This window comes from Apium graveolens, chromosome 7, assembly GCF_009905375.1.
Source record: "Apium graveolens cultivar Ventura chromosome 7, ASM990537v1, whole genome shotgun sequence".
Lineage (NCBI taxonomy): Eukaryota > Viridiplantae > Streptophyta > Magnoliopsida > Apiales > Apiaceae > Apium > Apium graveolens.
In genome coordinates, this window is record NC_133653.1 from 203,091,976 (window position 1) to 203,236,154 (window position 144,179).

The 144,179-nt window shown below is 36.4% G+C and overlaps 3 protein-coding genes, 1 long non-coding RNA gene and 3 other non-coding genes across 7 annotated transcripts; 6 read left to right on the forward strand and 1 right to left on the reverse strand.

The window, feature by feature from the left end:
• Positions 1 to 20,167: 20,167 nt before the first annotated feature.
• On the reverse strand, positions 20,168 to 20,274 carry LOC141675616 (small nucleolar RNA R71). The gene has a single exon (XR_012556259.1). It is a non-coding gene; the product is annotated as a small nucleolar RNA R71 (small nucleolar RNA).
• A 25,672-nt stretch (positions 20,275 to 45,946) lies between these two features.
• LOC141674385 (uncharacterized) lies at positions 45,947 to 46,993 on the forward strand. Its single transcript, XM_074481094.1, has one exon. It carries the CDS (start codon positions 45,947 to 45,949, stop codon positions 46,991 to 46,993), a length of 1,047 nt encoding a protein of 348 aa, XP_074337195.1.
• Positions 46,994 to 47,071: 78 nt separating this feature from the next.
• Positions 47,072 to 47,647, forward strand: LOC141674386 (uncharacterized). Its single transcript, XM_074481095.1, has one exon. It carries the CDS (start codon positions 47,072 to 47,074, stop codon positions 47,645 to 47,647), a length of 576 nt encoding a protein of 191 aa, XP_074337196.1.
• A 48-nt stretch (positions 47,648 to 47,695) lies between these two features.
• LOC141674387 (uncharacterized) lies at positions 47,696 to 48,229 on the forward strand. Its single transcript, XM_074481096.1, has 2 exons — positions 47,696 to 47,809; positions 47,903 to 48,229. The coding sequence occupies exons 1-2, from the start codon at positions 47,696 to 47,698 to the stop codon at positions 48,227 to 48,229; spliced, it is 441 nt and encodes a 146-aa protein (XP_074337197.1).
• A 25,394-nt stretch (positions 48,230 to 73,623) lies between these two features.
• On the forward strand, positions 73,624 to 73,730 carry LOC141675380 (small nucleolar RNA R71). Its single transcript, XR_012556036.1, has one exon. It is a non-coding gene; the product is annotated as a small nucleolar RNA R71 (small nucleolar RNA).
• A 4,839-nt stretch (positions 73,731 to 78,569) lies between these two features.
• Positions 78,570 to 78,676, forward strand: LOC141676306 (small nucleolar RNA R71). Its single transcript, XR_012556905.1, has one exon. It is a non-coding gene; the product is annotated as a small nucleolar RNA R71 (small nucleolar RNA).
• A 46,788-nt stretch (positions 78,677 to 125,464) lies between these two features.
• On the forward strand, positions 125,465 to 141,831 carry LOC141670573 (uncharacterized). Its single transcript, XR_012554635.1, has 3 exons — positions 125,465 to 125,578; positions 139,911 to 140,000; positions 141,539 to 141,831. It is a non-coding gene; the product is annotated as an uncharacterized LOC141670573 (long non-coding RNA).
• Positions 141,832 to 144,179: the final 2,348 nt, after the last annotated feature.

Consider the following 144,179-nt stretch of genomic DNA (forward strand, 5'->3'; position numbering starts at 1 on the left):
ACTGTGTAGTTGTATAAACAGTTACATGATAACTCAACACGAGAACAACAATAGAACATGACATGGTAATAATACTACATCTACACAAGAAATCAAAAAGAAATGAAGATAAAGCAAATAAAAAGAATCAAAAGATTAGAAGAAGGCCTGAAGTCTGTTTACGGGTCACTGAAAGAAGTTCATTAATATGATCATGCCTCAGTGAAGAATAAAGATTAAAGACTTTCAAGGTTTTAGAAATGATGAAGATTCAGTGTATAAATGCTACTAGAAGATTTCGGTGTATTGGAATTGATGGAAGATAGACAGTGTATGAAGCATAGGAATCTGAAGAATTGAAGACAAGGTATAGACAGAGGTTAAAGAAGACAGCTGATGTCTTGAAGTTATACTTATTGACAGAAGTTCATTTGTATGTTCAAGCGTCGGTAAAGAACAGTGAATGAAGTATTCAAGATTGTAGTAGCAATGAAGACGTTGTCTAAAGTGCCAGAAAGGATTCTAGTGAAAGTACATTTGTTTATTAACAGTCAGTGTTTGAAGCGATAAAGGTGTTGCAAGCTTAACAATTTAGTTAAGGCTATAATACGAAGACCTGAATCGGGGTTAGTCGTCTGTGAATCAGACCAGTTGCACTAGGTGTCAATAGCTCATGAAAGGAATCTGGGTATTATTTTTAGAAGAATTGTTAAGTTGAGGAACATACTTGGATTGAACGATTATCAGTTAAAGTACAAGAAAAGGTGCGCGGGGTATACAGCTAAACTGCTCAAGGGACTGACGAAACTCAAAGTTTAATTGTTAAATTAAATAAAAAAATTTAATATATTCTTTTATTTAGTTCTCCCTGTAAGATCAATATGGAGATAGAGAAATTCCCCGCCGGTGGTTGTTGGATATGAAAGACTTTAATATAATTTATTTAATAAACTTAGAATGATTTATTTTATAAACTTTAAATAAGTTTATTTTATAAATCTAATTAGTTTATTTATATAAGTTATATTTAAGGTTATTTTATAAATTAATTTAGTTATAATTTAATGTCACACCCCCAACTTAACAAACAAAATAAATATAACTATTACAATATTTAAAAGGAAGTAAACATAACTGAATCCAAGATCTTACAGTTTAGGGTTTGGAACAGCCCAACACTACCATCTATTACAACTGATTTTAATATCGAGTCCACACACAAAACTATCTCTTATTCTACCTGAGCTCGGACATACGCATCGGCGTCACAGGTCTTACGTGCTGTCTGCTTGAATCTAACCATAGCTTCTAGCTGTAATATCAGGGTAAAGCAAGGAGTGAGCCAAATGCTCAACAAGTGCTAAACTATATGGTACAAAACATAAATTGAGATATATATAAAAGAATGACAATGTGAAGGCATAAACAATGTTAACAAGAGTTAAAACTTTGAGTGATGGCATCATTTGCTTGAATCAAAACATTTTCAAAATCATAACTTTAACAAAATCATTTTATGACGCTACGGATTACAGCCAGTGATCAGCCGCGAAGTAATCCCGAACCTCGCTAGGTTCTAGAACATTAATGGGATCCCTAGGCAACTTTTAAGCCTACAATATAAGTGTGAAAAGGACTCGCGTGTCAGTCCAGATCCACTATTCAAAGAAAACATTTATCCCCCTTTGGGACTGAAAATCCATATTTTAACTATTTCAAAAACTGATGCCGATTTATGATAAAATCTCTTAAGTAGTAAACATTTTTATGAAGGGATTATAGAGCAAATTGAAACACTGGAAATATGTTACCAAATCTCAGGGCCATGATCCACTAGGCTTTACTATATTAGGGTAATTGAGAGGTTTCCATAAACAAGAACTTTGACAAGGAGATTTAGCAAGGCTATTGGGTAATATGAAAGAGTAATGCCAAACTAGGCTTAAAGCAATGGTTTTCGATAAGGTACAAGTACTAGAACATCAAGAAGATAAGCGTCATGAATACTAGGGGTGTTAAGGTATGAAGAAATGATCTTTAGCTCAAGGTACGAAATTCAGGATTGTCGAACTTTAAGGCAAGAAAAAGGGTTATCAATCAATTAAGAACAACCTTAAAGAATATCTGGCTTTTAGGTATCAAAGTACAGTTTCTATTGGGGTTCAAGCATCAGGGTGAGATGTCAATATTTTAGGAATCAATAGCTTGTTAATCAAGAGGATCAATCAAATCTTTATTTTATCATGGCATCCCAGTTACTTTGATATACTAGCGTGATACGACTTTTGATCTACTTGCAATATGTACTTGAGGTTTCATGGCATTTCTATATAATATAAAGATAGATTTAAGAATCGCTTGGTTCAAGTATATCAAGATAACTCAGGATAATCGCATCAATATATATGAACTAATTATTACACATTTGCAGTGAATACGAAAGACAGGTTGAATCACTTGCCTTGAGAAAGGCTGGTCTGGTCTGGCTGGTAGGAGCAACTGGAAGCTTTACTCGACCTTTATGGAAAGTTTACCCTTGTCTCGAGATCCTACATAAATAATAATAACCTCATTATAATATATTCTCACCAACTTAACCTATTTACAACCCGAAATTAAACACAAATGGCACTTAGGCCTATATGCACTCAATTTATAATCACCTTATATATACCATAGTCCACGTAGCCACATATACTCACATATCATATTTTAATATCAAATAATATTACACACACCAAAATGCAACACTAGGCTTGGATGATCTCGATCCACAACTTAAGTCACTTGGTCGCTAAACTAGACAAAGTCTCCAAATTTTGGCTTCCTAACTCGATGTGCATTTACTAAAATATCCAAAACCTATTGACCCTTACTTGAGCCTTTAACTCTAATGGCTTTATACTATCTTGTAACCATAATGGTCAACCTAGGTATCACTCATAAGTGCTCTAAAACTTTGTGTTAAGTGAAAGTGCTCACTGGAGTAAATTTCAGAATGAAATCTATGGTTTCTTGAGTGCATTAGACACTCTTAAACTACAAGTTTACCTCCAAAACTTATACACTAGACTCTTCTGACCATAAGGCATCTCCAAAACTTGATGTGGCTCAAGGGCCTAGCTTGGGCCTCCTTGGGCCTAAGCTTAAAGTCCATGGTTCCCCTGTTTTTCTGGGCAGAAAACGCCCTCTTGAACTAACTTGTGACACATGGTTCTAACTCAAATCCTATGAAATATGGTTGGAAAAACTCCTCTGACACTCCCTCTAACTAAGGCCCAACAGGGCCTAATGAGGGCCTACCCATGACATGGTCAAAACTTCCTATTTCTAAGTTACAACAAAACTGTCCCCTGCTGGACAGATTTTGTGATACCACTTGTGCACCTAACCAAATGACTTGTAAACCTCCAACAAATATCTAAAACCTTTTATATACTCCTAATGCTAGCTTCTGGTGTCTTGGGCCTCAAAGTGCACAACAATGACATGGTCAAAACTCACTCTAATTCTCAGGGTACCAAACTGATTTTCTGCAGAAACTAAGACTCTCCTTTCTCCAAGGTTCTCACTTAACAAACTCAACCACCAACAACCCAAATACCCAAACCATGACTTAACTATGGTGATCTACTGAACTAACTCCCTTACACTCAAAATAGGCTTAGTGGAGACCATCCTTACCTAGGGTGCAACATAACAAAACAAAGGAAATCACATTACACAAATTACAAGTCATCATATTTCCAAGGACAACAATTTTAACCTTCATGATAAATATAAACGAAATAACATCACATTTTAAGAATCACCATTCTTAATTAATATCTTAACCTAACCAACATTAAGTTTCACTAACAAAATAACCATCTGAATGATCAAAAACTTCCAAAATTTTCAAGAGTAATCTACATGCATGCATGACTTCGAGTCTTACTAACCAAAACAATATGCTTTCTAAATAAATTTTCATTTTAATTCAACATGCAAGCCTATCATGGATTATATCTAAATGACCACCTAGCATGCAAAGGTTTTTACCAAGATTTCACTAAGATTTTCATGTTATTATCACAAAAACACACAAAATGAAACAAAGCAACCAAAGCACCATCCATTCAGCTCCTATCAAGTCATGGCCGAATGGATTAGGGTGAAAACAACAATTGCATGAGTGTAGCATACTCATGTCTATCCATTCTCCACCCTTTGATATTATAACTCATGGTGAAAGCCTTGAATTCACAAGAATCAAGGATATTCACTTGGAGTTTTAACAAAAACACCACCATGCAAGGTCAACACATAAGTTTTCTACTCTAAACTCTTAAGATATACAAGAAAAACATGTAGGGAGTAAGATAACTTGATTATAGGATGATTGTTTGAGTGAAGAAATGAAGAAAGAAGGGGATGGGGCTCGGTTTTTGGAATTGCCGAGAGGGGAGGGAGAGAAAGCCGAGAGGGAGGGGGAGGAAGAAGAGGAGAGTGAAGTGGTGGGGTGAAGTGAAGTGGTGATCACTTCCTTAATTTGTTTTTATGTCTTGATTTGACTATAATGTGAGTGGATTTGAGAAATGACAAGGGTATCCTTCTAGCTACAGTTAGGCTATCTTGCATGCAAGGTCAAGGAGGTAATTTGGCTAATAATTCATGAGTTAGTGGGTTTGGAAATGTCCTCTTTGTCCTTGAAAAGAATGGAAGGGTGGTTTGCATGCAAGGGCTTCCTTGTAATTTGCTAATTATAACAACTCAAATTTATAAAGATTTATTTTTATAAAATAGAATACAAGTTCAAAAATTATAAAATTTATACCATAAAATAACTTGGATTTTTAGAAATTTTATAAAACCACTTTTGAAATTTGTGATCAAAATAACTTTTAAAAAGGAAATTTATTCAAGGTTTAGAATATTCCTTATAAATCAAAAATAAAAGGAATAAATAAACTTTTGTTTTGAAAAAATCATATACCACGTAAAGCAAATTTAGGACGCAGAAATTTTCGTTCACACAAGCGTACAATAATTGAATATATTAGCATTCGGCTTTAAAATTGCACCAAATTCACAAATAATATTACACGAAAATACCGGTCGTAACATTTAAACTTAAATGAAAGTCGCAAGTTGAGTTTCTTAGTCGCATGTTGAGGATTTAGTCGCAACTTGAGTTCTTAGTCGCAGGATGAGGACTTGGTCACAACTTGAGTTCTTATCGCAGGTTGAGTTCTTAGTCGCAGGTTGAGGACTTAGTCGTAGGTTGAGTTCTTAGTCGCAGGTTGAGGACTTAGTCGCAAGTTGAGTTCTTAGTCGCAGGTTGAGGACTTAGTCGCAGGTTGACTTCTTAGTCGCAAGTTGAGGACTTAGTTGCAGGTTGAGTTCTTAGTCGCAGGTTGAGTTACTAGTCACAAGTTAGCAAGCCCTCACTTCTCAGCCACAACTTTACTGATTGATTAAATTAATTTGTGTGGCTCAATTTCAACCACACGTTTTAATTGAATATAAAGACTACACTACAATAGCAGAAGTAATTCGAGCAATCAGATTGAATTTGTTCTGTTCATCTTCTCTCCCAAAAGAGGTGAAGAATAGAAGCAAAGAATTTAAAGAGAAGCTCAAGCTTTTTGTTTATCCGTTTAATTCTCACCGGAGTAACGTTATAATGCCCAGTTTAACTCTTGTATATTCTTAGGGCCATTATAAACGTTACCCGATAATTAAATCCTAGTGCAAACAAAAGCTAGATCATTGTATATTATTTGATTTGTAAATCTTTGTAGAAGCTAGGAACTTTGTTGTTAGATTGTAGCCGGTTAATTTATTTACCGAAGTGTAGCAACACCCCTCGTGGATTTATATACGAATATATATTTCCCCGAATATCTTGTATTCCTTGTTTTATTGTTCCAAACACAATTCTCCTGAAGAACACGAAACCACTAACCGAACACTAAATTTTATATCTGCAAAAGATTCGAAAGAATTTCTTAATTTAGTGAATATCGTATTCAACCCCCCCTTTCTACGATAATTCAGGACCTAACAATTGGTATCAGAGCTTGTTGGTCGATATACAGATCAGATCTGGTGTGTCAGCCCAAACAGTCAAGTTCTCATATTTTCAGATTTTTTAATTTTCAAAAATTATCAACATTTGAGATTTTTGAATTTTAAACAATTTGGACTTAGCCATAATTTTTATTTATGATTTATTTATTTTTCCATAAAATTTAAAATTCTTAAATTTAAATTTTTCTTAAATAATAATTTACATTTTATTTAATTTTTAAGGAAATTCGAAATTCTTAAAAATTAGATTTTACGTAAATATTTATTTTTGATAAATTTATTTTTTAAGAAAATTAAAAATATTGGAAATTTAATTTTTTTCTTAAATATTAAAATGAAGGGTTCTCAAAGTATTGTTAGACTCGAGATTCCTCCGGGCTTTTAAAGATGATTTTAATCTTTCGAAGAAAAGGAAGACCTCGTGCTATTCAGACAGAAAATTCCCGAATACGAAAATTAAAGATAATGGTTTTCTTACTCTAATGAAAATATTTTCAAGACCTACAGAAAAAAATTGTGGAACATCCTCAAAGGCTTACAATTTTTAGACGTAAGAAAGGAATGAAATTTCTACGGGTACAATTTTTCCCGAAGATTTTAAGATACTCTATGATTCCAGATTATATAGTCCCATAGTGGTTTGTACCAATGCTACATTTATCCGGGAATCAATGAGATCATATAGGCGGAAATTGTGGAGGTCAGATAGAATAGTTGGGACATACAAACATCTCAGTTACATGCGGTAAAATTGGAACCTCGAGACAGAATGTAAGAGTTACTGATAGTTGAATCAGAGGAAGCTCGGGTAGACTTACTTGAGGGACTGGACGTCAGGGGAGTGTTTCACTTGTCAGGGAAGTTTAGTCACATCAGATTCACAGGGAGTACATAAGCTATATCCAAGGATCAAGCCTATCTATTTTGAAGCAGAGATTCTTACAAATTCAGTTCAAGGGGTGATTACAAGACTGAGATTGGGACAAAAACAAGATTTGATAGCTACATGTATCACAAGCAATATGTGTCAAGTAACTATCAGGGGTTTTGCTACAACAGAACAAGAAGCTTAACAAACATGGATGAGTAGGAATACAGTTGAAGAGTTGTGACAAAAGTGGAATGTTTTCTTAGGGAAGCAGCCAGTCAAAACTTATAGTGCACGGGAAAGAGTTGGGATGGATCAGATGACGAGAATAATGAATATCTTGCTTTCATAGCAATCTCTGAAGATGATCTAACTCACATATCTCAGGTTTCAATTTCTTGAACCATTGCAATTTTTTGCTCTCAATATTCAATGCATGATAAGATCTTAGTGTTTAAATGTTTAACACTCACACAAGCATGATAGCATCACACATAGATAATGCTGAACTAGTTCACCATATTATTTTTCTGGTAACTAGGATTGATGTTTAACTTGTGCATGTTACTGTAGATGAACTTAAATATGTGTTTGAATATTTGTTGAACATGATTAATTACTTTAAATGAGATATATGTCTTCCAGCATATAAGACCTTTGTTTATGCTTAGTCTTTGTATCCTAGTACAATAAGATTTATTCACTTATGTGAATTGTTTGTTAAGATGTATTAGTTTATAATTGGATTGAGATATCTAGATGAGATTCCTTAACAGGATTGGACTAGATAGAATTAGTGATTTGTTTGTTAATTCTGTTTGTTCCATATCATGCCTATATTGCTAAATTCTTATGCGTAATATTTCTGAATGAATGCCATGTATTCCTAATATAATGCTTGCTTATTTCTATGTCATGAATGCATCTCTTAGTACATGCATTAATTGTAGAAAGCATGTTTAGGATTACAGTATGGTAAAGACTGCCAGTCCTCCTTATGTAAGGTTGGAACCATTTTCCCCTAGCCTAGAGACAAATTTGTCAAAGGTATTAAAATAGAGAAAATGGTCAGTCAAAGATAACAATTAGCATGATAAGGTTGCAGCTGTTGTTATCTCTGTTTAGAGTAAAATCTCTAATCCATCTGGACCCAAACTAATAAGTTGGGTACCAAGAAATGTTAATCCATTTGTGAGTGCTAGACATTACAGGTTAATTGATTCATATGTATTCTTGGTAATTGATACTCAAAGCATATGATCAAAGAAAGAGCCTCACAATCAAATGTGATTGACAAAAGCTATTCCGTCAAGAATCTTTGGAGATGTCAGCAAAGGTTTTCACTATGGGACAAGCTATACAGAAAAAGGGATGTCATCATGGATTCAAGAATTGATATCATTGATAACAACTAATTATTGGTATCACTGATAATAATTGAAGCATCTTTCTTGCTGGAGAATCAAGACACAGATCCTATTATCAGACAGTTCTGCATTAAAGAACAAAATGTCAATTCAATGAATGATTAGTGTCTCATTTGAAGCAGGAAGGTTGAGAAGCTTGCTCTTCTTAGAGTAAGGAAAGGATATGCTTATGGCTAGACTGGAATCTCAAGAAAGGTGAAGTCAATGGTTTCTACTATAAAGCTTCATCTGACAAAAGTTTAGCTATGGCATTAGAAGCTCTCACCCTTGAACATCAAATCAAGGAACACTTTTGTGAAAAGGGATTAGTGAGAGGACTGCTTCATCTGAAATTCAGAAGGATGATTAATGTGACGCATGTCAGGAAGAGAAGTCAAAGACAACATCACATCAAAGCAAAGATATACCTTATGTAATATCCCATATTTTCAGATATTATTATTATTATTTGAAGTTGTTTATGTGATTTTAGTTGAATTTTAGTGAATTATCTGGTAATTGGAGTTGATGTTTTGGATGTTTATATGTGATATTCTTTGGGTATTTTAATTTTATATGTCCAAAATAAAATATAGATAATCGTGATATTTTTCTGGTAATTTTTGGACTGTTATATGATTTTATAATGATTTGTGGATTTAAGAATTATTTTCTGAATAATTATAAAACTTATTTTATATGAAGCCGAGAATCGTCCAACTTCAACCGTTTTTGCATTTTTATAACCCAAATTTCCTCAGAAAACTCCTTCTAAACCTAATCTGGTAATTCCGGACATCTTCCGTGTTTTAACTTTTTCAATCCGTATTACGAAACTTAGCGGCTAATTAATCTATTTTCGAATCCGATATGATCCAATGTGATACCCGTTACGTGTTTAAATTGCATTTATATGAATCGATCTGCAATCTGGACTCATATTTATGTACGTCTTTATCGAGGTACTCAATTTATCTCATTTTATGTGCATTTAAATGTATATTATGTGTTTTCGGGGTTTTCTGGTAATTTAGGAAACGTTTCGGTTTCTAAAAAATAAACGGACCGGGACCCCACTGGGACGTCAAAGCCCACAAAATTCGTGTTTTTATTTTTTTAAAATTATCTGTATTTCGAATATCCTTTAGTTTTATATTTTTGCATTATTCACAATTTTTGGAAAATTTTGATACAAATTTTATATTTTATCGCTTTTAAAATTATTCCCCGTAATTATTATTTTGGGGCCTAATTATTTTAATTATTGGGATAAAATCACCCGTATTTGATTTTCGGGTATATTTTTTTCGGTTAGTATAAATAGCTTAATTTTATTTATTAATTATAAAAAAATCAGTTTAAATATTAAAAATTTATGAAAATCAGAAAATCCAATATTGGGGGCGAGGGTTTGCTCTTCACAAATTCATCGATTCAAGGAGTTCCATTAATCTGTTGTTTGTATTCCATATATCAAGCACGTGAATAGGCCGATCTTTTGACACCAAGAACTCGTTCTAAGGTGCTTCAAGGAGTTCCTTTAATCGGTTGTTTGTATTCCATATATCAAATTAAAGCATGTGAATAGGCCGATCTTTTGACACCAAGAACTCGTTCTAAGGTGCAGTATTTAGCAAAAATGATGTTCATCGTTTTTATCATTTTGATTCGAATTGATTGATGATTTTGGGACTCTGTTGATTTTTTTTATGCTAAGAACATGTTTACCTTATTAATTCAAAGATGTAATATAATTTTTGTATTTGATTGTATTCGATTGATGTTAGCCGGAGTTTTTAATTTTAATCGATTCATAATTTTAAATTTCTGAACTTGTTCTTGAATTGTTGATACTGTGATTACTGGGAACGTGTTGTAAAGGATCTAAGCATTATTTTCGTGTATTGATAGTTGATTTTGGGTTTGGAATTGTCGAGATCGTCGTTCGCCGGACTGGAGCTCGACTCGTCGGTTTTCATGGTGTTTTCACCGGAAATCGTCGAGCTCCGAGTTAATGGTTATTGCTGTTGATTATTTTGGAGTTTTGGAGAAATGTTTGATTGATGCTAGCTGAGAAACGAGTCCTAATCGACTGTTTTTGGGATGGCCAGAGTCCGACAAAGCCAACCGGATTCCGGTTTCAACCCCAGTTTCCGGCGGATTTTGACCCGACCCGGTTAGGGTTCTTGAAGACCCATTCCCTAACCCATTTTCTGAATTAAAAGACCCGACTTTGATTCTGTTTTACCTATTTCAAAATCAAAAACAAGTTTCTGACTTTTATTATTAAAAATTAATTGAAAATTCGATTTTTAGTTTTAAATTCATTTTTTTTATTCTAAAAATCATTTATTTTAGTTTCAAAAATCATTTACTTACTATTTTAAATTCTAAAAATTATTTACTTAATTATTTTAAATTCCAAAATTTATTTTCTTTTATTATTTTCAAAAATCCATATTTGTTTTAATTATTTATAATTTATTTTAATTAATTATTTATAGATTTAATTAAATGGTTAATTCATTTAATCAATTAATTTTATTTATAAATAGTTAAATAAAATACAATTATTTATAATTAATTCAAATAAATCCTAAAAATTGTTTTTAAGGTTTTAAAAATTATATTTTGGTATTTAAAAATTATTAATTGATTTATTCCCAGTTTATTCTTATTTTATTCATAATAAATGAACCGTTCGTCCATTTAATACGAAAAGAACGCGTATAGACTCAGAAAAATATTTCGCTTTTAACAAAAATACTTTCGAGGCCCAAATCATTTTGTTTCGAAAGGTCGCTTGTTTTGCAAATCGATTCTGAGTCACATATTTATCTAAAAGTCATATTATTTACCCGATTTTAGTTTTAAGCGTACCGAGTTGAACCTTTTGACGAACCGAGGCATGTGTGATATGAATGATATGATACGTGAGTTATGTGTTTACGTGCTATGTGAATTACATTCATATGTGAATCAGAATTCTTGTGTTTGACTATTATAATTATGTGTGGGCTATCGTATGGGTAGACGATAGGATTTTGACGCGCAGTTTGTCGAGTAATTATCGTTTAGACGATTAAAAAGTTATTTTCTAATTATAGATACGAGTCTTTCAAGACGATCAGGACCAGATGGAATGGATGAAGACTAGAGTTGAATAGTATGGAATATTGGGTTGCAGCACTGCATGAGCAGCAGGCCAAAGGATTAGTAGAAGAAAGACGGTGATGTTTTGAGACAGAATGTCAGAATGAATGCGTCTTTTCGAGTGTGACTAACTGCTAAAAAACCAAAGGCAAGTATTCCTATCATCACTTATCATTCAAGTGATATTAATTTTTTAAATCCTATTATGAAAGTATTGATTTCCCTATTCTCAGTTCGGAATAGATAAATGTTTTACATATCGCTGAATTAAATGATTCTGTTTATGCAAGCACTCTTCTGCTATTCTATGTTCCGAATAGCTAAGTGATTTTACTTATCAAATTACTGGATTTATAAATGTTTTGGATTTGGAGAAAGATGATTAGGTTGCGAGTATTCCTACCCAAGTAAATGGGGAAAAAAATTTATTTCGGGTATGAGGGCTATTTCTAAGTGTCATATGAAATATTATGACACAACTTGTGCCACAGGCAGATATATTGCCTTTTTATTTGAGTACTCGTGTTTTGGGGACATGTTTTTATGAATTATGACCTTGTGTTATCACACGGGCTGTTTAGCATGTGATAGTACGTCCGTCGGTGAATGATCCCAATCTAAATTATTATATTATTTTTGATAATCATAGAATAAATGATTTTTCATCTGTTCTATTTTGGAATAATGGTGAAATATAGTTTTGATTCAGTTTCTAATTTATGCTGATACTTTGTTGTTAAATATCAAAGGTGATATTAATATAGATGATTGTTGTTGACTTCAGTATGGGATGTTGTGAGCTTCAAAGTTCGTATTGATATCTAATTTGATATGACAACAAAATAAGTATTAATTTCATGAGTTCAGTTTTGAATAAAGTTTATGATTCAATTCATAATCAATGCTTCTTGTTATTGTTGTTTACGATATTTCCGTAAACACGATTTTATGAGTTTTATCCTCTTCAAGATTCATAGTATTGCTGAAGCATTTTGCTTGAAAATATCAAAAGAATTTTGAATATAGAGAATGAATCAATTCTGGGGTTCCCAACTTAAATTTCTGTTTCAGCAATTATGATTTTAAAATGTTCTGCGCTATTGCAGATGTCAGTTTTATATCAAAAGACCATATACATGCTATAATGATCTTGTTGAGCATTTCTTCCGCTCATACTTTCCTATTTTTAAATTTAACCTTCAGTGAGGATTAACTTGCGCCGTTTAGCCGCATAATTCGAGGAAGCAAAGAAAAAGCTTTTGGAAGGTGGGTGGTCCAAGGTTCGCGTACTAGTGTAAGTTCTATTGTGTGAAGTTGTTTATATTATATTATATTATATTATATTATATTATAGTTAGGCCTAGTATACTTCTTTTCAAAGTTATATTAGCGGGTTAAGTTTTAAGGTTTGGAATTTGTTGAAAAGAGTTTTAAAAGAAAAAGAAAGTGAAAAATTTATTTGTGGAATTTGGATTTCTTGTTTCCAGAACTGTAACCTTAAAAGATCTTGGATTAGTTTGGGGTCATAGATGCTAAATATCTTCCGCTGGCATTTGCATTTTGATTAAATAGGTTAATTTGGAATGAGGTTTCATAGTGACGACCAAATCCTCTGACCCTGGATTTGGGGGCATTACACCTTAGTGATGGTGGTTGACTACTCTTATGAAAAAAGTTGTTGTTCATGTGTTCTCAAGACAAGACATCACAGATGGTGATTGATCATATCAGAAGATCTAGCTGGAAGCAACTGTAAAAGAAATGATCTTGTGGTCAGATAATGGGACTGAATTCAAAAAGCAGTTCTGATTAATATCTGTAATATCAAGAATATTTTGAGATATTTTCAGCACTAGGAGCTCCGTGTCATAATGGAGTGGTAAAAAGGAAGAACCGGAACTTGATTAAAGCAACAAGGACAATGTCAAGCTAATCAAGACTTTCTAAATACCAAAGGGCTGGAGCAGTCAAAACAGTTTACAACAAGTAAGATCAAGCCTTGATCTGGATGTATACATGAAGACCACTAATGAGTTAATGGCCAGCAGAAGCAAATACTGGATAACCTGAAAGTATTTGGAGAGAATATTCTAGAAAACAATGAAATTTTTTCAGTTGTTTGAAGATCTTGGCATTTGCAGCTAAGACTTATAAGGATATTATTCATGGCTACTTAGTGGAGTCTACATCCTACAGGGCATTTGTGGTTGATCAACAAAAGATGATTGAAAGTCTAAGTGCACAGTTCAACAACTCTATGCTCCAAGCTATTTCAGGAGAAATTAATGGTATTGTTGATTCATATCCAAGCAATGGAATGGCAGTGTATAACACATCTCATTACTTCAATGAAGCCAGTTAACAAGGGTAAGGATTTTCAGGAAATCCCAGCAACAGCTTAGGGGGAGCAAAAGAAGGATTAACTAGTCAAACACAACACCCCATTAAAAATCAGAGGACATTAAAGAACATATCTGCTGAGACAAAGAGTTTGATGTCAACCTTATTCCCAGAGTCTAGTTCTTAAGTGATCCAGATGGTGGAGTAATGATTAGCAGGGCTACTGAGTGTGAATGTTATTTTTCTAGTTTCCTATCTGAATAAGAAACTGAGAAAGTTACAGAAGCTCTGATAGATCCGAATTGATTGGGAAATTCCAAAGCAAGATGAACTCAATCAGTCAGCAAGCAGATTATAGAGAAGCCGGTATCCAAACCAAATGACAATGTTGTAATTGGTACAAGGATAACCAGAAGTCAAATTGGATGACAATGGAATTGTTACGAGGGACAAGGCCAAACTGGATGCTAGGTTATTATCTGGAAGCAGTATCAAACAGAAAGCACCAGTGATGAGACTTAAGGATATTATGACATATCAGGCACCTGTTGCATATTCTACCTGTAATTAGACTCTGATAAATGTGTACAAGTGCACTCCTGGTTGGTGAGTCAAAAGAGGAAGTCAATGCAAAATAGTTCATGGACTTTGCAGTAGCAGATCAATTGAACTCTGTATATCTCTTCTTCACAAGCTCACTTTAGGTTGGTATGAACTAGTATATTACTCAAGTAATCGTCAAGGACATGGTATGGCACTCTAACTGAAGTTACAATTAAATATGAACTAGAAGAGTTGTCATATTAATAACTCTCTTATCACTAGGCACAAACATAATGTTATATATGTGTAGTGATAAATGTTCTCAAGATGCCAATAAGGTTCCAAGTGGATCCTAGAGAATCCAATATTATGGCTATTAACAAGATTATTATATATCTTAAGGGACTACCAACTCTTGGAGTAAAGTACCCTAAAGATATTGTGCTTAACATATTTGGCTATATAGATATAGATTATGCAGGTTATAAGAAAGATATGAGAAGCATCTCTGAAGCTGTCAACTTAAGTGACAGGAGAAGCATCTCCGGAAGCTTTCAACTTCGTGGAAGAAGATTGATTTCTTGTTTTGATAAGAAACAATCTCAAATCCAACAACTATGTGGAACACTCTATGACAAGGCACCTTCACACCAGGTATCATTACTTTAGAGAGCATGTCTTTTAGTCAAAGAGTCACTTGCAGAAATACTTATTAAATCACTTGTTAAAATTAATCTTTCAAGACTGGTTTGTAAGTGTGGGATATCATTCATTGCATATTAGTTGGAAATCCCATCTGTACGGAATTCTTCATATAAGTTCACAAGTATTAAATCTCCAATATTTAAAGAACTTGTGAATTCATCAGTAATTCAGTTGCTCGTACTTAGTGCTACTATATTGATTATCATGATTACAATGCTATATACATTTGTGGTAATTAAGTATTATATCATTAAGTTTGAATTTTATTTTAATTAATTTAAATTATGATTGTAGACAATTCCATATCTGTCTCATAATTTAAATTATATTAAAATAATATGCAGCATAGTTATTTGTATCATGCACGAATAATTGTGATACTTTTAGTATTAGTGATATTATTTAAAAATTTTGTTCTAAGTAATCAATGCTTATTTCTAAAATCACTAATATTGAAAGTTGAAGTATTTTCTAAGTTGTGTGTATAAAACTCTCAATATTTTATATGATTAGAAAGTATTTCTAAAATTACTAATTATCCAGAGAGTGATTGCCATGTATATAAGTCATATATCCTTTTGGTGATTATTCAATAATAATTATAAATATTTAAGGGCTAGTATCTAACTCATAGACATTTAGTATTTAATTATTCAATATTTATTTTGGGTAGTTTGGATCATGGAAATTGAAGCAATTCAATGATTTTATTTGCTCCATAATTCAAACTAACTTAAAATAAATAACCAGCATGATTGATTATAACTAAGTCTGTCAACAATTGATATCTAGTATATTGATTGTAACTTAAGTGTTATAAGTTAGTTATGAGATTTTGGTATTAGTAAATTTAGCAATGTTTACATCTCAAGAATTCACTAAAATCAAAATCATGATTGTAGCATGATTAGTTGTGTACTAACTCTTGACTTATATCAGTTAATGATATTTAGCTTAGAGTTTAACTATGAACTAATTGTGAAGTATTAGTATTTGTGACATTACTAAGAACTCCTCTAAGTAATCAATGATTATCCTCAGTCACTTATACTAATATAAAAAGTTTAAAAATCTTTCTTAAGTACAACTATGGTCAATATGGATAATTCTTTATTAGAGTTAACCATATGTTGTCCACTTAGAATAATTTTTATACTTATTTGCAAATTCCTAAACACTTTGATAATAGATGCAATACTCAATGGATCAAAGTATGTGGAACTTAGAATATCTTTTTAAGATTACAAACAAGACAATGTTGGTTAATGTTGCTTTATTTATTGAACCAATATTGTTTGAGATACTATAGTTGTTAGGAGTTAACAATTGTATATGTTAGATATATTTGATAATGTCATGGCTAATATGTTTTATGTTTAGCTTTCAGATCTTACGTGAACAGGATAAATCAGTGCTTAACTGTTAATCAGTACTTATACTGGAAGTCAGGACTTAAGGATATCAGTACTTATATTATCAGGAGATAATCATCAGAAGATAGATATCAGAACTTAAGTGCTGGAGGAAAATCAGATAAGGACAGTAGCTGATTAAAGGAAAGAAGATCGAGATAAACATAAGAAGAGATATGCATGAAGAAGGAATTCCGTGAAGAATGGAATACTTGGAATAGAAGATATCTGATTGATATATTTTAGGAAGCAGAATTATATTCCATATCAATTAGCGATTATCTTGTAACTGTGTAGTATATAAACACAGGCATAGGGTTTACACTATAAGTGTTATCATTATCGAAGTTATTATTCTATATAACCCTAGCAGCTTTTGTGATATTTGTTCATCACTGAGAGGTAACAGTTCCATACTGTAACAGAGCTTATTGTTTCAATAAAGTTTGTTTTCTATTACTTAAGTTCTTTAAGTTCAATTTGAGTGTACTATACACTGTATTCACCCCCTCTACAGTGTGTGTGTGACCTAACAATTGGTATCAGAGCCTATCTGTTAATATACATACAGTTAAAGATCCAAACACAATCATGTCGGACACAGAAACTCCAACTAAGCCTACCAAAACTGAGGAACCACCGAAGACACAAATTCAGAGTCGGTATGAGACCATCAGAGTCCCCATACTAAGACCATCTGAATATCCCATATGGAAGGTAAGGATGACCATGTTCCTGGAAGCAACAGATCCAGAATACCTGGATAGAATCAAGGAAGGTCCTCACAAACCAACCCAACTCCCTGTTGCAGTTGCAGGTGAAGCAGCAATGACCGTACCAAAGGAGAAGAGTGATTATACTGCTGAGGACATAGCATCAATTGCTAAGGATGCTAAGGTACGACACTTACTGCATAGTGCCATTGATAATGTAATGTCAAACAGGGTAATCAACTGCAAGACTGCTAAGGAGATATGGGATGCTCTGAAAACAAGATGTCAGGGAACTGACACAATTAAGAAGAACAGGAAGACAATACTCACTCAAGAGTATGAACACTTTGACTCAAAGACTAATGAGTCATTGAATGATTTATATGATATATTTGTCAAACTTTTGAATGATTTGTCATTGGTTGATAAAGAGTATGATCTTGAAGATTCAAACCTTAAGTTCCTGTTAGCTCTTCCTGAATGCTGGGATTTGAAGGCAACTACAATAAGAGACAACTACAATCTTGATGAAACAACTCTTGACGAAATCTATGGAATGCTCAAGACACATGAGTTGGAGATGGAACAAAGAAGCAAGAGGAAAGGAGGAAAGTCAAGGACAGTTGCTCTTAAGGCTGAAGAAGAATTCCCCAAAGCAGCTTCCTCAAAGAAAGACAAGGGTAAAGCTCTTTTCATAAAGTCTGATACTGAGTCATCAAGTTCTGAGAGTGATGATGACTCAGATTCTGAAAGCTTGCCTGAGACTGATGCTGATGAGGAGATGATGAAGCTGTGTGCTCTTATGGTGAAAGGAATCACAAAGATTGCTGATAAGTGGCATTTTACACCACTTAGAACGTCTTAAAATGGCTTAAATTGGTGTCTTGAAATCAAGTATTTTGTGTATTTGATGCGTTTTTCTAGTGTTTATGCATTTTAGGGTAATAGTTGCATTTCGGGGGAGGAATCATCAAGAATAAGCCTTGGCATGTGTTCACCATTGCGAGAGGAAAGGAATGGGCAGATTACGGCGAAGAAACGGAGCAAGCTTGGAATTTTTCCAGTAGGGTCCTGCGCGCCCGCGCAGCAATGCTGAGCGGCCGCGCAGCAATGCTGAGCGGCCGCGCAGCAGCCTGCGCGCCCGCGCAGATATGCTGAGCAGCCGCGCAAGGTCGGGGAAAAAGCTGAATTATTTTAGACTTCTACTTCTGTGTGGCTTCCAACTTCTATGTAATCTGAGTTTTATGGGACTATTATATAGGTAGATTTGAGACGTTTTCATAGAGAGTATTAAGGGGATTATGTTTTAGATTGTGTTTTACGCAAGAAGCAAAGGAGATAAGGAAGAAGACCGATTTAGCACACCGCAACGAAGAGGAAGCATATATTCTTGTGATTCTTGTTTCGTTGTAACGTTGGATGCTAGTTTTCTTGCTTTGACTTATTTACTCTTGTGACGTACTCTGTTTTAATATAATTAGTGTAGTTATTATTTTCTTGTGTTGTTTGTCATGATTTCATATGAACCCATGATGGCGATAAGTTCTATTATGGGCTAATCGTGATCATGGGGTTATAACGGATTTATTATGGAATTCTTTAGTTAATTGTTTAATACTTTAGTGTGTGATGATTGCATGATATCTAGTATTGGTTGTGCGTATTCGTCTTATGTGTGTCGCGAACATATAAATAGGGTGTTAATCTCTTGTGAAGCGACGGTGGATCTTGAGATTTAGAACTTGCCATGCTAGCATAGGTTCATGTACGTTGAGCATGATTAGTGGGTAACTCTAACAGTTTTATTTGCCCTATATAATCAAAAGAAATAACTTGTGCTTAAATCGTTGTGTTGTCAATTTCTGTAGACATATAGGAACTCAACATAATTGATGACTATTCAACTTCTATCTTAATTGTGGATGTTTGGTAGAATGGTATTAGTACAATGAAAGTTGGCTTTTATCAGTTTTGTGTTATTCGATTAATATCATCACTGTCACATGCTAAAGGTAATAACAATGGCTATAGAAGGAAGTAATAATGAAGTTGTGATCTCATGAGTGTTTTATTATTGATAAATTGAAGTGTTAGTTAAGTGGTTAATTGAGTAGTTAATTATAGTTAATATTTAATCAACAATTTTAAGTGTTATTATCTTAACATTGAGAAGTAATCATACATTGGTGAGTGAGTTTAATTAGACAATAAATTAGTCTGAGTCTCTGAGGGAATGAACTAGAAAGTATTCTATATTACTTGCGAACGCGTATACTTGCGTGAATATTAGTGCGTGTTTTCGCCCTAACAAGTTTTTGGCGCCGCTGCCGGGGACTCGGCGTATTTGTTTAGTTTATGTACTTACCATCATTGGTCATTAGGACTCAGTGATTAGGACGTAGTAGTTACTTACTCTTTTCGGTTGTGTTTCAGGTACTTTAGCAAGCGTTTATGCAAACTCGTTCTCGTGCTCGCAAGAGGACTTTAGATACAGCTGAGGAGACAGACGAAGTTCTTGATATTCCGGAGAAGTTAGATTTTGAGGATTCGGATTCAGGAACTGAGCAAAAAGAACCAGTAAACATGGGAGATCGTATTGTTCAAGCTGATCCAGCTCTTATGGATTTTTCTCGGCCTAAAATTGATGACATTCAGTCAAGCATCCTTCATCCGGCTATTCAAGCTAACACCTTTGAAATCAAGCCGGGCACTATTCAGATGGTGCAGAATTCTGTTTCTTTTGGAGGAGCGGCAACTGAAGACCCCAACATGCACATAAGGAATTTTGTCGAGATCTGCAGCACTTTTAAGTATAATGGCATGACTGATGAGGCTATCAAGTTGAGGCTTTTCCCATTCTCACTGAGGGATAAGGCTAAAGACTGGTTACATTCTGAACCAGCTGGGTCCATCACTACATGGCAAGATCTTGCGCAAAAGTTTCTGGTGAAGTTTTATCCAATGGCAAAGACTGCTGCTATGAGGAGTGCTCTTACTCAGTTTGCGCAGCAACCTACAGAATCTATGTGCGAGGCTTGGGAACGCTACAAGGAAATGTTGAGAAAATGTCCACATCATGGAATGTCGGATTGGATGGTGATCACTGGTTTTTATAATGGTTTGGGGGCCCAATCTCGGCCCATGCTCGATGCAGCAGCTGGAGGAGCCTTATGGGCTAAAAGCTATACTGAGGCGTATAATCTTATAGAGACGATGGCTGCAAATGAGTATCAAAACCCAACTCAGAGGATGACGTCAGGCAAGGTAGCAGGTATTCTGGAAGTTGATGCAGCCACTGCTATTGCAGCCCAGCTCCGAGCGCTATCAATGAAGGTCGATTCTCTGGCTACGTATGGAGTTAATCAAATAGCTATGGTTTGTGAGCTTTGTGCAGGTTCTCATGCTACGGATCAGTGTTCTCTTGTCAACGAATCTGTTCAGTATGTGAATAATTATCAGCAACAACAGCAGCCTGTACCAGCGACCTATCATCCTAATAACAGAAATCATCCAAATTTCTGCTGGGGGAATAATCAGAATGCTATTCAGCCACCATATCAGCAAGGAGTGAGTAAACAGTTTAACCCACCTGGATTCCAGCAACCACAGCAGTATGCTACAAGGCAATCATATCCTCAACAGGGAAGTGCAGTTGCACCTACTAGTGCTGATTTTGAGGAACTTAAGCTGTTGTGCAAGAGTCAGGCGGTTTCTATCAAGACCTTGGAAAATCAAATCGGTCAATTAGCCAATGCAGTGCTCAATCGTTAACCTGGCACTCTTCCCAGTGACACGGAAGTACCAGGCAGGAAGGAAGCTAAAGAGCAAGTCAAGGCTATTACCTTAAGGTCTGGAAAAGTAGCTGAGGCTGAAAAGGTAAAAGAAGTAGAAGCTGAAATTAGAGAAGAAGAATCTAAGCAAAAGGAGAAAGCGGCGGAACCAAGGAAGACTACTGTTGAACACACTCTACCTGAGGCTAATACAGGGGAGAAACAGCTCTATCCTCCACCACCTTTTCCTAAGAGATTGCAGCAACAAAAGCTGGATAGACAGTTCGGGAAGTTTCTGGAGGTGTTCAAGAAACTTCACATCAATATACCTTTCGCTGAGGCTCTAGAACAAATGCCTTGTTATGCGAAGTTTATGAAGACTATTCTTTCAAGGAAGGTGAAACTGGATGACCTTGAAACCGTTGCTCTCACGGAAGAATGCAGCGCTGTTCTGCAACAAAAGTTACCACCAAAACTGAAAGATCCAGGAAGCTTCACCATTCCTTGCACCATTGGCAATCTAACTTTTGACAAGTGCCTTTGTGATTTGGGAGCAAGCATTAATCTGATGCCGTTGTCGATCTTTAAAAAACTGGATCTGCCTGATCCAAAACTCACATACATGTCGCTACAATTGGCGGACCGTTCCATTACTTACCCAAGGGGCATAGTTGAGGATGTGCTCGTCAAGGTGGATAAGCTCTTCTTTCCAGCAGATTTTGTTATTCTGGATTTTGAGGAAGATAAGAAGATTCCCATAATCTTGGGAAGGCCTTTCTTGGCTACTGGCCGTACCTTGATAGATGTGCAAAAAGGTAAACTTACTATGCGGGTCCAAGATCAGGATGTGACCTTCAATGTATTCAAGGCAATGAAATTCCCTACAGAAGATGAGGAGTGCTTAAAAGTGGATGTGATTGATACTGCGGTTACTTCGGAACTCGATCACATGCTAATGTCTGATGCATTGGAAAAGGCCTTATTGGGGGATTTTGACAGCGATGATGAAGATAGCAACGAGCAATTACAATATCTGAATGCTTCTCCATGGAAGCGAAAGCTGGACATACCATTTGAATCTCTTGGTACTTCTGACCTTAAGAATGCTGAAGGGAAGCTCAAACCATCAATAGAGGAAGCACCTACCTTGGAGCTCAAACCATTACCTGAACACTTGTGGTATGCTTTTTTAGGTGATTCATCTACGTTACCTGTTATTATTTCAGCTGACCTTTCAGGTAGTGAGGAAGATAAGCTCTTAAGGATTTTGAGAGAATTCAAATCGGCTATAGGATGGACCATAGCAGACATCAAGGGGATAAGTCCTTCATATTGTATGCTTAAAATTCTGTTAGAGGAAGGTAGTAAGCCAACTGTGGAACAGCAGCGAAGACTGAACCCGATCATGAAGGAGGTGGTAAAGAAAGAAATTCTGAAATGGCTAGATGCAGGCATCATTTATCCTATTTCTGACAGCTCGTGGGTGAGCCCCGTACAATGTGTACCTAAGAAAGGAGGTATCACTGTGGTTGCAAATGAAAAGAATGAGCTCATCCCTACTCGAACAGTTACAGGATGGAGAGTATGCATGGATTATAGGAAATTGAACAAAGCCACAAGGAAGGAGCACTTTCCTCTTCCATTTATTGAACAAATGCTTGACAGATTGGCGGGACATGAGTATTTTTGTCTTCTGGATGGTTATTCCGGGTATAATCAGATTTGTATTGCACCAGAGGATCAGGAAAAGACTACCTTCACTTGTCCATTTGGCACATTTGCTTTTCGTAGAGTTTCGTTTGGGTTATGTGGCGCCCCGGCCACCTTTCAGAGATGTATGATGGCTATATTCTCTGACATGATTGGAAATAACGTCGAAGTGTTCATGGATGACTTCTCCGTCTTTGGACACTCATATGATGAATGTTTGAATAATCTGCGCGCCGTACTCAAAAGATGTGTGGAAACTAATTTGGTGCTTAATTGGGAGAAATGTCATTTTATGGTGCGTGAAGGTATTATCCTTGGGCATAAGGTCTCTAGCAAGGGTCTGGAGGTGGACAAGGCCAAGGTGGGAGTCATTGAAAATCTTCCCCCACCCAATTCTGTGAAAGGAATCCGTAGTTTTCTTGGTCATGCGGGTTTTTATCGGCGATTCATCAAGGACTTTTCAAAGATATCTAAGCCGTTGTGCAATTTGCTTGAGAAAGATGTGCCTTTCAAATTTGATGATGAATGTTTGGCAGCATTCGAGACTCTCAAGAAGAGTTTGATCACTGCACCAGTTATTACAGTACCAGATTGGACAGAACCGTTTGAGATGATGTGTGATGCGAGTGATTATGCGGTAGGTGCAGTTCTGGGACAGCGCAAGAAAAATATCTTCCATGTGGTCTACTATGCGAGTAAGACTTTAAATGGGGCCCAATTGAATTACACCACTACTGAGAAGGAGCTTTTGGCTATAGTCTTTGGCTTTGAGAAATTTTGATCTTATCTGCTTGGTACGAAAGTAAAAGTATTCACTGATCATGCAGCTATTCGCTATCTGGTTTCTAAGAAGGATTCGAAGCCGAGACTCATTCGTTGGGTGCTTTTACTTCAGGAATTTGAGTTAGAGATCAAAGATAGAAAAGGTACTGAGAATCAAGTAGCTGACCATCTCTCTAGGTTGGAGAATCCCGATTCTACTTCACAAGATAGGACGTTAATCAATGAATCTTTTCTGGATGAGCAGTTGTTTGCAATTCAGGAGGAAGAACCATGGTTTGCAGATATTGTAAACTATCTCGTCAGCAATATAATGCCTCTTAATTTGACATCCGCTCAAAAGAAGAAGTTTCTGCATGAGGTGAAGTGGTATATGTGGGATGAACCATATTTGTTTAGACAGGGAGCTGACCAGATCATCAGGAGATGTATCCCGTTCTGTGAGACGGAGGGGATATTACGAGACTGCCATTCCACGGTTTATGGTGGACACTATGGAGGTGAGAAGACGGCAGCTCGTATTCTGCAAGCAGGTTTTTTCTGGCCTACTTTGTTCAAGGATGCTCATCAGTTTGTTTTAAGGTGTGATCGTTGCCAAAGAGTGGGAAATTTGTCAAGGAAGGATGAGATGCCATTAAATGTGATGCTTGAAGTCGAGGTCTTTGATGTGTGGGGAATCGATTTCATGGGGCCTTTTATCTCGTCTTGCAATAATCAGTACATCTTGCTGGCAGTCGATTATGTCTCAAAATGGGTCGAAGTTAAAGCTTTACCGACAAATGATGCAAAGGTAGTACTAAATTTTCTTCATAAGCAAATTTTCACAAGGTTTGCAACGCCTCGGGTAATCATAAGTGATGAAGGATCGCATTTTTGCAACCGTAAGTTCACTTCTATGATGCAGCGTTATAATGTGAATCATCGAGTAGCTACTGCCTATCATCCGCAAACAAATGGTCAAGCGGAAGTGTCTAACAGAGAGATAAAGTGTATTCTAGAGAAGGTTGTTTGTCCGTCAAGGAAGGATTGGTCTTTAAAGCTCGATGAAGCTGTTTGGGCTTACAGAACAGCATACAAAACTCCACTTGGGATGTCACTGTTTCAGTTGGTGTACGGTAAGGGATGTCATCTACCGGCGGAGCTTGAGCATAAAGCCTACTGGGCATTGAAGAAATTGAACCTGGATTTAGATGCAGCTGGTAAGAAAAGAATGCTTCAGCTTAATGAACTTGATGAATTTCGACTTCAAGCATACGAGAATAACAAAATGTATAAGGAAAAGGTGAAGAGGTGGCACGATAGGAAGCTACATCCTAAGTTATTTGTGCCAGGGCAACAAGTTCTATTATTCAACTCTCGGCTCTAACTTTTTCCTGGGAAGTTGAAATCAAGATGGTCTGGACCTTTTATTGTCAAAACTGTGTTTCCACATGGAGCGGTGGAAATTTTCGAGAATGATTCGGACCAAGCATTCAAGGTTAACGGTCAGCGGTTGAAGCACTACTATGGGGACATGGCAAACCGAGAGGTGGTTAGTGCCATTTTTTTGACTACTTGAGAAAGGTACGGAACGTCAAGCTAATGACGAAAAAGAAGCGCTGCGTGGGAGGCAACCCATGAATTGTTGTTACAGGAACCCTTAGAAGTTAATAACCTATCCAAAAACACAAAAAAATCAGAAAACAGGGGCTGAAAAAAAAATTTCCAGAGACCCCCTGCGCGCCCGCGCAGCTATGCTGAGCGGCCGCGCAGGGGTCGAGTTCCAGAATTTTTTTTACAGTTCAGAAAAAAAAAAAAAAAAACACAAAAACAGTTGTAGCCCATAAACCCACGAATTATTCCCACTACCCCATCATTTTATCCCTTAATTCCCAAACCCTAATCTAATCCACACCCTATATATACATACACCTATCCTACATATCTCTCACAAAACTTCCTACACTTAAACCCTCTCACAAACATCAAAAATCAGTTCTTACACACTTTTATTCACGAATCAATGGCACCCAAGAGAGCACGCACTATTGACAGCAGCAGCACAGTTCCTACTGCTGATTCATCGAGGGGTACTGCTGTAAGACCTCGGTTAACTGACAGAGCTGCGGAGGAGGAGTACACTAGGCTGTTGGGGAAGCTGATTCTGAAAGAGAGGGGGTTTTTACCATCAGGGAGGGATGGTGAGTTGTTGCCCATGATTGCAGAGAAGGGGTGGATAGCTTTTTGTGAGTCACCCGAAGCAGTACCGATGAGCGTTGTTCGCGAGTTCTACGTGAACGCGAAGGCTGAAAAGAATGGGTTTTCTGTAGTCCGTGGGCTAACAGTTGATTATCATCCTGCGGCGATTTGCCGTGTGATTGGACAGCGAGAGAGGAAGCCCGAGGAGGAGAACTGGAATGTAAAGACTGCTGAGGATTTTGACTTGGATTTGATTTGTGCGACTCTCTGTCGACCGGGCACAGTTTGGAACCGCAGTCCAGCCAATAATGAGTATCGTCACTTTCCGGTGATCGCCATGAACAGGTATGCCTGTGCATGTAATGCATTTATATGTGCTAATATTTTGCCTTCTTCACATGCACACGAGGTCACAGTTGAGAGAGCACAGTTGTTGTGGGGAATTCTGCATGATGAGTACTATGTGGACCTTGGTGAGTTTATCTACCAAGGAATTCTGAAGTTTTTGAGGGGAGCAAAGCATATGAACATCCCTTATGCATCCACGGTTACAAAGCTATGCCAAGAAGTAGGAGTGAACTGGCCGGCTCATGAGCAGTTGCAGTTGCCAGCAGCTCCGATAGATTCTGGCACTCTGAATGGGATGCAGGAGTGGACCGGTGGTGAGCCTGAGGAGCATGGGCTGGGTTATCGTCTTCCAGGAGGACGTCCAGCACGAGGTGCTACTATGGCTAGGCCAGGGCGTAGTGAGGCTGGTTCTTCGAGAGCTCAGGAGGGTGCTGGGATGGGTGATGCCCAGTATAGGAGGCTTTCACGGCGGATGGATGCCATGTATGAGACGCAGAGCAGGTTTGCTCAGGAGCTCACCCTTGCATTAGGGACTGCTTTTCGAGGCCTTGGAGCTGATATCCAGTGGCCAGTTTTTGGTGAGGACTCTGCATACCCGCCGCCTGATACTCCACCCACTGAGGGTGATGATGATGATGACTCCGAGTAGGTATACCCTGTGTTCCTTTCTACTACTTTCACTGAGGACAGTGAAGATTTTTAGTTTGAGGGTGGTGGTTAAGGAATATTGTGTGTGTGTCATTTAGTTGCATATTCATGATAGTTTAGTTCATATAGTTGCATATGTGTCATTTAGTTGCATATTCATGATAGTTTAGTTCATATAGTTGCATAATTTATGCCATATAGTTTTTTTTTTATGAATGTCATGTAGCTCATGCATTTACTATGATCCCTTTTGCAATGATTTATCGACTGAATTGTGATATTGATGCGAGTGTAGTGATAGCATTAAAGTGATATTAAGTTGTGTAGGTTGATATGCATGCTAGAAACAATTGTAAGTCCACTAAGTCTTAAAGAAGGCGTAAGGGCTAGATTGTTGTTATGATTTGGTTGTTTTCAAGGTCAATCTATTTATTATGCTTAGAATTCGATTATAGGTTCTTAGTGATAAAAACATGAAAAAGAAAAATTTTTGGAGAAAAAAATATGGAAGTTGTTGCTAGTTGTGGCTAGGCGTCAAATGGCTAGTAGTCGGCTCGCTTATGTTGCGAGTAGTCTAGGGTTGAGTAAGATGGAGCGAAACGCACTTGCTCAGAAGTTATAAAAAAAATATATTTTGCATAATTGATCAAGAGTGGGCTCTTTGGTATTCGAGTTATTAAGTTCTTAGGGGACTTTGTGCCTAGTGACCTAAGGCTTTTAGAGTCTGGGATCCGCTAACCTAACGCTCGTTACATGGATACCATTGTATAAGTCTTTTGTGGACCTCACTCATTGCACGGTCAAATAAGCATTTGAGTTGTAAATAAAAAGCACGATTCCGTAGTAAGCTCCAGAGTTCTTGTAGTGTTGTATATCACTTTGTGCCTAGAATTTTTTATTCTTTGTATAATCGTAGGATTGCCTTGAAGATAGTCTAGTCATAGTAATTGGTCTAGTTCCGAAGCATATCTGTTAAGCATTTGCACACACCACGTTTCTGGCTGTATGTCCGTTTGCATGAGTTTATTGATCTTTAGTTGTCTAACTGCATTCGTTGAGAGGTAACAATTTGGTTGGTTAATTATAGTAAGGGGGATCGTTGCATTTTCATATAGATTGCATTCATGCATATTTGTATTTGTTTTTGAGTCTGTGACGCTTGAGGACAAGCATCGATTTAAGTTTGGGGGTGTGATAAGTGGCATTTTATACCACTTAGAACGTCTTAAAATGGCTTAAATTGGTGTCTTGAAATCAAGTATTTTGTGTATTTGATGCGTTTTTCTAGTGTTTATGCATTTCAGGGTAATAGTTGCATTTCGGGGGAGGAATCATCAAGAATAAGCCTTGGCATGTGTTCACCATTGCGAGAGGAAAGGAATGGGCAGATTACGGCGAAGAAACGGAGCAAGCTTGGAATTTTTCCAGTAGGGTCCTGCGCGCCCACGCAGATATGCTGAGCGGCCGCGCAAGGTCGGGGAAAAAGCTGAATTATTTTAGACTTCTACTTCTGTGTGGCTTCCAACTTCTATGTAATCTGAGTTTTATGGGACTATTATATAGGTAGATTTGAGACGTTTTCATAGAGAGTATTAAGGGGATTATGTTTTAGATTGTGTTTTACGCAAGAAGCAAAGGAGATAAGGAAGAAGACCGATTTAGCACACCGCAACGAAGAGGAAGCATATATTCTTGTGATTCTTGTTTCGTTGTAACGTTGGATGCTAGTTTTCTTGCTTTGACTTATTTACTCTTGTGACGTACTCTGTTTTAATATAATTAGTGTAGCTATTATTTTCTTGTGTTGTTTGTCATGATTTCATATGAACCCATAATGGCGATAAGTTCTATTATGGGCTAATCGTGATTATGGGGTTACAACGGATTTATTATGGAATTCTTTAGTTAATTGTTTAATACTTTAGTGTGTGATGATTGTATGATATCTAGTATTGGTTGTGCGTATTCGTCTTATGTGTGTCGCGAACATATAAGATAGGGTGTTAATCTCTTGTGAAGCGACGGTGGATCTTGAGATTTAGAACTTGCCATGCTAGCATAGGTTCATGTACGTTGAGCATGATTAGTGGGTAACTCTAACAGTTTTATTTGCCCTATGTAATCAAAAGAAATAACTTGTGCTTAAATCGTTGTGTTGTCAATTTCTGTAGACATATAGGAACTCAACATAATTGATGACTATTCAACTTCTATCTTAATTGTGGATGTTTGGTAGAATGGTATTAGTACAATGAAAGTTGGCTTTTATCAGTTTTGTGTTATTCGATTAATATCATCACTGTCAAATGCTAAAGGTAATAACAATGGCTATAGAAGGAAGTAATAATGAAGTTGTGATCTCATGAGTGTTTTATTATTGATAAATTGAAATGTTAGTTAAGTGGTTAATTGAGTAGTTAATTATAGTTAATATTTAATCAACAATTTTAAGTGTTATTATCTTAACATTGAGAAGTAATCATACATTGGTGAGTGAGTTTAATTAGACAATAAATTAGTCTGAGTCTCTGAGGGAACGAACTAGAAAGTATTCTATATTACTTGCGAACGCGTATACTTGCGTGAATATTAGTGCGTGTTTTCGCCCTAACAATTGCATACAGGAAGTTCAGGAAGGGAAAGAAGTTTTCCAGGAAAAGCATAAGTTCTGATAAGAAGAATTTCAGAAGATCTGAAGGCAGAGGAGGAAAGTCTGACAGAGGAGATTACACCAATGTTAAATGCTATAACTGTGGTGAGAAAGGCCACATATCTCCTGACTGCAAGAAGGTAAAGGGTGACAGAGGTAAGGCTCTTGTCACAAAGCAGAAAAGCTGGACAGACACTTCAGACTCTGAAAGTGAGGAGAACTATGCATTGATGGCAAATGCTGATAAAGAAAGTGCTGAGAGCAGTTCTGAAGCTGCTGAAACAAAGGTACCTCAGACTACTTATGCTTTTCATACTGATGATATTAATGATTTGAGAAGATATCTTAAAACCATGTTTGTTAGTTATAGAGATCAAACCTTAACATGTGAAAGATTAACTTCTGAAAATCTTGTTTTTAAGAAAAGAAATGATTTCTTAGAAAAAGAGTTAGTTATATTCCATCAAACTCAGAAGGATAGAGATGATGCTTTTTATGTTAGGGATGAAGTGCTAAAAATGAATGAATCTCTAAAAACTGAGTTAGAAAAGGAAAGAGAGATAATCAGGACTTGGACTAACTCTGGCAGAACAACTCAAAATTTTCTAAGTAGTGAAAATTGGAAAGAGGGCTTAGGTTATGGAGAGAATAAGAATGATAAAGGAACTGAAGAAATTAAGCCTGTTGTTAAGCAAAGGCCAAAGTTAAAACCTGTTAAGTTTGTAACTGTAAAGTCTGATAATGAGAAATCTGAAGTTAAAGAGGAATTAACTTCTGACAAACTAAAACAGGAAAAGACAGCTGAAGTAAACATAGGCTTAATGACAAAGAAGCAGCTTAAGCATAAGCTGAAAAATGTCAAGAATGCAAACAAGGAAAAATCACCTAGGAAAAATAGGAATGGAAAGGAAGGTGTGAATAAAAGCAATGATTATAAACCTGTTCCTGATGCTCCTAGGAAAACATGTCATAACTATGGAAGTTCTAACCATCTGGCTTCTTTTTGCAGGAAAAATAAGAATATTAACTCCTTACCTTCAAAATCAGGAGTTAAGAGTCAGTCAGTTAGATACAAACCACAAAATCCTTGTTTTCATTGTGGTAGTTTATGGCATTCCATTTATACTTGTAAGGAATATCATAGTTTGTACTATGATTATTATCAAATAAAACCTTCTTTGAAGAAAGTTTCCATTGTTCCTTCTAGTGTAAATTATGATTCAAAGTCTGATAATGTAAATTCTGATAAGAAAAATGTTAACATAAACTCTGATGCTAAATCCGCTGCAAATGTTAACAAACTTAATAAGGCCAAAGGATCCAAGAAAGTTTGGGTCCTTAAAACTAATAATTAGTGGTCTTTATGATTGCAGGGCAACAGGAAAAATATTCTAGTTCTGGACAGTGGATGTTCAGGACATATGACTGGAAATAAGGCCCTGCTATCAGACTTTGTGGAGAAAGCTGACCCAAGTGTTTCTTATGGAGATGGCAACATTGGAAAAACATTGGGATATGGCAATATCAATCTTGGGAATGTCATCATTAAAGAAGTAGCTCTGGTCTCAGGACTTAAACACAACCTACTAAGTATAAGTCAAATCTGTGACAGAGGTTATCATGTTGATTTCTTTGAAGAAGACTGTGAAGTTGTGAGTAAATCTAAAGGTAAAGTTGTTCTGAAAGGATACATACGTGGTAACATTTATGAAGCTAAGCTTTCAACAAGTACTGATGGCTCTGCAATCTGTCTGTTAAGTAGAGCATCAATTGAAGAAAGCTGGAATTGGCATAAGAAACTCTCTCATTTAAATTTCAACAATATAAATGAACTGGTCAAGAAAGATCTTGTGAGAGGATTGCCAAACACAGTATTTGCTCCTGATGGTCTTTGTGATTCATGTCAGAAAGCCAAACAAAGAAAATCTTCATTCAAGAGCAAGACTGAATCATCAATTCTTGAGCCTTATCATCTTATACATGTTGATCTATTTGGTCCAGTAAATGTCATGTCTATTGCAAAGAAGAAGTATGCGTTGGTCATAGTGGATGAGTTCACCAGATACACATGGGTGTATTTCTTGCACACAAAAAGTGAAACTGCATCTATCTTGATTGAACATGTCAAACAGCTGGATAAAATGGTCAAAGATTCTGTGAAAATTTTAAGGAGTGATAATGGCACTGAGTTCAAGAATTTGATAATGGAAGAGTTCTGCAAAAGCCATGGAATAAAGCAGGAATTTTCTGCTCCTGGAACTCCACAGCAAAATAGAGTTGTTGAAAGGAAGAATAGAACTCTCATTGAAGCTGCACGTACAATGCTTGAAGAAGCAAAGCTTCCAACCTATTTCTGGGCTGAAACTGTACAGACTGCTTGTTTTACTCAAAATGCCACACTCATTAACAAGCATGGAAAAACACCATATGAGATGGTGAAGAAAAAGAAGCCAAATCTGAAATATTTTCATGTATTTGGATGCAAGTGTTTTGTTCTCAAGACTCATCCTGAACAGCTATCAAAGTTTGATCTAAAAGCTGATGAAGGAATCTTTGTTGGATATCCACTTTCCACAAAAGCCTTCAGAGTCTATAATTTGAGAACAAAAGTGGTCGTGGAATCTATCAATGTCTCTTTTGATGACAAGAAGATCACTGGTCTTAAAGATTTCGTTGACCATGATCAGCTGAGATTTGAAAATGAAGACTCATATTCTGATACTGAAAATCCTGACAGTCTAAGTCCTGATACTACAAACTCTGACGGATTAAACTCTGATGTTATTGAAACTGTGGTGACTACGTTAAAGGAAGATGCACCTATGCAGGGGGAGCATACTCAAGATCCTACCACATCTCAAGAAACATCAGAACATGCATCTGGCTCTTCAAGTTCTGATTCGTCAAGTTCTGATAAGCCAAGTTCTGATAGTGCTGAAAATCTAAATACTGAAGAATCCAACTCAGAGAGCATAGTTTCAGGGGGAGCATCAGAAAATGAAAATGAAGATAGCATGGATCATGGGGGAGCATCCAGTTCTAGAGAAAACCTTCCATCTGCAAGGAAGTGGACAAAATCACATACACCTGATTTGATAATTGGAAATCCTGATGCATGTGTCAGAACTAGAACAGGTACTTTAAATGAGTGTCTATACAATTCTTTTCTCTCTCAGACTGAGCCAAAGAAAGTGGAAGAAGCTCTTCAAGATGCTGATTGGGTGCAAGCAATGCAGGAAGAGTTGAATGAATTTGAAAGAAACAAAGTCTGGACCCTAGTGCCAAGACCAAAGAATAGATCTGTTGTTGGTACAAAGTGGGTATTCAGAAAGAAAACTGACAGTGATGGCATAATTACAAGGAATAAGGCAAGGCTGGTTGCAAAAGGATATTCTCAACAGGAGGGAATTGATTATGATGAAACATTTGCACCAGTTGCTAGGTTAGAAGCCATAAGGATATTTTTGGCTTATGCTGCTCACAAAAAGTTTACTGTCTTTCAAATGGATGTGAAAAGTGCTTTTCTCAATGGAGAATTGGAGGAAGAGGTATATGTTGAACAACCTCCAAGTTTTGTAGATACCAAACATCCAGATTATGTCTACAGACTTGACAAAGCACTTTATGGACTTAAGCAAGCTCCTAGAGCATGGTATGAGACTTTAGCTCAGTTTCTTCTGGAAAGTGGATTAAACAGAGGGACAATAGACAAAACACTGTTCTACCTCAACCATGGAAAGGACTTACTTCTGGTCCAGATTTATGTTGATGATATCATTTTTGGATCTACAAATGACAAACTTTGCAAGAAGTTTGCCAAACTAATGCAGTCAAGATATCAGATGAGTATGATGGGGGAACTTAGCTATTTTCTGGGCCTTCAAGTCAAGCAGAATGAGGAAGGCACTTTTATTTGTCAAACCAAGTACACCAGAAACTTGCTAAAGAAATTTGGAATGCAAGATTGTTCAAGTGCATCCACTTCAATGGCCACTGCAACAAAACTGGATAAGGATACCGGTAAATCAGTAGATATTACTGACTACAGAGGTATGATCGGCTCTCTACTCTATCTAATTGCTAGTAGACCTGATATCATGTATGCTACCTGTCTTTGTGCAAGATTTCAAGCAGATCCAAGAGAACCTCACTTAACAGCTGTAAAAAGAATCTTTAAGTATCTTAAAGGAACAGCTGCTCTGGGATTATGGTATCCTAGAGAATCAGGTTTTAAACTAATCGGTTACTCAGATGCAGATTTTGCAGGTTGCAAAATTGACAGGAAAAGCACAAGTGGAAGCTGCCAATTTCTTGGAGGCAGATTGGTTTCTTGGTACAGCAAGAAACAAAAGTCAATTTCCACATCAACTGCAGAAGCAGAGTATATTGCTGCAGGAAGCTGTTGTGCACAGATTCTTTGGATGAAGAATCAGTTACTGGATTATGGGTTAATATATTTCAAAATCCCTATTTAGTGTGATAATCAAAGTGCTATTGCTATGACAGGAAATCCAGTTCAACACTCTATGACAAAGCACATCAGCATCAGGTACCACTTCATCAGGGAACATGTGGATGAAGGCACAGTGGAATTGCATTTTGTTCCTACAGATCAACAGTTGGCAGATATCTTCACAAAACCATTATGTGAAGCTACTTTTACAAGATTGGTAAATGAACTTGGAATGGTTTCAGGTTCTTTCTCTAAATCTGCTTAGACTTGTTTTGTGTTATCAGACTTTATGCTCAGTATTTACAGAATTAATCTCATTGTATATTCTGTGCTTAATTGATAAATGTCCTTAAGTACTGACTGTTGTCTGATATATGTTTCTAAACTCTGATAAGTGATATGTTTGTCCTAGTACCTATTCAATCCTATGAGGATAACTGTGCTAGATAACTGACCTAGTAGTCTTCAATAAACAAATGATTCCATGGAAGAAGTAATGATTTTAGTGGAAATCTTATGACACTAGCAAATTCTGATATTTGAGCTTAGTTAAGTTTACTTTGTATATCTTATTACTAAGTCACAAATTAGAATAATGCTACTCCTCTGTTAAGTTCTGATACTAGTAAAACTGCTGAATGTACTAAGTGCTGATAAACCTCACTTATCAAAAGAAAAAGCAAAAAGATTAAAGAATAAAATCAGGTACTCCTTTGAGATATAGAGTAAAAATGTGGAAGGGACGACCCAAGTGCATTGCTGGTATTAAGTAAATATGCATTAGAAAAGCAAAATATTTTCTTGGTGACTTTTCACACTCTATGATTACTGGAGAAATACTCTGATAATAGCATAAATTCTGATAAACAGTCGTGACTCACTTACACTGAGAAGCCACTGTAAAATAGAATTTCAAAAGATGCATAAAATGAGCACAAAACAGTTGAGGTGGACTCAAGCATGAACTCATTCATCAGTAGGTTTCAGGACAATGACAGATCTTTAGCAAAATTTTAGTTATGCCTTATTTCTCAGATGTACTGAAGTGAATCAGACTTTACTCTTTGTCTGTTTTTTTGCTTAATGCACACACTAATCACTCCATCTGAATGATGAAAATTTCTGTGGTGGTCTATGTCATTTTCGATAAACAGTCAGTGTGTCCTTATTGCACAAATTCTGAGGACAAGTTCTAAGTTACACGTTCTGATGATTAAGTTCTGACGTCCATAACTCAGAACTTGTATGAGGATTTACTAAGATGGGCATTCCTTTTTCGAGTTAAGAAATTATGTTCTGATGACTGTTAAGTTCTGGTATAGGTCTAAGTTCTGATTTCTCAGTCTAATCCTTTACTTGGCTTATCTTTGAATAAAATTTGATAACAGTCTCAGTTTGTACTCAAAATATGTTGAAGTGGAAGATTAATAGTCACTATCATTAGGATTAATGGTTTTGTACTTAAACAGTCCACTGTTTCTTGTGTCTTGTGCGGTCTAGACCATGATTCCTCTTTCCAATGACTGTTATTCTTTTTCAAAGTCTAGGGAGACGAGGTAGAATTAATTCTACCTGTCAGCATTAAATATCTTTGCGTCTCTTGGCATTCTCTTGCCTATATAAGCAACCACTTCACATCAGTCTTTCCATCATATTCTTCTCACACACTTATCCTCCTTCTACTGTCAAAAACACAATGGTTCGATACAACATGTTTTTGAACACACAAACCTTCACAATGGAGCTCAGTTGTGCCGAGTGGCAGCAGGAGTGGCATATAACAGCCATTCCTGAGGAGATCTGGGAATCTGTCTCACAGGAGGTGCTGGCTCACCTTCTATTCTTCGAGATGGATTACCATCGCCATCTGGAGCGCCTGGAGGAGGAAAGGCGGGAAGCTATCCGTCAGCAAGAGCGAATCATACGACTCGCCATCTTGTTCGTCGAAGATAGGAAGAGGAAGATGACTTAATCTTGTCTTCTTCCTGTTCTTCTTCATCCTCATCTTTGTCAGGCTTCTTAGCCAGGACTAAAGCTGTTGATGTTAGGATTAGAAGCTTAGGGAAAATCTTGTATAAGTATTGATATAATTTCCATTTCATAAATGTATTGACTTGATATATTAATGAAAACTGTTTTTACTTCAAGATTGTGTCTCTGAGTTATTTTATCTTGTGTTGATAAATCCTGATTGATATTCTGATGACCATTAAATTGTACTTTTAGTTAAGTTCTGATTCTCTTTTAGCACTTATTCATCGACATTATCTCGGTCATTTTTAACATGATTTATTTTCAGAATATTAATGTTGTAGTGACAAATAATTCAATCAGTGATAACGGGTTAAAATTTGAATTGTTTCCCTTGATAAATGGAACAGTTTTTCCTTAAAACTCGGCAAATGGGTAAGTCATGATTACTGTTTTCTCGAGCCCAATAACTATCCGTTATTACTGCATGTCTGACAGGTGTCCAACGGTAATATTTTTTTTATAAGTACAGCAGAGAGAAGATTTCTTTAATCTTTTTAATTTCTTCATCTTTTATCTCTCTTCTTACTTTTACTCTCCTTCACTTTACTATTTCCGTTGTTTTTATACAGATATTATATCAAACACCTATCAGGCATACTTAATTCTCAATTTTTTTTTCATATGGCACCAAAGGATTTAATCATTGATGGAGCAAAGTTTGTTCCAAAAAACTATGCTGCAATTCTTGATCATGCTGACGCTCCGTCTGAATTGTACTTTGTGCAAGATCTTCTTGCACATAGTGAGGTTGGGTACGCCTTAACTCAGCCTGAACTATTTTCAAGTCAACAAGTTCTGAGGTTCTGGAGGACTGGCGTTTTTGATGATGGTGGTAACCGTGGAACTCCCAGTATTATCTTCCAAGTGGGTGATTCATCTTTTGTAGTCACTCCTGGTACATTACGCAGGGCTTTACATCTTTCAGAGGATTGTACTTTCTCCGTTCCAGAGGACTCAGCCCTTCGGGAGTTTATGGCTGAATTGGGATATGAAAAGAGTCTGACGAAACTTGGACAGTTGAAACGGGCTAATATCAGAAGAGAATGGAGTTTCTTCTTTGATTGCATCACCAAAGCTTTTGGCAATAAATGTTCGAATTTTGATGCTATTCCCATTATGAGTCAGCACATCGGGTATGCAATTATCAATCAAACTCATTTTGATTTTGCAACTGCTTTAATTGGTTTTATTGGGGATAGGATGACAGAGGATCGAGATGTTGTTTATTTTGCTAGATTCTGTCAACTTATTTACACTTATTGTACTGATGAACCTCAGTTAGTCAGCACCCGAACCCCATCTTTTAAGGTTGCAAAAAGGTACTTTAACGACCTGATAAATGCTGATACTAAGAAATCAATGGTGAGATCATTACAGATTCCTCAGTCTGTGAAACAGATTCTGGTAAATGCTGATCCTGCTACTTACACATCTGTTTACTCAAATGTTCAATCAACTCACCATAACCAAAATCCATCAACTTCAGTACCTACCTCTCATTCTACTCAACCTACCCTCAGAACTTATCTCAAATCCTATCTCTCCACTTCACAGACTGCTCAACCTTCTTCTTCAGCACCTACTGTGAAGCCTACATCCTCTAGGCCAAAGAGAACAAAGACTGTTCCTCAAACACCTCAAAAGAGGAGGAGAATTACTTTGAGAGATGAATCAGATTCTGAGGATCAGATTCCTTCTTCAGAACCTGTGGTAGATGAAGCTGAGAAGGCAACTTCTCAGAAGGATTCTGCAATTGGGGGTTCTAGGCTTCTCAAGAGGCTTAGACGTATGACAGTTCCTGAAACTCCCAAGGAATCCAAATCAACAAGGAAGTACAAGAAACAGAGGGCACACAGGCCAGTTTCAGATGATGAGGAGGAAGCAGCTAAGGAAGGGGATCAGGAATCTCTGATCTCACAAGACAAGGAATTTGCTCCAGTCACTTCTTCTCCATCAACTCCATCTCAGGAAGCTGTATCTGACAAGGCTAATTCACCTTCTGTGTCTCTTGTTGATCCAGGCACAAGTGCTGAAATTGATATTCAGAACCTGGTTGTGCCTGAAATACTTTTCTTAGAAGCTCCAACAGCAAATAATACCTCTCCAACACCTGTTATTGATGCTGTTCAAACTCCAGAGTTATCAACAACACCTTCTCTGCATCAAGATGCTGATGATCAGATTTTAGGTGAGCATCAGGATATGGCTGTTGATCAGAACTTAGTATCAGATCAGCAATTAGAGGATGTTGAAGCCTCCATTGCTACTCACACTGTTGTCTTATCAGAAGATACTGATTCTCTAAGTTCTGATGCTGCAAATGTTGGAGATACTGGTAAGGCTGCTACAACTGTAGATGCTGATGAAGCAGGTCCTTCAGGACATACTCCTCCACTGACTCTTCCTAAGTCTGAACTGGTAAAGGAGTTTGTTATCAGGGATGCACCAGTACCTTGGAGTGAAACTCCTGCAGGTCAGGAGTGGACTAAGGAATGGAACTCAGTTTTATGTGTTCCAAATGCTTTACATCTTGCTGAGCACTTGACTAAAGCTGATGAAATGTTAAATTCTGATGATTTTAAAACCCAGCTTAGAGTCACTGCATTGAGTACTAAACATCTACAAGGTCTTCATTCCAACACTCATGCAGAGCTACACAAGATTCAGGAGAACTTTATCAAACAGTAACAAGTTTGGAAAATTGATAAGAAAAAGTTCTTCCAACCTACCATTGACAGGGTTGCTTATATTGAGAAAACTCAAGAGAAGCAACAAGCTCAGATTGATCAAATTCTGACAAATCAAGCTTCTCAGCAATCGCAACTTACTGAAATCCAGACCTCAGTGGAACTACTTATCTCTCTTTTATTACCTGATGATGCCAAAAAGGGGGAGAAGGTAATTAAGTCCAAATGCAAAACCAACAAGACACTGCAAGGAAAGGATGATGGAAAAGATGACCAAGGAACCTCTGGAATGGGTAGTGGTCATAGTCAAGGTAGAAGGTTTACATCAAGACAAGCTAGTCACAGAACAAGTTCTGATACTGGGAAAAGAATAAGTTTTGCTGCTGGTAAAAGGATAAGTTCTGATGAACTTCTAGATCTTGATGAGGAAATGTCAAGACAGTTATTTCTTCAAGAAAATCCAGGGATGGACTTGGAAAGTTTAAAGGAAGAAGAAGCCAGACTTAAATTAGAGAAAGTCACATCTAAATCTGAAGCTTCTGGTAAAAAGTTACTTCCAAAACCTAAAGGCATTGTGATCAAAGAAAGGATACATACTGAAGAAACTTTGGCTAGATCACAACCACAGATAGATCCAAGATCCAAGGGTAAAGAAAAGGTTGGTGAACCTATCAAGCCTTATGTACCTCCTGAGGAAGAAGAAATTACTGATGGAAAAGATGATCTTGCTCTTACTTCAAGAAAAGTTCTTAAAACAACCTCTGACATGGCTCAAGTTGTTCAGAGTCAAGAAATTGTAAGTTCTGATATTCAGAAGAAGCAAGTAACCTCTGACAGTGCTCAAGTTAACTTGATATCAGAAAATAGATCTAAAACACTCCTACCAGGATTCACTAAAGCAAAACAGACTCAATCTTTGAAGACTACTCCAAGTGGTTTTGAAGCAAGAGTAGTTACTGGAAAGGAAGCTAGAGATAAAACTTGATTGGGAAGTGCTGATGAAAGAAGAGTACACAACACTATCGATGATCCAACTTCCTTGAGTGAACCAGGTATTGGAGCAACTCCTGAGAGATTGAATCAACTGGAATCTGTACAGATGGTTTACCATACCTACTTGAAAGAATACATCATGTTGTATTTCATGACAGATGGTAGGGTTTATCATATAAGACAAAATGCCATTCCTTTAAAGTATTTTGAAGAATTGGAGCATGTACTTTTCTTACTTCAAGCGGATGACAGAATAACAGAGACTGCTGCAAACTACTTAAAAGAACAGATTCAGAGACAGAAAAGGCTTTATTCTGTTAAGTCTGACAACAGATATGTTCCAAAGTACAGAGATCACAATGGTGATATTGTTGATATGAAGCCTAATACTGCACAGATCAGAACGTATCTTGGTATTAAGGGACTTGAATTCAATCTTGAATCTGACAAAGCTTATGTCATAAGACTAGATCAGGAGTTAAGGAAAGCAAAGATTAATGATCTCAGAGCTGCAATCTTTCAAACTGGTGAAGATACTGCAGAGCTTAAAGGTGTTAAAAGGAGAATGATTGATGAACTAAGATATGCTGAGAAATGTTTGTTGAAGAACTATCTCAGAACAACTCCTGACATCAGAGAGATCAAAAGATGATGAAGCCAAGTCGAAGATATACAACTGCTTAAATTCTGATATTTATACAGATTGAAGTTGTTATCAGAAGTTGAAATTGGTAAAACTTTAAGGACTGTAAGTTGTAGTTATCTAGTCTATTTCTCATGCATTTGTACTTAATGTTATTGACATCATCAAATATCTGTTTAGCTTGTATATTTTGTTAATTTACAAGTTGGGGGAGGTTGTTAGATATATTTGATAATGTCATGGCTAATATGTTTTATGTTTAGCTTTCAGATCTTACGTGAACAGGATAAATCAGTGCTTAACTGTTGATCAGTACTTATACTGGAAGTCAGGACTTAAGGATATCAGTACTTATATTATCAGGAGATAATCATCAGAAGATAGATATCCGAACTTAAGTGCTGGGGGAAAATCAGATAAGGACAGTAGCTGATTAAAGGAAAGAAGATCGAGATAAACATAAGAAGAGATATGCCTGAAGAAGGAATTCCGTGAAGAATGGAATACTTGGAATAGAAGATATCTGATTGATATATTTTAGGAAGCAGAATTATATTCCATATCAATTAGCGATTATCTTGTAACTGTGTAGTATATAAACACAGGCATAGGGTTTACACTATAAGTGTTATCATTATCGAAGTTATTATTCTATATAACCCTAGAAGCTCTCGTGATATTTGTTCATCACTGAGAGGTAACAGTTCTATACTGTAACAGAGCTTATTGTTTCAATAAAGTTTGTTTTCTGTTACTTAAGTTCTTTAAGTTCGATTTGAGTGTACTATACACTGTATTCACCCCCTCTACAGTGTGTGTGTGACCTAACAGTATAATATATGAAATTGAATGCTGATATCTTTTTGATAGATAATTGGTATTTAATTCATTGATATCTTATTTTAATATTTAAAATAGGATGTAACATAATTATTGGTATCTAAAGTACTTAACAAGTATCATTCAATGATATATTTAAAATAGGATGTAACATAATTATGACTCAGATTCATCTGAAGAGTCTAACAAGGATGGGTATTTGCAAACTCCCATTGTACCACCTATGACCTCCTTAAGGATGGCTAAGGTGATTTTCCTTGCATGTACAACTAGATTTTGGTGCTACGAGAGGAGTGATACACTTGTGAGAATGAATGTAAACACGAGTGGAGAGAAGAGTGAACACTTGTGAGGTACACGAAACAGAATCACACACTCACAGTGAGGAAGAAAGAGAAACATCATATCCCATTCCCTATCCCTAAACATTGTTCTTGATACTTCGGGTCTCGAATCTGTTTATGATTGGAACCTAAATCTTAGGGACCTAACATTTATAGATTGGATTAGAATGCTTCGGGACCTAACCAGTTGGGAGCTAACAATTGGTAACAATTGGTAATCTCATAGTTGGGCGGTATAAGGAGTTGGGAATATTGGTCAACATGACGATCAACTATGAAGCCATTTCTACAGAATTTAAAGGGACATGGTTGATCAGACTATGACTTGTTATTTCTTTTCCAACCAAGTAAAATATGATAACTCCTTTAGACAACAGCTGTTAGTCGCTAAACACGCGCTAAAATTCACGCAGGTATAAGCGTTCGCAAGTTGTATAAGATATAAATCAGATTCGTTTCCACAGAGACTGGTTTAGGTTAACTTTGTAATTTATGCACTTATACAACAATAATATGGTTATTATTCAATGCTAAGGCGAATAACAATTTGGGTTTTGATTATACTACGATCATCTATTGACAATTATACTAGAGAACATTAACTAAAGAGATTAAGAGAGTTAAATAATATATAACACAAACATGGAATTCTAACTTCATTAAGTACTTCATTCAATAGCATTTCTGTTCTTAACCTTAGCATGTAATGGTGATAACACTAATCAGATAACATGAAACCGATAATCACCAAATTTCATTGCACAAATACCAAACTACCAGACATCCACAAAAGAGATAGAAGCTGAATAGACAACAATTATATTGAGACCCTATATGTCTATAGAATTTGACAACATAATGGTTTAGTACACAAGTTATCTATCGTGATTATATAGGGCAAGTAAGATGGTTAAAATTACCTACAAATCATGCATAACAATAACACATGAACCTATGCTAGCATGACAAGTTCTAAATCCTTAAATTCACTGTCGCTTCATTAAGAATTAACATGCTATCTTATAAGTTCGCGACTCTCGTAAGACGAATAAGCACAACCAATACTAGGTTATCATACAATCACCACACAATAAGGCATCGAAACAAATCAACTAAAGAAATCCATAAATAAATCTGCTAGAACCCCACAAAAACGATTAGCCCATAATCGGACTCATCATCAACGTGGGTTCCGATGAAAGCATGGTATAATAAACGTAGTCTTTATAAATAACTAATAAACAAAGTACGTAATCCAGAGTATTAGGTTCAAAAAAACAGGAAACAAGAATCCAAGATTATAACTTAGAACAAAGATTGACAAGAATAAATTAGATTTTCTTTGCCTTCGTTGAATTGTGATATAGGTATTCTTGTCATCTTCTCCTTCAGCTCCTTTACGTCACTCTATGAAAAACGTCTCTTATTTAAGTATATATAGCATCCCATACAAAGTAGAAGTCCTCCAACTAGAAGCCAAGCACAATCAGGATATTAACATCCTGACCCGGCGCAGCCGCGAGCTTGATCAGCGCGGGCGTGCTGTGTCTCTGAAGATTGGGCGCAGGCGCGCGCTATGACAGCATGGGCGCGCGCTATGACAGCGTGGGCGCGCGCTATGACAGCGCGGGCGCGATGGCCTCCTAGATAAAATTATGATTTCTTTCTTTTCTTGCTGCAATGAGTTGGCTTCTCGAGCTTTATTCCTTGGACCCCATCCTAACACCATATTAGCACCAAAATAATGCTAATTCACCTGAATTCCGGATTAGTGCCTGAAATGCAAAAACACTAGAAAACACATTAAAACACCAACAACTTGAGTACAAATACACCAATTCAAATATTAATGGAGCGTTACAAAGTGTCATAAATGCCACTCAACATACCCCCAAACTTGAATCGATGTTTGTCCTCAAGCATAAACAGACTCAAAGAACAAGAAATAAAAATGCATGAATGCAACTAAATGAATGCAACGATCCCCATAGAATAACTAAACCAATCAACCAGCAACATTTCAACAACTGCAGTTATTTGCATAAAGATCAATCAAACCTTATAAATCAACCTACAAACTAGAGACGTGCGTGTGTGCAAATGCTTACAGATATACTATCGCAACTAGATCAATATCATGACTCACTACTCATCAATGCAATTGCATGGTTATTGATAAAATAAAAGCTAGACTCAAAATAAATTATAATACTTCAATTCTTATAATGGAGTTTTATATGGATTTATGCTTTTATTCACAACAAGACAACACAAATATGCTTATTTGACCGTGCAATGAGTGAGGTCCACAAAAGATTTATACAATAGTACCCATGTAGCGAGCGTTAGGTTAGCGGATCCCAGACTATAAAAGCCTTAGGTCACTAGGCACAAAGTCCCCTAAGAACTTAATAACTCGAGTACTAAAGGGCCCACTCGTGATCAACTATACATAACACTTATATTTTTTTTCTCTTTTTTTTTTCTTTTTTTTTTCTTTTTCACAAATTTCTGAACGAGTACGTTTCGCTCCATCTCGTTCAACCCTAGACTACTCATATAAATATGAGCCGGCTACTAGCCAATTGACACATAGCCACAATAACTAGCAATGAAATTCAATTTCTCCAATTTTTTAAAAATCCGTGTTATTTTATCATTAAGAGAATATCTTAAATTCTAAATATAAACAAGCGATTAAACCTCAACAAACAACAAACCATGATCATGATCTAGCACTCAAGTAACCTATAAGACTTAGTGAAATATAATTGTCTCTAGCATGCAAATCAATTCGACAAGACTTAACATCACTAAATACGACACCACTACACTAGCATCGATATCACATGTCAATCGGAAAAAATCATCTAAGGGATCATATTATTATGCAAATGCATGAACTATATGAACAAACTATCATAAAAACTACAAAAATAATAAAAAAAACTACATGGAAAAATATACAACTATATGCACTAAAATATCATGAATATGCAAACTATATGCGACTCCCACAAAACATATTCCTTCAACTACTACCCCCAAACTTAAAATTTTCACTGTCCTTAGTAAAGGTAATAGTAAGTAATCAGGCATACCTACTCGGAATCAGGATCCTCACCCCCAACGGGTGGAGTGTCAGGCGTGTCTGGAGGTGGATACACAGAGTCCTCACCAAATACTGGCCACTGGATGTCAACACCTATGGCTCTGAATGCAATCATTAGTGCCTGGGTGAGATCACGTGCAAACCGACTATGGATGTCATGCATCGCATCCATCCTCCTCGCTAGATGCCTATACTGTGTCGTGATCAAACCAACTCTAACATCCGCTCCTGCTTCCTCATGTTCCTGCTGTGATGGACCGGCCTCCTCACCTAGCTGAGATCTCCAAGCAGTCCTGCTCGACTGAGCTACCCCAGCAACTGGCCTCCCACCAGGCAGATGGTCAAAAGAATAACCAATCCCCTTCAAATCAGGTTTGCCTCCATCCCACTTATGCATCGTAGACAAAATGGTGCTGTCAATCGGAGCACTCGGAATCTGGAGCTGCTCGTGTGCTGGCCAATGAACACCAATTGCCACACACAGCTTCGTCACAACAGACGCATAGGGTATTGAATCCATAGTACCCCCTCTCAAGAATCTCAGAATACCCTGGTAGATCACCATCTCAAGGTCCACATAGTCACCCTGAAGAATCCCCCACAATAGTCGCGCACTCTTGAACTTCCAATGAGTCTCCGGCACACACAGAGTAGGTACTATCAAATCCAAATCAAAGTCCTCTGGAGTCCTATCATTCCAGGTGTCCTGACCGGGCTTCCTCGCGGGCTGCTCAATCACCCACCTTATCACATCCGCACTATACTCCACCGTCATCCCCCTAACCATAGTCAGGGCCGACCTTGGCCAGGTGCAACCAATGCTCCAACACTAGGCCCACTGGACTAGGGGGCCAAATTTTTTTTTCACCTGTATATGTATTGATATAGGTGTACAGGAGGTGAAGGGTTTTTTTTAGTTTTACAAAATAGAGACACGTAACTGGTTATACATATAGTCAGTTGATCACTTCATTAATCACCACATACCACTTCATCACTTTATTGATCAATACTTCAGAGAATCAAAGCCCAAAGGTATGCTCTTTTCGTATAACTTTCTTTTCTACTTTTTTATGTAAGTATATATAAATATAATTATATGTAATCTTAAAATTATAGTAGATAAATTGTAATCACAAGAATAGACAATTTTTGTGATTTTTTTGCAGTTTGGGAACTTGTAGGAGGATTGGATCAGAATTGAAGATTTTGACACTACTACACTACTTGTTCATCCTTTTTCCAGGTTCCATTTTACCTCTGCTCTATTGATTTTCTTGTTGTTTTGGTTGAAAAAATGTCGACTAAAAAGTATCTAAGTGGTAATGAGGTAATGAGAAATGGAAAAGAAAAAAGGAGGAAGAAGAAAAATTAAAACCATTACAGGGATCTCTTCAGAAACTTTGGAAGAAAGCTAAACCACCAAGTAATTCTATAGAAAAAGAACATGAAGTTATAGAAACAGAAGTTTCTAATGTTGTAGAAATTTTTGCGGAAGATGAGGATGTAGTTAACGAAGGCGTGAAAACAATGTGATTGAAGAAGAAACTGATGTGCCTGAAAATATGGATAATGAAAATAGGGAAGAAACTAATCCTAGTGAATCTGGTTCTCTATCTTTGAATATTTATGATCCTAGAGTGTGGGATGGATTGGATAGTAAAATGAGGGATTTGCTTATTGAAAATGGTCCAATTAGAGAAACTAATATAAAATTTCCTAAGGATAAATGCAGTAGAGGGTTTTCGACATACTATTTTGATCAGAAACTAAGAAGTGGAGAACTTGCTGACAGAAAATGGTTAGTTTACCCGAAAGAATTAAATAAGGTGTTCTGTTTTTGTTGTAAAGTAGTAAGAAAGGCTCGTGCAAAAAGTAATTTCGAAAGTGTTGGGGTAGATGATTGGGTGCATTTAGGTGAAAAGCTTAAGCAACACGAAGATAGTCTTGAACATCTTATTAACCTTAGAGCATGGGCTGAACTGCAAGTTAGATTGAAAACAGATCAAACTACTGACAAGGATTTGCAGGAACAAATAAAAAAAGATAATGAACACTGGAAGCAAGTTATGATCAGAATAATTGCTATTGTTAAACGCCTTGCAATGAATAATTTGGCATATCGTGGGACAACTGAAAAAATATTTGAAGATTCAAATGGTAATTTTCTGGGTTTTCTTGAGTCTATATCTGAGTTTGATCAAGTAATGAAACACCATTTTAGACTCATTCAGAACAAGGACATTCATTATCATTATCTTAGTCATAAAATACAAAATGACTTGATAGTAACCTTGGCATCAAGTGTAAAAAGTACAATAATAAAGAAAATCAAGGATGCTAAATATTTTTCTGTGATTTTTGATTGCACTCCTGATGCAAGCCGTATGGAGCAAATGACTTTGGTAATCAGATGTGTTGATGTTGCGAGTTATCCAATAAAAATAGAAGAGTATTTTTTAGAGTTTCTGAATGTGGAAGATACTTCTGGGTTGGGTCTTTTTGGTGTGTTAGAAGTTGCTCTTGATTCTCTTGATTTAAATATCAATGATGTGAGGGGGCAAGGGTATGATAATGGTTCCAATATGAGAGGAAAACATCAAGGTGTTTAGAAAAGATTACTTGATGTTAATCCTAGAGCTTTTTATATGCATTGTGGTTGTCATTCTCCTAATTTGGAACTTTCTGATATGGCAAACTCTTGTGTGAAAGGAAAATCATTTTTTGGAGCATATCAAGCTATATATAATGTGTTTGCTAATTCTACTAAGAGATGGAATATTTTGCTTGAATATGTTGATGACTTGACATTAAAATCTTTATGTGTGACAAGATGGGAAAGTTGCATTGAAAGTGTGAAAGCAATAAGATATCAAGCTCCTAAAATAAGAGATGCTTTAATGAAATTAGCTGAAGTCTTTGATGATCCAAAAATATGTTGGGATGCTGGAAAGCTAGCCTTGAATGAATTTTCAAGTTTTGAATTTCTATTGAGTTTGATTATCTGGCATAAAATATTGTATAAAATTAATCTGGTGAGTAAAAACTTGCAATCTGAGGATATGCGTCTTGATGTTGCTATTGCAAGTTTAAAAGGGCTAGTTTCTTTCTTTGAAAAATATAGAGAAAATGGGTTTATGTCAGCCATGGTTGATGCTAAAGAGCTTGCTATTGAAATGGATATTGAACCTATGTTTTTGATAAAGCGTAGGATTAAAAGAAACAGACAGTTTGATGATAACCCTGACACGGAAAGAGAACAATGATCTGCCTTGGAAAATTATAGAACAGATTACTTTATCGTTCTTGTTGATATGGCACTCTCTCAACTGAAGATTAGATTTGAACAAATGGAACTTTTCGAGTCTGTGATTGGTTTTTTGTTTGATGCATCCCGATTGATCTCTTTAGATGATGAAGGCTTGAAAGTTTGTTGTCTGACACTTGAAAAGTCCTTGACACATGGTGATGATTGTGATATTGATGCAAAGCATTTACTTTCAGAATTATAAATCTTACAGGAGATGCTTCCTACTGCAGCATATGAGTATGAAATACCATGGAATTCTCTTAAAATTTTGGAATTCGTGAAGAAGATGGACATGTTTCCAAATGTTTTGGTTGCTTATAGGGTTTTATTAACTATACCTATTACAGTGGCATCTGCGGAGTGGAGCTTTTCAAAGTTAAAGTTAATCAAATCTTATTTGCAGACAAGTATGAGTCAAGATAGGTTGAATGGATTAGCACTTTTGAGTATAGAAAAAAAGATGTTGAAAAATATCGATGTTGAGCATATAATTGATGATTTTGCCTCAAAAAATGCAAGGAGAGATCTTTTTAGATGAAAATTGACATTTGTCGATTTTTTTGTAATTAATATATTATCACGTACTCTTTTGCTATATTGAACTATAAATTCTGCTGTCCTTTCATTTTAATAAGTATTTTAGCAAATTTTTTGATATAAGGGCCCCGAATTTGATTTTCGCACTAGGACTACTTAACCCCAGGGCCGGCCCTGACCATAGTGAAACCATTATTCACCGCCTTTGCATTAGCATAGAACTCACGAACAACACTCATGGGCACAGCAACGGGTGCCTCGCAAAAAAGCAACCCAGCCCATCTTCAAGATCATCTCAAACAACTTACCATCCTTACCCGATGGCATAAAACCTCGCTCCTTTGCTATAGGCTTTAAGAGAAGCCTCGTATACTCTACTTCAGCCTCGGGAGTCGAAAACCTCAGCCTCACACCACTTGCACTCGAAGAATCAGTTGTGACGATGCTTACTTGAGTTCTTTGTCTTTTGGGTGCCATTAGGATTGAATAAGAGAGAATAAAAGATAAGTGTTTGAGAGAGATTTGTGTTTGAGAATTTGAGAAGTGGTGGAGAAGTTTGTGTATGAGCGTATGTATATATAGGAGATGAGAAGAGAATTAGATATGGAATAGAAGTGGGAATTGATTATAGGAATAGTGGGAATTATGGGTTTGATTTGGAGAGGGAAATTTGGGATGTTGAAGAGTAAAATTCGGGTAGAAATTGATTTTTAAAAGAAGTCCCCGATTTTCTCTTCATAACTGCTGTTTTTTTCTAAATCAGGACCCCAGCGTGGCCGCGCACTAGAGCAGCGTGGGCCTGCTCATCTTCCACAAAATCAGCGTGGTCGCGCACTAGATCAGCGCGGGGGCGCCGTGTCTTTGTAAATTCAACGCGGGTGCGCATGGCTTCTGAAGTTGGCCCTGAATTTTTCTGTTTTTCTGATTTTTTTATGATCTTCTCTTTTCTTCTTACTTCCTCTACTTACTAATGTACAACAAACTTGGGTTGCCTCCCAAGAAGCGCTTGCTTTACGTCATTAGCTTGACGTAGAAACTCGAGATTAAACGGACAATAAAATGACAATAACCACCTCGCGATTTGCCATGTCACCATAGTAATGCTTTAACCTCTAACCATTTACCTTGAATGTTTGGCCCGGATCATTCTAAAAAATCTCCGCCGCTCCATGTGAAAACACAATTTTGACCACAAACGGCCCTGACCACCTTGACTTCAACTTTCCAGGAAAAAGATGGAGACGAGAGTTGAACAAGGGAACTTGTTGCCCGGGCACAAATGATTTGAGCACTAGACCCCTCGTGCCACATCTTGACTTTCTTCTTATACATTTTGTTGTTTTCATATGCTTAAAGTCGAAACTCATCGAGTTCATTCAATTGAAGCATCCTCTTCTTTCCGACTGCATCTAAATTAAGATTCAACTTCTTCAAAGCCCAATACGCTTTATGCTCTATCTCCACTGGTAAATGACACCCTTTACCATAAAACAACTGAAACGGCGACATTCCCAATGGAGTCTTGTATGTTGTTCTATACGCCCAAACAGCTTCGTCAAACTTTAAAGACCAATCTTTCCTTGATGGACATACAACTTTCTCCAAAATGTGCTTGATCTCTCTGTTAGACACCTTAGCTTGACCATTCATCTGAGGATGATAAGCTGTAGCAATGCGATGATTCACATTATACCTTTGCATCATAGCGGTGAACTTTCGGTTGCAAAAATGCGACCCCTCATCACTGATTATGACTTTTGGAGTTCCAAACCTTGTGAATATATTCTTGTGAAGAAAATTAAGCATTACTCTTACATCGTTCTTTGGAAATGCCTTAACTTCAACCCATTTTGACACATAATCAATTGCCAACAAGTTATACTGATTGTTACAAGATGAGACAAATGGCCCCATGAAGTCAATTCCCCAAACATCGAAGACTTCAACCTCGAGAAGCACATTAAGAGGCATCTCATCCCTCTTGGACATATTACCCACACGTTGACATCGATCACATTTCAAAACAAACTGATGAGCATCTTTAAACAAGGTCGGCCAAAAGAAACCTGCTTGAAGAATACGAGTTGTTGTCTTTTCTCCACCAAAATGTCCTCCATAAACCGTTGAGTGGCAATCTCGCAAGATCCCCTCCGTTTCGTTGTAAGGAATACATCTCCTGATGATTTGGTCAGCTCCTTGTTGAAAAAGAAACAGCTCATCCCACATGTACCACTTCACGTCATGCAGAAACTTCTTCCACTGAGCGTATGTCAAGTCGGGAGGCATGATATTACTCACAAGGTAGTTCACAATGTCTGCAAATAACGGTTCTTCCTCTTGCACTCCAAACAGCTGCTCATCGGGAAAAGACTCATTAATTAATGTCTTATCTTGTGAAGTAGCAATTGGATCCTCTAAAGGCGAGAGATGATCAGCAACTTGATTTTCAGTCCCTTTTTTGTCCTTGATCTCTAATTCAAACTCCTGGAGTAAAAGAACCCATCTGATCAATCTAGGCTTCGAGTCCTTCTTCGAGACGGGATATTGAATTACAGCGTGATCAGTGAAAATTGTAACCTTTGTCCCAAGCAGATAAGATCAAAATTTCTCAAAACCATAGACGATATCCAAAAGTTCTTTCTCCGTAGTAGTATAAATCAGTTGAGCATCATTTAGGGTCTTAGTATATTAGACCACATGAAATATGTTATTCTTTCTCTGCCCAAGAACTGCTCCAACTGTATAGCCACTTGCATCGCACATCATCTCAAAAGGTTCACTCCAATCAGGTGCAGTTATGATAGGTGCCATGATTAAACTCTTCTTTAAGAACTCGAAAGCAGCCACACACTCGTCATCAAACTTAAACGGGACATCCTTCTCCAGAAGATTGCACAAAGGTTTAGAAATATTTGAGAAGTCCTTGATGAACCGCCTGTAGAAGCCCACATGGCCAAGAAAACTACGAACTCCCTTAACATAAATTGGTGGGGGAAGATTTTTGATGACCCCCACTTTGGCTTTGTCCACCTCAAAACCCTTGCTAGATGTTAGTCGCTAAACACGCGTTAATAATACACGTAAGTATATGCCTTTGCAAGTAATATAGAATTATTTCTAGTTCGTTCCCACAGAGACTGACTTTGGTTAACTAATTAATTTATGCACTTATACACCAATGATATGGCTATTATTCAATGCTAACACGAATAAAAAACTGGGATTTTTATTATAACTAAGAATTAAGCTAACAATTATAACTAAGATAATAAGAATGGTTGAATTAATAGATACGACAAACATGGTATTTAACTTCATTAAATACTTCATTCAATAGCTTTATTGTTCTTAACCTTAGCATGTAATGGTGATGAAACTAATTAGATAACACGAAACTGATAAATGCCAACTTTCGTTGCACGATTACCATACTACTAGACATCCACAAAAGAGATAGAAGCTGAATAGACACCAATTATATTGAAACCCTATATGTCTATAGAATTTGACAATATAAAGGTTTAATGCACAAGTTATCTATCGTGATTACAAAGGGCAAGTAAGATGGTTAAAATTACCTACGAATCATGCATAACAATAACACATGAACCTATGCTAGCAGGGCAAGTTCTAAATCCTTAAATTCACTGTCGCTTCATTAAAGATTAACACGCTATCTTATAAGTTTGCGACACTCATAAGACGAATAAGCATAACCAATACTAGGTTATCATACAATCACTACACACTAAGGTATCGAAATAAATTAACTAAAGAAATCCATAAATAAATCCGCTAGAACCCCACGATAATGATTAGCCCATAATCGGACTCATCATCAATGTGGGTTCCGATGAAAGCATGGTATAATAAATGTAGTCTTTATACTGAATAAATAATAAACCAAGTATGAAATAAGAGTAAGGTTCATGAATAAGAAAACTAGCATCCAACTTACAACTTAGAACAAAGATTCATAAGTAAAAACAAGATCTTCTTCGTCTTCGTTGAATCGTGCTAACACAGTCTTCTTACAGCTCTCCTTGTGCTCTGATATATCCGTCTCTAGAAAACGTCCTTTATTTAAGTATATATAGCAGAACCATGCATAATAGAAGTCCTCCAATTGTAAATCAACTAGAATCAGGATTCTGGGATCCCGACCCGGCGCGGCCGCGCGCTTCATCAGCGCGGGCGCGCTGGCTCTCTGACAAATGGGCGCGGCCGCGCGCTAGACCAGCGCGGGTGCACTGTGCTTCTGGAAAAACTTCTGAATTTCTTTAATTCCTACTGCAATCGAGTTGGCTTCCGGAGCTTTATTCTTTGGACATTATCCTAACACCATATTAGCACCAAAATAATGTTAATTCACCTGACTCTTAGAATAATGCCTGAAATGCAAAAACACTAGAAAACACATTAAAACACCAACAACTTGAGTACATTTACACCAATTCGAAGCTTTACGGAGCGTAATAAAATGTCATAAATGCCACTCAACATACCCCCAAACTTGAATCGATGCTTGTCCTCAAGCATAAACAGACTCAAAGAACAAGAAATAAAAATGCATGAATGCAACTAAATGAATGCAATCGATCCCCAATAGAATAACTAAACCAATCAACAAGTAACATTTCAACAAATGCAGTTATTCGCATAAGATCAATCAAACCTCACAAACCAATCTACAAACCAGAGACGTGCGTGTGTGCAACTGCTTACAAATATACTATCGCCACTAGATCAATAATCATGACTCACTATTCATCAAAGCAATCACAAGGTTATAAACAGAATAAAAGCTAGACTCAAAATAAATTATAACACTTCAATTCTTATATTGGAGTTTTATATGGATTTATGCTTTTATTCAAACAAAACAACACACTTATGCTTATTTGATCATACAATGAGTGAGGTCCACAAAAGATTTATACAATAGTACCCATGTAGCGAGCGTTAGGTTAGCGGATCCCAGACTATAAAAGCCTTAGGGCACTAGGCACAAAGTCCCCTAAGAACTTAATAACTCGAGTACTAAAGAGCCCACTCGTGATCAATTATACATAACACTTTTTTTTCTTTCTCTTTTCTTTCTTTTTTTCTTCTTTTTTTCCTTTCTTTTTTTTCATAATTTCTGAACGAGTGCGTTTCGCTCCATCTCGTTCAACCCTAGACTACTCATATAAATATGAGCCGGCTACTAGCCATTTGACACCAAGCCAATACAACTAGAAATGAAATCCCATTTTTCTCCAATTTTTAAAAATCCATGCTAAATTATTATTAAGAGAATATCCTAATTTCTAAATATAAACAAATGATTAAACCTCGACAAACAAACAAACCATGACCATGATCTAGTACTTTAGCAACCTATAAGACTTAGTGAAATACAGTTGTCTCTAGCATGCAAACCAATTCAATAAGACTTAACATCACTAAATACGACATCACTACACTAGCATCAATCTCACAAGTAAATCGGAAAAATTATCTAAGGGATCATGTTATAAATGCATGAAACTACATGAACAAACTAACATAAAAACTACCAAAAATAAAAAAAACTACATGGCAAAATATGCAACTATATGAACTAAACTATCATGAATATACAAACTATACGCGACTCTTACAAAATATATTCCTTCAACTACTACCCCCAAACTTAAAATATTCACTATCCTCAGTGAAAGTAATAGTAAGGAATCAGTCATACCTAATCCGAATCAGGCATACCTAATCCGAATCAGGATCCTCACTCTCAACAGGTCAAGTGACAGGCGTGTCTGGAGGTGGATACACGGAGTCTTCACCAAATACTGGCCACTGGATGTCAACATCGATGGCTCTGAAAGCTGTCCCCAATGCCTGGGTGAGATCACGTGCAAACCTGCTATGGATGTCATGCATCGCATCCATCCTCCTAAACAGACGCCTATACTGCACACTACCCTTCTTTGATGGTTCCTGTAACTGTGACGGCTCTATCTCCTCACCTAAATGAGCTCTCCAACCCGCTTCACGGGTAAACTTTGGCCCAACAGCATAATACTGATCAGCTGGTAGCTTGCCTGGAAGTATATCAAACGAATAACCAAGCCCCTTAGGATCGGGCTCACCACCATGCCATTCCACCATGTTCAATATAATCGAACTATCAATAGCCGAACTAGGGAGCTGGAGCTGCTCATGTGCGGCCCAACGAACACGAACTGCCACACACAACTTCATCAATATAGACGCTTAGGGTATAGAACCCGTAGTGCTCCCTCTCAAAAATCTCAGAATACCATGATGAATAATCCTACCAATGTCCACATAATCACCCTTCAGAATACCCCACAATAAGCGTGCTCGCTCCACAGTAACCTCATGCATATGAGAAGATGGCAAGATATTAGCACAAATAAAGGCATTCCAAGCGTGTGCAAACCTGTTCATACAAGAAGCAGGAAATGTGGCATAAGCAGTTGTGCCCCTCTTGAGCTTCCAATGAGTCTTCGGCACATATAGAGTAATAACAATCAAATTTAAATCAAAATCCTCTGGAGTCTTATCGTTCCAAATGTCCTGACCGGGCTTTCTCGTGGGATGATTGATCACCATCCTTATCACCCCTATACTATACTCCACCTTCATCCCCCTAACCACCGTGAAGCCATTCTTCACAGCCTTCACGTTCGCATAGAACTCGTGAACACCACTCATGGGCACGGTAGCGGGTGCCTCAAAAAAAGGAACCCAGCCCATCTTCAGAATCATCTCCAACAGCTTACCATCCTTCCCCGATGGCAGAAAACCTCTCTCCTTGATGATAGGCTTCGAGAGAAGCCTCGTATACTCCGCTTCAGCCTCGGGACTAGAAAACCTCGGCCTCACACCACCCGCACTCAAAGAATCGGTGGTGTTGCTGCTTACTTCTGTTCTTTATCTCTTGGGTGCCATTGGAATTGAGTAGAGAGAATCAGAGTTTGAGAGAAAATTTGTGTTTGAGAAATTTGTGAAGTGGTGAAGAAGTTTGTGTATAAGTGTATGTATTTATGAGAGGTGAAAAGAGAATTATATATGGAATAGAAGTGGGATTTGATTATGGGAATAGTGGGTGTAATGGGTTTGATTTAGAGAAGGAAATTTAGGATGTGGGGGAGTAAAATTCGGGTAGGAATAGATTTTATAGAAAAAATCCCGTTTTTCCTCTTCAAAACTGCTATTTTTATTTTTCAGAGTCGGGACCTCGGTACGGCCGCGCGCTAGGACAACGCGGGCATGCTCCACTTCTGCCAAATCGGTGCGGCCACACGCTTAATCAACGCGGGCGCGCCGTGTCTTTGTAAATTCAGCGCGCCGCGCGCTAGATCAGCACGGGCGCGCCTGGCTTCTGAAGTTGACCCTGAATTTTTCTATTTTTCTGATTTTTTTGTGATTTTATCTTTTCTTCCTGCTTCCTCTACTTACTAATGTACAACAAACTTGGGTTTCCTCCCAAAAAGCGCATGTTTTATGTCGTTAGCTTGACGTAGAAACTCGAGATCAAACGGACAACAAAACGGCAATAACACCTCACGGTTTTTCCTATCACCATAGTAATGCTTCAACCTCTGACCATTTACCTTGAATGTTGGGCCCGGATTATTCTCAAAAATCTCCACCGCTCCATGTGGAAACATAGTTTTGACAACGAACGGCCCTGACCATCTTGACTTCAACTTTCCAAAAAAAAGATGGAGACGAGAGTTGAACAAAAGAACTTGTTGTCCCGACGCCAATGATTTGAGCACTAGACCCCGATCGTGCCACCTCTTGACTTTCTCCTTATACATTTTGTTGTTCTCATAAGCTTGAAGTCGAAACTCGTCGAGCTCATTTAATTGGAGCATCCTCTTCTTACCAACTGCATCAAAATCCAGGTTCAATTTCTTCAAAGCCCAATACGCTTTATGCTCTAGCTCCACCGGCAAATGACACCCCTTACCATAAACCAACTGAAATGGCGACATTCCCAATGGAGTCTTGTACGCTGTTCGATACGCCCAAACAGCTTCATCAAGCTTCAAAGCCCAATCTTTCCTCGATGGACATACAACTTTCTCCAAAATGAACTTGATCTCTCTGTTAGACACTTCATCTTGACCATTCGTCTGAGGATAATAAGCCGTAGCAATGCGATGATTCACATTATACCTTTGCATTATAGTGGTGAACTTTCGGTTGTAAAAATGCGACCCTTCATCTCTGATTATGACTCTTGGAGTTCCAAACTTTGTGAATATCTTCATGTGAAGAAAATTAAGCACCACTTTTACATCGTTCGTTGTTAACGCCCTAACTTCAACCCATTTCGATACATAATCAACCACCAACAAGATATACAGATTGTTACAAGATGAGACAAATGGCCCCATGAAGTCAATTCCCCAAACATCGAAGACTTCAACCTCGAGAAGCACATTAAGGGGCATGTCATCCCTCTTAGACATATTACCCACACGTTGGCATCGATCACATTTCAAAATGAACCGATGAACATATTTAAACAAAGTTGGCCAAAAGAACCCTGCTTGAAGAATACGAGCTGCTGTCTTTTCTCCACCATAATATCCTCTATAAGCCGTTGAGTAGCAATCTCGCAAGACCCCCCCCCCCGTTTCGCTATAAGGAATACATCTCCTGATGATTTGGTCAGCTTCTTGGAGAAAAGGAAACGGCTCATCCCATATATACTCCTTTACTTCATGCAGAAACTTCTTCCTTTGATTATACGATAAGTCGGGAGGCGTGACATTGCTCATAAGGTAGTTCACAATGTCTGCGAACCACGGTTCTTCCTCTTGCACTCCAAACAACTGCTCATCGGGAAAAGACTCATTTGTCAATGTCTTGTCCAGTGAAGTAGCATTAGGGTTCTCTAAATGCGAAAGATGATCAACGACTTGATTTTCAGTCCCTTTTCTGTCCTTGATCTCTAACTCAAACTCCTGAAGTAAAAGAACCCATCGAATCAATCTTGGCTTCGAGTCCTTCTTCGAGACGAGATAACGAATTGCAGCATGATCTGTGAAAACTGTCACCTTCGTCCCGAGTAGATAAGATCAAAATTTCTCAAAACCATAGACAATAGTTAAGAGTTATTTCTCCATAATAGTATAATTCAGTTGAGCACCATTCAAGGTCTTACTAGCATAGTAGACCACATAAACTATGTTGTTCTTTCTCTGACCGAGAACTACTCCAACTGCATAGTCACTTGCATCGCACATCATCTCAAAAGGTTCATTCCAGTCAGATGTAGTTATGACAGGTGCCGAGATTAAACTCTTCTTTAATGTCTCAAAAGCTGCAAGGCACTCGTCATCAAACTTGAAAGGGACATCTTTCTCTAGCAAACTGCACAATGGCTTCAAAATCTTAGAGAAGTCCTTGATGAAACGTCTATAAAACCCGCATGACCTATAAAACTGTGAATTCCCTTAACAAAAATTGGTGGAGGAAGATTTTCAATGACCCCCACCTTGGCTTTGTCCACCTCAGACCCTTACTAGAAACCTTTTACCCAAGAATAATGCCATGTCGCACCATAAAGTGACATTTCTCCCAATTGAGAACCAAATTGGTCTCAACACACCTCTTGAGAACATGTCCAAGATTCTGCAATCATTCGTCAAAAGAATCGCCAAATACAGAGAAGTCGTCCATGAACACCTCCATATTCTGGCCAATCATCTCAGAAAAGATGGCCATCATACATCTCTGAAATATGGCTGTTGCACCACACAGACCAAAAGAAACTTGTCTGAAGGTGAAAGTACCAAATGGACAAGTGAAGGTAGTCTTCTCCTGATCTTCTGGAGCGATACAAATCTGATTGTAACCCGAATAACCATCCAGAAGACAGTAATACTCGTGACCATCCAGGCGGTCAAACATCTGGTCAATAAAAGGTAGAGAGAATTGATCCTTCCTAGTGGCCTTGTTCAGCTTCCTGTAGTCCATACAAACTCTCCATCCCGTGACTGTTCGAGTAGGAATGAGCTCATTCTTCTCAATAGCAACAACTGTGTTACCTCCCTTCTTTGGTACACACTGAACTGGACTCACCCAAGAACTGTCAGAAATGGGATAAATAATTCCTGCATCCAGCCACTTAAGAATTTGTTTCTTCACTACTTCCTTCATGATCGGATTAAGTCTTCTTTGCTGTTCAACCGTAGTCTTGCTACCTCCCTTTAGCAGAATTTTATGCATGCAATAAGAAGGGCTGATTCCCTTAATATCTGCTACAGTCCATCCAATTGCCGATTTGAACTTTCTTAGAATCCTCAAAAGCTTCTCCTCACCGCTACCTAAAAGTTTAGCTGCAATAATAAGAGGCAAAGTAGAAGCATCACCTAAAAATGCATACCTCAAATGTTCGGGTAAAGGCTTAAGCTCAAGAGTAGGAGCTTCTTCAATAGATGGCTTGAGGCATTTAGGAGCTTTGTTCAATTCCTCCATTCCAAGAGATTCAAAAGTGTTGTGGATATGTTGTGAACTAGATGATTTCATTAACAAAACACTTAGTAGATTTTTCTTTGTAAAAAAAGTAGCATTCGATGGATAAAGAATATAGTCCCGACGGATGACTCAATATAGTCCCGACCGATGATGATCAATTATCCATCGAGTGAGTAGCTTGTGTAATAATGTGTCTGTAGCACATTTCTGCATACACCTTGTTTAGGTTCTGTAGTAGCACTCAAGTCATGTTGACTTTAATTAGATATGCAGAATAGGTTGATTAATTGTACATAGATGATGTCTTGTAATTCTGCATAAATGAAATAAAGTCAAGTGCCAGATAGCTACCCGACGGATAAACAACAATGCCACTCGACGGATGATCAAAAAGGCAACCCGATGGATGATCATGTACCCGATGGAGAATCAATTAAAACATCAGTTGACAGTGATAACACAGTCACATGCGTCGAGTGTATGCAAAAGGAATGTGGAAGACTATTCAACTGGGTTTTAGAGAACAAAGAAGCATTACCATTTCCATGCTATTATGAAGATATTCAAAGATGCTGGAATAGAGTAATGAAGCAGCATAGTATTAGACTTGATAGGTTTTGTTTTATTATCTTGTCTTATTACTTTGTAATCTTGGTGATAGATAAACCAAGAAGTAGCAAATAGAACAACAAGAACACTAAGCAAGAAATTTCTCAGAGAAACTTTTGTAAGCTGTATTCTTAGCATTTCTCTGTAAACTTAGTTGTTCACAGTTGTAAGCAGCTGTGAGCAAATCTTGCTACACAAAGTTCTCTTGATATTATATATATCTCTGGTGGATACATTCAAATCCACCAGAAAGTTTTTAAAGACTTGTGTTTTTAATTACTTCTGTCTTGATTCATTCCAAGTTATTATTCCGCACTTTGCAAATCAATTCACACAGATATATATTTCAAGTTAGAACACTTTTAAACCAAGAAAAAGTTTCAAGAATTTCATTCAACCCCCCTTCTGTAATTCTTGTTGCATTGTTAGGGACTAACAATTTGTATCAGAACAAGCTCTTGATAAACAAAGAGTTTAAAGATCACAACAAAATAGCAAGATGAACAAGAAGGATGTTGGAGTCAAGATTCCTTTTCTGGACAAAGATAATTACCATCACTGGAAGGTAAAAATGCATCTTCATTTACTTTCTCAAGATGAGGCCTATGTAGATTACATAGAAAGAGGCCCTCATGTACCAATGAGAGCTGCAACTGGAAATGAGCCATCTGTCCCCAAGCCAAGGCATGAATGGTCTAATCCTGATATTGAACAAGTCAGGAAAGATAAGAAGGCCATGAATATCATGTTCAATGGAGTTGATGGTGACATGTTTGACAACATCATCAATTGCAAAACTGCCAAGGAAGTTTGGGATACTATACAGATTATCTGTGATGGCACTGAGCAAGTAACAGAAAATAAGATGCAGCTACTCATTCAGCAATATGAGCATTTTCATATTGAAGAAAGTGAGTCTCCCACTGACATCTTTGGTAGGTTTCAAAAACTACTAAATGCTCTGAAGTTGCATGGAAGGGTCTATCAGACAAAAGACTCCAATCTTAAGTTCCTTAGATCTCTTCCAAAGGAATGGAAACCTATGACAGTCTCATTGAGAAACTCTCAAGATAACAAGGAGTTTACTTTGGAGAGACTGTATGGCATCCTGAAAACTTATAAGCTTGAAATAGAGCAAGATGAGAGGATGGAGAGAGGAAAGAAGAAAGGAGGATCCATTTCACTAGTTGTTGAGTTAGAGAAAGAGGAGGAGATGAAGATGGAAGCTGTTGAATCAACTTCAAAGGTCTGTGAAAACAAGGGCAAGAGGCTGCCAGCAGAAAATGAAGATTCTTTGAGCCAAGATGACATGAAAGATATTGATGAACATCTAGAATTTCTTTCCAGAAGATTTGCCAAGCTCAAGTTCAAGAAGAATTTTGGAGCAGCTAAGTCAAATAGAAACATGGTGATAAATCAAAATTCAAATGTTTCAAATGTGGCTTGGCAGGGCACTTTGGCAGTGAGTGTCGAAAGTCAGATTGCAGCAAGAAAAAGTTTGAGCTTGTGGATTATAAACAGAAATATTTTGAATTGCTCAAACAAAAGGAAAGGGCTTTCATTACACAAGAAAATGACTGGGGTAGCAGATGGTCTGGATGAGGATGAGGATGTCAGCTATGTCAATCTAGCCCTAATGGCCAAGTCTGATGAAACAGAGACAAGTTCTTCAAGTAATCAGGTAATCACCACTAACCTTACATATTTATCTAAAGCTGAGTGTAATGATGTCATAAATGACATGTCTACAGAATTATATCATTTACGTGTTACACTTAAGTCTCTTACTAAGGAAAATGCTAAAATTAAAGAAAATAAATTGTTTTTAAGTGAGAGGAATAATGTGCTAGAGTCTCGGTTCATTGAGTTTGAAAAATTAACAATTGAGTGTAAAATTGCTAAGGATGAACTAACTGAGTCCTTGAAATAAGAAGAGATATTGAAGAAGCAGCTTGAATGAGAACATGAGGTGATTAAGGCATGGAAAATATCTAGAGATGTTCATGCTCAAATCACCAAAGTTCAAGGTATTGAGTCCTTTTGTGATGCAGCCTGGAAAAAGAATAAGGAGAAGCTGGAATCCAATTTGGTTGAAGGATTGCTAACAGATGTAGACTCGACGAATGATGAGGGTCATCCGTCGGATAACAAAAAGGATTATCCGTCGAGTGATATAAATCCTCATTCGTCGACTGTGAGCAAGCCTGTGAGTAAAGCCAAACTTGTCAAGTTAAATGAGAAATATGGATCAGTTTCTAAGAATTTTATTCCAGGAGAATCCAGTCAAGTGAAGAAGGAGAAAAAGGCTAATGTTGGTCATATGACTGTCAATCAATTGAGTGACAGACTGGAAAAGATTGAGATTAAAACAGAGGCTAAAAAGAAAAACAATAGAAATGGTAAAGTAGGAATTAACAAGCATAACAACTACACACCTGATAAATATGCTCCAAGAAAAATATGTGTCAAGTGTGGTAGTGTAAGTCATTTGTTTGTTAACTGCAAAACTGTCATGCCTACTTCCACATATGTGCCACCTCATTTTCCCAACATGAATGCCATGCCTTCTATGCTTATGAATGCTATGTCTACACAGAATATGAATGAACAGTTTGCTAATATGCCATTTGCACCTAATCCTTATTATGCTGCATTTAGTATGCCACAAATGCCATTTAGCATGCCTTACTGGAATAACATGTTTATTAATAGCATGTCATTTCCTGTTAATCAAAATATGCATGATAATTCTGTTGTAATGAACGGTTTCAAAGGTTCAACTCAAATGACTAAGGATGAATCTGATATCCCCAAGTCAAATGAGATAAAGCCTAAGAAATAGAAAAAGAAAGCTAACAAAGCAGGACCCAAGGAAACTTCGACTTGATTTGATTTTGATGTGTGCAGGGAAACAGAACGAATCTATGGTACTTGGATAGTGGTTGTTCAAGACACATGACTGGTGATTCTACCCTGCTCACAGAGTTCAAGGAGAGAGCTGGCCCAAGTATTACTTTTGGAGATGACAACAAGGGTTATACTGTGGGATATGGCTAGATTTCAAATGATAATGTCATCATTGAGGAGGTTGCCTTATTGGATGGTCTCAAGCACAATTTGCTGAGTATCAGCCAACTTTGTGATAAAGGCAACTCAGTAACCTTCAACTCAGAAGCATGTGTTGTGACTAACTAGAGGAGCAACAAAGTGGTTCTCACTGGTGTGAGAAAAGGAAATGTGTACCTAGCTGACTTCAACTCATCAAATGCAGAATCTGTTACTTGTCTTCTCAGCAAAGCAAGTCAGGATGAAAGTTGGTTATGGCACAAGAAGCTATCCCATCTAAACTTCAAGACCATGAATGAACTTGTAAAGAAAGAACTGGTTAGAGGCATTCCTCAAGTAGAGTTTTCTAAGGATGGATTGTGTGATTCCTGCCAAAAAGGAAAGTAGATCAAAGCATCATTCAGAAAGAAGCTTGATTCAACAATTGAAGAACCTTTGCAACTGCTACACATGGATTTGTTTGGACCAGTCAATGTGTTGTCCATTTCAAGGAAAAGATTTTGCCTAGTAATTGTAGATGATTTCTCAAAGTTCTCTTGGACATATTTCCTAAAGTCTAAAGATGAGGCTAGTGAAATCATCATCAATCACATAAGGCAAGTCAATAATCATCCCGATTTCAAAGTTAGAAGAATCAGGAGTGACAATGGAACTGAGTTCAAGTATCTGTCATAAGAGCATTTTGTGAAGAAAATGGGATTTTGCATGAGTTTTCAGTAGCAAGAACTCCACAACAAAATGGAGTAGTAGAAAGGAAGAATAGATCACTTATTAAAGCTGCAAGGAAAATGCTTGAACAGTCTAAGTTACCAACATATTTCCGGGATGAAGCTGTAAATACTGCATGCTACACTCAAAATATTTCTCTGATTAATCAAGCAAAATGCATGACTCCCTATCAATTATTCAAGAACAAGAAGCCAACTCTAAATTTTCTTCATGTCTTTGGCTGCAAATGTTATATCTTGAAAATCAAACTGATCAAAATGGGAAGTTTGATGCTAAAGCAGATAAAGGAATTTTTTTGGATATGTTGTTGGTAAAGCATATAGAGTCTACAATCTAAGAACCAACATTGTTGTGGAATCAATACATGTTGTGTTTGATGATAAAAAGATTGAAGGACTTCAAGATGAAGATTACCATGAGAGCCTCAAGTTTGAAAATGTGGAGATGGTTAGTGATGACAGTGATGATGAAAGTGATCAAGAAACAGTATCAAAGGATAATGCAGAAAAATCCTCTACCAATGAAGCACAAAATTCAACATCTGTCGAGTTGCAAAATGCTTCATCCGTCGGGGGACAATTTGCTTTATCCGTCGGGAGACAACCAGCTTCATCCGTCGGTACTCAAAACTCACCATCCATCGGGTCATCAAAAGAAGCTGGAAGTCAGAATAGATCACTTACAGAAAGTTCACCTTTCTCAAATCAAAGATCCATTAACTCGGGGGGAGTTTCTAACAATCAAAATTCCATCACACATCAAGACAACAATGAGGCCTCTTCATCTAGAGCTAATCTACCTCAATAAAGGAAATGGACAAAGGATCACCCCTTTGAGCTCATCATTGGTAATGTATCTTTTAGAGTTCAAACATGGAGATCAACTCAAGAAGAATGTCTATACAGCAGCTTTCTTTCTAAGGAAGAACCAAAGAAGGTAGAAGAAGCTTTGTTGGATCCTGATTGGATTTTAGCTATGTAAGAGGAGCTAAACCAATTTGAGAGGAATAAAGTATGGAAGCTGGTACCCAAGCCTAAAGGAAAGAATCCAATTGAAACCAAATGGGTATTCAGAAACAAGATGGATTTAAATGGCATAGTAGTCAGGAACAAAGCTATATTGGTTGCTAAGGGCTATTATCAACAAGAAGGAATAGATTTGATGAAACATTTGCTCCTGTTGCAAGACTTGAAGCGATCAGAATCTTCTTAGCCTATGCAGCCCATGCCAATTTCAAAGTCTATCAAATGGATGTCAAAAGTGCCTTTCTGAATGGAGATTTGGAGGAGGAAGTCTATGTCAGTCATCCTCCTGGTTTTGAAGATCCAAATTTTCCAAAATATGTTTACTATCTTTTGAAAGCAATCTATGGAATGAAGCAAGCACCTAGACCCTGGTATGACACTTTGTCAAAGTTCCTTTTAGAGAATCACTTCACTAGAGGTACTGTAGACAAAACTCTCTTCTTTAGAAATGTTAATGGCTCTAGTATACTTGTTCAAATTTATGTAGATGACATTATTTTTGGCTCTACAGATGAAAAACTTTGCAAAAAGTTTGCCAAATCGATGCAAAGTAAGTATGAAATGAGTATGATGGGAGAACTAACTTACTTTCTTGGTCTACAAGTTAAGCAAGTTAGTGATAGAATATTCATTAGTCAAACTAAATACATTTATGAACTTTTAAAGAAGTTTGATCTAATGGATTGCACATCTGCAAAAACTCCCATGACCACTGCAACTAAGCTTGAATTAAACACTACGGAAAAGTCTGTGGATATATTTTAAGTTATAGGGGCATGGTTGGCTCACTTCTGTACTTAACAGCTAGTAGGCCAGATATAATTTTTGCTACATGTTTGTGTGCTAGATTTCAGGCTGATCCTAGAGAATCTCACTTAGTGGCTATTAAGAGAATTTTCATATATCTCAAGGGAACACCAAAACTTGGCATTTTGTACCCTAGAGATTCTGGTTTTAATCTAACTGGTTATTCAGATGCAGATTATGCAGGTTGTAGAATTGATAGAAAAAGTACAACAGGAACCTGTCAATTTCTAGGAAACAAGCTTGTGTCCTGGTTCAGTAAAAAGCAAAATTCAGTTTCTACTTCTACAGCTGAAGCTGAATATATTGCTGCTGGCAGTTGCTGTGCACAAATTTTGTGGATGAAAAACCAATTGCTAGACTATGGTCTGTAAGTGAAAAGAATTCCCATTTTCTGTGATAACACAAGTGCAATTGCCATCACTGAAAATCCAGTACAACATTCAAGGACAAAGCACATAGACATCAAGTACCACTTCATAAGGGAATATGTAATGAATGGTACTGTGGAACTACATTTTGTTCCAAGTGAAAAGTAGCTTGCAGATATATTTACCAAGCTACTGGATGAATCCACCTTTTCAAGGTTGGTAAGTGAGTTAGGTATGCTAAATTACACTTAAATCTTTTCAGATAATTTGCAAGTTGTAGTGCAGCCAGAAATTTAATTGATTTTTCAGTCATAGATGAAATTTTGGCTAAGTCAAAATTTACATCTCGACGGATGGTCACTATCCATCGAGTTTGATCATCCGTCGGTATACTTTTTATTAATAAAATCAATTATTTTTCTGGAATATTTTATGGCTCGACGGATAACTGATTTATCCTTATCCGTCGAATTGTCTGAATCTTAGTCGTTAATTCTCTGAACATTATCCATCGAATATACTTACAGTTTATAAGTATGACATGACGGATAATTGAATGAATTTTTATAGTTTATTTTTAAACGGCTATTTTGGGCAATTCTTATTGATCACTTTATTTTACTTTATTATTTTTGACAGTTATTTTTGAGATAGTATAAAAGCATAATTCACTTTCATTACTTTTCTTTTATCATTCTCAAATTATCTGCTCGAAATTCTCTCTTTCTCAAAAGCAATTATCATCTCTATCTCTACAATTTCCACTCTCTAACAATGGCACCAGTAGTCAAGATCATGTCACAAACTGGATTTATCTATGAGAAGAACAACTTCATGGCTCTAGTAAACAAGGGGATTCAACAGTCTGGTGACTACCACAAAATGATGGATTTTGTGAAGAACTACAAACTCAACTACGCCATGTTAGAATCACCCACCATCTTCTGTGAGGTTGTTGAAGAAATGTGGTCAACTGTTGTGTACAACTCAACTGATAAGACAATCACACTCACTATTAAAGGTAAGGAATTCTGTATTAATAGTGATGTTGTTAAAGCATGCTTCAAGATTCCTGATAATACTGTAACTTCACCACACACAGACACTGACATTATTAACATGCGTAACTCCATGAACTATGCACTCTCTACTTCTAAGTTAAGTGAAATTAGGAGGTTGGGTCTTAGGAAGGAATGGAGTTATTTATATGATGTAGTTACTAAGGTCTTTTCTGGTAAAATCAATAATTTTGATTCTGTCAATATCTCAATGCTTTACATGCTTGTAACTGATAAGTACTTTAACTTTAGTGATCTTATTTTGTTTGAGTTGGGGTTTAAGTTAGGTGAGTTAAATAAGAGGGGTAAAAATGTTTATTATGTTAGATTTTTAATGATGCTAGCTAACCACCTCTCTGAGGAAATTGTGCTTGAGAACCCAACCAACAAACAAGATTGTTGGGTTCAAGAAAGAAGAATTATTGCAGATTTGAACAGGGCAAACCATCACAGAGAGGTGCCACTCTTCTATTTCCCTGTAATGGAAGCACCTCAAGTAAGTGAGGTAAGTTCATCTGTATCTACTATTCCAACCTCACAAATTTCTTTGCATTCTAGTGTAGCTATGGCAACTGTGTCAATGACCCAACAGTTGCCTACCCAAGCTACCAAAATATCAAAAATTTATAAATCCAAGTCCAAGAAAGCCCCCTCTGGTATCTCTCAAAAGATGCCAGTTACAAAATCCACCAAACCAAAAGAGGGGAGTGTGAAGGTGGGTAAGGTAGGTGAAGGACAGGGTGAACATCAAAGAATCCCTAAGGATAAGGTTGGAGATGTGAGTGTTTCCCAGCCTAGTCACACTGCAGTTTCCCAACAGACTGCAGTGCTTAATAAGGAAATTAGCTCATTGCTAGTTGCATCCTCCTAAAAGGATGTGACTATTGAACAAAGCTCTCAACCAAGAGCACAGGCCAAGAGGGTAAGGGACACAAGCTCACCCCAAACTTATACCAGAAAGAAGAAACCAAAAACCCTTGGGGATGCACAGGGTTCACACACTGTGCAAACTGGTGCTAAAGACACAGTCACTGCACCTTTTCAAAGTCAATTTGATGTGGCTCCAATAAATGTGGAGTCACAGCCAAAATCTTTAGTTATAGAAGCACTCCAAACACCAAATTCTCCCACAAACTCTCTGGATGTGGATATAATCAACACATCAATTCCTGATTCCCCTTCTTTAACTCTGTTGGGGAAGCCAAAATCTAGTGCAAGTGCATCATCTTTTAGATGATTTATTGGCTCACTTCAGGAACTATTGAGACATCTGTGCCAAAATTTTCATCAATCTGCACAGAGTCCACAATAGTTTCCACTCCAAACTCATTTATTCCTACTCTCTCGATGGATATTGTTCATCCATCGAGTAGTGATTGTATCCTGACGGATAAGCTTAACCGCAGTTATCCGTCGGATATTCAAACTGCTAACCCGACGGATATCTCTTATTTGTCGAGTGTCTCTGCACATCTTCCAATTTCATCAATTATCTCAAGTGCAGAAGACTTAGTGGTAGTACAATCACTCCTAGGATTGAGGGAAGGGAGTGAACTAAGTGAGAGTCTTGGTTGCTCCCAGGAAAAAGGAGAGGAAAAGAGTGAAAATATGCAATCCAGTTCTTCAGGATTGGAAAAAGAGAGTGTGTGGAGTCCCACCTTAGATGGTGAAGGTGAGGATGTGAGGGTGGGGAGCCAAGGTGAGACCTTAATGCAACAAAAGAGAGATTATGAGAGAAATACAGGTACATGAGCTATAAGGGTGGATGTCATTGCAAGTGAGTTAATAAATGTCCAGGATGGACACAGGGAGGGACTATCTCAGCAACCTCAATCTATTATAGATTCCACCTCCCTTGATGCTGAGACATTTACTCACCCTGTTCCAGCATATCAACTTCTAGCTGAACAGGGCAATGACAATGCAGAAAGGATGCTTAACTTGATGCACACCACACAGTCAATGCTAAGGGCTAAGGATGCCATCACAGCTTTTCCCTCTACAGCTGGTGATGTTGATTATGAGACTGGTGGTTCAGAAGATTTCTTTGGAGGTGAAGGTGGAGATAGTGAAGAAGAGCCATTAGACATAGGGGAGAAGAAGGCTCTAGTTCTTGATCAGGCATGCCATCTTGGGCATTTTTAAAGCAATGTGATGAACACTACTTCAAGAAAACCCTGATCCAACTCATCAATCAGACAAATTCTGCTCTTCAAACCACCACAAATGCCAACACCAAAAAGCTCCTAAAAGCATATCTTGCTTCTCTGCAACTATAACAAATTCAAGGTTTTCAACATGCTCGAGATGTCAACACTATCAAAGGTGATATTGATGAGATAAAAAAGGCCATTTCTGACGAGGTGGACTCTAAACTTCCAGAAGCTATAATGCTTGACATCAAGAGACAGCTCAGGAAAAATTCTGATCTTGCCACAAAGATAGATGCCTTGGATACAAGAATGACAGCAATGGAAGCATCTCTTATAGCAATTCATCTATATCAAGCTCAACAAACAGACTTGCTTCAGAAACTGGTGGTTGTACAGACCTCCTCTACTCAACTTGCTGATAACAAAAAGGGGGAGAAAGGGAATTCTAGAAGTGAGGGGGAGCAAAAAGTGCTCAACATTGAAGTTAGCAAAGTGATTGTGCCTTCAATTACTTTCACCAAGCCACCATCCAAAGATAGCATTGATCTGACAAATAAAGCAGCAGCCAATTTAAGAGCAGCTGAAAAGGAGCAGTTGAAGCCAATCAACTGGGAGAAGATTGATGAGGACATTCAGAAGAAGTTTGGGCTAGCAAAGAAGCCAGAAAAGTCAGCCATTCATCACTCTTAAGTCAGGAAAATGTCTGTGAATGAAATGAGCATGAACTATCTGGAAAGAGGACAGCCATCCTGCATCAAATCTCCAAAGGCTGAAGTACTTTTGAAGCCAAGGGTGAACTATCCAAAATCATCTCTAAAGAACCCTTTGGACACAGTGTATGAGACACCTAAGCCTGATGAGAAGAAACTGTTGTCAAGATCCATTGCCTTCTTTAAGGATCCAGCTGATTCAGCTTTAAAAAGGAGAATTGCTAAAGTTTTCAGGAGTGGTAAAGAAATTTGTGTGGTGGCTGGACATCCTCAATTTGCTGAAGCAAAGAGAGAAGGCAAGATTGAAGCAAGAAAAGAAGCAAGATGCTCTAGATGCTAAAAAGGCTAAACAAAAGAAAGAGCAAGCTGCTATCTTAGCCAAGCTACAAGTTGTGAAACCAACACAACAAATTCCTGCTCAGCCATCTGAAATCACTAAATCTCAAGATCCAAAGAAGCAAGTTGAACCATAACAAAAGAAATCTCAAAGATACAAGGAATTGGCCAAAAGAACCAAAAGGAAATTGAACTTTGTTGGTAAGGAATTGGAGGATCAGTTTCCCAAGGAATCCACTCCAACTACAACTCAAGCACCAAAACCCTCAGTGGTATTTGAAGACATTAAGGTGATGGATCCTTACAAGAACATTCATGGTGAACCTATTGTGCCTAAGGATGAACCAATAGACTGGGAGAGTCTACCAATTCCTGACTTCAATTTGCCAATCCTTAACAAGCCAAAGAGAACAAAGTCAAGAGCAGTCAAGAAAGTGAAGCTGTCACCTCTCAAATCCAAATCTCTAGTCAAAGCTCAATCTAAAGTCAACAAGGGAGATTACTTGTACTTATGTCACATCAAGGAATTCTCTGACCTAAACCTCTATCTAGATGAACTGAAAGAAGTTAGAGGGATTGATGCCTACAGGAATCTACCTGAAAGGTTAGTTTTCAAGTACAAGGGAGGAAAGGAGATTCAATGGCCACTTCACAGGATCCTTCAAGAAAGCCAATCCGTGCTGATAAAAGTTTATTCATCTTTCAAGATGAACTTTGGTTTCAATGTAATTGCAAGAAGACTGGTTCTAAAGAAGATTGAAGAACTGAGGAGTGTTAGAGCTAAAGATGCACTCCCAAAGACTCTAACTATTTCTTACATCGGAAGTAGAGTGCATCTAAGGCCCTACTGGCTGATGGAGTTCATGAATGACAAAGGAGTTAGAAGATTTTTCAAATTGGAAGACCAATTGAGCATCTCTAGCAATGAGACTCTTTTGGAAATGCAAGAAAATCTAAATCTCTCAGAATCTGATGAACTGGAATTCCACAGACAGCTCCAAAATCAGATAGAAGAAAACAACAGAAAGCTTGGAAAGAGATCCAGACCTTCAAGGAATTAGATTAATCTGCTCAAGCAAGAGGAGCACCTTGAAAATGACTGTGAGCTAATCTTTGTACATTTTGTTATTTGAAGCACTTTACAGTTTTATTTTCTTACCTTTAAAGTTGTGTTTTTAGAGTATTTTGTTATCATCAAGTTTCTCTTAATTTATGGCTACAATTCCTGTAGACATAAATTGGGGGAGATTGTTGTGGATATGTTGTGAACTTGATGATTTCATTAACAAAACACCTTAGTAGATTTTACTTAGTGAAAAATGTAGCACTCGACGGATAAAGAATATAGTCCCGACGGATGACTCAATATAGTCCTGACGGATGATGATCAATTATCCATCGAGTGAGTAGCTTGTGTAACAATGAGTCTGTAGCACATTTCTGCATACACCTTGTTTAGGTTCTGTAGTAGCACTCAAGTCATGTTGACTTTAATTAGATATGTAGAATAGGTTGATTAATTATACATAGATGATGTCTTGTAATTCTGCATAAATAAAATGAAGTCAAGTGCCAGATAGCTACTAGACGGATAAATAACAATGCCACTCGACGGATGATCAACAAGGCAACACGACGGATGATCATATACCCGATGGATAATCAATTCAAACATCAGTTGACAGTGACAACACAGTCACATGCGTCGAGTGTATGCAAAAGGAATGCGGAAGCCTATTCAACTGGGTTTTAGAGAACAAAGGAGCATTGCCATTTCCATGCTATTATGAAGATATTCAAAGATGCTGGAATAGATTAATGAAGCAGCATAGTATTAGACTTGATAGGTTTTGTTTTATTATCTTGTCTTATTACTTTGTAATCTTGGTGATATATAAACCAAGAAGTAGCAAATAAAACAACAAGAACACTAAGCAAGAAATTTCTCAGAGAAACATTTGTAAGCTGTATTATTAGCATTTCTCTGTAAACTTAGTTGTTCACATTTGTAAGCAGCTGTGAGCAAACCTTGCTACACAGAGTTCTCTTGATATAATATATATCTCTGGTGGATACATTCAAATCCACCAGAAAGTTTTTAAAGACTTGTGTTTTTAATTACTTGTGTCTTAATTCATTCCAAGTTATTATTCCGCACTTTGCAAATCAATTCACACAGATATATATTTCAAGTTAGAACACTTTTAAACCAAGAAAAAGTTTCAAGAATTCCATTCAACCCCCCTTCTGCAATTCTTGTTGCATTGTTAGGGACTAACAAAAAGGCATATCAATCTTCCTCTTCCAGAGGGAAGCATTCAGATATTGCAAGTGCTCATCACCTTCGTCATCTTCACTATCAGAATTCCTCAATAAGGCTTTCTCTAAAGCATCGGACCTTAGTAATCGATCGAGTTCAGAATTAACCACAGTATCGACCATTTCCACCTTAAAACACTCCTCATTTTCTATAGGAAATTTCATAGCATTGAACACATTAAAAGTTACATCCTGATCCAGCACCCACATTGTAAGCTCACCCTTCTGCACATCTATCAAGATTCAGCCAATCGCCAAGAAAGGTCTTCCCAAAATTATAGGAATATTCTTATTCTCCTCAAAATCAAGAATTACGAAATCAGCTGGGAAGATGAGTTTATCAAACTTGACCAAGACATTCTCCACAATACGTCGCGGATATGTAATCAGAACGGTCGGCCAGCTACAAAGTCATATAAGTTGGTTTTGGATCAGGCATATTCAACTTCTTGAAGATTGACAAAGGCATCAGATTGATGCTAGCCCCCAAGTCACATAAACATCTGTCAAAAGACACTTTTCCAATAGTGCATTGAATAGTGAAGCTTCCTGGATCCTTATGCTTTGGAGGCAACTTCTGTTACAGCACAGCACTGCATTCCTCCGTGAAAGTGACAGTCTCTAAATCATCTAGCTTCACTTTCCGAGAGAGAATACCTTTCATAAACTTTGCATAACTAGGCATTTGTTCAAGAGCCTCAGTGAAAGGTATGTTGATGTGAAATTTTTTGAACACCTCCAGAAACATCGCAAACTGCTTATCCAGTTTCTTCTTCTGCAACCGCTTAGGAAAAGGTGGTGGAGGATAGATCTGTTTCACCCCTATATTACCCTCAGGAGGAGTGTACTCAACAGTAGTCTTCCTTGGTTCCACTTCTGCTTCCTGCTCCTCTACTTCTTTTTCAGCCCCAGCTTCTTCATTCGAAACTTGAGTTTGCTCGGGATTCGCAACCTTTCCAGATCTCAAAGTGATTGCCTTCACCTGCTCATTAGCTTCCCTCTTTCCTGGCACTTCAGTGTTGCTAGGTAATATAACAGGTTGACGATTTAGCAAGGCATTGGCAATTTGTCCAATTTAATTTTCCAAGGTCTTGATAGAAATAGCTTGACTCTTACACATAAGCTTCAACTTCTCTAATTCAGATTTTTCATTAGCTTGTTGTAGCTGAAGTTGCTGCCTTGGTGCATATTGCGGTTACTGAAAACCAGTGGGGTTGTACTGCTTAGCTGGGTACTGCTGATAAGACTGTTGAACCGTATTCTGAGCGTTTTTCCAGCTGAAATTAGGATGATTGTGGTTGTTGGGATGATAAGTGGCTGGCACAGGTTGCTGTGATCACTGAAAGTTGCTCACGAACTGAGTTGATTCACTAAAAATAGCACACTGATCAGTCTCATGGGCACCAGCACAAAGCTCACAGACACTAGTGATTTGATTAACTCCATAGTTAGTCAAAGTGTTCACCTTCATCGGCAAAGCCTTAAGTTGGGCAGCTATGGCAGTTGCTGCATCCAACTCCAGAATTCCTGCTACTTTTCCTTGAGTCAGTCTCTGAGAAGGATTCTGGTATTTATTAGCAGCCATCAGTTCAATCAATTCATAAGCTTCATTGTAGATTTTAGCTCACAAGGCTTCTCCTGATGCTGCATCGAGCATGGGTCTAGAAGTAGCACCCAATCCATTATAGAAACAGTTTATAATCATCCAATCAGGCATATCGTGGTGTGGGCACTTCCTTAGCATGTTCTTATATCGATCCCAAGCCTCACACAGAGATTCTCCAGTTTACTGAGCAAACTGAGTAAGAGCATTCCTGATTGCAGCAGTCTTCGCCATAGGGAAGAATTTAGTGAAAAAATTTTGTGCAAGATCCTCTTATTTGGTGATAGACCCTGATGGTAGAGAATGTAACCAGCACTTTGCTTTATCCCTTAGAGAGAATGGGAAGAGTCGCAGCTTGATGGCATCTTCAGTCACACCATTGAACTTGAAAGTGTCGCGGATCTCGATGAAATCCCTGATGTGCATGTTGGGGTCTTAAGTAGGCGAACCCCCAAACTGAACTGAGTTCTGTATCATCTGAATCATGTTTAACTTGATGTCAAAAGCGTTAGCCGAGATGGCTGGCCTGATAATGCTTGACTGAATATCATTGATCTTAGGCTGAGAATAGTCCATCAAAGCCTTAGGAATTTCTGCTTGATCTCCCATCACTACTAAAATTGGTTCCTCTATTTTCTCTTATTTTACCTTCTATTCGTCCTCAAATACTTCCCTTCAAACCACTACAACTTCTTCCTCGGCTTTATCCAGAGTTCTCATATGACACCGCGAACGCGTATGCATACACGCTCGCTAAAGTACCTGAAATAAGACAAGAAAATAGATAAGTAACAATGCCGGATTCTATGAACTTTAAAAATCACTGATGACAAACACATAAACAAAAAATTAACACTGCAGTCCCCGGCAGCGGCGCCAAAAACTTGTTAGTCGCTAAACACGCGCTAATAATACACGCAAGTATACGCATTCGCAAGTAATATAGAATTATTTCTAGTTCGTTCCTACAGAGACTAACTTTAGTTAACTAATTAATTTATGCACTTATGCACCAATGATATTGCTATTATTCAATGCTAAGATGAATAACAAATTAGGTTTTTGATTATAACTAAGAATTAAACTAACAATTATAACTAAGAGAATAAGAATGGTTGAATTAATATATACGACAAACATGGGATTCTAACTTCATTAAATACTTTATTCAATAGCTTTATTGTTCTTAACCCTAGCATGTAATGGTGATGACACTAATCAGATAACACGAAACTGATAAACGCCAACTTTCGTTGCACGAATACCATACTACCAGACATCCATAAAAGAGATAGAAGCTGAATTGACACCAATTATATTGAGACCCTATATTTCTATAGAATTTGACAACATAAAGGTTTAATGCACAATTATATATCGTGATTACATAGGGCAAGTAATATGGTTAAAATTACCTACGAATCATGCATAACAATAACACATGAACCTGTGCTAGCATGGCAAGTTCTAAATCCTTAAATTCATTATCGCTTCATTAAAGATTAACACGCTATATTATAAGTTCGCGGCGCTCATAAGACGAATAAGCACAACCAATACTAGGTTATCATACAATCACCATACACTAAGGTATCGAAACAAATTAACTAAAGAAATCCATAAATAAATCCGCTACAACCCCTCGATAACAATTAGCCCATAATCAGAATCATCATCAATGTGGGTTCCGATGAAAGCATGGTATAATAAACGTAGTCTTTATACTAAATAAATAATAAACCAAGTACGAAACAAGAGTAAGGTTCACGAATAAGAAAACTAGCATCCAAGTTATAACTTAGAACAAAGATTCACAAGTAAAAACAAGATCTTCTTCGTCTTGGTTGAATCGGGCTGACACGGTCTTCTTACGTCTCTCCTTGTGCTCTGATATATCCATCTCTAGAAAACGTCCTTTATTTAAGTATATATAGCAGCCCATGCAAGATAGAAGTCCTCCAATTGTAAATCAACGAGAATCAGGATTCTGGGATCCCGACCCGGCGCGGCCGCGCGCTTCATCAGCCGGGCGCACTGCCTCTCTGACAAATGGGTGCGGCCGTGTGCTAGACCAGCGCGGGCACCCCGTGCTTCTGGAAAAACTTCTGAATTTCTTTAATTTCTACTGCAATTGAGTTGGCTTTCAGAGCTTTATTCTTTGGACATCATCCTAACACCATATTAGCACCAAAATAATGTTAATTCACCTGACTCTTAGAATAATGCCTAAAATGCAAAAACACTAGAAAACACATTAAAACACCAACAACTTGAGTACATTTACACCAATTCGATGCTTTACAGAGCGTAATAAAGTGTCATAAATGCCACTCAATACTAGAGACCTTGTGCCCAAAAATAATGCCATGTCGCACCATAAAGTGACATTTCCCCCAATTGAGAACCAAATTAGTCTCAACACACCTCTTGAGAACGTCGCCTAGATTCTGCAAGCATTCATCTAATGAGTCACAAAATACAGAGAAATCGTCCATGAACACCTCCATATTATGACTAGTCATATCAGAGAAGATAGCAATGATGCATCTCTGAAATGTGGTCGGTGCTCCACATAACCCAAAAGAAACTCTGTGAAAGGCGAAAGTACCAAATGGACAAGTGAAAGTAGTCTTCTCCTGATCTTCTGGAGCAATGCAAATTCGATTAGAACCAGAATAACCATCCAGAAGACAGTAGTACTCATGCCCTGCCAATCTGTTAAGCATCTGATCAATAAACGGCAGAGGGAAGTGATCTTTTCTTGTGGCCTTGTTTAGCTTCCTGTAATCCATGCAAACTCTCCACCCGTGACTGTTCATGTAGGAATAAGCTCGTTCTTAGTGACCGCATTGATAACTCCTTTCTTTGGCACACACTGTACTGGGCTTACCCATGAACTGTCACAAATAGGATAGATGATCCCTGCATCCAGCCACTTGAGGATTTTCTTCTTCACAACCTCTTTCATGATTGGATTTAGCCTTCTCTGTTGCTCCACATTAGGCTTGCTTCCTTCCACTAGCAGAATTTTGTGCATGCAATACGAAGGGCTGATTTCCTTGATATCTGCTATAGTCCAACCAATTGCCGATTTGAATTCTCTAAGAATTCTTAAAAGATTCTCCTCATCGCTACCTGAAAGGTCAGATGCAATAATAATAGGAAAAGTAGATTCATCACCTAAAAACGCATACCTCAAATGTTCAGGTAAAGTCTTAAGCTCAAGAGTAGGAGCTTCCTCAATAGATGGCTTAAGGCGCTTAGGAGATTAGTTTAACTCCTCCATTCCCAGAGATTCAAAAGGCCTATCAATCTTTCTCTTCCAGGGAGAAGCATTCATAAATTGCAACTGCTCATCCCCTTCATCATCTTCACTATCGAAATTCCCCAACAAGGCCTTCTCTAAGGCATCAGACTATAGCAATTGATCAAGTTCTAAAGTAACCATAGAATCAACCAACTCCACTTTTAAGCACTCCTTATTTTCCATAGGGAACTTCATGGCATTGAACACATTAAAAGTTACATCATGATCCATCACTCTCATGGTGAGCTCACCTTTCTGCATATCTATCAAGGTTCGAACAGTAGCCAAGAAAGGTCTTCCCAAGATTATGGGAATCTTCTTATCCTCCTCGAAATCAAGAATTACAAAATCAGCAGGGAAGATGAGTTTATCCACCTTGACCAAGATGTCCTCCACAATACCACGCGGATATGTAATAGAACGGTCGGCCAACTGCAAAGTCATATAAGTAGGCTTTGGATCAGGCAAGTTCAACTTCTTGAAGATTGACAAGGGCATCAGATTGATGCTAGCTCCCAAGTCACATAGACACTTGTCAAATGATACCTTTCCAATTGTACAAGGAATAGTGAGGCTTCCAGGATCTTTAAGCTTTGGAGGCAACTTCTGTTGTAGCACAGCACTGCATTCCTCCGTGAGAGCAACGGTCTCTAAGTCATCAAGCTTCACCTTCCTAGAGAGAATACCTTTCATGAACTTCGCGTAACTAGGCATTTGTTCAAGAGCTTCAGCGAAAGGTATGTTGATGTGAAGTTTCTTGAACACCTCCAAAAACTTCTCAAACTTCTTATCCAGCTTTTTCTTCTGCAGCTTCTTAGGAAAAGGAGATGGAGGATAGATCATTTATCCCCTGTATTACCCTCAGGAGGAGTGTGCTCAACAGTAGTCTTCCTTGGTTCCACTTCTGCTTCCTTCTACACTTCTTCTTCTTCAGCCTCAACTTAGCTTCTGGAGTCTTAGCTTTTTCAGGATTTGCAACCTTACCAGACCTCAATATAATTTCCTTAACATGCTCCTTAGTTTCCTTCTTGCCTGGCACTTCAGTATCGCTCGGAAGCGTGCCAGGTTAACGATTCAGTAATGCATTAGCAATTTGCCCAATCTGATTCTCCAAGGTCTTGATAGACACAACTTAGCTCTTGCACATGAGCCGCAACTCCTCTAATTCAGATTTTTCATTAGCTTGCGGTAATAATTGAAGTTAAAGTTATTGCCTAGGGGCATATTGCGGTTGCTGAAAACCAGGAGGGTTATACTGCTTTGCTATGTATGGCTGATAAGATTGTTGCACCGTATTCTGATCGTTACTCCAGCTGAAGTTAGGATGATTGCGGTTATTTGGATAATAAGTGGCTGGAGCTTGTTGCTGTGATCTCTGAAAGTTGCTCACAAATTGAGCTGATTCGCTAGAAATAGCACACTGCTCAGTTTCATGTGCTCCCGCACAAAGCTCACAAACACTAGTGATTTAATTAACTCCATAATTTGCCAAAGAGTCCATTTTCACCGTCAAAGCTTAAAGTTGAGCAGCTATAGCAGTACCTGTATCTACTTCCAGAATTCCTGCGACCTTGCCTTGCAACATTCTTTGCATAGGATTATGGTATTCATTAGCTACCATGAGCTCAATCAACTCATAAGCTTCATTATAGCTTTTGGCCCATAAGGCTCCGTCAAATGCTGCATCGAGCATAGGTCTAGACTGAGCACCCAAACCATTGTAGAAATAGTTTATAATCATCCAATCAGGTATGCCATAGTGTGGGCACTTCCTTAGCATCTCCTTATATCGATTCCAAGCCTCAAACAGAGATTCTCCAGTTTGCTGAGCAAACTGAGTAAGAGCATTCCTGATTGCAGCAGTTTTGCCATAGGAAAGAATTTAGTGAGAAACTTTTGAGCTAGTTCCTCCCATTTGGTGATAGACCCTGGTGGTAGAGAATGTAACCAGCACTTTGCTTTATCCCTCAGAGAGAATGGAATGAGTCACAGCTTGAGAGCACCTTCAGTCACCCCATTAAATTACTTGAAAGTGTCGCAGATCTCGATGAAATCCCTAATGTGCATGTTAGGGTCTTATATAAGAGAACCCCCAAACTGAACTGAGTTCTATATCATCTGAATCGTGCTCGACTTGATCTCAAAAGTGTTAGCCGGGATGGCTGGTCTGATGATGCTTGACTGAATATCATTGATCTTAGGTTGAGAATAGTCCATCAGAGCCTTAGGATTTTCTGCTTGATCTCCCATCACTACTAAAGCTAGTTCTTCGACTTTCTCTTTTTCTTCTACTTTCTCTTTATCCTCAAAAACTTCCCTTCAAATCACTACAGCTTCTTCCTCGGCTTGATCCAGAGTTCTCTTACAAGCCCGCGAACGTGTATGCATACACGCTCGCTACAGTACCTAAAACACGACAAGGAAAAGAGTAAGTAAGTAACAATGTCTGAGTCAATGAACTTTAATAATCACTGATGACAAACACATAAACTAAAAGTTAACACCGTATCCCCGGCAGCGGCGCCAAAAACTTGTTAGTCGCTAAACACGCGCTAAAATTCACGCAAGTATACGCGTTCGTAAGTAGTATAAGATATAAATCAGATTCGTTCCCACAGAGATTGGTTTAGGTTAACTTTGTAATTTATGCACTTATGCAACAATAATATGGCTATTATTCAATGCTAAGATGAATAACAATTTGGGTTTTGATTATACTACGATTAACTATTGAGAATTATACTAGAGAACATTAACTAAAGATATTAAGAGAGTTTAATAATATATAACACAAATATGGGATTCTAACTTCATTAAGTACTTCATTCAATAGCCTTTTCATTTTTAACCTTAGCATGTAATGGTGATGACACTAATCAGATAACACGAAACTGATAATCGCCAACTTTCGTTGCACGAATACCACACTATCAAACATCCACAAAAGAGATGGAAGCTGAATAAATATCAAGTATATTGAGACCCTATATGTCTATAGGATTTGACAACATAACGGTTTAATGCACAAGTTACTTATCGTGATTACATAGGGTAAGTAAGATGGTTAAAATTACCTACAAATCATGCATAACAATAACACATGAACCTATGCTAGCATGGCAAGTTCTAAATCCTTAAATTTGCTGTCGCTTTATTAAGAATTAACACGCTATCTTATAAGTTCGCGACACTCATAAGATGAATAAGCACAACCAATACTAGGTTATAATACAATCACCACACACTAAGGCATCGAAACAAATTAACTAAAGAAATCCATAAATAAATCCTCTAGAACCCCATGATAATGATTAGCCCATAATCGGACTCATCATCAACATGGGTTCCGATGAAAGCATGGTATAATAAACGTAGTATAACACCCTCCAAATCCAGGGTATAGGTTTGGGGCATTATTGATATCAACTACTCACTAAACCTGCAAAAGCGGAATATGAATATAATAATTACCCCGAACTACTGCTACTCAGGATCTTTTAAGGTTAAGAGTTGAAAACAAGAATGACACACTAACTTTATTACAAACCCAAATACAAATTATATGTCTAAAGAACTCTCTTTATTACAATTACTTTATTCTATCTACATTCTCACCACACAGCTTTTATTCAAACCAACATTACTATTTATCCTGTTTCACCTGATCTGGTAACTCAAAGCTCTCTTCTAGAATAGGGATGAACACTCTTGGTATAAGAGGGTCCCACTGCTTGACTCGCTTCTTGACTATGCGAGTTCTGATGGGTTTAATTCTCTACCTTGATTAAAAAATAATGGGAATAATAATAAAAGAGGGTGAGCCAAAATTGCTCAACAAGCCTGCAACAATATAGTAGGGTAAAGAGAGAAGAATAAATGAACCGATAATCTGTTGGTTTGAACTACCATCTATTTTTGTATAGAATAATAATTTGCCATTACTGGCGAGTGCCGAATGAATGATACTGGAAATAAGCACTAACTATGCACTATAACCTGCTGATCAGTTAGGATACAGTGCAGATCTATACCCAATTGCATAGACTTAGCCAACATAAGGAGTACTCAGGAAACTATGGCCTATTAATTAAAGGTCTGGGTAAAACCCAATCCGTATCGTAACTATCCAGTCCAAAGCTGAGCATCCGGAACAATCGGCATGCTTTCGATGTATCCCAATATCAAGATATATCGTAATATATGTAACGAGGGTGAAAATATTGGAATATGAATAGAGGATTTAATAAATTGGGAGAAATTAAAAATCGAAATGAAATAGAATCAATAATTGTGTATCAGTGTATATGAACAAGAATTATCAAAGTGTAACTGATATGGAAAATGGGGTATAATTCACTATTCTGAATTTAGAATAGGGGAAAAACTTGCCTGGCGCGTACTTAACCTGGTTCAACTCACCGCCTTCGGTCTCTTGCTTGATCTCCCTTGCTGATACTGAATCAATCATTGAAAGGTAGTCGTATAGATAACTTATTACATACGCGTATCTCGAATTGATACTACGTAACCCTAATAATCTACACATGCGTTTCTATCTGACTCGCATATATACACATATAATTATTTAGCACATAGGGTTCATAAAATCTCGTAAAGCACATAGCACATAAAGCACATAATTAATTTTTCGACTTATAAATATTTTTAGAATTGTTACCAGACTCATACCTGTATTAACCAGCCTTATTTGATTTTATTATAATTTTTCGGTATTTATTTGACTCGATTCTACCTATATTAGGGCCTATAAACAATTAACTATCACAAGACCACTCTCTTTCGGAGGAAATTATGACCTACAATTATTTTTATTGAATTCGTTTCATTTTTCTGAGCCTAAGGGTCTTCGTTTCACTTAAATCGGACTAACAGTTTAATTATTATGAATTAAACAAGATTCAATTAATTAATAATTAATTATAATTAATTAATTATAATTAAATAATCCTTAATTATATTTTTAAATAATTAATTAATAATTATTGAATTTTAAAATAATTAATCCCTAATTATTAGGATTAATTACAATTTATTACAATTATTTACAAATTATTATTACTTGCTCGATTAGACCGATTATTTACAAATAAATAATCGATACAACTAATTGATGCGTTATTTATCTAATAAATAATTATTATTCGCACCATACTCTAACTCAACGATCAACTACTCGTATAAATATGAGCTACTCGCATTCCTCGTATAATTATCAAACTATTATTATTATTATTATAACTTATACGATTAATTAATTATCGATATGTAATTTTTCAATATGAATAATTATTACGACACTCTTCGAAGAAATAAATTATCGCTCGAATAATAATTCTAATTATCGAACCAATACTCGTATAAATGCGAGTTATTCGTAATATTCAACTAATTATCGAGTTATTAATGATATTATTCGCTTATTTTTAATCCTTATTTATTAATTAATTACCTAATTATTAACTAATAAATAACTAATAAATAATTAGATAAATAATTAAATAAATAACTAAATAACTAATTTCAAATTTCTTAATTAATAAAATAATTTAGAAATTATTAATAAAAAAAATCAGAATTTGAATCTAATTTTTAATTAATTTTTAAAATTAGTAAAATCGGATTTTGGATTTTATAAAATATAATCAAATAATTAAATATCCAGAAACAGAAAACAGGTTAATGCATTCGGGTTTTGAAGATCAAACCCGGGTCGATTTCCGGGTTGAAACCGGGTCGAACCCCGGTCCTCAAGAACAGCCCAGAACCCGGCGATAGTGGCCGGTTCCGGCGGCTTTCCGGCGAGTCTCAAACGAGGCTAAATCAACGCGGTTTCGCTCCATTTTTGGTGCTAATCGATTCCCTATGACTGCAGCCTCCTTTCCGCCGCAACACAGTCGTCCAAACTCCGCTCCTCCTCTATCTCCGGCGAAAACCGAAGCTCCCCGATGAGCTTCATCTGAAAAACGGCCCTCCCCGAAATCTTTCATCAAACTCAATGATTTATACACGGAATCAAAGCTACTGAGTTCTACAATCAATCCCAATACCCAACAACAATCGAAACATCTCCAAAATCACAAAAAAAACGAATTCAAAGTTGCTAAAACCACAAGAACTCGGGAACTACCTTCCCGGGGTTATACGAATCAATTAACCCTGCAAAATCATTCATTAACTCGATTTAAAGCTATATAACTTATCAAACCAATCAAACGATTCTTAAATCACAAACGCCTAATTCAAGCATAAACCCTAAAAAATCGAATTGAAAATCAAATCAACAACACAGCAAATTGGTGATATGAATAGAAAGTAGAGGTCGGGAGGATCATTTTGGTTACTCACATGATCGATTTGGTGAACAGAAACACGATGAAATCTGCGATTGAATCTCTGCAGTTGTTCTTCACCCACACAAATTATTTCTTGATTTTCTGATTTTTAATTATAATTAACTAATTAATTAATAATAAATCAGGTATTTATAGTACTGAAAATAATACCCCAAAATAAAATTAAGGGGCTAATTACACATCTAATAAAAATATTTGGCCCCAAATTTTATAATTTTTGGGTATTAATAATGAATTTTTAAATATCCAATAAATACAAAATAAATGCTAAAAATTCCCAAAAATTATGAATATTACAAAAATGCAAAGAAAAATGATGTATGATAATTTCATGATCATATAAAATTAAAAATGTGATTTTTGTGGAGTTTTTGGTACCCAAAGGGGTCCAGAAAAATCATTTTTCGCGAAAAAAGTAAATTTGTAAAACGTCTAGGGGTTCAGAATAGCGATATGGTATAGGTCGTTTTTGGCAAAAATAGGGCCAATGATTTTGTTTGAAATATGGGCTTTTAAAACACTGTTTGAGCTGTACGGGCTTTGATATAAAGTATATAACTTACGATAAAACACTCAATAAATATCTAAAACACGTTCAGATCAAAACAGATAACACGTAGCATATAGCAATTAGGGTTTTATGACTCAACACATTTAATCGCATAATAATACACATAATGTATCTTTATTATAATATAATACAAGCGTAATTTCTCGGTCGCTACATTTTCCCCCCTTAACAGGATTCTGTCCTCAGAATCACACTATATAAATAACTGAGGATACTTCTCTAACATATCACTCTCAAGCTCCCAGGTTTATTCTTCAACCGCTGGGTTTCTCCACAAAATTCTCACTAATGGTACAGACTTATTCCTTAACACCCTCTCTTGCCGATCTAAAATTCTTATCGACTGCTCTACATACGACAAATCTGCCTGAAGTTCTATTGGCTCATATTCTATTACATGCCTTGTATCGGGATTGTACTTCTTAAGCATAGATACATGAAATACATTATGAATATGCTGCATATGGGGTGGTAAAGCTAACTCATACGCAACCTTTCTGACTTTCTTCAAAATTTCAAATGGTCCAACGTAACGAGGTTTTAATTTTCCCTTGTTGCCAAACCTAGTTAGTCCCTTCCATGGTGATACCTTTAGCAATACATGTTCTCCTTCCTGATAGTCCACATCTTTTCTGGATTGATCTGCATATTTACGTTGTCGATTTTTGTGCTGCTTCAAGTCACTTTCGGATATGTTCTACTTTTTCCTTGGTCTGCTGAATCAGTTCTGGACCTAGAATCTTGCGTTCTCTAACTTCATCCCAACATGTAGGTGATCTGCATTTTCTTCCATATAAAGCTTCATAAGGTGGCATCCCGATACTCTCTTGATAGTTGTTATTGTAAGAAAATTCCACTAGCGGTAGATGCTCGTCCCAATTGCCTTCAAAGTCTATTGCACACACTCGTAACATATCTTCGATTGTCTGAATGGTTCTTTCACTTTGCCCGTCTGTTTATGGATGATAAGCAGTACTCATGTTCAACTTGGTTCCTAGACATTCTTGGAATTGTCTCCAAAATCTTGAATTAAAACGGGGATCTTGATCCGATACAATAGATATAGGTACTCCATGACGCATCATGTTTTCCTTGAGATATAAGTGTACTAACTTGTCCAGTGAAAACCTTTCGTTGATCGAAAGAAAATGTGCTGACTTCATTAATCAATCAATGATAACCCAAATTGCATCATGATTTGCTTTCGTCCTTGGAAGTCCTACTACAAAATCCATAGCTAAGTGTTCCCATTTCCATTCGGGAATATCTAGGGGTTGTAGTAATCCGCTCGGGCGTTGATGTTCAGCTTTAACTCTTTGGCACGTATAACACTTACCAACCCATTCCGCTATTTTTTTCTTCATATCTGGCCACCAAAAGTTTTCCTTCAGGTCTTTGTACATCATTGTGCTTCCGGGATGAATCGAATATCTTGAACTATGAGCGTCTTGCACAATTTCCGCTTTTAGTTCCGGTACGTTAGGTATCCAGATCCTCGAAGCAACTCAAAAAATTCCTTTAGCATCCTTTTGACTGGTAATCTCTTCTCCTGTCATGTTGTCGATCTCTTGATCCATTACTTCTTCTTGACACCTTCTTATTTTCTCCAATAGTTCCGGCTGAAAAGTCATAACGTAAATCATTTCAGTAGAGCTTTCTAGAACACGAACTTCAATCTCCAGTTTATCGAATTCCTTGATTAAGTCTTCTAAAGATGTTAACAGGTTCAATCGTTCCTTTTGACTTAACGCATCTGCTACTACATTGGCCTTGCCTGGATGATAATTGATTGAAACATCATAGTCCTTAGTTAACTCTAGCCACGTCGCATGTTGAGTTCCTTTTGTGTGAAAATATACTTCAAGCTTTTATGGTCCGTGTAAATCTCACATCTTTCGCCGTATAGATATTGTCTGCAGAGTTTCAGTGCGAATACGATTGTTGCTAGTTCGAGATCGTGCGTCGGATATTTTTGTTCATGCGGCTTTAACTGTCTAAAAGCATATGCGATCATGTTGCCATATTGTATCAAAACACATCTAAGTTCTCGATACGAAGCGTCGCTGTATATGACAAAATCTCCTTGATCGTCAGGTAAAATAAGCACAGGTGCGGTTACTAATCAATTCTTCAACTCTTGGAAACTTGCTTCACATTTCTCGTTCCATTTGAACTTTTCATTCTTTCGTGTCAACTTTGTCAATGGGGTGGCTATCTTTGCAAAATCCTTAACAAATTTTCTGTAGTAACCGGATAATCCCAAGAAACTTTGGACTTCCGTTGGAGTCTTTGGTCTTTCCCAATTTAAAATAGCTTCAATCTTGGTTGGGTCCACTTGAATTCCTTCAATATTGATGATGTGTCCTAAAAATTGCACTTCCTTGGACCAAAATTCATATTTTGAAAATTTCGCATAGAGTTGTTCCTTTCGTAATATCTCCAATGTCGTTCTTAAGTGCGCTGCATGTTCTTCTTCCGTCTTTGAATAGATCAAGATGTCATCAATAAATACAATGATAAACTTATCCAGGTACTTCTTGAATACTCGATTCATCAAATCCATAAATGCTGCAGGGGCATTCGTCAATCCAAAAGCCATCACGAGAAATTCATAGTGTCCATACCTCGTTCTGAACGCAGTCTTTGGAATATCTTCTGCCTTGACCTTTAACTGATGATAGCCTGATCGTAAGTCCATTTTCGAAAACCATGCTACTCCTTTCAGTTGATCAAATAAGTCGTCAATACGAGGCAAAGGATATTTATTCTTGATAGTTAACTTGTTCAGCTCACGATAATCAATACACAGTCGCATGCTACCGTCCTTCTTTTTCACGAACAATACTGATGCACCCCATGGGGATACACTTGGCCTTATAATTCCTTTGTCGAGAATTCTTGCAATTGCTTTGCTAATTCCTTCATTTCAACAGGTGCCATTCGATATGGAGTTTTCGAAATTGGTTCAGTCCCTGGTGCCAAATCAATAATGAACTCGATTTCTCGATCCGGAGGTTGTCCTGGAAGTTCATCTGGAAAGACGTCGGGAAACTCACAAACTACAGGAATATCTTCAATTTTTGGGCTCTCTTTGTCGGTATCCAACACATAAGCTAAGTAATCTTGACATCCTTGACGTATCAATCGTTTCGTCTACATTATTGTTAAGAATCTTTGCTTTTGTTTTTCATCTTTGAATATTACCTTTGTATTTTCTTCGGTTTGCAATTTCACTTTCTTATTTGCGCAATCAATCTGAGCATTATTACTAGCTAGCCAATCCATTCCTAAAATAACATCAAATTCTCCTAACCTGAAAGGTATCAAGTTAACTAAGAAATGATATTTCCCTATTTCAATATCACAACCTGAACATACTCGATCTACCGTAACCTGATCATCATTTGCTAATTTTATGACTAGCACTTCATCTAACCACTGAACCTCACAATCTATCTTAGTAGTAAAATCTTCAGAAATAAAAGATCTTGTAGCTCCTGAATCAATCAATACTTGAGCATTTACAGAATTCACATGGAACGTACCTGCAACCACATTCGGACTCGGTACCGCTTCTTTCATTGACATGTTCAAAGTCCTTGCCCTAGGCTGATTTTGTGGTGGTAGTGGAGGCGGAGGTAATGCTAAAACCCTTGGAATACTAGCGACCATTGTGACTCCTCTGCAGTCCTTGGTGATATATCCTTTTCTTTCACACTGGAAATAAGTGATTTCTGTTTTTCCCATCGGACATTCTCCAGAGTAGTGTCCCCTTTGCTTGCACTTGAAACACGTGACATTTGGCTTGTTGCAAATCCCAGTATGCTTCTTACCAGAAGCTCTGCAATCAGGTATAAAAGGTTGAATAAGTTTTTGCTGATTCAGGGCTGGAAGTCGATTACCCATCCTCTGGTTACCTGTTCTGGTCTCCTGGCATTTACCTTTCCCCGGGCTTGAAATCCCGTCCTTCTGTTGAAACGGTTCTGGGAATTTCCTGGTCCTTTCTCTTTCTGAGCTGCTTCACTTTCACCTTCAATGATCATGGCCTTCTGAACAACAGTCGTATAAGTCGTCAGCTCAAATACGGCTACCCTGCTACGAATCCATGGCTTCAGTCCCTGCTGGAATCTCTTGGCCCGCTTTTCATCCGTATCCACTTGCTCAGGAACAAATCTGGCCAACTCAGTAAACTTGGTTTCATAATTCGCGACCGATAAGTTGTCTTGCTTCAGTTCCAGGAACTTGATCTCCACCTGATTCTTCATGTAGCGAGGAAAATATTTTTCCAGGAAAAGATCAGTGAATCTATCCCAAGTCACTACACCTTCACCTTCCAAAGCTTTCTTTGATTCCCACCAGTAATTAGCTTCGCCCTTCAGAAAGTAGCTGGCAAAATCCGTCTTCTGTTCTTCCTCAATTTTAACCAACGTAAAAGCTTTTCTATCTCCTTCAACCAAGCTCTCGCCTTTGTAAGATCTGTGGAACCGGTAAATTCCGGAGGCTTTACCGACTAGAATTGCTTGAAAGTAACTACAGGTGTTGCTAGTGGTACTTGATGTTCTGGATGAGCGGCTTGTCGTAGCATTTGTTATTGAAACTGCTGATGTTATTATTACATATGTTGCTGCATCATCAGCATCTGCTGTTGCATGAGATGAAATATCTAATCCATCTGATTATTATCATTTTGGCCCTCGATATTTCCGTTAGACGAGTCGGGTCGTGCTTATCTTTTAGGTGCCATATTTCTGATAATAAAACAATAGGTTCTTTTAATAACAATTTACTAAACATGTGTTATGGAATAGAAACAGTCTTTATAATATTAAAACAGTGTTAAAACAGTTGATATGGGGAAAGAAAACAATTTATCAAATATCTAAAATAAGTGAGTAAAAACAGTGTGACATTTAAATAAATCCTCTTAAAATAATTTTAAAATTTTGAAAACATAAAGGGTACAACATGATTATAAATAAAACAACATTTTAAAATATGCAACAATAAAACAGTAAAATAAATGTAAATGCTTAAATGACTGAAAAAATAAAATAAAGAAAATGTGAAAAGGTTCATCTTATATATATATGGTTAGGACACTAGCTGCAGGTGTCAATGCTTGATACAAAAGTTTATAATATGTCAGTCGTACTGCTACTGCTATCAGTCAAAACTAGTAGCTACACTCATACAAACTAGTCATACAATACTACGCTGCATCTATCTACAAATAATATACAAGATACAACACTCCTCTGTCTGCTGAGACCAGAATCCCGGTGGCATACGGCTCACCTCCTCCTGCAAAGCCTCTAACACTGCCTCTGTGAGTCTCATCGCCCTACGATATGCTGCCTCTGTATGTATGTCCTGCTGCCTCAAGTCAGTAAGCTCCTGAGAACCAGCCCTATGGATCTGGCGTAGTCTCTCTCTCAAGATGTAGTCTGGTCGGAGTGCTCGAACTGGACCATCCTCCTGTGTCTCAAACAACCCAAGAATCTCCCTACACTGATCCTGCCATCTGACCCTCTCCTCTCTCTCTGACTGGTACCGCTGATATGTAACTGTGCGATGCTCGCGAAGATCTGTGCGGGAACCTCAAGAAGGCAATGGTAATGGATGATCCACCACTACCTCGTCCATAAACTCTGGATGCGGGAACTGGTATGCTCCGGGCACAGGGGCATAGATAGCTAGTGGTGTAGGAAAAAAACAGGCTGCTCCTGGGGTGCATATACAGGTGGCTCTAACTCTGGCTCCATCTGTGGAATCTCTGGAATCTCAAACTGTGGCACAGGAACCTGTGGTTCTAAGTCCTCCCACTGTGGAATATCAACCATATCAGGAACATCAAACATCGGAAACTCCAATGGTGGAAAATCAGGTATCTCCGGCTCAAAATAAGGGAAATAATCAACAAAGTCTGGTACCTCTGGTGCAGGGGGTACCTCTGGTGCAGGTCCAGGTGGCAATGGTGTAGGTGGTGGTAATGGAGGAAAAACCTACACTGATGCTGGGGCTAGTACTGGTGCTGCTACTGCGTCTGACTCAGTCCGCTCCGTAGATGACGATTGAGAAGCCATCTAATATACATAACAATAATATTACAAGAACAATCAAATCACAATCCTAAAATTCATAACTTCTAATCACATAAACAAATAATCCTAACATTCTTACTTCTATTCTATATAATCTTCCTATCTTATCTTAACCCTAATGTTCTTATTTTCAAGGGTCAAAACCTAAGCTCTGATGCTAACTATAACACCCCCCAAATCCGGGTTATAGATTTAAGGCATTATTAATATCAACTATTCACTAAACCTGCAAAAGCGGAATATAAATATAATAATTACCGCGAACTACTGCTACTCAGGATCTTTTAAGGTTAAAAGTTGGTAAAATTTATTACAATTATTTACAAATTATTATTACTTGCTCGATTAGATCGATTATTTACAAATAAATAATCGATACAACTAATTGATGCACTATTTATCTAATAAATAATTATTATTCGCACCATACTCTAACTCAACGATCAACTACTCGTATAAATACGAGCTACTCGCATTCCTCGTATAATTATCAAACTATTATTATTATTATTATAAATTATACGATTAATTAATTATCAGTATTTAATTATTCAATATGAATAATTATTATGACACTCTTCGAAGAAATAAATTATCGCTCGAATAATAATTCTAATTATCGAACCAATACTCGTATAAATACGAGTTATTCGTAATATTCAACTAATTATCGAGTTATTAATGGTATTATTCACTTATTTTTAATCCTTATTTATTAATTAATTACCTCATTATTAATTATAAATAACTAATAAATAATTAGGTAAATAATTAAATAATTAATTTCTAATTTCTAAATTAATAAAATAATTTAGAAATTATTAATAAAAAAATTCAGAATTTAAAACTAATTTTTAATTAATTTTTAGAATTACTAAAATCGGATTTTGGATTTTATAAAATATAATCAAATAATTAAATATTAGAAACAGAAAACAGATTAATGCATTCGGGTTTTGAAGATCAAACCCGGGTTGAAACCGGGTCGAAACCGGGTCGAACCCGGGTCATCAAGAACAACCCAGAACACGGCGATGGTGGCCGGTTCCGGCGGCTTTCCAGCGAATCTCAAACGAGGCTAAATGAACGCGGTTTCGCTCCGTTTTTGGTGTTATTCGATTCCCTACAATTGCAGCCTCCTTTCTGCCGCAACACAGCCATCCAAACTCCGCTCCTCCTCTATCTCCGGCGAAAACCGAAGCTCCCCGATGAGCTTCGTCGGAAAAACGGCCCTCCCCGAAATCTTTCACCAAACTCAATGATTTATACACGGAATCAAAGCTACTGAGTTCTACAATCAATCCCAATACCCAACAACAATCGAAACATCACCAAAATCACACAAAAAAAATGAATTCAAAGTTGCTAAAAACCCAAGAACTTGGGAACTACCTTCCCGGGGTTATACGAATCAATTATGCAAAATCATTCCTCAACTCAATTTAAAGCTATATAACTTATCAAAACCATCAAACGATTCTTAAATCACAAACGCCTAATTCAAGCATAAACCCTAAAAAATCGAATTGAAAATCAAATCAACAACACAACAAATGATATGAATAGAAAGTAGAGGTCGAGAGGATCATTTTGGTTACTCACATGATCGATTTGGTGAACAGAAACACGATGAAATCTGCAATTGAATCTCTGCAGTTGTTCTTCACCCACACAAATTATTTATTGATTTTCTGATTTTTAATTATAATTAACTAATTAATTAATAATAAATCAGGTATTTATAGTACTGAAAATAATACCCCTAAATAAAATTAAGGGGCTAATTACACATCTAATAAAAATATTTGGCCCCAATTTTTATAATTTTTGGGTATTAATAATGAATTTTTAAATATCCAATAAATATAAAATAAATCCCAAAAATTCCCAAAAATTATGAATATTACAAAAATGCAAAGAAAAAATGATGTATGATAATTTCATGATCATATAAAAATAAAAATGTGATTTTGTAGGGTTTTTGGTACCCTAAGGGGTCCGGAAAAGTCAATTTTTGCGAAAAAGGTAAATTTGTAAAACGTCTAAGGGTTCAGAATAACGATATGGTATAGGTCATTTTTGGCAAAATAGGGCCAATGATTTTGTTTGAAATACAGGCTTTTAAAACACTGTTTGAGCTGTACGGGCTTTGATATAAAGTATATAACTTACGATAAAACACTCAATAAATATCCAAAACACGTTCGGATCAAAACAGACAACACGTAGCACATAGCAATTAGGATTTTACGACTCAACACATTTAATCATATAATATTACACATAATTTATCTTTATTATAATATAATACAAGCTTAATTTCTCGGTCGTTACACGTAGTCTTTATAAACAACTAATAAACAAAGTACGTAATCCAGAGTATTAGGTTCAACAAAACAAGAAACGAGCATCCAAGATTACAACTTAGAACAAAGATTTACAAGAATAAACTAGATTGTATTCGCTTTCTTTGAATTGTGCTATAGGTCTTCTTGTCGTCTTCTCCTTCAGCTCCGTTACTTCTCTATGAAAAATGTCTCTTATTTAAGTATATATAGCAGCCCATGCAAAGTAGAAGTCCTCCAATTAGAAGCCAAGTAGAATCAGGATTTTAATATCCCGACTCGGCGCGGCCGCGCACTTGATCAGCGAGGGTGCGCTGTGTCTCTGAAGTTTGGGCGCGGTCGCGCGCTATGACAGCGCGGGCGTGCTGGCCTCCTGGATAAAATTCTGCTTTCTTTCTTTTCTTACTGCAATGAGTTGGCTTCCCGAGCTTTATTTCTTGGACTCCATCCGAACACCATATTCGCACCAAAACAATGCTAATTCACCTGAATTCCGGATTAGTGCCTGAAATGCAAAAACACTAGAAAACATATTTAAATACCAACAACTTGAGTACAAATACACCAATTCAAAGCTTAATGGGGCGTTATAAAGTGTCATAAATTCCACTCAACAACAGCATACATTTCTTCTCTTAGGGGGAGATAAAAGTTTAAGTAATAGTTTGGAGGATTCCTCAACTAAGGGGGAGAAATAGCATGCAGGAGGAAAAATATAAAGCATATAACCACAACACCATTTTTGTTTGTAACTACGGATCCTATTGTACGGGAGAGGTTGTAAACACAAGGTGATTTCTAGTAATCAGAAGAAGTGGTTTGGTTCATCACTATTCTTCATAAGGGGAGAAGTTGTTTTCTAAAAAGGGAGTACGATTGGTTTTTGTTTGTGGATCCTATTGTACGGGAGAGGTGGTAAACAAAGGTGATCTCCTTTAAGCAGTTGATTCTCATAGGAGGGGAAGCAAGAGAGATATGCGCTTCTCAACCGGAAATGTGGTTGTACAAAAGAAGCTGCTGATGATTACTTCAAGACTGAAAAGTGTTATCTGGCAGAGATTTGAAGAACCAAGGAAATGAAGATGAAACTACTTGAATATCAGTTCAGTGCTAGAAAAACAAACATCTTTCATTTCAGTTACTCAAGAAATCTGGAAATGCAGAATTTGATCCAGAAAATCGGTAGCATTATTCACAAGTCCCGGTACTTTACTTTTTCCAAGTTGTTAGTTGAGTTATCCTCTCTATTTAATTTGTTTGTTAGGTTTAACAATCAAATAGGGGGGGATTGTTGGTGAGACTGCGTAGCTGTATGAACAGTTATATGATAACTCAACACGAGAACAACACTAGAACATGACAGGTTAATAATACTACGTCTATACAAGAAATCAAGAAGAAATAAGACAAGGCAAATACAAGGAATCAAAATATTAGAAGAAGGTTTGAAGTCTATTTACAGATCATTGAAAGAAGTTCATTAATATGATCATGCCTCAGTGAAGAATAAAGATTAAAGACTTTCAAGGTTTCAGAAATGATGAAGATTCAGTTTATAAGTGCTACTAGAAGATTTCAGTGTATTGACATTGATTGAAGATAGACAGTGTATGAAGCATAGGAATCTGAAGAATTGAAGACAGAGTATAGACAGAGGTTAAAGAAGACAGCTGCAGTCTTGAAGTTATACTCACTGACACGAGTTCATTTATATGTTCAAGCGTCGGTAAATAACTGTAATAACCCCCAAAATTTTCAACTTTTTGTAACCCTTATGAATAGTGTTTTAGCTGAATGAGAAAACTTTTCATGCCACACTATGTAGGGTTTCTGTTATGGATATTCTGAGATTTTATTAGTACTCTATATGGTATATAAGTGTATGTAAAGATCGCCAGAATCCAATTCCGAACACTTTGATTTTTCCCGGAAATCCACTAGATACGGAAAGAATTGAGTATAAGGTAACAGGATAAAAAGGATTTAAATTAAAGGATTATAAGAGAGGATCATAAAAGGAATATAATATATTGAGAAAGGTTAAGGGAACCTAAGTAATAAGATCCCGGGTATGATCCCTCAAACGATAAACGAAAACGAAAGTTAAGCGAACCGTATAACAGATCAGCGGTCATTAGGCAAACAATTAAGGAAGTTAATCAAAGGGATTAGAGAGGATGATGTCACCTAACCAATGAGAAGAGGACAAGGAGGGGAAGATGACATCATAGCATGACATAAGCATGACATAAGAAGGAAGGAAATGTGGTGGATTGTTAACCACACAAAACCAAGGTTAAATTGGTAATTAACCTAAAATAAAACAAACCTAATTCAATCAACCAAGCCAAACAAATTATTTCTCATCAAAACAAACTTTTATTCTCTACAACAAAAGCTTGCTCTCGGCTTTTTCATTTTCAAGAAGCAAGAAATTTCAAAACTCAAGATCAAGGCTTCCTAAATTGGTAAGATAATTCCCTAATCATCCTTATGCATAGTTATGGCTATATCATGAGTTTAAGCACCCCATTCATTCTCAATCTTCTTCAATAAATCAATGAAGAAGACAATGAATAGTGATTTCAAAGTTTTTAACTTGAATTTTTCTTGTTTTCCTTTAAGATCCAAGCATCCCTAAGACTTCTCAAGGCTTCTTAAGGCTTCCTAGCTACTCCCACCACTTCAAGGAAGGTATATCATCTCCAAACCCTAGATTCCTTTGTATAATAAGATGATTTTGATTATTATGGTGATATAGTAGCTTAATGCTTGTGGTTTAGAGTTTGGGTTGGAGTGGTAGTGAAATGGAATGGTGAATCTTGTTGTTTTGGTTAAAAGAACTTAAGTATAGTTAAATTCAAGCTTAGGCATAAGTATAAATGTTAATATTGAATTGATTGGGGCTGTTATGATGTGATAAGGATGGACTTTGGTTGTATGAATGGGTTGAGGTTGAATTGTGATGGTTTTTGAATGGTTTAAATTTGGGAAATCGCGCAAACATAGTCGTCGTAATGTCCGATTTACTTTAGACTGCTTTTGTTCATTACATTTGGACCCGAGAACTCCCTGCTAGATTATGACCATTGCCATTTTTAGATAGTTCATGTTATGAGCTTCGTTTTGATATGTAGTTCGTTTAATTCCGATATACGGTTTAGGAGAAACGACCGTTTTAAGTAACGGCGTTTCGCGAATGAAACTTTTCCCCTCGCCTTACTTTGAAGCATAGGTTAAAGACCAAACAGGGTTAATTAGTGTATGAAACAATTTTGGCAAGTGTGTTCGGCAGTGGGTAAGACACCCGCGAAAGAATTGCCTTAAAACTCGTAATGGTTAATTTATTAAAAATGGTGGAGCCGAGGGTACTCGAGTGACTTAAGAGAATCAGTGAGCGCAAAACGAGCGTTAGAGTCTAAGTTGGTTAAAGTATAGATTTACAAGTGACTTTGGTTTAATTCCAACTTACTTGTTGTTTATAGGTTACCAGACTCATCCCGAGCCTTTTATCACCCCTAGTCGCTCAGGCAAGTTTTCTACCCGTATAACTGTTGTTGTGATGTATATGTGTATATGCATGATCCTGCGATAATTGCATATTGGTTATTAACAAATTCTTGCGATATATTGTAGCATGTGATATGGTATATATGCATGCCTGTTTCATATTCTTGATTTATATATCTGTTGGTTAAAATGCTTACAATTGCATAATACCTATGCTAGAGATAAGCGGTAATGAGTTTACCCTTAGTGGAGGGGATCAAAAGGTGAAAACATTTTCTAAAACCGGGAGTCGAGGATCCCGAGTAGATTTTATATATATATATATATATATATATATTTATATATATATGGTTATAGTTTTCCAAACTATTAATCGAATAAGGTTTATTCGATAACTTTATTTTATTTAATGAATATTATTTGAATATTCATTCGAGGACTTATGACTCTGTTTATTATATTTAATGATTATTAATTGGTTATTCATTGGAGGATGTATGACTCCGTTTATTTTATTTATTGAATATTATTTATAATATTCATTCGAGGTATTATGACTCCGCTTATTATTTAATAATATTCTTTATTTTATTAAAGAATAATGTTTCGATAATCAAACTTATTTTCGATTATTCAAATAAAGATAGTACTTTCATATAAGTATATCTTTGGTTATTTAATATCCATTTCAAGTATAAGTTTTAAAACTTCTACTTCGATTATTTTTATAAGGATTATCTTTATGAGAATAGTATTTAAATAATAATATTCAGATATTTTCTAATATATCGGGACTGATTTATTTTAATAAATCAGCAGTACTCCAAACATTCTTAAAAATGTTTTCGAGTCTTCAAAATGATTTTTAAAGTTAGAGTGGACCCCAAAACTCATTTTTTATATTTAAGATCTTCCTTTCAAAGGGGATTTAAATACTCGCTCAAACCTGGGGGATCCAGCTCTGTGGTGCATTTTACATTCGCAACGTGGTTACTGTTTTGAGAAAACAAATGAATTGATTACTTACCCAACGTTCGGGAAGTAAGCCCATCTAATTGAGTCGGCATAAGCGACAGGCCGGGGTACGGTCTATCAAAGTGTAAGTGGCTGGGTGGCAGTCCATCAACGCGTAAGAGGCCGGATGGCGGTCCAGCACAAGGTCCTTATGTGGCCAGGGTGATGACCGGTGGGGGATTCATCCATCTACTAGTAGAAAAGGTTACTTATTGGTATCTTTGCCTGATCAGCAAGATATCGGGTTTATGCCAAAATTCTTTTCCTTTCCAAACTTCATTGGATGTTACAAACTCTGTTCATACTTTACATAACAGAGGTTCCAGGAAATGTTTAAGACATATATATGTGGATATATATATCGGGACTAAATAAAGTATCTCGTAACTTTATTTCATTCAATAATATTTCAAAGATTGAATCTATTCAAGTCTTAACTTGTGGTCTCATCTATGGGATGACTTTTTTTTTAAAACCTATAATACTTTGAACAGTGGTAGTTCAAGTAGCCTTATAAATGATATAAGTATAGTGAAGTATTTGGTAACTTCATCTTCCTTTAAGCTTATATCCAGTAAGTAATTATCTTACTTTTGATAAAGGTTTTCAGTAAGTTATCTATTAGATACTTGCATTATTGATTACACTATATATTATCTTGCGAGCTGTAAGGCTCACTCTTGCTTTATTTCTTCATCACACAACAACAATTAGGAAGGATGGCCAGACTCAAGCAGACCCAGCGCAAGCGCGTGGGAAGCGTCCCGCATCTTCCCGTTGATGTTGTAGCTATTATAGCTGCAGAGGTAGATCTATTGTAGATCAGACCATCTACTTTTGAGAATCAATTATGTATAATTATAACTTGTGGCAGATAATGGCAATTAATTGTAAACTTATTAAGTAATCATTTTGGGTTGTAATAACTTTTAAATTGTGGATTCAAAGATTTGTACTTATTTCAATTTCATCTCTGAGACTATAACGGGTTGTGGTGTGTGTTAGTGTGGGGTCACAGCATAAGGTTATTTATTATTAATTAAGTGAAGTGATATTGTGGAAAGAAAGACCGTGACGACCCGGATCCCCGACCCCGGATCTGGGGGTGTTACAGAAATGGTATCAGAGCTAAGCGTTATAAACCTCAGAGATGATGCGGCGATATAATAACAAACTCACAAGGATAATAAGAACTCTTGCCAAGTTCATGGTCGGACTACTTAAAGTAGTGCTGACAGTTAAAACCCTTACGGGAACCCTTATAAGTATCATTATAGTAATTTAGCTCGTTTAATGTGTAGGCGCCTGAGATAGAGGACCCTGAGATGTTCGAGCGTGAGCATGATGAGGCAATGCTAGATGTTGAGGATCAGGAGGAGCCTGAGATGGAGGAGGATGAGGAGGACCCCTCAGAGGAGTCAGAGACGGAGGTTATTGCTATTTCAAATGAGGAGGACCCCTCAGAGGAGTCAGAGACAGAGGTCATTGCTATTCCAGAGGAGGAGGACCCGGATGAGGTCCCAGTAGCTGAGGAGCGTGTCGGACCTATGGTAGTGTATGCTGGTACCCCTTTACCCACACTTCCGGTGGTCAGAGCTCCTACCCCTCCACCACTATCTTGGATCCCTTATGATGACAGCTCAGAGACCCATACTTCCGAGCCTAGGCAGACTGAGGAGGCACCCCCAGCGGCTCCGGATTCACCACCTCTTGACCCTGCCCACAGGCAGTCTTCGTTAGCCCACGGCTATGTTCAGGATGTACTGAGGACCCGATTGGCTGTTGCTGAGGCCCGACTGGATGAGGCTAGGAGGGAGTTGGATGTGGAGAGGGCGGGTAGGCGTACCCGAGCTTATGAGACTAGGGCTGCTATACCCCGATCCTTGAGGAGGGAGCTGACGGGGATAGAGCTCACGTCCCGAGCGAGACTCAGATCTCTCCAGGGGGACAGGCATGGTAGGATCTCCAGGCGGCAGGCCGACTATATCTTCCGTCGTGCGATGGAAAGGGTATGGGAGCTGACCCGCTCCGGTGTGTGATTCAGGACTGACGATGGAATAGTCTAGTTGTATAGTTAGCCGAGGCCTTAGTAAGAGCCAATTTTCCGGGATAGTTGACTTGTATATAGCATCCCTTTTCTGACTAGACAGATAGACTCTTGTGTATCACTTTTGGGACAGATGGCTACAGCACTGTTGTACTTTTGACCAGATCAAACTATGTATTTCTCGCATTATGTATATATTTGTTTCCTTTCGGTTCAGTTCCTTAGTGACGAGGTCACTGTTTTTATCATTATTATTACTGCACTTCGTATTAGAACTGTCATAAAATAATAGAATTGCGATATACGTTCTCCCCATTATAGAGTTGTGCAAGGCACAATGTTGTGTATGATTGTGACCTAACTTTGATTTTCCCAATAATTTTTTTTTATTATCAGTATCATGCCGCCAAGAAAGATTGGAACTAGGGCGAACCCTGGATCTGAGGACCAGGGAAGCCATAATCAGGATAATAGAAACCAGGAACACAGTGAAGAGGAAGATGAGGATTATGTGGAACAGGATGACTCCCTTTATGAAGAGGAAGAGGAAACATATGATGTTGAGGGATTTGAGATAGAGGCTGAAGAAGGAGAAACTGATGTTGAGCAACCAGTACCAAACCCAGGCATGGATCCCATGGGCCAGTTCATGCAACTCCTAAGGCAGAACTTGGAACGTCAACCCAACCCACCCCCTCAAGGAAATAACAATGTTGTGGCAAACTCTTTCAGGGCTTTTAAGTCCCTTAAGCCCCCTGAGTTCCACGGATCAGCCGACCCAGTTGAGGCAAGGGCATGGTTAAAGGAAATGGAGAAATTCTTTGAGATTCTGAGTACCGATGAGGCACAGAAGACTGTATTTGCTACCTACCTTCTGAAAGGAGAGGCTAACTATTGGTGGGAGGCCAAGAAAAACATGGAGACAGATGCTATTATAACCTGGGAGAGATTCAGTCAGTTGTTTCTGGGAAAGTATTTCTCGAGGTTTATGGAAAACCAGATGGAGCTCAAGTTCTTGGAGCTAAAGCAGAATAACTTGCCTGTAGCAGAGTACGAAGCGAAATTTACTGAGTTATCAAGGTTTGTGCCGGAGTTTGTGAGCACCGAGGAAATGAAAGCTAGGAGGTTTCAGCAGGGACTGAAACCGTGGATTCAGAATAGGGTGGCAATCCTTGAGCTTACGGATTATGCCACTCTGGTGTAAAAGGCAACAATTGTAGAAGCCGGAAGTGAACAGATGCAGAAGGAAAGGGAGAAGAAGGGAATAAAGAGGAAAAGTATGAGCATGGGTGGAGGTTCCGCAGGAAGGAGCTTCCCAGCTAGATTTAATCGAGGAGCAGTGTCCCTACCGGGAAGGAACACTGGGTTTAAGCGGCCCATGAGCGTGAATGTGAGCCAGAGTGGCCAGAAGTCAAGAATGTCCTATTCCAACCAGTCTCGACCCCCATTGCCAGCCTGTAACACTTGTGGAAGGATGCATTCTGGGGAGTGTAAAGGAAAGCCGGTAATCTGCTTCAAGTGTGGTCGAGAGGGTCACTATTCGGACAAGTGCACTTTGCCAACCCCCATTACCCGCCCAACCACCACTTGTCATCAGTGTGGACGCCCGGGTCATTGGAAGAGGGAATGCCCAATGAACAAACCAGCAGCTTCGGGAGCAAGCAGGGCTGCTTCCAATAAGCCACCTACTGCAAGGACTTTCAACATGACAGTCCAGGATGCTATGAAAGATTCAGATGTGATAGCAGGTACTCTTTCTCTAAATTCAGTCAGTGCAAACATTTTATTTGATTCGGGAGCAACTAAATCTTTTATATCAAGGGACTTTGCACATAAATTAAGACTTAAAGCTGAACCCTTGATAGAACCCTTACAAGTAGAAATAGCCAATCATGAAATTATTCCTGTTAACCAAATTCACCCCGCCTGTGAGATAGGCATAGGGGAGCAATCTTTTAGTGTTGATCTGATTCCTTTTAAATTAGGGGAGTTTGATGTAATTTTGGGAATGGACTGGCTATCTAGCAATGATGCTCAGATAGACTGTAAAGGGAAGAAAGTTAAGCTAAATATCCCAGGGAAGAAAGAAGTTATATTTAGAGGAAAGAGGCAGAGGCAGAAATTTTTGACTATGGCCCAGGCCAGAAGGATGCTACGAAAAGGAAATGAGGCCTACCTAGCCTATGTGGTGGACACGCAGAAGGAGGTGCCCAACTTACAAGATATTCCAGTAGTCAACGAATTTGAAGATGTATTCCCACAAGACCTTCCGGGATTACCACCCGATAGAGTGATTGAATTTGCTATTGAATTGGCCCCCGGGATGGCGCCAGTTTCAAAAGCACCTTACCGATTAGCCCCATTAGAAATGAAGGAATTAGCTATCCAATTGCAGGAACTCTTGGATAAGGGTATGATAAGACCCAGTGTGTCTCCGTGGGGAGCACCAGTTTTATTTGTTAAGAAGAAAGATGGGAGCATGAGGCTGTGCATAGACTATCGAGAGTTGAACAAGCTAACCATAAAGAACAGGTACCCATTACCTAGAATAGACGATCTGTTCGACCAGCTAAAGGATGCTGTTTATTTTTCCAAGATTGACCTGAGAACTGGATATCACCAACTAAAGATTAAACCCGAAGATATTTCCAAGACAGCGTTCCGTACCAGGTATGGGCATTATGAGTTCTTGGTAATGTCCTTTGGATTAACCAATGCCCCAGCGGCTTTCATGGATTTAATGAATAGAGTATTTAAGAAGTACTTGGACAAGTGTGTGATAGTTTTTATCGATGATATTTTGATCTACTCAAGGACTGAGGCAGAACATGTAGAGCATTTAAGGATAGCTCTAGGAATACTCAGAGAGGAGCAGTTGTATGCCAAATTCTCGAAGTGTGAATTCTGGCGGAATGAAGTACAGTTTTTAGGACATGTGATCAATAAAGAAGGAGTATTGGTCGACCCCTCCAAGATAGAGGCGGTCTCAAATTGGGAAAGGCCAACCACACCTACAGAGGTAAGGAGTTTCATAGGATTGGCCGGCTACTATCGTAGATTTGTACAGGACTTTGCGAAGATCGCAGCCCCTTTGACACGACTTACTCGTAAGACAGAGAAGTTTGAATGGACGGAAAAATGCGAGAACAGTTTTCAAGAATTAAAGAAAAGGTTGGTAACGGCCCCGGTGTTGGCATTGCCGGACGGAAAAGGAGATTTTGTGATATATAGTGACGTGTCGCACAAAGGATTAGGGTGTGTGCTTATGCAGCACGGTAAAGTGATTGCGTTTGCATCGAGACAACTGAGCTCGCGGCAATAGTATTTGCCTTAAAAATTTGGAGGCACTACTTGTATGGAGAGAAGTGTGAGATTTTCACAGACCATAAGAGCCTCAAGTACATATTTACGCAAAAAGAGCTCAACATGCGCCAGAGGAGATGGTTAGAACTAATCAAGGACTATGATTGTGAAATTCTCTATCATCCGGGGAAAGCCAATGTGGTGGTTGACGCCCTTAGTAGAAAGGAAAGACTCAGAATGATAACGACTTTGGAAGAATTGATAAGGGATTTTGAGAGAATGGAAATAGAAGTAAAGGTAACCGGAACCGGAACTGAAAAGCTTTTTGAGATCTCAATGCAGCCAGAGTTATTGGAAAAGATCAGATTGTGCCAAGAGAAAATAATGAATGAAGGCAGAGAGTCAATGACTGGAGAGGAGATCCATACTGAGAAAGATGATAAAGGGATAATGAGGTACTCCTACCGGATTTGGGTTCCGAATGTTCAAGAACTTAAAGATGAGATTTTGGATGAAAACCATAGTTCAAGGTATTCCATTCACCTAGGAAGTACCAAGATGTATAGGGATTTGAAGGAATATTACTGGTGGCCCAACATGAAGAGGGACGTAGCAGAATGGGTAAACAAATGTTTGACTTTCCAAAGAGTAAAGGCAGAGCACCAGAGACCCAATGGACTTTTACGACCCCTGGAGATTCCCGAGTGGAAATGGGAACAGATAGCGATGGATTTTGTTGTAGGCTTGCCAAGGACGAAAGCCAATCATGACGCCATATGGGTAATTATAGACCGACTGACAAAGTCAGCCCATTTCATTCCTATCAATGAGAGATACACAGTCGATAGACTGGTGGACATTTACCTTAAGGAAATAGTGACGCGACATGGAGTCCCAGCGTCCATTGTCTCAGACCGAGACCCAAGGTTCAACTCCAGATTTTGGAAGAGCTTTCAGGAATGTGCGGGGACCAAGTTAAATATGAGTACCGCGTACCATCCCCAGACGGATGGGCAGAGTGAAATGACCATCCAGACACTAGAGGATATGTTGAGAGTCTGTGCAATAGACCTTAAAGGAAGTTGGGATGATCACTTGCCATTGATCGAGTTTTCTTATAACAATAGCTTTCATGCTAGCATCGGAATGCCGCCTTATGAGGCCCTGTACGGAAGAAGGTGTCGATCTCCCTTATACTGGGATGAAGTAGGAGAGCGGAAGATGCTCGGACCCGAAGTGGTCCAAAGGACCAAAGACATAGTGGATCTTATCAGAGGACGGCTTGTAGCAGCCCAAGACAGACACAAGAAATATGCAGACTTAGCCCGAAAGGATAAGGAATATGAAGTCGGGGACTTAGTACTGCTAAAGGTATCCCCTTAGAAGGGATTAATGAGGTTCGGAAAGAAAGGAAAACTAAGCCCAAGATACATTGGACCTTTTGAGATATTAAGACGGATTGGAAAGTTAGCTTACGAGCTAGCCTTACCCCCTAACTTGCAACAAGTTCATAATGTGTTCCACATGTCAATGCTCAGGAAGTATCATCGGGATGCCAGACACATAGTGGAGTACGAGCAGGTGGATATGCAACCAGATCTGACTTACATGGAGAAGCCAGTAAGGATTATCGATAAGAAGGAGCAGGTGCTTCGGAACAAAGTAATCAAGCTAGTCAGAGTGCTATGGCAGAATCATAATATGGAAGAATCAACTTGGGAACTAGAGAGTGCAATGCTAGAAAAGTACCCCCATTTGTTTTCTATTTGATTCCGGGACGGAATCCTTTTAAGGAGGGGAGACTGTAATAACCCCCAAAATTTTCAACTTTTTGTAACCCTTATGAATAGTGTTTTAGCTGAATGAGAAAACTTTTTATGCCACACTATGTAGGGGTTCTGTTATGGATATTCTGAGATTTTATTAGTACTCTATATGGTATATAAGTGTATGTAAAGATCGCCAGAATCCAATTCCGAACACTTTGATTTTTCCCGGAAATCCACTAGATACGGAAAGAATTGAGTATAAGGTAACAGGATAAAAAGGATTTAAATTAAAGGATTATAAGAGAGGATCATAAAAGGAATATAATATATTGAGAAAGGTTAAGGGAACCTAAGTAATAAGATCCCGGGTATGATCCCTCAAACGATAAACGAAAACGAAAGTTAAGCGAACCGTATAACAGATCAGCGGTCATTAGGCAAATAATTAAGGAAGTTAATCAAAGGGATTAGAGAGGATGATGTCACCCAACCAATGAGAAGAGGACAAGGAGGGGAAGATGACATCATAGCATGACATAAGCATGACATAAGAAGGAAGGAAATGTGGTGGATTGTTAACCACACAAAACCAAGGTTAAATTGGTAATTAACCTAAAATAAAACAAACCTAATTCAATCAACCAAGCCAAACAAATCATTTCTCATCAAAACAAACTTTTATTCTCTTCAACAAAAGCTTGCTCTCGGCTTTTTCATTTTCATGAAGCAAGAAATTTCAAAACTCAAGATCAAGGCTTCCTAAATTGGTAAGATAATTCCCTAATCATCCTTATGCGTAGTTATGGCTATATCATGAGTTTAAGCACCCCATTCATTCTCAATCTTCTTCAATAAATCAATGAAGAAGATAATGAATAGTGATTTCAAAGTTTTTAACTTGAATTTTTCTTGTTTTCCTTTAAGATCCAAGCATCCCAAAGACTTCTCAAGGCTTCTTAAGGCTTCCTAGCTACTCCCACCACTTCAAGGAAGGTATATCATCTCCAAACCCTAGATTCCTTTGTATAATAAGATGATTTTGATTATTATGGTGATATAGTAGCTTAATGCTTGTGGTTTAGAGTTTGGGTTGGAGTGGTAGTGAAATGGAATGGTGAATCTTGTTGTTTTGGTTAAAAGAACTTAAGTATAGTTAAATTCAAGCTTAGGCATAAGTATAAATGTTAATATTGAATTTATTGGGGCTGTTATGATGTGATAAGGATGGACTTTGGTTGTATGAATGGGTTGAGGTTGAATTGTGATGGTTTTTGAATGGTTTAAATTTGGGAAATCGCGTAAACATAGTCGTCGTAATGTCCGATTTACTTTAGACTGCTTTTGTTCATAACATTTGGACCCGAGAACTCGCTGCTAGATTATGACCATTGCCATGTTTAGATAGTTCATGTTACGAGCTTCGTTTTGATATGTAGTTCGTTTAATTCCGATATAGGGTTTAGGAGAAACGACCGTTTTAAGTAACGACATTTCGCGAACGAAACTTTTCCCCTCGCCTTATTTTGAAGCATAGGTTAAAGACCAAAAAGGGTTAATTAGTGTATGAAACAATTGTGGTAAGTGTGTTAGGCAGTTGGTAAGACACCCGCGAAAGAATCGCCTTAAAACTCGTAATGGTTAATTTATTAAAAATGGTGGAGCCGAGGGTACTCGCGTGACTTAAGAGAATCAGTGAGCGCAAAACGAGCGTTAGAGTCTAAGTTGGTTAAAGTATAGATTTACAAGTGACTTTGGTTTAATTCCAACTTACTTGTTGTTTATAGGTTACCAGACTCGTCCTGAGCCTTTTATCACCCCCAGTCGCTCAGGCAAGTTTTCTACCCGTATAACTGTTGTTGTGATGTATATGTGTATATGCATGATCTTGCGATAATTGCATATTGGTTATTAGCAAATTCTTGCGATATATTGTAGCATGTGATATGGTATATATGCATGCCTGTTTCATATTCTTGATTTATATATCTGTTGGTTAAAATGCTTACAATTGCATAATACATATGCTAGAGATAAGCGGTAATGAGTTTACCCTTAGTGGAGGGGATCAAAAGGTGAAAACATTTTCTAAAACCGGGAGTCGAGGATCTCGAGTAGATTTTATATATATATATTTATATATATATATGGTTATAGTTTTCCAAACTATTAATCGAATAAGGTTTATTCGATAACTTTATTTTATTTAATGAATATTATTTGAATATTCATTCGAGGACTTATGACTCTGTTTATTATATTTAATGATTATTAATTGGTTATTCATTGGAGGATGTATGACTCCGTTTATTTTATTTAATGAATATTATTTATAATATTCATTCGAGGTATTATGACTCCGCTTATTATTTAATAATATTCTTTATTTTATTAAAGAATAATGTTTCGATAATCAAACTTATTTTCGATTATTCAAATAAAGATAGTACTTTCATATAAGTATATCTTTGGTTATTTAATATCCATTTCAAGTATAAGTTTTAAAACTTCTACTTCGATTATTTTTATAAGGATTATCTTTATGAGAATAGTATTTAAATAATAATATTCAGATATTTTCTAACATATCGGGACTGATTTATTTTAATAAATCAGCAGTACTCCAAACATTCTTAAAAATGTTTTCGAGTCTTCAAAATGATTTTTAAAGTTAGAGTGGACCCCAAAACTCATTTTTTTATATTTAAGATCTTTCTTTCAAAGGGATTTAAATACTCGCTCAAACCTGGGGGATCCAGCTCTGTGGTGCATTTTACATTCGCAACGTGGTTGCTGTTTTGAGAAAACAAATGAATTGATTACTTACCCAACGTTCGGGAAGTAAGCCCATCTAATTGAGTCGGCATAAGCGACAGGCCGGGGTACGGTCTATCAAAGTGTAAGTGGCTGGGTGGCAGTCCATCAACGAGTAAGAGGCCGGGTGGCGGTCCAGCACAAGGTCCTTATGTGGCCAGGGTGATGACCGGTGGGGGATTCATCCATCTACTAGTAGAAAAGGTTACTTATTGGTATCTTTGCCTGATCAGCAAGATATCGGGTTTATGCCAAAATTCTTTTCCTTTCCAAACTTCATTGGATGTTATAAACTCTGTTCATACTTTACATAACAGAGGTTCCAGGAAATGTTTAAGAGATATATATGTGGATATATATATCGGGACTAAATAAAGTATCTCGTAACTTTATTTCATTCAATAATATTTTAAAGATTGAATCTATTCAAGTCTTAACTTGTGGTCTCATCTATGGGATGACTTTTTTTTTAAAACCTATAATACTTTGAACAGTGGTAGTTCAAGTAGCCTTATAAATGATATAAGTATAGTGACGTATTTGGTAACTTCATCTTCCTTTAAGCTTATATCCAGTAAGTAATTATCTTACTTTTGATAAAGGTTTTCAGTAAGTTATCTATTAGATACTTGCATTATTGATTACACTATATATTATCTTGCGAGCTGTAAGGCTAACTCTTGCTTTATTTCTTCATCACACAACAACAGTTAGGAAGGATGGCCAGACTCAAGCAGACCCAGCGCAAGCGCGTGGGAAGCGTCCCGCGTCTTCCCGTTGATGTTGTAGCTGCTATAGCTGCAGAGGTAGATCTATTGTAGATCAGACCATCTACTTTTGAGAATCAATTATGTATAATTATAACTTGTGGCAGATAATGGCAATTAATTGTAAACTTATTAAGTAATCATTTTGGGTTGTAATAACTTTTAAATTATGGATTCAAAGACTTTTACTTATTTCAATTTCATCTCTGAGACTATAACGGGTTGTGGTGTGTGTTAGTGTGGGGGTCACAACATAAGGTTATTTATTATTAATTAAGTGAAGTGATATTGTGGAAAGAAAGACCGTGACGACCCAGATCCCCGACCCCGGATCTGGGGGTGTTACAATAACAGTGAATGAAGTATTCAAGATTGTAGTAGCAATGAAGACGATGTCTAAAGTACTAGAAAGGATTCCCGTGAAAGTGCATTTATTTATTGACATTCAGTGTTTGAAGCGATAAAGGTGTTGCAAGCTTAACAATTTAATCAAGGCTATAATACGAAGACCTGAATCCGGGTTAGTCGTCTGTGAACCAGACCAGTTGCACTAGGATTCAATATCTCGTGAAAGGAATCTGGGTATTATTTTTAGAAGAATTGTTAAGTTGAGGAACGTACTTAGATTAAACGTTTATCTGTTAAAGTACGAGAAGAGGTACATCTAAACTGCTCAAGGGACTGGCGAAAACTCAAAGTTTAATTGTTAAATTAAATAAATTTATTTAATGGACTTTAATAAAATTTAGTTAATAAATTTAAAATGATTTATTTTATAAACTTTAAATAAGTTTATTTTATAAATCTAAATTAGTTTATTTATATAAATTATATTTTAAGGTTATTTTATATATTAATTTAGTGACAATTTAAACTTAAATGAAAGTCGCAAGTTGAGTTTCTTAGTCGCAACTCGAGTTCTTAGTCGTAGGTTGAGGACTTAGTCGCAACTTGAGTTCTTAGTCGCAGGTTGAACTTAGTCACAGGTTGAGTACTTAGTCGCAGGTTGAGGACTTAGTCGCAAGTTGAGTTCTTAGTCGCAGGTTGAGGTCTTAGTCGCAGGTTGAGGACTTAGTCGCAGGTTGAGTTCTTAGACGCAGGTTGAGTTACTAGTCGTGGGTTAAGTTCTTAGTCACAGATTGAGTTACTAGTCGCAGGTTAGCAAGCCCTCACTTCTCAGCCAAAACTTAATTGATTGATTCAATTAATTTGTGTGGCTCAATTTCAGCCACACATTTTAATTGAATATAAAGACTACACTACAACAACAGAAGTAATTCGAGCAATCAGATTAAATTTGTTCTAATTCATCTTCTATCCCAAAAGAGGTGAAGAATAGAAGCAAAGAATTTACAGAGAAGCTCAAGCTTTTCTTTTATCCGTTTAACTTCTCACCAGAGTAACGTTATAATTCCTGGTTTAACTCTTTATATTCTTAAGGGCATTATAAACGTTACCCGGTAATTAAATCCTAGTGCAAACAGAAGCTAGATCATTGTATAGGATTTGATTTGTAAATCTTTGTAGAAGCTAGGAACTTTGTTGTTCTTAGATTGTAGCCGGTTAATTTATTTACTGGAGTATAGCAACACCCCTCATAGATTTATATACGAATATATATATATATATATATATTTCCCCGAATATCTTGTATTCCCTATTTTATCGTTCCAAACACTATTCTCCTCAAGAACACGAAACCACTAACCGAGCACTAAATTTATATCCGTAAAATATTCAAAAGAATTTTTTAATTTAGTGATTATCGTATTCAACCCCCCCCCCTTCTACGATAATTCGGGACCTAACAAATGATTATAATGCCCCTATGAATATACAAGAGTTAAATCGAGCATTATAACGTTACTCTAGTGAGAAGATTAACGGATTTAGATTTGGGTGTATATCTCCCATGTCTCTCTTTGCTTCAATTTTTCAGCTCTCTTGGGAGAGAAGATGAACAGAACAATACAACTGAATTGCTTAATGCTTCTGCTGCTGTAGTGTAGTCTTTATATTCAATTAAAATGTGTGGCTGAAATTGAACCACATAAATTAATTGAATATATCAACAAAGATGTGGCTGAAGAGTAAGTTGCGACTGGTACACTTTTTGTAACTTGCGACCACGGATCTGTAAGCCAACAAAAATGCTAACATGCGACTAATAAAACCAACTGGAGACTTGCTTTTGCAACTTACGACCTATTAAACAAAAACAACCACCTGGTTCCTTTACTTGGTTAAATTGCGCCCAATGGTTGCATTTTTGTTTTGATTTTTCTTTTTCCTTTTTTTTTGTTTTTCCTTTTTCTTTTGTTTTCTTTTTTTCTTTTGTTTTCTTTTTCTATTTTCTTTTTCCTATCTTTTTCTTTTTCTTTTCTTTTTCTTTTTCTTTTATTTAAGTTTAAATTGTAACTAAATTAATTTATAAAATAAATTTAAATATAACTTATATAAATAAACTAATTTAGATTTATAAAATAAACTTATTTAAGGATTATAAAATAAATCATTTTAAGTTTATTAAATAAATTATATTAAAGTCCATTAAATAAATTTATTTACTTTAAGAATTAAACTTTTGAACTAAGCCACTCCCTCGAGCCGTTTAGCTGTATACCATGCGCGCCTCTTCTAGTACTTTAACAGATAAACGTTCAATCCAAGTACGTTCCTCAACTTAACAATTCTTCTAAAAATAATATCCAGATTCCTTTCACGTGCTATTGATGCCTAGTACAACTGGTCTGGTTCACAAACGACTAACCCCGATTCAGGTCTTCGTATTATAGCCTTGATTACATTGTTAAGCTTGCAACAACTTTATCGCTTCAAACACTGACTGTCAAAAAACAACTGTACTTTCACTGGAATCCTTTCTGGTACTTTAGACATCGTCTTCATTGCTACTACAATCTTGAATACTTCAATCACTTTTCTTCACTCATGTTTGAATATATAAATGAACTTCTATCAGTGAGTATAACTTCAAGACTGCAGCGGTCTTCTTTTAACCTCTGTCTATACCCTGTCTTCAATTCTTCAGATTCCTATGCTTCAAACACTGTCTATCTTCAACCAATGCCAATACACTGAAATATTCTGGTTGCACTTATATACTGAATTTTCAACATTTCTGAAACCCTGAAAGTCTTTAACCTTTATTCTTCACTGAGGCATGATCATATTAATGAACTTTTTTCAGTGATCTGTAAACAGACTTCAAGGCTTCTTCTAATCTTCTGATTCTTTGTATTTTTCTTATCTTCATTACTTCTGATTTCTTGTGTAGACGTAGTATTATTAACATGTCATGTTCTAGTGTTGTTCTCATGTTGAGTTATCACGTAACTGTTCATACAGCTACGAAGTCTCACCAATATATGTGGTTTATGTGCAATTTCTGTGTAATAGTAAAAGATAAATTTAAAATGTCTTGTTCATTAAAAGGCATAAGCTATGTTTTAAAAAGCGTAATTAAGTCGGTTGTTGGCGGGCCATTAGATGGGACGTAACCCGTTATGTGAAAGTGGACTAAACGAATTGATTGAGAATAATAAAATAGGTGGATTATATTAAGCTATGATAGATATCGAGTCCTTTTTCTGTTTATGTTGTATGGATTTGAATTTGTAAAGCTTATACGGTTATTTGGATTAGCGAATAATTGTTATTCGTGAAATCAGTAATTGAAAGAGAAATCATGTGTTAAAGTGTATAAATATGAAATGCGGTTGATGTTATTATGTGAATATATGTTATTTGAAAGTTACAAGTGTAAATCCGTGATTCACTGAATTTTTAAATATTTTTTAAAAGAGTTTATTTGGTAAAAATAAGGATTATTTGATCCTTAATTATTTTTATAAAATGATCAGAATATGATCAAAGAGTGGAAATTGTTTTATTATCTCTAAAATAGTCCTAGAGACTTTTTAAAAAAGTTAGTTGGATTTATTTTGATAATCTGGTATTTTAAAATGATTTTCCAGAGTTTATTTCTATTATTAGAGATTTATTTATAAAATTCATCGAAATTAATCCATTTGCTCAAAAATTATTTTATAATATGAGGGAAGAGCTAATTTCATATTCTTGGTATAAAAAATATGATATATGTGGCATTTTTAAAATTTACAAAATAGTCTTATATTATTTAATTGCTTTTAATTGTTTAATATATTAAAGATTTAGTAAAAGAAAAAAAATCAGAATTTGGAATTTTCTATTTATTGTTTGTTCCTAGCTAATATATACTCCTTCCCCCTCCATTCTTCTCCCTAGCTTCTCTCTCTCTCGATTCTTTCTCTTTTTCAGATCTGAGACCATGATTGAGTCTTGTTTTGCTTCTAGCTTCATGTTCTTGGCTTTCTTGTCTTTATTGTGTTGATTAAATTCAAAACCCTCAAACTTTGTTTTGAGTTTTAAATTCGGGTTTAATGGTTGGGTTCGATTTTGATGAAAAGAAATGTGGTGAACGATGATGCTACGCTTGAGTTCTAGCGATTAAAATTCATTCATTTGAATAGTTGCATGTTAGTTAAATAAATTTGGAAATTTTGATTTTCAAAACTTTATTTTTTATTCGAATTATGTGATTAATTCGGTTTTATGATTTAAGATTATGAATGTTAGTTCAAATTGTAATAATGGTTAATCGTTTGTGTTTAAGATAATAATTTCAAGATATATAGTCGAATTGGTTTAAGTTGATTATCGAATTTGAGTTTAAAATAATTGAGTATAAATTTGTGATTTTGTGATATATGCGGTGAATTGGATTTGCATGTAAAAATGGTGTGGTTTTGATTGAGGAAGTCGAGATGTTAAGTTGTTAATCGGTAATTGTATGACATGAATTGTATGTTTCGTTTTATAAGTATAAGTAAGTAAGTGGTTGATCGATTGAGAATTGTATAAATGGATATATTAAAAGTTAGGTACTAAGAATTGATTGAGATAATGACAGTTTGTAATTGGTTGTTGATGATTGTCGTGACCGTTGAGTAAAGGGTTAACGTATTTACGAATACGTCATGCCCAATTTTCGACAGGAATTATATATATATAAGAATTAGGAATATAAATGTAAAGTTTTATTGAGGTTTGCTTATAAATGAAGTATGTCAGATTATGTGAATACGTGATTACCTGCTATGTGTAAAGTAATGATGAATTAATGGTATAGAGTGTATAAAGGTGCTAATTTATTATGTGATGTGTGTTGTATAAGTGTAATAAGAATAGAGGATAATGCGATTGGGGTAGAAAGTTAGACGTTATGAGAAATATCGGGAATTGATAAGATTTCTAATTAGGGTTCATTTTGTATTGTAGATTCAGAAAGCGAAGGAATTCAAGCTAGGAAAGGAAAAGAGGTATTAGGTGACAGTAGCTCAGACCCTGTGAGAAAGGATAGCTTCGTGAGGCAAGTAACTCTGCCCTTTTCTTGTGATTTAATCACAAAGAATTAATTAGGATATGCATTGAAAGAGTAAATGATCTCCTTTATACTGTCGTTGAATCTTGTTGAGAAACCCTGATATAAGTTCATTTCATTTCAAGTACATTTACCATATTCTTATTAATATCTTGTCATCCATAAGAACCTTTTACCGTATATAACTTGATGAATCTTTCCTACCCTGATACCTTGTTAACCTAGATCCTTCTAATAGTGAACTTGTGCCTTGATAACGTATTGTTCCTTGAAACTACTTTGATAATAGCCTTGTTAATACCTATGCTTGATGGTTTATCATTTCTTCAACTTACGTTCCTTTCGTTCCCATTTACCTATTTCTCTTGAATTCTTGAATTGAACCTAAGAATGATTTTCGACTTGAAATAGTCCAAATGATTTCAAATGCCGATAACATTAAAAAGGAATTTAGTTTAAACTCTATATTTTCCAATATAAAGGTTTTTCAATGAATTTCTAAAAATTGTATAGAGATGTAAGAGGCTAGTGGGACTAGTCCAGTCACGTAGAAGGCTAGCGGGGCTAGTCCAGTACTATAGGCTGAAATAATGCCATAAGTACCTTAATAACCGGATGGAGGTCAGTACGGGCTGATCACCCGTATTATATATAAAAGATGGATATTCCAATCAAGAGTTCTATGTTGTTAAAATAAAAGTGAAAAGATTTTTAATTGTGTAACAAGCATTAAATATTATAATTTGGTTTAAAATTGAATAGTATTGATTTAACTTCTTAAAGTTATGAGAATCCATTTGAGAACCCTGTCACTTGATCTTGAAAACTGATTACACAGAGCTTGAATCTTAAATACTATGAAACCCTTATGTTGAGTTACTTTCCTAGTTATTGTTATGATACTGCCACCTAGTTTATTGAGAATAAGAATGCCACTATTGTCTTGATATTTAGAACTGTTTAAATAGTTACTTGTTGAGCCTTTTTGTTCATTTATTTATGTTGATTTAACTATGACAGTTAAGTAAGAAGATGGACAGACTTAGGCGCGCCGCTCGTAAGAGTGTTCCTGACGGTCCTTTCCGTACCGTCAGATTTTAGGTGCCATATCAGGTAGATGATGTGTGAGAAAGCAGTGGTAGTTGGTGGGAATTGTAATAGATGGTTCAGATATTCTTGGGTTATCCCGCGATTCCAAGTCGGAATCGTACATTTTGGATTTATTTGTAATAAGGGTTGTATTTATAATATTCTGGTTGGTAGTTATAATCTTGTTTCATACTTTATCCTATTTAGATCCTTGTAGCTTTCGAGGTTTAATTTTTTTATATTGCTATATTATATTAGTATTGTGGGTCCTCATTCCTAAACCCGAGTTTGAGGGAGTCATAATCTTCTCTTTCCAGATCTCCAGAGAATAGTATTAAGATCATCATTTGCTTTGTTCACGGCTCTCTTGATTCTTGCTTCTTCTCTTCTTTCTTCATCAATTTTAAAGATTTGATAATCAACAAAGACAGGAAGAATCAAGACTTTCAGTTACTCTACACACTCTTGATCTTCTTTTGAATAAACATTTCTCACAATGCCTTCAAGATCAGGAATAGAGCTGTCAGGATCAGAATATGATCTATCAGGATGACTTGTGTCAGGATTAGGATTTGCTCTATAGGATCAGGAATAGATGGTTACTCAGAATGAGTTATTCTCACTTGTCTTGATATTCTAGAGAATTGAGTCTCTACCTCCTCATGTAATTCTTCCCCAAGATGGACCTTCACTTCCAGCTTGAAATTGTTTCAGAATTTCCTCCTGTTGTTTCAAGATTTGTTCTTCTGTCATGTCAGAAAATTTATCCACCAGATGTGTCAAAGCCTTTCTATCAAACAACTCTTCAACTCTCTTGTCATTGTGATAGAGAGTCACAATTTCACCTTCTCTTGTCTTGTAAGATATGTAGAAGCTTTGTGCATCTTCAGGATTATCAATTATCACTTCATCTTCCTCAGAAATTGCAGATAGAGTTTGTTTTTCCATCAATATTTGAGAGTGAGTATATATTTCAGTTCTAACAGTCTTTGCACCATATGTAGAGACATGAGTTGACTGTGTGATTTGAGTTTGAGTCCTTATTCCAGCTCTTGATTGTACCACAACAGCATCAAAGGTCCATGTGCCTTGATTACTACCATCAATAATCAGGATTGGTATCATCATTCCTCAATACTGATTCAGGTGCACATTTTGTCTGGAATACTATCTCCCCATTTTGGCATCAAGATCCTGTAGTAAGGAGAAAATAGTATGTAATTTTTGATTTGTAGCATTTTGATTTAATTCAATGGAAGATAGTCTTTCATCTGTAGAATCTTGATTTCTTTCCACAGCAGCAAGCCTTTTGCTCAATCCTGGATATTTGTTTGTACCATCTACGGAGGTAACCAATTCTTCTAAGATAGTGTTTGTTGTCTTGATTCCAAAGATACCATAATTCAAGTTGTTGATCAGCACAGTAGTAGCCTTGACAACATTCTTGAGATCAGGATTTACGTATTTCTCAATATTTACATATTCGTTGAAACAATATTATAATAAATTAACAAAAATAAAAATAATATTATAACAACATCATAAGTAACAATATATAAATATATATTAATTTTTTTAATTAAAATAAAAAAAATCGTGTATCGTAGTGGCTATAAGCCGGATAATAGCGAGACATCGTACATCAGTGCACTGACTAAGTGAGTACATATATGTTTGGATGGTTGGTAATATAAATTGATTGATCGGGCCTGGTAAACTTTTTTCTGCAAGCCCATTTCTTCGGTGGCGCTCTCTCTAAAATCCAAATGTATTTTATATTATTATTGTTAGAAACTTGATTTCCTTGCATAATTTTAATGTTTAGATATCTCATATCTGTTTCTGAGGCCCATTTCTCAAGTCCCAACGCTTGTCCAAAACCAAACCGCCTGTGTTAAAATTCACCAAGTCTCTACTAATTTATCTGCATGAATAATCTTGTCATATAAATAATCTTTTCCGTTCAATATAATAAAAATAATATATTTTTAACATTCATAAATGAATAATAACTTTAAATAAATAAAATTTTCATATTTTGAGCGTATTTATTTATCCAGATTTAACTGTATAATAATCTTCATTTTTAAAATTTTGAATACGAAAATTAACATATCAAGATTTTGGAAAGAAGAAATATTGTAAAGAAGTAAAAATCTCAAACAATGCTATGATAAAAAAAATTACAAAAATAAATTTCATAACGAAATCCCCCTAAAAACACATAAATAACTCAAAAGAATATAGGTAATTTTATAATTATTTGAGAAAAATAATTAAACAAGAATGTATCGTAATTCACTACTAATTTCTGATTAACTTTTTAATTTCTTTTATTGATTCGATTCTCTTACCCTAAATTATTTAAGAATATATTTTATTATAAATAAAACTAAAACATTAAATATCATTAAAATATACAAGTATTATTTATTACTATTATATAAAAGACAAAACACTGAAAGTTTTGGTACGATACCTGTTTTTTGGTACACGCGAAATTTACTGAATTACCTTTTTACTTAAAAGTTTTATTAACCTTAGTAATCGAATTATAATAGAAAAAAAATCGCTTTCAACTATAACACTTTATCTTTTTTTATTTTTCTTGATTAAAACAAATTTTCTAAATATCACGGACAAGTTTATTTAATAAAATAGAATAATCTTTCTATCTATTACTATTATATAAAAGATGAAACATTAAAAATTTGGTAATTGGTCATCAGTACTTGCTGAAATTACTTAATTACCCTTACTTAAAAAATATCTTAAATTTATATTCTAATTCAAATTACAGTAAAGTGTAAGAGAAGTCCAATTAATAAAATAATATTAATAATTAGTCTTGTTAACATAAAAATAAAGACATACCCAACAAAAATCGATTACCGTTCTGGACCATCTGTTTTAGTCCAACTTCTTTGATAATATTCATGAGATTAAAAAGTCTCATTGAATGACTAATTTACCCTTGTACTTTAAATTTATATAAAAAAGGTTATTGGGAGGAATTGAACACAAGTCTCTACATTTCGAAGCACTTCACCCTACCACTACACCATAATGTTGCTTAAGTTTTTTATCATACACATAATATTTGAGTGTCGTCAATCGCGACAATTATTTAACTTTAAACATGGTTACTAAAATATTTGTAGAGTTAGTTTTGAACAATTGAATTTGAGATAAGTTAAGCATAATACATAAACGGATCATTCCCTTATTTATTAAACAATTTTTAATTTGAAAAGTATGTCTCATACATTTTAATTATCTATTTTTAATAAAAAATAAATTATACATATAATTATTTTTTTATAGGTTGAAAAGAGATATACCTATATAAATAATATATATGTGTACTACATATTTAGATAAGTTATAATTAGCGTATTTCAATTTATTTCGAATTCAAAATTAGAACTTGACCCACTTTTCAAAAAATACTCGAAATTTGACTAAATGACCTGCCCGTAAATACCACATCACTACCTAGGTTTAATTTAAATTACAAGTTTGACTACAAAATATTACCAACAAAGAAAAGTTTTGTTAGGTCACACACACACTGTAGAGGGGGTGAATACAGTGTAAATTACAATCAAATCGAACTTTAATATCTCAAGTAACAGAAAACAAACTTTATTGAAACAATAAACTCTGTTACAGTATGGAACTGTTACCTCTCAGTGATGAACAAATATCACGAGAGCTGCTAGGGTTACAATGAATAATCTTCTCGAATATGATAACACTTATAGTGTAAACCCTATGTATGTGTTTATATATTACACAGTTACAAGATAATCGCTAATTGATATGGAATATAATTCTGCTTCCTAAAATATATCAATCAGATATCTTTTCCTCCAAGTATTCCATTCTTCACAGAACTCCTTCTTCATGCATATCTCTTCTTATGTTTATCTTGATCTTCTTTCCTTTAATCAGCTACTTTCCTTATCTGAACGTCCTTCAGCACTTAAGTTCTGATATCCAACTTCTGATGATTATCTCCTGATAATATAAGTACTGATATCCTTAAGTCCTGACTTCCAGTATAAGTACTGATTCCCAGTTAAGTACTGATTTGTCCTGTTAAGTAAGATCTGAAAAATAAACATAAATCATATTAGCCATGACATTATCAAATATATCTAACAATCTCCCCCAACTTGTAAATTAGCATAATATACAAGTTTAACAGATATTTGATGATGTCAAAAACATTAAGTACAAATGCATGAGAATTAGACTAGATAGCTACAACTTACAGTCCCTAAAGCTTTACCAATATTTAACTTCTGATAACAACTTCAGTCTGTACAAATATCAGAATTTAAGCAGTTGTAGATCTTCGACTTGGCTTCATATTCTGATCTCTCTGATGTCAGGAGTTGTTCTGAGATAGTTCTTCAACAAACATCTCTCAGCATATCTAAGTTCATCAATCATTCTCCTTTTAGCATCTTTAAGCTCTGCAGTATCTTCACCAATTTGAAAGATTGCAGCCCTGAGATCATTAATCTTTGCTTTTCTTATATCCTGATCCAGTCTGATCAAATAAGCTTTATCAGACTCAAGATTGAATTCCACAGCCCTGTAACCTAGAAAGGTAGTTATAATTTTAGCAGTGTTGGGCTTTATTTCAACTATATCATCCTTGTGATCTCTGTACTTTAGAACATATGTGCTGTCAGACTTAACAGAATAAAGCCTTTTCTGTCTCTGAATCTGATCCTTCAAATAGTTTGCAGCAGTTTCTGTTATTCTGTCATCCACTTGAAGTAAGAATAGTACATGCTCCAATTCTTCAAAATACTTCAATGGAATGGCATTTTGTCTTATATGATAAACCCTACCATCTGTCATGAAGTACAACAAAATGTATTCTTTCAAGTAGGTATGGTAAACCATTTGTACAGATTCCAGTTGATTCAATCTCTCAGGAGTTGCTCCAATACCTAGTTCACTCAAGGAAGTTGGATCATTGGTAGTGTTCTGTATTCTTCTTTCATCAGCACTTCCCAATCCAGTTTTATCTCTTGCTTCCTTTCCAGTAACTACTCTTGCTTCAAAACCACTTGCAGCAGTCTTTAAAGGTTGAGTCTGTTTTGCTTTAGTGAATCCTGGTAGGAGTGTCTTTGGTCTAACTTCTGATATCAAGTTAACTTGAGCTGTGTCAGAGGTTACTTGCTTTTTCAAAATATCAGAACTTACAGTTTCTTGACTCTTAACAACTTGAGCCATGTCAGAGGTTGTTTTAAGAACTTTACTTGAAGTCAGAGCAAGATCATCCTTTTCATCAGTAATTTCTTCATCCTCAGGAGGCACATAAACCTTGATAGGTTCACCAACATTTTCTTTACCCTTGGATCTTGGATCTATCTGTGGTTGTAATCTAGCCAATGTTGCTTCAGAATGTATCCTTTCTTTGATCACAATGCCTTTGAGTTTTGGAAGTGGCTTTTTACCAGAAGCTTCAGATTTAGATGTGACTTTATCTGATTTAAATCTGGCTTCTTCTTCCATTAAACTCTCCAAATCCATTCCTGGATTTTCCTGAAGAAATAACTGTCTTGACATTTCCTCATCAAGATCTAAAAGTTCATCAGAACTTATTCTTTTACCAGTAGCAGAACTTATTCTTTTCCCAGTATCAGAACTTGTCATGTGACTTGTGATTTCAGCTTTTCTTGATGTGAATCCTCTACCTTGACTATGACCTCTACCCATTCCAGAGCTTCCTTGATCATCTTTTCCATCATCCTTCCCTTTCAGTGTCTTGTCAGTCTTGCATTTGAACTTAATTACTTTCTCCCCCTTTTTGGCATCAGCGGGTAATAGGAGAGAGACAAGCAATTCCACTGAGGATTGGATTTCAGTAAGTTGAGATTGCTGAGAAGCTTGAGTTGTCAAAATATCATTAATTTGAGCTTGTTGTTTTTCTTGAGTCTTCTCAATAGGAGCAATCCTGTCAAAGGTAGGTTGGAAGAATCTTTTCTTGTCAAGTTTCCAAACTTCTCCTTACTTAATAAATTCTTCCTGAATCTTGTGTAGCTCTGCATGAGTAGTTGAATGAAGACCTTGTAGATGTCTAGTACTCAATGCAGTGACTCTAAGCTGGGTTTTGAAATCATCAGAATTTAACATTTCATCAGCTTTAGTCAAGTGCTCAGCAAGATGAATCTCATTTGGAACACAGGAAACTGAGTTCCATTCCTTAGTCCACTCCCGTCCTGCAGGAGTTTCACTCTAAGGCGCTGGTTCTTCTCTGGTAACAAACTTCTTAACCAGTTCAGACTTAAGAATAGTCCGTTGAGGAGCATGTCCTGAAGGACCTGCTTCTTCAGCATTTGCTGTTGGAGTAGGATCACCAGTATCTCCAGCTTTTGCAGCATCAGAACTTACAGAATCAGTATCCTCTGATAAAATAACAGTGTGAGTAGCAATGGAGGCTTCAGCATCCTCTAATTGCTGATCTGGTTCTAAGTTTTGATCAACAGCCATATCCTGATGCTCACCTAAAGTCTGATCATCAGCATCTTGATGCAGAGAAGGTGTTGTGGATAACTCTGGAGTTTGAACAGCATCAGTAACAGGTGTTGTTGAAGGATTAGTTGTTGTTGGAGCTTCTAAGAGAATTACTTCAGGCACAACCAAGTCTTGAACATCAATATCAGCACTTGTGCCTGGATCAACAGGAGATACAGAGGATGTGTTGACCTTTTCAGAAACAACTTCCTTAGATGAAGTTGATGGAGAAGAAGTGACTGTAGCAAATTCCTTTTCTTGTGAGATCAGAGATTCCTGATCCCCTTCCTTAGCTGCTTCCTCTTCATCATCTGAAACTGGCCTATTTGCCCTCTGTTTCTTGTATCTCTTTGAAGATTTGGATTCCTTGGGAGTTTCAGAAACTGTCATTCTTCTAAGCCTCTTGAGAAGCCTAGATCCCCCAATTCCAGAATCCTTCTGAAAAGTCACTTTCTCAGCTTCTTTTACAACAGGTTCTGAAGAAGGAACCTGGTCCTCAGTATCAGATTCATCTCTCAAGGCAATCCTCCTTCTCTTTTGAGGTGTTTGAGGAACAGTCTTTGTCCTCTTAGGTTTGGAGGATGAAGGCTTCACAGTAGATACTGAGGGATGAGGTTCTGATGGTTGAACATCAAGATAAAGTGCAGTGTACTTAACAGGGTCATAGGTGATTAATGCTTGTTTGACAGATAAAGGTATTAAGAGGGGTCTTAATATGGCGCCCTTCAAACCCGGGTCAGAAGTTTGGGGTCCACACACACACCTTAATTATAACCTGCTTATAACAATAATAAAGATAATAATAATATATGCAGTGACCCTACTTACCAACCACCACAGACCGCAACAGGTTAAAGTATGTACACAAGCCAAACACACTAATATATTACAAACCGTTCAAATCCCAACTATTTTAAACTCAAACTGAGTATTAAACATTATTACAAACTTTTACAAACTTAAATTATTCCAAAAGAAGCCTACTAGCTCCGCTTTCTCAACCTGAACCCCTAGCTCTCGCGTTGGACTGGGGATCCTCTTTACCAATTGGTTCCTTTTTAACTGGAAAGAATATAAACAACATTGCACAAATGAGCTAACTAGCTCAGCAAGTCACAATGACAAAACTGAGAATAATGATCATCAGATGAATATGGTTATGATATCAAGTGAACAATGGATTATGATTTAGAATTGGATATTATACTTTTAATTTAAAAACCAAGGTTAGGCTGCTGATCAGTCACGCACTAACCCCGAGCAAGGCACACAGCATTGCTCTAACTACTGGATCCAAGGCTCACATTGGCCTAACTTGACCATTATATGGTCTGACCATGAATCTGGTCCACAATTTTATAAAAACAATCCAATTCTAACATAATAACAGAATATGCAATAATAAACAATAACCGAAATTATTAACAACAATAAATGTTTAACAATGAAAGGGTTTCAATCCTTGTAAGGATCAATAAGGCAATTTAAAAGCTTGGATGCTGGGTAATGAAAGAATTGGATAACAAAGGAATCAACGTTTCAATGTTTCAAGGATTTGGTCTTCCAAGTATAAGATACCATGGGTTGAGTATATAATAGTTCATTTCAGTGTTTGGTATTTAGTTTGTATGTATTTGTGGAGTAGTATCGTAGATTTGTGGTTCTTGTTTGGGTATACAATAATCAATGGATTAGAAAGAATATGATTCATGGCTCAAGAATAATAACTGAAATCAGGATTTAGGTTTCTGTGCTTCAAAGCACTTGCAATATCACATGATTATCAAGTACTACAATATCTCGAGAAAGTTCAGAACACTTGCCTGATATTAGCTTACTACACTGCACTCGTTTCCAATCACAACCGTCTTACTCTTCAACTATCTGTTTCCCTTTCTTACGTCTTGCCTCTTCTGCTCACATATCATAAGCATCTATCAATAATTTACTCATGGAATTCTATTCAACACATACTTCTATCTACCCTTCGTTTTACCCAAATCCGATTGACGGATTGAAAGTTATGCAATAATCAAGTAAACACCGAATATATAGACCGATAGTCAATTAACAAGTCACATATAGCACATAATACATCACGTAATCAATGATATATTATTTATAAAGAAGTCTCGGGTCATAAATAGGCTTTCTGGAATTTAAAATGATTTTTAAAACATTTTTCGAAATTAAAACGGGTCGTTGTATCAATTTCGGGTTAATAAACAGGGTTCGGTTGGCCCATTCTGGCTCTGAAATAATTTTAGAATAATTCTCGAGCCTTGGAAATAATTTAGAATAATATTTTAAAGCTCGAAACTATTTTTCAGAATTTTTAAATCATTTTTAAATAATTAAATCTAATTAAATAATTAATTAAAATCAATTAATAATTAATTAAAATCAATTAATAATTAATTAAATCAATTAATCAATTAATTTTCGAATTAATTGACCAATTAATCAATTATAAATTAACTGAAATTAATTAACTAATTCATTTAGATTTATTTGTGAATTAAAAATAATTTTCAGAATTAAAATAATAATTTTTAGAATTTTCAGAATTTAAAAATGAATTTTTATAATAAAAATAAATAGGAAATATGATTTTTAAACATTTTATAAACAGGAATCCTAAATTTGCAAAGTCTGGAAACTTCAGGGACCTAACGGCATCGTTTTCAAAAGTTGGGGTACTAAACTGTAATTTTCCAGCCCTTCGCCGGAAAACAGTCGGGTTTGCCGGAAAACACGTTCCCGGCGTCCTCACCCCACCAACACCTCCAGATCACATCTACACAACACCAGGAACACAACCATGCAATCAATTCATCCTAACAATCCCTGAGTTGGCCGGAATTTGGCCGTGAAGTTTTCCAGTTTCCGGCGAACATCGAAAAACTTCAAAACACAACTCTCTTCTCTACAGACCTCATTGGTTCATGAAACTTATACGACTAGATTGCAAATTTCACAGAGAACACAACCCACTATAACACAACATCAATCTATCACAGAATAAGAAACCCCCAAATTTCAATTAAGAACATTTATACGGGTTATAAACCCTAATTTTGAAATTCGAAAATTAAACCCACTTTTGAGCATGTTATTGAACTCCAAATCAGACGTATGACATATGAAAATCATCAGGAAAACAAGCTCTACAACATGCAATCATCAAATCATACTAACAATCATCCGAACAAAAATTCATATTTTTAATAAAATAAATTCGAAAATAAATAAATTTTTAGAAAAATAACCTTGATTTCTGCAGTGAAACAAAGCTCAGAATCTGATAGAACACTCCAAATCCTTCGTTTTGGTTACTCAAGCTTTGAAAACAGAGATCGGTAACGCCTTCGTTTTGCTGTTTGATTCTTAGAACAGTTTATGTAATTAGGGCTTTTCTCTGAAAATTATATAATTATCTGTCTACAAATGATTTTGATATGAAATAAAATACGGTAAAAGGCTATTTATAATTACGGAAAATTAGTATCCCGTTGGATCATTCCGGATATAAAACGGTACGTTTATTTGTAAAAACTGATCCAAACGGTATCGGTTTTCGGGATAATTATCCAAATCAGTACAATTTGTACTACGGTCTTGGTCTCAGCGCCTGGTTACACGTATTACGAAGTGATAATTGGGATAGTTTAATAAAAAGCTCCCGTTTATCGAAAATACGGGTTTTATTGATTTACCGAAACGAATTTTGTATCGAAAATGTTGCGCCGGGACCCGCGCAGGACAAACCGTACGCCGGATCGAAAAAGTCGAAACATGGAATATGCTCGGAATATTACAATTAGGTTATGAAGGAGTTCTCGAAAGAGTTTCGGGTTCCAAAAACGTAATAACGGGTGACGTCGGTTGGTTCCCGTTTTTATAAAATAGATTTTAATTACCCGGAAAAAGATTTTAGAAATTTCATATGATTCACTACGCCATAGATGGCCTATCGCAATGGTTTGATAATAAGTGTTACAAAATTATGTTACATTAGCTATGTTCATCTTACCCTATCGCAACGTAATACTTTTAATGTTACCATAGCTCTGACAACATGTTACTGTAGTTATAGAGTGTTGCATAGGGTAACACTTGAAAACTTATGTTACAATAGTGTATTAATGGATAAAATAGTAATATTTTATAATAAATAAATAAATTTGACTTTAAAATTAAGTAGTTATGATTATATCATCAAATGCTTATTTAAAAAAATAATTTTGATCAAATAATAGAATAATTATTTATTTTTAATATTAAATTAAACTAATTATAAATTTTTAACATATAAAGAAATTTATATTTAAAACCAAAAAAAGTAAATTTTAATAACCTTATTATATGATGCTCAAATTAATTACTTTAGAAAAATAAAAAAATAATTGTTTAAAATTATAAATTGTACCAAGTATGTGATATTATTTTTAAGTAATTCTTTTTTATAAATTTGGATACAATTTTTTTAAACTAATTTATTAATAAATAGTTGAAAGACAAAGTAGAGCAGCTATAGTTTCCAAAATGTTTAAGAGGGCCGAAATTTTGGAGAAGCGGGCTTCTTTTTGCATTAGCGGGTAATACAAATTTTTTAGAGCAAGTCCATTATTCTTTCACCCTGAACGATTCTTATTTTTCTACCTACCCTTTCTCTGTCTCTCAATCCTCTTTCTCTCTCTCCCTCAATCATCTCTCTCTCCATCCTACTTTACAAATAAATTAGAGTCGATTTCATTCAATTAAGAACTAAGCTTTCACGTATCGATGGAAAGGGGATTGCTAAATCGATTCCTTGTTCAATCAAAACTAGGAATTTTATGTTTGAATTAGGGGTTTTTATTTTTTGGATTTTTTATGTTATTTTTTTAATTCGTTTATCTGTTTGTTTTAGGGCTAATTTGGTTTGCTATGGTATCTAATTGAATATCTCATATTTCGCTAATGCGAAAAGGTACTTTCTCTCTTCGATTCGTGTATATGGTTGGGAAACTCAGATATTATGATCAGTGTACCCCCTCTGTTCTAAGAGAGTGTCGCAGCATTATCTCTCAAAGCGAGGTACGCACTATTTATATGTGTGTTTATATGTTCATAATTTTTGTTTATTGGGTTTTAGGGTTTATTTTGTGAAATTGGGATTTTATTTTTTTTGTTGATTTTTGACATGAGTTGTGATAACCCCAATTTTTGGAATTTTTGAAACCTTGATGAATAGTAACTTTTGCTGACTATGCTGATTAAGAAAAATTATCAGACCACGCTATATAGGAGTACTGTTATGGAAATTCTAAGATCGTATTAGTATTCCATAAAGTAAATGAATGTATGTAAAGGTCGTCAGAATTCGAATTTGAACACTTTGATTTTTTCCGAAAATCCACCAGATACCGACAGAATTGAGTATAAGGTAACATGATTGAAAGGATTTTAATTCAAGGATTATAAATGAGGATCATTAAAGGATTATAAAATATTAGGGATGATTTAGGGAAGCTCAAATAATGAGATCCCGGATATGATCCTTCAAACGGGTATCGAGAATTAAAGTTAAGCGAACCGTAAAACAAATACGCAACCAAGAGAAAAGCTTGTACAAGAATCCAAGGTATTATGACATCATCAAACCATAAGACAAAGACATGTGGCAAATAGATGACACAAGCAAGATGACATAAGCATGACAAAGGGGTTTTGTTTTGTTGGTTGATTTTGAGCCATGTAAAATTTACCATGGTAAAAAGCTAAAACATTTTCCAAGGCAAAAAGGAGAAGCAACCAAGCAAATATCATAAAACACAAAAATTAGAAGTTGACTTTTGCTTCCAAGAGCAAAAGCTCTCGGCCAAAACAAACCCAGCAACTTCAAACTGCCATATCTCCTTCAATACTCACTCAAATGTTGTGTTCGATAGCTCGTTGGAAATGTATTGAGATGTCCTACAACTCTTGTTCACAAGTCTCTTCCAAATAAGCATGGTAAGACCCTCATTTTTACAGTTCTTTAAATCGGACTTTTAGAAACTTCAAAGCCTAACTTTGTGTTCTTGATTTCTTTGGAAAGATCAAGCTTGTAGGAGGCTCCCTAAGGCTTCCTAACAACTTAACACCTCCCAAGGAAGGTATAAATCTTCACACCCTTTAGTAATAAGTTTGAATGTTGAAGTTTGGAGATGGTTTGGATGGATGAGTAGTAATTTGAATGATAAGCATGATTCGAGCTTAATTGTTAAGTAGTTTAGTTGAATTTAGAGATGTTATAATATATGATTGGATTGAGATCCTTGAGCTTATTATGACTGAAATCAGTAGCATTTATGTGTATCTTGAGTTGTTGTTGATTGGTAGTTGGATTGATATGATTTGGAATGGTAAAAATTTGGGAAATCGCGTAAACATAGCCGTCGTAATGTCCGATTTACTTTAGACTGCTATTGTTCATAACATTAGGACCCGAGAACTCCCTGCTAGGTTTTTACCATTGCCATGTTTAGATAGTTCATGTTACGAGCTTCATTTTGATATGTGGTTCGTTTGATTCCGATGAACGGTTTAGGAGAAACGGCCGTTTTAAGTAACGACGTTTCGCGAACGAACCCTTACCCCTCGCCTTATTTTAAAACATAGGTTAAAGACCTTAAATGACTAATTGAAGTATGAAACATTTATGTAAGGTGTAATAGGCAGTTGGTAAGACACTCGCGAAGGAATCGCCTTAAAACTCGTAATGGTTAAATTATTAAAAAATGGTGGAGCTGAGGGTACTCGAGTGACTTAAGAGAATCAGTAAGCGCAAAACGAGCGTTAAAGTCTGAGTTGGTTAGAGTATAGATTTACAAGTGACTTTGGTTTAATTCCAACTTACTTGTTGTTTATAGGTTACCAGACTCGTCCCGAGCCATTCGTAACCCCCAGTCGCTCAGGCAAGTTTTCTACCCGTTATACTGTTGTTGTGATGTATATGTGTATATGCATGATCTTGCGATAAATGCATATTTGTTATTAGCAAATTCTTGCAATATATTGTAGCATGTGATATGGTATATATGCATGCCTGTTTCATATTCTTGGATTATATATCTGTTGGTTAAAATGCTTACAGTTGCATAATACCTATGCTAGAGATAAGCGGTATTGAGTTTACCCTTAGTATAGGGGATCAAAAGGTGAACATATTTCTAAACCGGGAGTCGATGTTCCCGAGTATAATATATATATTTTTATATATATATGGTTATAGTTTTCAAAACTATTAATCGAATAAGGTTTATTCGATAACTTTAACTTTATTTTATTATTGAATATTATTTCGAATATTCATTCGAGGGCTTATGACTCAGTTATATTATTAATGATTATTAATTGAATATTCATTTGAGGATGTATGACTCCGTTATTTTATTTAATGAATATTATTTATAATATTCATTCGAGGTATCATGACTCCGCTTGTTATTTAATAATATTCTTTATTTTATTAAAGAATAATGTTTAGATAATCAAACTTATTTTCGATTATTCAAATAAAGATAGTACTTTCGTATAAGTATATCTTTGGTTATTTAATACTCATTTCAAGTATAAGTCTTAAAACTTCTACTTCAATTATTTGTATAAAGATTATTCTTTATGGGAATATTATTCAAATAATAATATTCAGACATTTTCTAAATATATTGGGACTGATTTACTTCATTAAATCAGCATTACTCCAAACACTCTTTAAAGTGTTTTCGAGTCTTCAAAATGAATTTTAAAAGTTAGAGCGGATCCCAACACTCATTTTTATATTTAAGATCTTCCTTTTAAAAAGGGGATTTAAATACTCGCTCAAAACCTGAGGGATCCGGCTCTATGGTGTATTTTATATTCGCAACAAGGTTGCAGTTTTGGTAAATGAATTGATTACTTACCCAACGTTCGGGAAATAAGTCCATCTATCGAGTCGGCATAAGCAACATGGGCTCAGTGGGCGTCCATGATAGTGTAAGTGGCTCAGTGGGAGTCAATCAAATGCATAAGTGGCTGAGTGGCAGTCCAGCATAAGGTCCTATTGCGACCAGGGTGATGACCAGTGGGGAATTCGTCCATCTACTAGTAGAAAAGGTTACTTATTGGTATCTTTGCCTGATCAGCAAGATATCAGGTTTATGCCAAAATTCTTTCCTTTCCAAATTTATTGGATATTGCAATTCTGTTCATACTTTACATGACAGAGGTTTTCAGGAAACGTATGTATATATAGGTGTATATATATATCGGGACTTAATGAAGTATATCATAACTTCATTTCCTTCAAAATATTTCAAAGATTGAATCTATTCAAGTCTTATCTTGTAGTCTCATCAGTGTGATGAACTTTTGAATCTAATTATAACTTGAACGGTGGTAGTTCAAGTAGTATTCGGAAAAGATATAAGTATATTGGAGTATCTTGTAACTTCATCTTTTAAACTTATATCTAGTAAATGATTATCTTATGCATATCAAAGACTTTCAGAAAAACGTTGAGACAAGGTTAGATATATGAGATCACCTTGCAACGATATTTTTTTATACAGTTATAAACTGAAACTTTGTGTATATTATACATGGAAGAGGACTTCCAAGATTTTGAAAAGTATATATGTATATATACTGAATATTTTGCGAATTCATCGCATTAAGATATCAAACTTGGTTCATTTCTTTTGACCAAGACTTTCATGAGTACTATGAGAAGGCTCATATATTGTTAATCATTATACATATTATTTTGGTGGGCTTGCTGCTCACCCTTGCTTTCTTCTTTCATCACACAACAACAGATTGGAAAAAATGAACAGGACCAAGCTTCCGATTCGCGAACGGATAGGAAACGTTCCGCAGTTTCCTATAGGTGTTGATGCCGCTGTAGCTGAGGTAGGAACTACCAATAGGCTAGGCTTTCAACTTTTAATGTACCAGATTATGTATATTTATGAATTGTAATAATGGCAAAGAAATGTAAATTTATTCAGAAAACCTTTTAAGGTGTATTGGCAGATAATTGTGGAATAAAATGACTGTGATTATTTTTGGATGTTCATCTCTGAGACTATAACTTGTGGTGTGTGTGTTTATTGTGGGGTCACAGTACAGAGTAGTTGATTAATTATTAAGATTGGGTGTTATTAAGGGAAATGGAACTCGTGACAACTCGGATCCCCGACCCCGGATTTGGGGGTGTTACAGAAATGGTATCAGAGCTAAGCGTTATAAACCTCAGAGATGATGTGACGTTAAGATAATAAGTTCACTAAGATAATAATAACTCTTGCCAAGTTCATAGTTGGGCTACCTAACGTAGTACTGACAGTTAAAACCCTTATGGGAACCCTTATAAATATCGTGATAGTAGCGTAGTTCGTTATCGTATATGGTAGCGGGATTCCGAACCCTGAGGTTGAGGAGCAACAATGCGATGATGTTTATTACTTATTAGAGATCAGATTATGGATCCGATAGAGCGTCCTAACGCGAGATCGGATGATGTTCATATTGAGGATATAGCGGTTGAGGATGTTGTCCTATAAGGGATAGTTGCTGAGGAGGATCCCATGGAGGATCCTGACAAGAATGAATAAAGGACCACTGAGGAATTGATGACCATGGTTAGGGCAACTACCAGAGGTAGGATTGGCCGGTCACTACCAGAGGTTCGTTCAAGTTTGTAAAGATAGTAGCCCCCTTTAACGCGGCTTACTCGTAAGACTGAGAAGTCCGAATGGACAGAGAAATGCGAGAACAGCTTTCAAGAACTGAAGCAAAGATTGGTGACGGCCCCTATGATGGCATCGCCGGATGGAAAAGAAGATTTTGTGATTTGTATTGACGCTTCGTATAAGGAATTAGGGTGCTCTTATAAAGCACAACAAGGTACTCGCGTACACGTCAAGACAATCGAGGTAATATGAAATTCGATATCCCCACCCATGAGCTTGGGCTCGTGGCAATAGTTTTGCCCTAAATATTGGAGGCACTACTGGTATGAATAGAAGTGCGAGATTTACACAAACCATAAGTGCTCTAGTACATTTTCACGCAGAAAGAGCTCAACATACGCTAGAGGAGATGGTTAGAGCTAATCAAGAATGATGAGTGGGAGATTCTTTATCATTCGGGGAAAGCCAATATGGTGGCTGATACCCTTAGTAAAAAGGAGAGACTCAAGATGATAATGTCTTTGGGAGAGTTTATAAGAGATTTTGAGAAATTAGAAATAGAAGTGAAAGTAACCGGAGCCGGTACCGAAAAGCTGTTTGAGATTGCAATACAGCCCGAATTATTGGAAAAGAACAGATTGTGCCAGAAAAAGTGATGAATGAAGGAAGAGAGCCAACAAATAGATAAGAGATTAATACCGAGAAAGATGATAAGGAAATAATGAGGTATTCCTACAGAATTTGGGTTCCAAATGTTCAAGAGCTTAAAGATGAGATCTTAGATGAAAGCTAGTTTGAGGAATAAGATTTAGAGCAAACCCTGAATGTGATAGTCAGGGAGGTCGCCATCAAGATAGAAGGAACCCATAACATGATGAAGTGGAAAATGAGGATTTAAAATATGTAGGATGACCTCGATTATGGGGAGGAGGAGGGAATGTTCAGACTAAGGAAACAGAAGGTCAAGTAAGGAAAGGAGACTCAAGACGGTACTCCTATACGGCAATTCATGGACCTGTCTGAAAAGAACTTAGACTATTATCCCCAACCACCACCTTGAGGAACAATGTAGTAGGAAATTCTTTCAGGACCTTTAAGTCGCTAAGCTCTCAGAGTTCCAAGGAACAAGCTGACCCAGCCGAGGTAAGAGCCTGGCTAAAGGAAATAGAGGAATCATTTGAGATTCTGAATGATTGAAGAATCACAAAAGACTGTTTTTGTCACTTACCCTCGTAAGAGAGAGACCACCCGCTGGTGAAAGGCCAAGGAAGGCACGGAGCAAGAGATTATAATAAACTGATTTAAGTTCAGTCAATTGTTTTCAGGAAAGTACTTCCCAAGGTTATGGAGATAGTGTAAAAGCTTTAGAGCCAGAACAAAGGAAGACGAGTATGATGAATTATGAATCTAAGTTGTAAAAGTTATCAAGATTCGTTCTGAGGACACGAATCCAGAATGACGGGATGTTTGAAATCAATGCTTATGTTATGTTGGTTCATGAAATAATGATAAGAGAAAGGAAAATAGAAAGAAACTGAAGTGGAAAGGAATATAAAGGCAATAGAGTTTGAGGTATGATAAGGGAGTTGGGTATGAGGAAACCCTAAAGACTCGTAGCAATAGAAATAGAAAAGTATGCATTCGTCAGGATGAGGGTGATTCACCATAAGTTAAAATTGATGGTTGAGGGCATAAGGGATACATATATTTTATCCCCTGTAAGTTGGGAGGATTCGAGGAAACCTTGAGATAATTCGAAGGATAACTAATGAGACGCGGATAGACTGAGGAGACAAGGAAGTAAGAAATTAGGAAAATTGGATGAAGGAAGTGACCTTCAAGAATGTGAAGTGTAAGATCGGTGGCTCGATACCCAGAAAGGGAGACGCCAGGTATGAAAGATATCCCAACATTGAGGTGACTGTTGAGATAAACAACAAAAGTAAATAAGGAATTATTAAGAAGAGGTTCACATTGAACACGAACAATATCTTCCAGAACATCCTTGTTATCGTTATCAAATTAGGCAAGACAAGCGGATAATCGTTGTTATCTTTTGGAGGCCATATTGATTGACCTCATTTGGAATACAGATGTTATTGTAAAATTAGGCATATACTATCGAGGTAGAAATGATCGAATAAGACACCCTCATCAGGGATATATGACTTAATTTATCCATGGAAGGATGCATGTACTTTTTCTAAAGGTGGAATTAAGGATAGAACATCTGTAACTGAAAATGAATCCCAGGGGAATGCATAAAGGTTGGCATTTCACCCTTAATAGGGATAGTATGAGTTTGACAGTATGAATTGGAAAGGATTAAGGTAATAACAACCTTTAAAAATCAGTGGAGAGAAATTTTTTCAGAAGTATATAGACAATGATTCTGGAATTAATAAATGGTATCTTGATATGCCCTGTATCTAGGGAATACAGGAGGGACGATTCAGGGATAACCTAAGAGGTTTTACAAGGAGAAAGGTAATATTCAAAATTCTCAAGAATAGAAATGTTGATAAAGGAAATATGACATAATTATAATGATGCCAAGTGGGGCACGTGTTAAACCACGAGAAGGTATGGATCGAACCAGTAATGGTCGAAGTTGTTCAGGGCAATTAGGACTTGAGATAAAAAGATGTTCTAATTATGATTGAGAGTCAGTCGTGACAGTGATTAACCTCTAAAGACTGAGGCAATAACTTATGGAAAAATGGTGATATTTTTTTTTTTACTCATCAGATTTTAAGGAAAACATCTTCACATAAGCTGTGATTGAAATGAGGTAGAAAATTTATTTGGAGGTGGTTAAAATGACATTGATTGTAAGGAAATTTTACTATCAGGAAAGGCCAAAGAGGTGGCCGACACTTTAAAGGTAAGAGGATAATTATAGGCGTTTGTGCCAAAGGAATACAGTGATGATGGTTAAAGCTATGAAGGTTGTATTATGGTTTGGAAGATTGACATTCCTTCTGATGACTGTGCAATACCCAACCGTAATAGTAGTTGGTAAAGGTTTAATTCGTGTAATCGCCATGAGCGGGCTATCTATCTCAGGAGATACTATCTTGAGATAAGCCAAGACCATGTTTTAAAAAGGACTAGACGAACCCTTGAGTTAAGTCTTCTATTTAAGGCATACGAGTAAGAATGGTATTAACCTGCTATCGTTGCGTTGACTGAAACTCTTCTGCAATTTTATCTGCTTCATGTCATGAAAGTACGTCAAGTTCAGGAGTGTTCTTCATGAATCATGAACGATGATCATGTTACCTCCTTAGAAGAATTAGATACGAGATGTATGGACTCCGTATGGTTAGCTATCAAGACTTCATGGAAAATGAATGACTACAGTAGGTCAGTGGTGGACCATAGTAATGCAACAATGATTCTGCGAGTAATGAGCTGATTACAACCGTGAGAGTTGTATTGGAATGGATGTTGAGATTGAGTACCACTAATCGGGTCGTGGTAGTGTATAAGTTATCATTGATAGACTAATTAAGTAGAGTAACTACCTATTGAATATTTATTCCCTCTTATCAATAGAGAGTCGTATTACTATAGGAGGAAGGTTACGGTGCGAGCATAGAATCCTAGTAACGGTGATATATAGAATGAGATCCCAGATTCGATTTTCGATGTCGAGGGAGTTTCAAAGGTGATTGTGTATAAGCTCGAGGAAGAGCATGGGTCCATAGAATGATGGACGGGATAGCGAAAATATTTAGGCATGTGAAATACGATGCTATAATACTTGATGTTGATATAAATACATATATGTTTTGTTCTCCTATGACAAACCTCTATAGTTCAGAGGTAGATTCCAAGCCAGATATTTTGTGGCAGTATATTTTTATATATATTTACAATTCTCTTCAATTCGTTCTTTTCTCTTCTTTTCATTTCATATAAACTGAGAAGGACAACCCTTCCAGAAGGGGAGGTATTGCCGAATGACTATCTATCTGTGTGATATAAGCCGAGTAGGATACCAACTATTGTTTAATTGCTTGTCAAGTACTAAAGGCTGGCCACCTTCTGTACTAACTATGCGATATAACAAGTGTTCATGATCATAGTGATCTCTCAACAAATTCCTTTACTTCTATATGTTTGATCAAGCTTCCAAAGATAGAAGCAGCTGAAAAAGGAGTAGTAAAGTTATGGTGGTATTCAGAATGGAAACACGTTCGTGATACTAAGGTTGACGTGGTTATTAAAAGGTTATAGAACGCTAACGAGCAAAGTTATAACCAGTATAATATTAGGAACGGAAGGTAGTAGCGATTATGAACTGGAAAAGAATGGGTATTGAGAAGCAAAAGCTCTAATGTTAAAAGCTATAATAAGAGTCTGTGCAATAGACTTGAAAGAATTTGGAATGATCACTTAACACGGATTGAGTTTTCTTACGATAATAGATCATATGTCAGTATTGAGATATCGCCTTATGAGATCCTTGAGGGAAGACAATGTCGATCTCCCTTATGTTAGGATGAAGTTGTAGAGCGTAAGATGCTCGGACCCGCAGTAGTCCAAAGGATCAAGGGTATAATATATTTTAATCAGATGACGGCTGATAGTAGCCCAAGATGGGAACACGAAGTATGTTGATTTGACACGAAAGGACAAGGAATAGGAAGTAGGGGACCTAGTGTTGTTATAGGTATTCCCTTGGAAAGGAAGGATGAGGTTCGGAAAGAAAGGGAAGCTAAGTCCACGAATTGTTGGACCCTTGGATATATTAAGACGTATTGGGAAGATAGCATATGAGCTAGCCCTACCCCCGAATATGTAGCAAGTTCATAACGTGTTCCACGTATCAATGTTAAGAAAGTGTAATTCGGATGCCAGATAAATAGGGGCATATGAGCGCATAGACATGCAACCCGACGTAACCTATATGGAGCAACCAGGAAGGGTTATAGAGTAAAAAGGAACAAGTGCTTAGGAGAAGGGTTATCAAACTAGGCAGAGTTTGGTGATAGGACCACAATATGGGAAAATTTACTCAAGAATTAGAAAGTGCAATGCTAAGAGAGTATCCCTATTCATTTTATATCTGATTCCGGGACGGAATCCTTTTAAGGAGGGGAGACTGTGATAACCCCAATTTTTGGAATTTTTGAAACCTTGATGAATAGTAACTTTTGCTGACTATGCTGATTAAGAAAAATTATCAGACCACGCTATATAGGAGTACTGTTATGGAAATTCTAAGATCGTATTAGTATTCCATAAAGTAAATGAATGTATGTAAAGGTCGTCAGAATTCGAATTTGAACACTTTGATTTTTCCCGAAAATCCACCAGATATCGACAGAGTTGAGTATAAGGTAACATGATTGAAAGGATTTTAATTCAAGGATTATAAATGAGGATCATTAAAGGATTATAAAATATTAGGGAAGATTTAGGGAAGCTCAAATAATGAGATCCCGGATATGATCCCTCAAACGGGTATCGAGAACGAAAGTTAAGCGAACCGTAAAACAAATACGCAACCAAGAGAAAAGCTTGTACAAGAATCCAAGGTATTATGACATCATCAAACCATAAGACAAAGACATGTGGCAAATAGATGACACAAGCAAGATGACATAAGCATGACAAGGGGTTTTGTTTTGTTGGTTGATTTTGAGCCATGTAAAATTTACCATGGTAAAAAGCTAAAACATTTTCCAAGGCAAAAAGGAGAAGCAACCAAGCAAATATCATAAAACACAAAAATTAGAAGTTGACTTTTGCTTCCAAGAGCAAAAGCTCTCGGCCAAAACAAACCCAGCAACTTCAAACTGCCATATCTCCTTCAATACTCACTCAAATGTTGTGTTCGATAGCTCGTTGGAAAGGTATTGAGATGTCCTACAACTCTTGTTCACAAGTCTCTTCCAAATAAGCATGGTAAGACCCTCATTTTTACAGTTCTTTAAATCGGACTTTTAGAAACTTCAAAGCCTAACTTTGTGTTCTTGATTTCTTTGGAAAGATCAAGCTTGTAGGAGGCTCCCTAAGGCTTCCTAACAACTTAACACCTCCAAAGGAAGGTATAAATCTTCACACCCTTTAGTAATAAGTTTGAATGTTGAAGTTTGGAGATGGTTTGGATGGATGAGTAGTAATTTGAATGATAAGCATGATTCGAGCTTAATTGTTAAGTAGTTTAGTTGAATTTAGAGATGTTATAATATATGATTGGATTGAGATCCTTGAGCTTATTATGACTGAAATCAGTAGCATTTATGTGTATCTTGAGTTGTTGTTGATTGGTAGTTGGATTGATATGATTTGGAATGGTAAAAATTTGGGAAATCGCGTAAACATAGCCGTCGTAATGTCCGATTTACTTTAGACTGCTATTGTTCATAACATTAGGACCCGAGAACTCCCTGCTAGGTTTTTACCATTGCCATGTTTAGATAGTTCATGTTACGAGCTTCATTTTGATATGTGGTTCGTTTGATTCCGATGAACGGTTTAGGAGAAACGGCCGTTTTAAGTAACGACGTTTCGCGAACGAACCCTTACCCCTCGCCTTATTTTAAAACATAGGTTAAAGACCTTAAATGACTAATTGAAGTATGAAACATTTATGTAAAGTGTAATAGGCAGTTCGTAAGACACTCGCGAAGGAATCGCCTTAAAACTCGTAATGGTTAAATTATTAAAAAATGGTGGAGCCGAGGGTACTCGAGTGACTTAAGAGAATCAGTAAGCGCAAATCGAGCGTTAAAGTCTGAGTTGGTTAGAGTATAGATTTACAAGTGACTTTGGTTTAATTCCAACTTACTTGTTGTTTATAGGTTACCAGACTCGTCCCGAGCCATTCGTAACCCCCAGTCGCTCAGGCAAGTTTTCTACCCGTTATACTGTTGTTGTGATGTATATGTGTATATGCATGATCTTGCGATAAATGCATATTTGTTATTAGCAAATTCTTGCGATATATTGTAGCATGTGATATGGTATATATGCATGCCTGTTTCATATTCTTGGATTATATATCTGTTGGTTAAAATGCTTACAGTTGCATAATACCTATGCTAGAGATAAGCGGTATTGAGTTTACCCTTAGTATAGGGGATCAAAAGGTGAACATATTTCTAAACCGGGAGTCGATGTTCCTGAGTATAATATATATATTTATATATATATATATATGGTTATAGTTTTCAAAACTATTAATCGAATAAGGTTTATTCGATAACTTTAACTTTATTTTATTATTGAATATTATTTCGAATATTCATTCGAGGGCTTATGACTCAGTTATATTATTAATGATTATTAATTGAATATTCATTTGAGGATGTATGACTTCGTTATTTTATTTAATGAATATTATTTATAATATTCATTCGAGGTATCATGACTCCGCTTGTTATTTAATAATATTCTTTATTTTATTAAAGAATAATGTTTCGATAATCAAACTTATTTTCGATTATTCAAATAAAGATAGTACTTTCGTATAAGTATATCTTTGGTTATTTAATACTCATTTCAAGTATAAGTCTTACAACTTCTACTTCAATTATTTGTATAAAGATTATTCTTTATGGGAATATTATTTAAATAATAATATTCAGACATTTTCTAAATATATTGGGACTGATTTACTTCATTAAATCAGCATTACTCCAAACACTCTTTAAAGTGTTTTCGAGTCTTCAAAATGATTTTTAAAAGTTAGAGCGGATCCCAACACTCATTTTTATATTTAAGATCTTCCTTTTAAAAAGGGGATTTAAATACTTGCTCAAAACCTGAGGGATCCGGCTCTATGGTGTATTTTATATTCGCAACAAGGTTGCAGTTTTGGTAAATGAATTGATTACTTACCCAACGTTCGGGAAGTAAGTCCATCTATCGAGTCGGCATAAGCAACATGGGCTCAGTGGGCGTCCATGATAGTATAAGTGGCTCAGTGGGAGTCAATCAAATGCATAAGTGGCTGAGTGGCAGTCCAGCATAAGGTCCTATTGCGACCAGGGTGATGACTAGTGGGGAATTCGTCCATCTACTAGTAGAAAAGGTTACTTATTGGTATCTTTGCCTGATCAGCAAGATATCAGGTTTATGCCAAAATTCTTTCCTTTCCAAATTTATTGGATATTGCAATTCTGTTCATAGTTTACATGACAGAGGTTTTCAGGAAATGTATGTATATATATAGGTGTATATATATATCGGGACTTAATGAAGTATATCATAACTTCATTTCCTTCAAAATATTTCAAAGATTGAATCTATTCAAGTCTTATCTTGTAGTCTCATCAATGTGATGAACTTTTGAATCTAATTATAACTTGAACGGTGGTAGTTCAAGTAGTATTCGGAAAAGATATAAGTATATTGGAGTATCTTGTAACTTCATCTTTTAAACTTATATCTAGTAAATGATTATCTTATGCATATCAAAGACTTTCAGAAAAACGTTGAGACAAGGTTAGATATATGAGATCACCTTGCAACGATATTTTTTTATACAGTTATAAACTGGAACTTTGTGTATATTATACATGGAAGAGGACTTCCAAGATTTTGAAAAGTATATATGTATATATACTGAATATTTTGCGAATTCATCGTATTAAGATATCAAACTTGGTTCATTTCTTTTGACCAAGACTTTCATGAGTACTATGAGAAGGCTCATATATTGTTAATCATTATACATATTATTTTGGTGGGCTTGCTGCTCACCCTTGCTTTCTTCTTTCATCACACAACAACAGATAGAAAAGATGAACAGGACCAAGCTCCCGATTCGCGAACGGATAGGAAATGTTCCGCAGTTTCCTATAGGCGTTGATGCCACTGTAGCTGAGGTAGGAACTACCAATAGGCTAGGCTTTCAACTTTTAATGTACCAGATTATGTATATTTATGAATTGTAATAATGGCAAAAAAATGTAAATTTATTCAGAAAACCTTTTAAGGTGTTTTGGCAGATAATTGTGGAATAAAATGACTGTGATTATTTTTGGATGTTCATCTCTGAGACTATAACTTGTGGTGTGTGTGTTTATTGTGGGGTCACAGTACAGAGTAGTTGATTAATTATTAAGATTGGGTGTTATTAAGGGAAATGGAACTCGTGACAACTCGGATCCCCGACCCCGGATTTGGGGGTGTTACATGAGTTTTGGTGGGATTTAAGACCCTTTGGAAATTTCGATGTACGGAAATTTTGTTAATTGTTTATAAATTTTTTTTATTAAAATAAGATAAAATTGTAAACTGAAGGTTGAGAATGGTTAACATTTAGGGGTTTTCAAATTAAGTTTTAGCTTCTGGTTATTATGTTCAAAATGTTAATCTTAGCTTTCCTGAAAGGCTGTTAAACTTTTTTTCAAATTATATTGTTGTAGTTGCAAATGCTGGTTTTAAGGTGTGCGAACTGGGAAATATATGTCAAAAAGGTTGTTAATGGGTTTGATATCTTACTAGTACTTTTGTTTTAGATTCTGATATCACTAGTGAAAAGATTACAAAGAGCTTGTACTGCTCTTGGCGATTACGGAGAAGAAAGCAAGAAAGCACGTTGCACTTCCCTAGTGAATGAGCTTTTTATATTTTAATTTTATACAAAAATGATAAGTTAAAGAATTGGCAGAAAAACATGGTAGCAGTTTCTAAAAAACTTTAGAGTTGTTTATTGTGTATAATTCCTGATTTTTAACTCTTATCATCAGAGTAATGTGAGACAATGTTCACTTCAAGTAGCCTTGATGGAGCTGAAAAGGGCAGGTGAAAATGTCCTACGACTGTAAGGGAAGCACCAGGTGCGTCCCATCTCATATGATACATCAGATACTTTATGTCTTTGATATTTCCTATCCTCTTTATTTAAATGATGATATAACATTACTTCTTGACTTGGTTTCTAAATTCACAGAGAGGTAAATTCACAGAGCTATCTGATATTTAATATGACTGACTTGCCATATTTGTAGAAATGTACAACTTACTTTTGGAAACGTATATTAAAGATTCAATGGAGAAGCATAGATTGTTTAATGCAATTGAAAGTATTCCATGTGTTGCTCAGAAAGCTCAGTGGGCCTTGAACTTGATCAAAATGTATCAACTATTAACATAATATTTAGGTGGACTAGATTATGGTAAATGGTTATTTCTATTTTAGAAACTCATGCTGCATCTTAATTATATTTTGGTCAGACACACCCACTAGAAGCAATTGCAAAATATAATTTTCAGTTTGATATCCTTGTTGACCTGCATCTCAGTTTTACGAAGGAATGAGGATTTGTTCACTTCATACTATGTCTTCTTGCCTATTGCCCATATAAAGCTTGTCATTGTCTTATATTAGTCATGACTTGGTGAAAATTAGATGTTAACCTCTGCATAAATTCAGTAGGTTGTAGTAGAAGTACGCAAGACAATTGAATCTTTAGGCTTCATCGAAGTTGAAACACCAGTTTTACAGGTTTGTTTCACTTAGGCTTGCATTTTGTTATGTTATAATTTGCATAAACTTCCTGTTACGAACTCAAATATGAACTTGTACTTTTACGTATTTGGTACCCTGTGCATTACATTTTTTAGCTCCATGATATTTGATACTTTTTGTGTGCTTCCATTTAATCTCCTGTTATGCAAAAAAGGATCTGGTGACTTCAACTTATTAACAGACCATCCTTAGTTTGATCATTCCTCTGTCAATAACTTTTGCATCTGTATATTCTGTTCTGCATCTTATAGTTTGAATCAGTAGCTTGTTGAGATGTACAAGAGGAAGATGAGCAAAGATCTTGACATACCATAAAATGCAGGAGCTAATGGCTCAAATTGGAGGCTATATATGTGAATATTCTTCACAACTATATTAGTTAGTTAACGTATTTAGTAAATAAATCATTATGTGTTTGTAGTTCTAATTTTAGTATTTATAATTGGAGGCTTCTATTTCGTTTTTTGAATCGGTATATCTTTTTCCCTTCTTCTGCTTGTTCGCCTAAAATGTATGTGCCTGTAGCGTGTTTTTATTGTTTCATTTGGTCTATTATTATGAAATTATGTTTTGTTGTGGTTTTTTCTGTGTATGTGTAATTTAGTTGAAAGTAAAGCGATTGTCATCGGATTTTAGTGGTATTGATTTCGATAAAATTGGATAAATCAGCTTCATTTATATATATGTTGTGTGTTTTTATGTACATGTAAATGTTGAAATGATTGCTAGATTGGTAGTTTAAATTATAGCAGCAGTTAATCGGATATGGTATCGGTAAATGTATATTGGTTATTCCAAAAGTTATAGTTTTCATAATAATTTGCTTGATGTTGAAACCTTTTGCAGTCCAGAGTTCAATGTGTTCATTTGGATGGATCTATGATTATGAAGGCAAGGGATGCTACCATCACAAGATTTACCGAGGATCCAGATTGCGAGCTTGAAAGTAGGAGGGGTTGCACTTAATATCATAGTGGCATCACTATTTTTTACCCATCTTCTTTTGCGTACTCCAAATGTTTTCATACTAGATTTCAGATTTTTATTTATCGTACTCTAGACTATAGACTATGTACCTATTTTTTGGATTATGTAGAGTTGACGATGAAATGTGTGAAAACTGAAGTAGTATTTGGTGGGGGTTTGTGAAAACCGATTTGAAGTTTTGTGGTTCGAATTGTTTATTTGTTGACTTGTATGAAAAACAGGTTTATGGCATGTTGAATTTACAAACCATTCATGTCAATTATTTTTTGAAAAATATGTTATATTAGGTACTGAAAATATTACAAAGAAATTGGTATAATATAAAACATTACTGTAACAATATGCGTCAAAGGTAACATTAAAGTATGTCTATAGTATCACATTATGTATGTTACCTTTGCAAACAAATGGGGCCCAAAAATGGGGCCCACATGTGGGCCCTAATGGTAGGCCCCATTTTTTTTGAAAATTCTAAGTCCAAAGGTAACATACATATTGTGATACTATAGACATAGATTGATGTTACCTTTGACAGCAATTGTAACACAAATGTGAATGTTACACCAGGGCAAAAGTAATGTTACCTTAGGGGCCAGAGGTAACTCGAAAAAAAGCAACTTAATTTTTATGTTACCTTAGGCCTTTTTCTGGCTGTGGTAACACTTTTTTGGGCCTGTTGTAACATTTTCTTGGTGTTGCTGTAGGCCATTTATGGTGTAGTGATTCTTATAAATCCATAAACCAACATAAAAATAATTAGGAAGATATGACAATTAACTATATTTTATTTTGGACATATAAAAATTAAAATACTCAATTAATATTATTTTTGAATATTCAAGTACAGATAACACTTAACAATTAGCTCACGGAATAGATACTGAACACACATAATAATTATATAATAGCAAAAATAATTACACGATATATCCCGGATATTACATCATTCCCCCCTTAAAAGGATTCTGTCCTCAGAATCTCTAAGAAAACAAATTAGGGTACTTTTCTCTCATATCACTTTCTAACTCCCAGGTTGACTCTTCAACCTTTGAGTTTCTCCACAATACTCTTACTAACTTTACCACTTTATTTCTCAATACTTTCTCTCTTTCCTCTAGAATCTCTATCGGATTCTCTACATATGATAAATCTGCTTGAAGTTCTATTGGCTCATATTCTATTATATGCCTGGAGTCTGGATTATATTTCTTAAGCATTGATATGTGAAAAACATTGTGAATGTGCTCCATGTGCGGAGGTAACGCCAACTCGTAAGCTACCTTGCCAATACGCTTTAGGATTTCAAAAGGTCCGACATATCTTGGGTTTAGCTTCTCTTTCTTCCCAAACCTCGTTAGTCCTTTCCACGGTGATACTTTCAATAATACCAAGCTTCCTTCTTCAAATTCCATGTCTTTTCTTGACTGGTCTGCATATTTCCTTTGACGATCTTGTGCGGCTATTAATCTTTTCTGGATAATTTCAACAACTTCCTTTGTCTGCTACACCAATTCAGGTCCGAGTATTTTGCGTTCTCCTACTTCGTCCCAATATACTTGCGTCCATAAAGGGCTTCATAAGGTGGCATCCCAATACTGGCGTGATAACTGTTGTTATAAGTAAACTCTACTAGGGGTAAATGCTCGTCCCACCTTCCTTTGAAATCAATAGCACAAACACGTAGCATGTCCTCGATTATTTGGGTCGTTCTTTCACTTTGGCCATCCGTTTGGGGGTGATAGGCTGTACTCATATTCAGTCTTGTTCCCAAATATTCTTGAAAACTCTTCCAAAATCTTGAATTAAATCTTGGATCTCGATCAGATACAATAGACACTGGAACTCCATGACGAACTACAATTTCTTTCATGTACATATGAACTAACTTGTCGAGCGAAAATATTTCATTTATAGGCAGAAAATGAGCTGACTTGGTAAGTATATCTACTATAACCCAAATGGCATCATGATTAGTCCTTGTCTTTGGTAATCCAACTATGAAATCCATGGTAATATGTTCCCACTTCCATTCTGGAATCTCCAATGGCTGTAGCAATCCGCTTGGTCTCTGATGCTCTGCTTTAACTCTCTGACAGGTATAGCATTTGCTAATCCATTCCGCAATTTCCCTCTTCATATCTGGCCACCAATAATTCTTCTTTAAATCTCTGTACATTTTGGTACTCCCTGGATGGATGGAATATCTTGAACTATGTGCCTCTTGTAAAATTTCATTTTTCAGCTCCGTCACTGGTGGAATCCAAATTCTTGAGGAAAACCTAAGAATACCTTGATCATCTTATTGCGTGCATAATTCCTCACCTACCAAACTATTTATATCTTGATCCATTACCTCTTTCTGGCATTTCTTTATTTTCTCCAATAACTCCGGTTGGAAAATCTTACCGTACACTTTTGCTTCCTCAGGCTTGCAAATTCTAATCTCCAATTCCAATTTTTGAAATTCTTTATATATCTCTTCAGGTACGGATAATACATT

What these genes read in the sequence shown, in the direction of transcription:
- LOC141674386 (XM_074481095.1), top strand. Translation starts at nt 47,072, where the DNA reads ATGGCAAACTCTTGTGTGAAAGGAAAATCATTTTTTGGAGCATATCAA.
- LOC141674387 (XM_074481096.1), top strand. Translation starts at nt 47,696, where the DNA reads ATGGCACTCTCTCAACTGAAGATTAGATTTGAACAAATGGAACTTTTC. An exon ending in TAGATGATGAAGGCTTGAAA is followed by an intron (nt 47,810 to 47,902) that starts GTTTGTTGTCTG and finishes TAAATCTTACAG; the next exon opens with GAGATGCTTCCTACTGCAGC.
- LOC141674385 (XM_074481094.1), top strand. Translation starts at nt 45,947, where the DNA reads ATGGATAATGAAAATAGGGAAGAAACTAATCCTAGTGAATCTGGTTCT.